Consider the following 139,810-nt stretch of genomic DNA (forward strand, 5'->3'; position numbering starts at 1 on the left):
ATAATGTAGTGGTTAGCGTACACGATCAGGGAATGTTTGCCGCGCACTCATCCCCGTCGTGTATTCGAAGCCATGGTTCAAACCCAACATTCGTCAAGACATTTAATAGAGGACAATGAAATTGCCAATGGAAAAATCTTCTCCCACATTGTCCGAGGTGAGTGTGTGTGTGTGTGCGTCAACCCTCAGCCCCCCTGAACGATTGTATCCCCGGCCGCCCCGGGTGATGTCGACCTTTTTGGTCGATAAGGGCGAGGTCAGACGTAGCCTCGGGTGTTTTTTACCCTTTTCGCAGGTAGAAAACGGTCGACCAATGGCAGCGTGCGCGCAACGACACTTAGAAACACACAGACAGATACACACACAAACTCCTCCCCCTTTTGGGCCTTTGCGTTTTATTAGTTAGGGATTCTCTTCGACGCTTTCTCCAGTAGGCGTCACTGCCAGTGACATTGGCTGTATAGGAGTACATTTTGCTGATGACCGAGTCAAGTTGACCTTTGGCAGCCATGGCCTTAATTTCCTCCATAGACAATGCAGCTTCTTCGGGATTTTGTCTCAGAAAAACGGAACACTGCCCAAGGGCTCGATGGCGTCGTATGCGATCAACCATCCAAAAACAGAAGCGCTCATGTTCAGCAAACGGATAATACGAATACCCGTTTGAATGAGATTCGTCGGGTTCCTTTGTACAATCAATCTCGGCATATTTCATCAAGTGGTTAGAAGCAATGAGTTCGGATAGGTCTTGTCTGCGACCTTTCTTTGTTGGGTCAGCTTGCCCAAGAGGAAATAACTTGATGAAAGCCAGAGATACAAGACGAGACATGACCTCAAATTCATTGATAGGCTCAGTTGAAATGGTTGGCCAATTAACCGGATCGAGTGCATTTAATATTTCATTTTGTTGAGGAGGCCTGATGTTGTTTGAAATGACGAAAGCGACATCAGGAGGTTGTGGCTGATCAAGAATGTCTTCTGGTGGAACATCCCTTGTCATGGCTCCTTCGTCAGTGACATTCAATTCATCGTTGTCGCTGTCCATCGTCGGAATATTTAACAAAAGTCCATATTCGGGCAGCAAATCACATTTGTCTGGCTAAAAGTGATGCGATGTGAAGCAAAGCCTGGATGGTTCTTTATGAGAAATCGGCCAACTTCTTCAACGCGTTTACGGCAAACTTTGAATTCGGCACAGGTGTTGTCCACACCTCTCCTTCTTATGACGAGGCACGGAAGTTGCGCTGCTGTGAGAGGAATCTCTCTGATGATTCCGGCTACGTCTTGTTTGAAATTTGCCACGTAGCCACGAGAAACATGTCCACCAGTAGGTAGCCGGAATACAGACATGATGGAAATTACTGGTGAGAAAAGCATTTCTTCAATAGGAGTAAGTTCCCGAATGTGCTTCTGAATTGCTAGTGGAATAGATGAAAAATCACGAACCCTTTAATTTTGAATTCCAAAAGGATTGAATTCCTTAAGTTTCTTGCAGTGGCAGCAAATGTAGGGATCGACAATTGCATCTCTTGTAGGCCACAATTCTCGACAGTGCAATTCAGAGTGGAATGTTTGCATATGCTTGTCGACGAAAGGTTGCGCATGAAGCGGTCCATGGACGGAAGCATCAAAAACATCTAAATATTCTGCTTTGGAGGTTTGACGGGTTTCCCTAGATCGTCGCTGAACACTTGCATTACTTTGTCGCCTATCGTTAGCTTCATCTTGGGTTTAAATTGGATATAGCATGGACTACTTAAGCTAGAGGACAGGACTCTCGTCCTATATCCCGCCGTGTTATAGCTTGTCGGGTGGATTTTTAATCATAATTTTTGAAGAAGGGTCAATCAATAGAGATTTAAAAAGCTATTATAAGTCTCCAATGCACATTTCTTGTAAATATATATAGATAGATAGATATTTGCGTTTTAATTTTGAGAGGACGGGAGAGGTGTTCGTTGGTTGTCTCCACCTAGCGCTAAGAATTCTAAACTCTTCCATGGTTTTTAGAAAGAGAACAAACAGAATCCAGAGAATCACCAGAGAATCACAGATAGCAGACCCACCTAATCATACCAAACCAAACCAAAAACAGAGAATCACAGAGTGGTCAACCAACAATCACCGCTAGATGGCGACAACCAACGAACACCTACGTCGATTTCTAATTAAAATATCACCGAAATTAAATAATTCCCGCATAGGGATAATTTAATAGACTCCAGCTCATTTTTGAAGCTCGATTCATTAAAGTAACAAAAAAAATTGTAGCCGACATAGGATTTGTCAAAGTGACCCGTCCTCTAGCTTAAGTAGTCCATGGATATAGTGGCAGCAAATCGAGAAGCTCAAGCAGCAAGTCTAGCAGCAGTTTGTTGAGGACACTCGGCTTCTCTGGCGATTGCATGCCTCAGAGCATCTTCAGCACGACGATTAACAGTCTGTTGTTCAGACTCGGCTGATCGTGCTGCAGCATTCCTGACAGCATTTGCTTCAAGTCGAGCACACAGCTGTACTTCAGACTCGGCTGATCGTGCTGCTGCATTACTGACAGCCTTTGCTTCAAGTCGAGCACACCGCTGTTCTTCAGATTCCGTTGCTCTACGTTTGGCTTGCCTAGCTGCAAGTTCATCCTTTCGTTTTCTTTTAGAAGACATTTCGACGTTCGATAACCTGGGAATAGATTTAACTCTAACTTAACTCTTAACTTCTAAATTAATCCCGGTCAAGACCAGGGACCTTGGGTCTATCTATAAGGTTGTTGATGGAGAAATGTTATGTCTTGTCTTTTGTGTGGTAAAAATAATCAGACAGAAATGGTGTGTGTTTTACACTCTTTAAAATAACCAAGGTTGTTGATGGAGCAATGTTCTTTCTTGTTTTTTTGTGTGATAAAAACAATCAGAAAGAAACATTGTGTGTTTGGCAGCCTTTAAAATCAATTTTTCCTTGTTTTTTTGTATGGTAAAAACAATCGATATTCTGGGAATAGATAATCATCAAAGTGTTACCTTCGAAAGTTTTACCTTCTTTACTAGTTACTTTATACCCGGTCAAGACCGGGGTACTTGGGTCTAGCTTTAAGTAGGGCTGTGGCCCGGGCCATGAAAGCCCGGGCCAAAGTTCGGGCTAAAGGAAAAAAAAACCCAACCCGACTCAACCCATCGAGGCATTTTTTTAACGGGGCGGGTGATGGGTCGAACCGCCGGGTCCGCTGCTCAACCCGAGATGTGGCGCCATCTATTGGTCAAATAAAGAATCTCACAGCTAGAAAGTGCCAGAAAGATCTGGAGGGATAGGATAGCTTAAATCCATGCATTGCAGATGCAGAGTTGCACACATTCGATGTTCAGTCATCACGTTTTAAGTAGACGCTGACACGCGCTAGAGCTTCAAAAGGCAGAACACATGAAGTGGTGAAGGCTGTATGTCTAAACGTAAATCTACTTCTAATAATGGCGAGCAGTTATCGCGTAAACCTCAAAGTTTGTCTAAATCGAGCAATTCTACTGGGAAAAAGAGAAGTTTACCAATTAACATTAGCATTGAAAGTGATGATGAGAATGAGATGGATGATGCAGATGAACTTCCTGCAACAAGCACAGAAATAACCAATCAGTCGAGTTCAGCTCCATTGAAAGTTATCAATTAGTCTATCTTTTAATTTGCTGTTTAATGGCTAGAGATCTCCTCAGCATTCCAGCGACAAGCGCAGCTAGCGAGAGGGCCTTTACTGTTGGCAAGGATATTTTTGGCATTTCGAGAATGAGCTTGAAGCCTGAGACCGTTGAAGCCCTAATCTGTCTACGTTCATGGTACAAAGCAGGATTAGTGGGGGTAAAACAAGTCTACGATTTCTTGGAAGAAAACTTTGATACCTTACTTTTCAACTTTTGGAAAACGAAGAAGAAGATTTTTAAAAACAATTTTTTGTATTTGTTCGATAACTACAGTTAATTCGGATTTTTACTTCCAACACTTACTTCCAAGTTTCTTTTCGTTTCATTGATGTATGTTTGTTTACATCAATTCTCATGTATTAATTTTTTTTTTTGGTTCATTTAAAACAGAATAAAAATTCAATTTTTATACGTTAGGAAATTTTTCCATTTATTGATAAACAGACTGAAAAGATGATGAAAAAGTATGATTGACCCGTTAAAAACCCGGGCCGTGACCCATCCTGTTAATATTTTTTGACCCATGGGTTGGCCCGGGCCGAACCCATTTACTCTGTTGGCCCAACCCACTCCAACCCGTGTTTGAAGAAAAACCCATCTAGGCAACCCATTAAAAAAAAACCCGCCCAATAAGCTCCGGGCCACAGTCCTAGCTTTAAGGTTGTTGATGGAGCAATATTCTTTCTTGTTTTTTTGTGTGGTAGTTGTTACGCTTGACCACCTATATAGTCAAGATCCTTTGTTCGACAAGCAGTCGGTTCTCGTCTCGTCTCATGCTCTACATAGGTGGTCAAGCGTAATAACAATCTTAGTTCTGCTATCGGCCGCTGTGGTGCGCATCGGCGTAAACTGCGCACGACTTTTTGGCATGTCTACTACTTTTTCATTGGTATAACATCTATACTTGCTTATGTGATGTATTTTTATGTTTTACAGACAAGCATCTTATGCCAGAATGATCGGTCAAATTTCCCAATGTGAATTTGCTGCCACAAAATCCTTGAGGTGCTGTGAAATGAACACTGCAGAGCATTAACACTATATGATGACCTTTACAACCAGATTGAAGAAGGAATTGTGTCAGCTCAAAAAGACATTGAAGCAACCAAGAAGGAGTTGCAAGAAGCAAGACAGATTCGTAGGAATAAAATGAAATATGATGCTTTGGCTGCCATTATTCAAACACAGCCTGATTGAAAGAGCACCGGCCCAAGAGAAATTATCTGTATTGCGACAGGTACTGGAAGCCTCAGAATGTGAATGTCAGAAATTGGAAGCTAGATTAAAACAAAGACGCAAACAATTTCACTTACTCATTTCAACTATCCAAGGATTACAGCAACTTCTCAACAATGATGAAGCATCCTAATTGTTTATTTAGTATGCATCCATATTCTCTATTTTTGAATAATAATGCTTACAAATACAAATCATTTGAAACACAAAAAAATCTATGTATGAATAAACTATCCAACCGATACATATCCGACAAGGAATGCCACAGAAGAATGCTTTAAAAAACACCATCAGTTCTTCTTGAGAGGTCGAATAGATGGATTAAAGCATTTTCCACCAATACCTCGTCACACATGACAATCTAAATAATAAGGAAAAATCAATTACCAAGTGTTTCAGTGGGAAAATGTTAAAAATTATAAGTAAACTATACATGTTTGGGTCCTACATATGTAAACAATGCCCATATGCCCTGTACAAAACCATTTAATTAATATGACTTCCACTACTTCAATAGTGGAAAACTTAGATGCTACGGATTACCTGAATGATGTAGTATTTTTCTATATTTTTCTTTGGTCGAAGTTGTTATCCAGCTCAGAGAAAAAACCCTTTGAAAAAATACTTCCATAAGAGCCCATGTAAAAAAAGGGTGTGGTTTTATTAATATGGCGGATTGCAGCGTTGTCGGACTACAAGAATCCTGCTATCCGCACGGTGCAAGCAGAGGTCTATACTAGAATTACCTGAAACAGTTAGGAAATATATTAAGGGGGGGAATTCGAGCTGATTTTAACGTTAGATTTTTCAAGCAAGATAAGAAAACGCCCTAACTTGGAAAATAAAAGCTGGTATCTGCTTTAAAAAAAGTGGAGCGAAACCCTAGATTAAAACTTCCATACTGGAATTAGCTTACAGTTAGGAAATATATTAAGGGGGAAATTCAAGCTGGTTTTAACAAGCAATCTCCCACTCAACCGCACCGAAATACCCCCTTTTTTCCGGAGGTCGTTTTGGGATCGTAATCCGGAAAAGGACTCTAAAAATCCGGACTAGGTCTATTCTGCTCGGAATCGCAAGGCGATTCTAACGCACGGACACGCACGCACGGACTTGCGTCCTGCTCCGGCTTTTTCTTTCAATAAATTAAACAATTTTAAAGAATTTCGATTCAAGACATTTATTTATGATTCTGTTCCTCAATTTCCTTCGCAAATCGCAATTTCCATTCACTTTCGTTTCCTTATCAAGTAACATGTTTCAACATATAAAATTTTGATTAATAATATATGCAACGGACCTTGTGGTAGGGAACTTTGGCAAGAGTTTGAGCAAAACGCCTCCGGTATTCCCACAAGAAATAATCAATCATGGCACTGCAGTTTTATGTAAAAAATAATTAACAACAAAAAATTTTGAAATAATAAATGCAATTTAAAAAAAATACATACCTGTTCATTGGTAAAGAATTTGTCGTTGTATTAACCTGATGTGATTTTAATTCTTCCTTTATTAATTCCACCGACTAAAAAATTTAATTCATGTTAGTTATAACGAATTGCTTTTTTTTTACTTCTCAATCGTATTATCGTTAGCATACGTGAATCGAGCACCCACGGATTTCCATTTCTTCCCGATCTCCATTTAAAAACATATGATTAGCCAATAACAATCCATGAAGTCTATCGGAATAAGCCATTGCCCCAAAATGAACCAGCGACTGAGGGACCCTGTAATCTGCAAACATGGTGATGGAATCTACATCAGTAAAATTTCCGAATCCCTAAAAAGACATAGATTTAGTAAACATTTTTATTAATTAAAAAGTTGAATTTTTCTTCGAATACCTTCCCTTTGAATATACTCCAAATGTCGGCAACAAGAATTTGTGCTCGCTTGTAAAAGGAAACCTTTTTTCCTTCAATGACCCCTTCATCTCGAAATGATGGGAAGTTTGAAATAATTAAATTTAAAAGCTTTGTGGCACTGTTTGCCGATTGCTTGATGCAATTATAAAATTTCCCATCAAATTTCTCATTTAGGATTTTCCCACATTCTTGCAAAATTCTCCATCTCTCTTCTAAAAGTGGAATAGACTCGCCGGTGCTAGAAATAAATATTTTATCCACTTCTTCTTTTGTTATAGTGGCATAATATTGTGACGATGTTATTGGAATGTCAGCCTACGCAAAAACAATGAAAAATACAACAAGCAATGCAAACAAAATAAGTTACTTTATTATTTAAAAGAAGTTCTAACGCAAATTTATAGATATCACTTTCTACCTCCAGTGCTTTAGTAATCGCAGCGCATAAAGCCATATAACCAGTATACTGTTTTTCGTGGAGCTCAACAGAATAGTGTACATTTTCTTCTAAAGCCCAAAATGAAAAATTTAGAGCATCAGCTACAAATAACCTAAGATTTATGTTTTATTAAAACAGACCGATAAAAATCTTTTTTTTTTTTTTTTATGAAAATACCATTCAATACTTGAAACATCTTCAGTAACAGGCAGTGGATAGGAATGGATCATCATATTGCTTGGTTCGAACTCACGTGAAGCGATTGCTCGTGAAATCTAAAGCGAAAATATGTTTAGACCATGGTCTTTTTGTACTACGACTATTGTACTACAACCATCTCTTTGTCGATACAAAACGAATGTGAAAAGGAATAATACCTCTGATGCAATTTTTCTAATGCCATCTGGATTGATTTCAACGTCCTTTGACACAGAAGCAATGAAAGCAGCAGATTCTCTCGGATTCATCTTGCTCAGAGGTACCGTTAGTATACTAGCCTTATAAAAAAAAAAAAAAAAACATTAATTTTGTTATTTGTTGTTGTTTTGTTTTTTTTCTGATTACAAATGAAACACAATTTAGTTTTTTATTTCATACATGCCCAGACATAATTTTTACGTTTTTACATACCAAATGAAATAAATTGTCCGCTTCGCATGAAGCACCTAATTAGACAGTGTAGCGATTGCGTTATTGTTTCCAGGCATTACTTTTTTTTTTTAAATGCAATTTGCGATTACTTGAGCAGTTACTTACATATGAGAAGCAAATCAATTTTCTATGCACACGACATAAATGGGAACGATTGGCAGTTATAGACTGTTTATTTGTCATACGATAAGGTATGATGGCCTGTCTTTAACGTGATAGTAACTGAATATAATCTCCATCCAATAAATCCAATAGCCGAAGTGACAGCTGGAATATTCGTCCTGCTTCGTCCAGATTGCTAAGGCTGTTGCCAAGTCTATTCCGATTAATTAGGGTGACACCTCAAGAGCACCTCACACAAATGTCAAATTATTTTTGTCAGCTGCAAGGTGCTCTAACACCTAACAGTATAGCCATAGTCTATACTGTCTATACTATAATAAATAAATAGACCTGGATCATATGCTGAGATACAAGTGTCTCAAATTAATGGTGGTTTTTTTGCCTCTTGGGATTTTTATCTCTTATCTATACAACTTGGAAACAAATGACGCCATTTTTTGTGTCAAGTGCATTGCTTTTTTATTTCAAATGTAATTTCAATTAATAGTGGTTGGAGGTGGAAATTCTTTTTACATGTCACGAATGCGTTTTGAACGAATTACCGGCGGACTGCCGGCTGGTAGAGGTTACGTTTTATGACTTAGGCCGCTCGGGTTAAAATGTAGTAATTATTATATTCTAGCTTGCTTCTAGCAAAAAAAAAAAAAAAAAAAAAAAACAAATACAAAACAAAAACAAAACAGAAACAATTAGTTACCCGAAAAATTGTTGGCCAGAGAGCTTGAGAGCTTGAGAAAGCAGTGAGAGCTGTGGACGGCTGTGGACCTGTGTGGTGAGTGGTGAGAGGCCAGTCAGGCCACTGAGACTGCTACGTACTGACAGCACAGGAGACCATGTTGCGGAGACCATGTTGAGTCAGGAGCACGAGCACTAGAGCATTAAATTATGGTTCTGCACTGCGCATCCAAGTAAAATTAAATTAGTGTTGGCAGAATACTCTTTTGCTTTTGCTTATGCTTTTGCTTTTGCAATGTCAATTCAAATAATCAAATTTCAAATGCTATAAAAATAAAGTTTTGAGACATTTGGCAACATGGTGGCAACAAGTCTTTGTTTGGGAGTTTGGGAATTTACTCATTTAGGATCTTTTTCTTTTTGCATTTTTTTTTCTACAGGCTGACTAAACTTATAACATTAGTTATAAACTGTATTGAAGTTCAAGTATATACCGAAGTTCGCTATTTATTGAATTCTTCCAATCTTTCTGATGGTGAAATTCATTCCCTGCCCCATTTTTTAGAATGATTTATTCAAAGGCACTGCGAATTTTTAGTTTTTCACTGCTTGTATCTACATGCGTTGTCTCTGACGACGACGGTTCCAGTGAAGGTAGGCCTGTGTATCAATATTCTATATTTTTGTGAATTGTCTGTTATTTAAATCGGTAATATGTAACAACTGTTGATTCATTGATTTCAGATTTAGTTTTTTCAAGCTCTTTACTGGAAAGTATGCCAAGTTTTCCAATGGGTATGTTTGAAGATGATGAAGAAAATAGCCTCCCCATATCTGGAAATGGAACATTTGGTATACCTAACTTAAACAAGCATCATCCTAAATATCAATGCCATTCCTGTGAACAGCCAGACTGTTCAGAAGAAACCATTTGCAATAATGCCTACCAGGTCTCATTATTGTACTTTAATTCTGTGTAAAATTTATTTACTAATTTTTATCCATTAATGATTAGTGTTGGAAATCTCGTGTTCGAGATATTTCTGGGGTTGAATCAGTTTCTAAGGGTTGTACTACAAATGCAGAACAAGTTGTACTTTATTGCAATACTTTGTCATTTGATGGAAATGGAGAAATTCAACAGGAAAGCAGCTCTTATGCCATAGAATGTTGTGAAGGAAATTTTTGTAACAATGGCACTTTTCCCATGCTCCCTACCACTCAATATTCAGGTAAATAGAAAGGCTACAATGTGGTTCTAAATCCATATTTATTGCTTAATTTGGCTACATCATTTTTTGTCCCCCCCCCCCTCCCTTCTTTTGCAGACAACTCAGAAGATGAAGAATACTATGCAACTGTTTTACGCTTAATGCTAGCTATTCTGTGCCCTGTTGTGATTTTGGGCATCGTTCTGGCTGTAATTCTATTAATGATGCGGCATTGGCACAGACGCCGAATGGCTCGGCTCACCACTATGGAAGGTTCGCAAGATCCTGATTACACTTACAGGGATGAGTTACGAGTGACAGCTGCTGGAGACAGTACTTTAAGGGTATTTAAAATTATTATCATTTCTTTCTATATATCTAACATCAAATTTTGAAAAATAGGAAGTTTTCGAGCATTCCGTTACATCTGGAAGTGGCTCTGGAATGCCTCTACTTATTCAGAGAACTTTGGCCAAACAGGTATTCCATGCCGTTTTCTACGTTCTTGATGGAGATTAAAATTTTTCTTGTCCAAATTTACAGATTACTCTAGGCGAATGTATCGGAAAAGGACGTTATGGAGAGGTTTGGAGAGGATTGTGGCATGGAGAAAGCGTTGCTGTTAAAATTTTCTTTTCTAGAGATGAAGCATCATGGACAAGAGAAACAGAGATTTACAGGTATTCGTCAAATTATCTTTTTAGTTCCAAATTAATTTAAATAATACATTTTATTCCACATAGTACAATGTTGTTTCGCCATGAGAATATTTTGGGATACATTGGATCTGACATGACGTCTCGTAATTCTATTACGCAATTGTGGCTCGTTACCCATTATCATCCCTTAGGTTCTCTCTATGACCATCTGAACCGCCATTCGCTTAACCATGTCCAACTGTTGCATTTATCTATATCGGCTATCAGTGGCATTCTCCATCTTCACACTGAGATTTTTGGAACCCAGGTACCAAATTCATCTCTGTTGTTCCTTCTTCACTTTGAATGTTTAATGCGATCTAGCTATGTTTTTTTTATTATTATTATTATTATTATTTTCTTGTGGTAGCACATTCGTTTGTTCAATTTTATATTTATTTAGGGTAAACCTGCAATTGCTCATCGAGACATTAAAACGAAAAATATTCTGGTCAGATCGAATGGAATGTGCGTTATAGCGGATTTTGGTTTGGCAGTTACTCACACTCAAACAACTGGTGAAATGAATGTTGCCAACAATCCTCGTGTGGGCACTAAACGCTATATGAGCCCTGAAGTGTTGGATCAAACGTAATTACCTATTAATTTTTCGCATTGTATATGGAAACATTTTTAACTTTTTTCCTTTCTCTGTTTTTCAAAACAGAATCAATATGAGTATTTTTGAATCTTTTCGACGGGTGGACATGTATGCTTTTGGTGCGTCTTCGTTAACATTTTTAGAATTCTTTTATTATTTTGTCTATATTTTTTATTGTGTTTTCATAGGTCTTGTTCTGTGGGAAATGTGCCGACGTACCGTGTCGTCAGGATTTGTTGAGGAATACCGGCCTCCCTTTTTTGATATGGTGCCGTCAGATCCGAGTTTTGAAGATATGCGTAAAGTGGTTTGCATTGACCAGTATCGACCAGTTATTCCTATGCATTGGGAATCAGATCCAGTAAATATGTGTTTTTCAACACCTTCATAATTTTATGAAAATCTCTACCTTTTTATACTCTATTAGATCGACTCATACTGTGAGTGGTTACGCTAACTATGTTCTTATCCATTATTTCTGTAGATTCTGTCGGGCATTTGGCACTTAATGAAAGAATGCTGGCACCAAAATCCCAACGTCCGACTCCCCGCACTTCGATTAAAGAAATCTCTGTTGAAACTAGCTATGCAGGATCCATCTCTGAATTTTAGACTTGATTTTTGACAAGCCAAAAGTGGTTGGAGTGGCATGAATTTCAATGAATCTCTCCAAGCAGTTATCAAAATCATGTCTCAAAAATAGGTATCCAGTCTGTCTGTTATTCTACGCTTTTCTGCTACTATTGGCAGATTCTTAATATAAAAACGTCGCATCAAGAACCGGACGAGGGTCGTGACAGCCTGATTTTGCATACGGGCAAAAAATGCAAGTGCCATTAAAGGGTTGTATTTGCCTTGCTCATTGAAAGTAATATTTTGTGTGTTGTTGACTATTGTGTGCCATAAGTGACATTGTTAGAGCGAGAATTCATCGACGTGTTTTACGCGCTAAACGATTGATTATCCTTATTGTATCGAAATCGAATTCCTTATTACTAAAATTATTGCTTACTGAAAGTTTTTCATTTTTTTCCATCGTACCTATAACTATGACCCGAAAAGAAATTCTGTTGACAATAGAAGGCATGAAGGTAGGGTCAATTATGAAATTTATTGTATCGTCCTTTCATGAAATTTTGTTTAGTTTACATTTTTTGATGAGTCTGACGTAATCTCGTTGAAAATATATCCGATTTTTTATGCAAAATTATTTATAAAATGAAAAAAATCACTGAATTAGTGCGGCGGCCCAAAAAGATTGTGGATCACATCACCCAACCCCCAAAAATGCATGGTTTTTAACTAATTCGCTGACGTTACCTTATTACGTTGATCTTAAAACCGGAGTAAACTTTCAAATTAGTTTGTCTAGCGAACTTAAAAATTATTTTGTACTTCCAGCTACATTGAATTAAGCAAAAAAAAATTATTTTATTTTCACTAATTCTGAATAAGGAGGGGATTTCAGTTATTTTATGTAGTCGTATATCTGAATCTGACTGAATTAGCTAACAAATTCCAAAAAATATGGAATCTTCCTAAAATCCTACCTTACGGAATATTTTTTGTTGTTTCTTCTAAAGTGGAAAATTGATGTTTAATGAAAATTTTAATTTCTAGCGATGACTGGATATTAATAAAGACACACTAATAAGGATATTTATTTGATTAATGAAAGAAATTTAAATTCTTTCTCATTAGTATTCAACACGCCCGCTAGAGATGAGAGTTCCTACGCGAGTTTATAGATGTTGGTTGTATAAAAAAACGAACTAGAAACTTCTGAAGATCGCCAACACTTTTTTATGAGATTTTAAAAGAGACTATAATTTTAAGATCCCATTCATAATTATTATGAGACGGATTTTCCACTGTCTATTGAGTGGCTCATCTCCATGTCTCTGTTTCTCCTGTCCCTCTGGCGGCCATACTCCGACATACGTGGAGTGCTGTTTATTAGTTCTTGTCGGCTGAGACAGTAGAGTGTGGAAATCGTTTATTCTCCAATGGAGTTTGTCTTAATTTTCTACCGTTTATCTTCCCCTCAGGTAAATTAAACACGAATCTATTAGATTGTCATACCTTGGCGTAATCCCCGTTGAACAGCAGCAACTGATTGGGTTTATAAATATCTGTATTGGGCGTTAGTTTCGACTTTCACTCGGGTCTCGGGAAAGTATAATTTCGGCTGCTATGGTCTTGCAAAATCAATTTTTGTTTCTGCCTTTGTTGAATTAGGCCCAAATAATGCTGAATTAGGCCCAAATAATGCAAAACATCCATATTTTGGCAAAGGCACTAGCATTGTTCCAAAGATACGCGATTGACATGTACTGTCAAGTAAAAAATATTAGTTTTGGAGTGATTTGTATTTAATCAATATACGCGAAAAGCGAACAACTCAGCATTAGACATCTGAATTCAGCTTAACATACTGCTGTTTAATGGGATTGTTTATTGTTTTACTCCTTAAATAATGAAGAAAACCCTTATGCTCATTTTCTGTTAGTCTATCAATAGTTACTTTAATTTTGTCAACAGTCAAACACTAGAACTACACAGATGCTTCCACCATATGTTTTCATTTTCACATAGTAATTAATTAAGTATTTTATGCAAGTTCCAATTGTTTTGAGAACAATATTTTCTAATATGTGTATATATATATTGAAGTGGTTCATTTATAACTTCATGTGTATATATTAAATAATTAAATGATTCTGCATAATATTTCAACAATTAGTGATGAATTATTTCAGTTATAATGTACATTGAGGAACGTTAGAGACTTGCACGTTACTTTGATGTATGCGATTATTGACATTTAGCTGATTTCAAGGCTCAGCTATTCATTTCTTCTTCCTGTACTTTGCCAAGTAGTAATTACGAAACGCCAAATTAAATTACTGCAGTAGGTTGATGAGAAATCGGGTACAGCAGTTTTGTTGGTATGTTTCTTGTCAAGTACGTATCGATATCAATCTGGAGCTTTATTGTTGAAATTCATTGGCATTGTGGAAACAAGATAGACGTCGCTAAACCGTAATCATTTACTGGATGTAATTGATATCATCTTCTAATTATAACCATAACATTTTTTTTTTTTTATCACTCCCCTTTAGCTTCAATAGGTTGTTTCCCGAGGTCCAGTTAAAACGGAGATTAACCGTTTAAAATAGCCTCAACTCTCCTTTCCTGTACATTTTTCGCTCATGGATTTAATTCCATTATATGTTGAGTTCTAATTTATCAGTCAACCAATTGGAACCAGAATGTTGACGCTGTAAGGATTTTCGTCAAAACCTTTGAAGTTTATCCGAGTCTTAAAGTAATCTTCTTTAAATTGTCTTATACATTGTTCAAACGATGCTCTAAGAACACTTGAATTAGGAATCGCTCACATCCCATTGGTTTTCTTACCACAGTAACTGTTTTGCATTCCAAGATGCTGAAGAAGTTATTGGTAGCATCATTTCTGGTTAAGTTACACTGGTTTTATTTAAGGGTCTAGAAACAATTTGAGCCTGTACAGCGTCTTACCGAATCGAAGCTGCTAGTGCTTGTTATCAGATACTTGCAGCACAGAATTAAAGTTATTAATTCGGGATCTTGTCTCGGTAATTGTTACGCATAGCATTCTTCATTTTTATTTCATGAGACAGTCGTGATCTATAGTACATCTGACGTGCCCTTAATTAAATTTTGTTTCCTCGAGCCCACGCCTACCCGTTGTACATACGCAATTTATTGATCGGTTTCTTTTTGCTCTGCATTGCACCGACGCCATTACCCTTTGTATACACACACAACATGTTTATACGCCTTTTTTCGGGTAGTTTCCCTCCGTAGTTACGATATTGCAATTTTTGTATCTAGAGATTAGTTCTAAATAATAGGGAATCTATCGATGCCATGTTTCAGGATAATTTTGAGTCGTCATCAACCTGTTAACGGGTATTACATACCGTACTAATACAGTAAATGTATTTTGTTTTTATACACTTGTGGTGCGGATACTATTTTTGATCACCGTTATTATGTGTCAGCTATAATATATATAATATATAAATAAGTGCTAAATCTCTAATTTCATAAAGAATTAGTTTATTTAAGAAAATTAAATTACAGATTTTTTTATTTATATTCAGACTGTTTTTGTGGAACTAATTTTGATTACACCATTGAATCAATACTATGTGATTGCTCGAGAAGGGGCAATGCTAGCTCGTTGGGTACTCGGTAATAATCATGAGCGTCTTTGATCCAAAAATTGGTGCTAGGTTAAATCATAATTTTTTTAAAGCCGCAAATACCACTTGTTATTGCTTAATATATAATATGTAGTACCAGTATCGTACATATTATAATTTTAATGTTTCTTTCACTGTTAAAATTAAAATAGAAATCTTTAATCTTTCCATCTCTCATCGAATAATACATATATATATATATATATTTTTTTCATTGCAGTAAATTGTTTTTCATGACAGCTGCGTCGCCTTCTAGAGAAATTCAGTGCACATCACCGATTATACCTTTCAAGTTAAAAGTGTATCGATTTATTAATTGGCACTTCGTTTCCAAAAGCAGAATCGTAGATCAGGTGTAACATTATTCCCAAAATTGAGCTTCTTTCTGGCATTGGCATTTCTTCGGATCTTTCATTACGAAGGTAAGTCGTCGTTGTTTTTCAATTCCTGATTCTTTCATAACGTGATTACGATAAGTTACACACAGAGTCGAAATGTCGGTTTTCTTTCCAATATTGCCGCCCATTGTGCTCCTCCTCCACTATGTCTTTGTCCAATGCCTTCCATGTGATTTCAATGTGTAACGCTGTCTGTGTATACATTTCTGTGTGTTTATGATGTTCGGTAATTTGTGACCCGGTTCGAGGACCTTGAGGGTTCAACAATAATGTATTGTTCTGCATCCGGATACAAGTTCAGTAACTTGCGTTAAATAAGTGGAAATGCTGGAAATGTTTGATTGCTTTCCAACGTGAATAACGCAATTGTCTCGTGTAAAAGAGTGGCATTTTTAACCTTAACCCTGAACGATTGCGCCGAGTGATGTGTGCCAGTGAATCACGGAAGAAAAAGCCGTCCATCAAAATACATAAACTGAAGAAAAACAACAAGCCGGTAAGTTTTCTAATTGACTTTAATGCTATTCAATTTGTTTTGTTTTATTTTGTTTTGTTTTTGTTTTGTTTTTGTTTTGTGTTTTGAAATTTCGCGTGTAGATAGGAGATGCTATTCACGGTGATATTCTTCCCCAAAGTTAGACTTGGTAGTATTTGTCCAGTAATTATCACAACTTTGCGCCAAGTTCACGTTATTAGAAGCGAGCGAGCCAAGTGAGACCTTTATTCAGGAAAACAATGCTTGTTTGCAATGCTCGGCTTAGTTGGCACTGCGGAATCGTCGGTGCAGTTGGTGCTGTCTTACGAAAAATAACAGAAACTTGAGAAAGATTTTTTTATTTGATTTTTGCGTCGCTGAGCTGTCAGCTTGTCGCGTTGCGTCGATTCCCGACGTGCTGCGCCGCGTGCCTGCATTGTGGCCGGGCAGTCCCGCAGAAGCCAAGGCGAACAATTCTTCAAAGAAAAGAAGAAGCAAAAAAAAAAAAAAAAAAAAAAAAGGACTGAATCGTTAGTCTGCGGTTTGCGGCCGCAAACTGCTGACGGCGCTATCGATTTCTCACGCCGAGACTGCGACGTTCACAATGTTGTGTTTCTCTCCTCTTTTCTCCGTTTGGTCGAGATGGGGCCTACGCCAGTCGATAGGTGCCGCCTTATGCTCTTTTTCGCCTTGTCCATTTCTATTCTGCCTTCGTTCCTCTTAAAGAGTTTTTTTTTTCTCTCTCTCTCCATTTCTTAAATCCACTGTCAATGACATGGCCGGGGGCTGGTTAATTTGTTGTTGCTATAAATCAATTACGTGAACTGCTCGGGCGATCACCGCAGTGATCGCTTTGGCTCTTTTGCAGGCCAACCGCGTTTGAGACATCCACCAAAGGGGTTAACGTCGGTCGAGCAGACAAAGACTGGCAAATTGTTTTCGATAAGTGATATCGATTGTGGATGTGCGACGGAGGGAGGCTGTGCTGCGCAACGTCTTAACTTGAACTTGTTTGATCTGCGGCGTGCGACCTGTTTAATGGACTTGTTGAAACTGTCGCCCAAGGTGTTTGCCTTTTCAGTTTTCCAATTAAAAATCATAATCGACGCGGTAGGGATAGGATGATGCATCGATGCTGCTTGGCTATTCATGAATCATGATCCTCGCCGACGTTTCTCCTCAATGGCTTTGACAATCTATTAAGATTTGGCAGACACAATCGCTAGCAGGGTTTGCTCGTCGTTTCACTCTCCGCCATCATTTGGCGAGGAAGGGGAGGGGTCCAATGTTTGACGTAGGCGTAGATGGATAGGAGAGGAGAGCGTCGTCATCGACAGCGTGGAGCTCGATTGGAGAGACGCCTTGAGCAACGTCGAAATGACCCGGTTCTGCAGTGTTGTCAGAGCCGCTATATATATGACGAGTGGCAGCAGCACAGACGCGAAAATCGATTCACCACCTTGGAGTGTGTATGTGTGTGTGTGCGCGCTTCTACCTCATCCGGCTGTTGACTCTGCGGAGAGGAGAATCAAGAGGGAAGAATACGAGAGATGAGAAAAGGAGATAGAATCAAAAAGGGGTAAAGAATGGCGACTGAAAGAGAAAGAAATTAAAAAGCGCACTAGAGGAATGATCCGATTTCGCTTCTTTCTCTCTTTAGTCTTGCTGCTATCGGGGTACTGGTCGATTGATGTACGCCTTCGAGTGGCCAGTCAGAATGCCACGCCAGTCAGCGCAGGCGTCCCCGAGTTTCTGACTTCATTCAGTCGTCATTTTTTTGTTTTTTTCTTCAAATCGACATTTTTTGCTTTTCAATCAAAAAAATTGTTTCATGTTGATTTTTTATTTTTGTTGCTGTCGTAGTGCGCTTCCCTATTTTAGATTTGCTGGCTTCTGCTTATTTTTATTATGATTTTTGTTTCCCTTGTGTGCGCCGAGATGGATGCCAACCGTGAGCTGATTAAGATTGAAGAGGTAGAAAGCTAGCGATAATCGATGGATTATCAAGCGTACTGTTGAGAGAGAGAGAGGCCTGCTCCATCCGTCATGCTCGTCGAGTCCATCGGACGGGGGATCTCTTTCCGGACTGCAGCCATCCGAAAACTGTCGATGGCCAAATGGATGCGCTCTAGACTCTCCATCTCGTCTTCGTTTGAGTCGTGTCTCTACTGCACCATTTTGTCAAAATCTCATTCACGGTCCCCCCCCCCCCCACCACTCTATTGTTATTGGGACTAAAGGCAAAAGGTCTTGGTTCTCTCTTCATCAGACTCTTTTTTTTTCCCTCCCCAATTCTTCTCCTGACGTCTCCCGACGTCTCCCCCGCGCTTTGGCGGGAACCTCCCCTCGGTATCAACATTCATCTGCCCGCCTTTCGAGAGGTGGGCCGTTCAACAGCGCGCAGACGGACAATCTATCGGCGGGCTACTGCCACCGCCGCCCTTGTATCACAGTGTGTCAGTGTTGCGGTGGCACAGAGCCCTTCGCACGTGTATCTCTTCCTCATTGGCGGTGGTGTCCCCCTCCCCTCCCCCCACAACCAGTTGCCATTGTACGCTCAACATTTTTCTCCCGTCTTTATTAAGTTCGCTTCGCACGACGCTCGCGGTATTTCGTCCACCTCTTGGGATCCACTGAATTTCGGTCAGTTTTTTTCCTTTTTTTCTTTTTTTAGTTTTTTTTTTTTCCTTTCACACACATCTGGCACAAAATCCAACTCTTTTCTTTATCTTTTTTCTGCCAAGAGATCGATATGGACGTCGTCTTGGCTTTGCTACTCTGCCGAGAGTTGTAGTATTTGCTGACGTCTATCCCCCAAAACTATTGATTGAGTCGCGTTCCGTATCTACTTAGAGTATTCGATGGCTAGGCGGGAGAAGAAAGAACAAAACAGGAACCAACGTCATAGAATCAGCAGCACTTGCCGTGACTGCACCTCAACCGATTTACACCGGAATATCGAGGATCGGTCCGCTTAGTTGGTATTCCATAACAACTTGTTGTGATTGAGTTGAAAAGAAAACAAGAAAGGTTTTTTTTTATTTCCCCTGATTTTTTCCTTGTTTGGCAGACGGACAAAGCTAACGGGTTTGATGCTGGCCACGGTCCTACGCCTACCCACTATTCTTTGGTCTCATATTTTGCCACCCTGTTTGAATTTGTCGTTGGTGTTTCCCTTGAAGATTTTTCTTTTCCCCTTTTTCTCCTTTGTACCACTTGTTCTCTCGAACCGCTCGATACATATGACGATGGCAGCAGGCAGACAAGCCTGCCCGTCCGCCTGCCTGCCTGCCTTCCTTCCTTCCTCCTACTCTTCCTCCTCCTCCCGTGTGCTGCTGCTGCAGAGCTGTTGTGTCTGTGTAGGTCCGTGATTTTCTCTCGGTACATTGCAGATGCAACCAGAGAGAGAGAGAGAGAGAGAGAGAGAGTTGCTCGAGCCGAGCCGAGCTGAGCTGAGCTGAGCTTCTCTCTGGCTTTGCTCTAAGCGCAAACGTCGGCAAATCAATAATAGAGAGCGGCGCCGTGCTCCTGCCTGTCTTCGTGTGTGCATCACTGTGTAATGGTCCTCCTATTCGAAATGCGGCACGCTTTATTCTACATACACACTCTCCGTCATCTAGGGGAGACGGGGAGGGAGGGGGGTTTTGTTATATCTCGCCAGCGGGAGGGATATGCATATACTCAAGTGATCTGTCGGAGGAGTCTAAAGAGCACAGAGAGCACAGAGAGAGAGAGAAGAGAGAGAAGGAAGGACGAGTTGGGCACATCCCTGAGAGACGTAATTGGATTCTAGACAGCCGTGCACATGCAAAGGTTCTTACGAATGCCGTAAGTAATACACGTAGAACAAGAGCTCAAAGTGAAAACAACTTTATGGCAGTAGCAGCCGGCCAGCCAGCAAGCAAGCCAGCAAGCAAGCCAGCAAGCAAGCCAGCAGCAGCACACGTCCAATAACTTTTGGGCGCCAAAAACGCCAAATCACTCGCCCACATTTCAAAGGCCCTAGCTCCTCTGCAACATTGTCGTTGCTTTTATACTCTCGCCCCCGTTGTCTAATGAATGCCGTGTCACGACCCAGTTTACCAGCCCAGCTCACTTGTCAAAGTCAGGCACACACGCGTTTAGCTAAACAAAGGTATTATCAAAAGTTTCCCAGAGTTTTTTTTCTTTTTCTTTTTTCTTTTCTTTTCGGCTTTCCTTTAGACATAAAATGAATCTTTTGTCGGGTACTTTTTTTCTCCAATCCTTTCGTCTGTGTCGCCGTATTATTATGCTTCATTTATGATTAGAACGTGCGTTTGAGTTCGACGTGAACAAGCCATCCTGAGCCCAAAGTAATAGTTTTCAAGTGTTGTATACGGTTGTGTAGTTGTTGGAGATGATGAGAATCATTATTGAGCTCATTCGGCCCTCTTTTTTCTCTCTCTCTCTCTCTCTCTCTCTCTCTCGTCGGTGTTTGTGTCGCTAATTTGATTGTCTGGCATCAGTCGTATATTTCGAGACGCTCATTTGTTGGGCCCAATCGATGTGTCCGTGTCAGACATTGTCTTGACGACCCCCGTGACTGCTAGCTTCGAGATGAATAATTGATCCTTTGTCGACTCAACACAGAGACATTTCGGACATAAGAAGAGAGAGAAGAAAAAAAGTTGGGGTCGTGATTACATCATTGTCTTTTGCTGAGCTCATTTAGCCTTCTGCTTTTTTCCCCCATTCTCCTCACGACGCAATCGAGTGTACACAACAAGGTTGTCAATGAGCACAAGATTCTCAGTATAGCCAGGCGTGCTGGACAACTTCTTCAACCCGTATCCTTTTCTTTTCTGTGAATGCTTTGTTTGACCAAGTTCTTTCTTTTTTCTTTCTTTTTTTTCCGTTTCTTCTTTTTTTAGCTTGGGAATTATTCGCGTCTCGTGTCGCAATCATTTACCATGATTTTTTTTTACGTGATTTTCAAGCGACGTCGACATTGATATTAGCGCACAGTCGTAGCCTTTTTTAATGACGAGGTGAGCACTTCAAGGAAGGAAACGTGAGACTTGCTACTAATCAGACCTCTTTATTTTTCAAGCCCGCTTTTCTTTCCCCCCTCGCATGGAGAGAAAATCAAATGGATTTTTTTTTTTATTTTTCCTGGCGTTGCCATGCAAAAACATAATTCACCTCGTCGTTGTTACACAGAGCAGTATGGCGCTGAGACACGATCCGATTCTTCATTTTCCCTTTTTTTTTGTTTCTTTTCTTTTTGGTTTTGATTTGAAATGTTTCCAATTCTTGTTTTTTGGGGTTGAATCAACTTGGCGTAGTGGTGGATTGTCAATCAGAGTCCATGTCCAGACATTTGATGTTCCCATCGCGACGGAAAGACGGGGAGGTTATACCATCTGTCGCCTGTCGGCCATTTCCCATTATAACGATTCGATCTGAAGATATTGCGTCGTCCTTGTCGCCAAATACCGTCTGTTCCAGGAGTGACGCACACCCAATCAATGGCCGATCGAATTCGTCCATCTGTTGTCCCTCTATGTTTCTTTTCCTTTTTTTTTCTTCTTTTTATCGCGGTGAGAACGGACAAGAAGATTGACTATGAAACAGTCTATCGGGTCCATGTGAATTATTTCCAACATCTACATAGGCTTGTCATTCTTTCCGTCCATTGGAAAACCATCGCCCGGTGCAGATTGTCCGCCCAATAACTCTTTTGTCTTCTTGTTTCTTTATTGGTTGCCAATGTCCTTTTTTTGTTTTTGTTTTTGCTTTTGTGTGTTTGGGTTGACGTTCCGTCACGATTTTGCGATCCATCTCGTGACCCACCCGTTGCGCGTTGGAAAGCTGTTTGGCTCCCTGGACACCTATCTAACACCCCACGTCACAGTCCCAGTGCGTCGCCGTCTTGCTGTGTGCCCGGTCTGACTGGCGTGGTCCGTTGCCAGGGCGACGACATCGTTGGGTGCTCTCCCCATCCCCTCAGTATTCCGTCAGTTGAGCTCTTGAATCATACGTGGCCGCTCTGTTGTGATCGTCTCTGCATTAAACAGCCGCAGAATTCGTCTTTTTTCGTTTTTTAGTTTCTTTCTGGGTTGTTGTTGGTGCACTGTCGTTTGTTTTCAGGTGATTTATTTGCGATTGGCTGGGGCTCAGTTTTCTTGTCTTGTTAGTCGCAACTTCGTTAGAATCTAAACACACAGACACAGAGAGGACGGACGACAGACCCAAGTCGTTGAAAACATTCCGGTCAAGTGAGAGCCGAGTGTCCGACTTGTTATCTCGACTGATTTTACCCGGCCGGTTGGTTTTTTGAGAAAAAAAAAAGGAGCTCGGGCCTTGGGCGAATTTTGCAGTGTGCACACAAGTGGTCTCATAGACAAACAGCGCGTCGAGACTGGGGGGGCTTTAATTGGAAACGAGCTCCACATCTCGCCCATTCAGTCCACGTTGTTGACAGTGCCAGTTTCTCTCGTTATTTCTCCTTTCTTTTTTTATTTTGTATTTCCTACTCGAGTTTAGTTTGACTGTGCTGACGTGTGTCGACATCGTCCGTTGCGCTTCCCGTTTCTGTGTCTGTGTGTCACGGACCTTCTTTTGTTTTATCTCATCAGCAACGATAACTGCATCACTGATAGGCTACGTGCAGAGTCCCCCCACTATCGATTATTAGTTGTATAGGCATAGATAACAACAATAGTGTTAATTTGTATGTAACATTGTCTCTTTCTCTTTTTTCGGGGGTGGTACCGAATTCCAGATCTCGCAGCCCTCGACAGCTGACTATTCCGCCTTAGTTGAAAGGAAACAAGGGAATTATTGCCGGTGGCCAAGTCGGACGGGAAACGGGGTGATCCGGCGAGTTGACTGCAAGAAAACATCGCGGCCGGAGCCAAAAGAAGAAGAAGCAGAAACAGAAACATCATGGGCTGTTTTGGCAGTAAGCAAAAGATCTCCAAAGTGGACTTGGAGTATCTCAAGAAGCACACTCGCTACGACGAGGCAACCATCAAAGAGTGGTTCAAAGGTTTTCGGGTTAGTAGTTCTCGTTCTTTTTGTCTTTTCTCTCTCTTTCTTTTTTTAAATTATTATTATTTGATTTCCTTGCTCTTATGCATGCCCGTTGGTTGCCAACAACTTTAACTCGCAACATTTCTACTTTGCTACACAATAATTGCCCGTCTTATTGCACCTTAGAACCCCTCCAACCGTCTTTGGTGATTGTGGGTCGGGTCTAATCTTCTTGTGCTTCACTATCTGTCCAACCTTTAGTCGTAATCCTTCCCTGAAAATAATGGGGCCTATGACGGGATCGTTGCTGGATGAGAAATCATTGTCGGCGAAAGCAGTTTGGCAATTCTTCCTTCTTCGCAGTGCATAAGAGAGTAAAAAAAGGCGTCGTCGAGTTGCTCTAGTCTCTTCATCTGCATTAAGAATGATGTGCAGCAACAGCAGCAACAGCAGCATGGTTCCGTTTCATCTGCCCTTCTCTCTGCTCCTGGTCGCCCGTTTTCAGGGCCTGTATTGATTGGCGGCCGGAGGAGCTGGTTCCCCCCGCTGCTGGCACATCCAGCCAGCGGGTGTCGGTGCCAGTGAATGTGAATATAAGCGAGTTAGACGACTCCCAAGTCTTGAAAAGCAAACGGTGCGCCAGAGTCCGTCGATCCTTCTCTAAGCGACAAACTCTCATATCATGTCTCTCTATGACTATGAATGATGTCCGTCTCCATTTACTCCCCGATGGAAAGCTTTGCCTTCTTTGTGTGTCTGTGTGTGCACATATGAAGTGATCTGCCTCCTCTCCGCCAAAGAGGACTAGGTCATATTCCTCTTTGCAAACAAATCTAGTCTCCAGCTTGTCTTTTATATAATCCCTTTCATTGTCCTCGTGAATGTTGCTGGTGGTTGGGGCCCTATGTCTCTTCTCATCTCCACTTTCTATCTCTTTCGTCCTCTCGGCCGGCTTGTTAACAGTTGTTGGCCTCCTCCTCCTCTGAGCTTATTCCTACGTTTTCTCTTAAGTAGACAAGTAGAGAGACTGGCTGGGCTGGGCTCCCTCTTTATTTTCCTGATCTCATCTCTGTGTTTTCTTTCTTATTGATCATTTTCCAGCAAGACTGCCCGAGTGGACGCTTAACGCCGGCCAAATTCGTCGACATGTACAAAATGTTTTTCCCCAACGGCAACGCCGAAGAATTCTGCGACCACGTCTTTAGAACGTTCGATCGAGACAAGAACGGATTCATCGATTTCAAAGTGAGTGTTTCATTTTAAATTCCAACTCCTCTTTTGGCAGCAAACTCTGTCCCCGTTTTAATATCTGTCAACACCAGTGCGGGATCGGAGGTCGATCGCTCATGTCGTTGGAGAATTGCAGAGTTGCGGCATTGTTACGTTGACTCAATCGATAATTCTTTCAACTTGGATTTTTCTTTTCAAGTGGATGGAACATTTGTCTCTAGCGAGATCTACTGTGTTGCCCATGGGGATAAAAACAACTGAATACTAAACATTGGTCTGAATTAAAATGTTTCTTCTGTCGTCCATATTGTCCATTTGATTATGCGGCGACGAGCGTCGATTTGGCGTCTTTATTTGTTACCAGTTGCGCAGTTGATCATGCCTATGGGGCATTAAGGGTTCCTTGAGAATACGTTGACTTAAAATTCGAGTTCGAGCGAATGAAGTAGTCATTCCGTTTTATTATTCGTCTTCGTCTTGTGTATGCATCTAAAGACTCTCTTTGTCTGGATTTTCACGTTTTCTTACTTTGTTGTATACTTTCTTCTGCTCAAACAGGAATTCTTGTGTGCGATCGACGTCACGTCGGCAGGGACTCCCAACGAGAAGCTCCAATGGGCGTTTCGCATGTACGACGTCGACGGCAACGGCTCCATCGATTTGCAGGTAACAATCATGCGCACATCACCGGGCGCCGGCCCAGTACAACTTATCATGGCTCCACCTTCGCGATGCCGCAGCCCACTCGCGTTTCTCTTTTATCTTCCCTCGAGATTCGTCGTCTCCTTTACATTTAAAACAATCTGACAAACGTCTAGGTCGTAATACTATACTAGCATTTGCTTATACTGTTCCACTGCTGCTATTCATGTTGAAACAGATGCACTCTCATCATTGAAAGCATTTGGATTTAAAATGATCTTTCCACTCCGCTATTCCAAGTCTTTAGTTTAAGGAGAGGAGCTGTAGACTGTGGGAAACTGGGAAAATATGGCCAAAAGATAGCGCGGTAGATTTCAATTTTATTCTTGTTTGTAATCATTGACTTGTTGCCTGACGTACTTAGGAGATGACAAAGATTGTGCAAGCCATCTACGACATGCTGGGCAATAGTTCGAGCAGCCGGCCTCCCGACACTGCGGAGGAGCGCGCGAAAAGCATTTTCGCTCGGATGGATGAAAACGGCGACGGCAAACTAACGGAAGAAGAATTCCTCAAGGGCTGTCTGCAAGATGAAGAACTCTCGAAAATGCTCTCGCCTGGATTTTAAGCGCATTCCACCCACTCCCCTATCATCCTTGTACCAATCGAAAGCCTCCCGTTTTGTCTCCCAACGCAAATCAGAGAAAAGGGGACGAGGTGACTTCGATCATTTCAAAACATTCTTATTCAAAAATTTTGATAACCCCTAGTTAAAAATATGGTGGCGACACATTGGAAATTGACTTTTCTTGGCTGCGCCAAAAATGAGTGAAACTTGATTTGACAACATTTTTGCACTGGTCACGAGTGAAATTCTCCCGAGTGCGCTTGTGTGTTGAAACCACTTCGATACCGTGCACCGTTTTTTTCTTAAATTATTATTTTGATTTTTTTGCTCTCGTCTTTTTTCGCTGACTGCAACCGACTGCAATTTAACCAAGAAACATGATACTGGTTAAATACGAAAAATCACGCACAAGTAAAAGGAAAATTGCGCAGCATTTGAACATGAAGGAAATGGGGGAATTTATCGAAATGAATTCCCACACCACCAGCGGAAAACTGTCACCTCATCTGCCCACATCTTCTTGTTATCAATCGCGAGAGCCCCCAAGTTTCTTTTCATTACAAAACCTAAATTGTATTTCACTCTTTGCTATTTTTCTTTCATTTTTTAAATATTCTTTTCATTGCCAATTTTGAAGTGACCCAAAACTATTCGCTAATCAAAGCTTTACCAAGTGGATTTGGTGCATTTGCAATTTGGTTCTTTTTAGACGACCCAGTATCGATTTTTCGCTGGTTGATTTGGCAAAGCCAAACAGCAACCGAATTTCGACCTCTTCATCTAATCGTTTCCATTTGTCCTGTACATACTGCCACATAAAAAATCGCCTCACCTTTTTTTCACGTATTCTCTGGCGAAATTCGCACATATCGTAGTAGTTTCATGATCGGTTTTTGACAAATGTAGATGTGCGTGTGCTGATTCCCTCTTTCTCTTCGTTCCATTTTCTTCTTTTTTTTTTGCTTGGCCGCAGAATCATCGCTCCTTGGGCGGCGTGCGGTACCAGTCACAGCGTTAGAGAATAAATCACACGTAGCGCAATCGTGCACAAAATAATCTGATGGGCTGGCAATCGTTCGAGACGGGTTATCCTTGCTTGTGATTGGGCTTTGTTTCACATGTGCAACTCGCCAATCAATTGAACAGAGAAGGGTTGCCAATAAGAACCATTAGCTAATAACAAGAGTGTAGTTTGAGCTCATTTTAATAAGCGTAAGTGGTCGCCCTTGAAAAAAATATCCGAAAGTTTGGCGGTCTGACATTTGCATAATTAAACATCTTTTTCACGCATCCGCTTCAATTGCGAATATTTCATAGGAAAAACCCAACACATTAGATTTTATGATTTGACGACTCTGTTTATTTGTGTATTCTGCTGGTCCATTTCATCCGCTTTGAAATAGTTCGTATTTTTTATCTCCCTAATTAGCCTCCACGAATTCTGCGTTCCAATAACTATCGCGAATCGAACGATCAAGTTAGAAAATACTTGATAACAATATGGGTATATAACATTCCGTGCGTCCACAAGTATTTGGGTTCCTCTTTTTCTCTTTCACCAGATGTTTGGATGCGTGAGTGGTTTTTGCTGTTGCTGGCGTTAGCCTGTTTCATTTCCTTCTTTTCAAAATCATCAAACCTCCATTTCCTCATATTGACATTCGCCTCGATCCTTCTTTTCCTTTTTGCGCTCTATTCCCCGTTATTATTATCATTATTTTTTATTTATTTATTATTTTTTTATTATTATCCATTTTCGTAGATCATTTCCCGTCTCTTTTTCTAGTTACTGCACTGTTATCCACTTTTCTCTCTCTTGTTTTGTCTCCCGACTGATTTCCTTCGCATTCGTTCAACGGACTTTTTTTTTCTTCAACATCAACTTTTCACCTTTGTCAACATGTACTGTACATGCATTCGCTAACACATTGGAAGCCGCTCGTGAGTGTCGGAAAAAAAACCTATTGTCGTTCTTCCTTTCAAACATTCAATCCTTTTCGAGTATTTCATTTCCCTTTGAATATTCCATTTGTGTCCCGGTGATCACCTCCCCAAATTGTACGTGTGAATACATTTTTTGATCCGAAAAATAAGAAATTGACCCTCTAAACCCGACAACCAACATTTCGACTCGCTTGATCGTACACAGATGAAACTGATTGATATCAAACTGTATGTAATTAATCTGACTGAATTTTCTACTAGAATTTCTGCAACACAGAGACGGTGATCTTGCAGGACCAATTTGTTTTACCTTCCTTGTAATCTAGTCCCTTCGTCATGGGGAAACAGAACAGCAAGCTGAAACCAGAAGTTTTGGAGGATTTGCGTCAAAATACGGAATTCTCTGGTATGATTTTCATTTTCAATCCCTCCATTTTTTCCAAAAGCCTTTTTTTATTTCATGAATTGTTTAATGTAATTGTGGCATTTAAAAAACAAAAATATAGATGCGGAAATTCAGGAGTGGTACAAAGGATTCTTAAAAGATTGTCCTAGCGGGCACCTTAGCGTTGAAGAATTCAAAAAGATCTATGGCAACTTTTTCCCTTACGGTGACGCATCTAAGGTAACTATTAGACAATATAAATTCGTATGCATAGTTTTCTTATTTAACTTATTTTTTTTTTTTACTATTACTTTAAAGTTCGCTGAACATGTATTCCGAACCTTTGATGCCAACGGTGATGGGACCATTGACTTCCGGGAATTTCTTTGTGCCCTATCTGTCACTTCCCGTGGTAAACTGGAACAAAAGCTGAAATGGGCTTTCTCCATGTACGACCTTGACGGGAACGGATACATCTCACGACAGGAAATGCTTGAAATCGTTACGGTGAGAGTTTTGACATTTTTTTTTTCTATTTCATATTCACTTGCGACGTCGGTGTTCATCATATACCTTTTGAGATATCCAAATTAGGTTAGTTCTCTTATTTGTTTGTTATCATTGGAAGGAAACGGCGTGTTTTATTTTCCAAATGATGTTTATTTTACTGCATCCACTTTGTGGTTTACAAAACATCCTGCTAGCGATTCAGTGCAATGAAATAACCATAAGCATGTGGCTTGCTGTCTTTTAACTTTTCCCAACACGAGATAATGGCCAAGTCGGATTTAAATGACGTAAAGTCGCCCGCGTTCCAAATTCCTGGCGTCGTCGTTTCTCTTTATTTTATGTTTTCATTTTCTGTCTTCATTTTATTTTGCATCAATTTCATCGCGAACACATATGGCAATTTGCATTGGAATTGATATGATAATTTTTTATTCAATAGGCAATTTACAAAATGGTGGGTTCTGTGATGAAGATGCCCGAAGATGAATCTACTCCCGAAAAGCGAACCGACAAGATTTTTCGCCAAATGGATAAAAATATGGATGGGAAGCTATCGCTTGAAGAGTTTATCGAAGGAGCCAAAAGTGATCCGTCGATTGTCCGGCTGCTTCAGTGCGATACCCAGGGAGCTGCACAGTAGCAAAAACCCTCCCAAACAGCAGCACACAACGCACGACAATGACATCTCGACAATTTATCGTAAGGGGTAAACACGAGAACAGTTTTAACGTTTAATCTATGTTGAATATGCAAACGTGAACTGCTATTCTCCCTAGGGGGAAAAGCAGAAGTGTTGTGTATAGAATGCTATAGACGTTGAGTCAGCTCTGAATAATATTCGTTCCGTAATGGACTAGAAGACACCAAATACTTAATGAGCGCATTAAGACACGCGCATACTAAAATAGTTACAAGAGGGTCTATTATAAGCATAATTACGGAATCTTTTACTCCTGTATTTACATCCATTCAAACGTTTTCATCTCAAAATAGTGTTAACGATATTTTTGACGTCCTTTCCGTAAACATTTAAAGTTAAAGCGCTGTCATAAAACAAAATTAATTTGATTATTTTTCTTATCTTTTTCAATATATAATTTCTTTTTCTTAACAAAATATTATTTTTTCTTAAATTTAGAGTGAGGAAGGAGTGGGCCAATCAGTTTGTGGCATGTACATCTATCGACAATATACCCTAAAGAAAACACAATACAAACCCATCCCCCCCCCCCCACATCCCGCCAGATCTCCTCTACTCTTCTCATTGATACCATCTTGAAAATACAGATAAATATGTCACTGAAAACAAATTAGGAGACTGAAATGAAGGTACATTTAATTAAACCCTTTGGAGTGCAAGACTGCGATTAGACAAGTCCGTTTGTCCCTCTGATCATAATTGTGTGTGTTAATTATCTTTACAAAAAAAAATTGTTGAGTGAATCTGGAGAAATTGGTGTCCCATGGATGATAACCATTTTGTATAGTTGGCTCTCTTTCATTTTTCAGTTTTTGATGGTATTTTGTTTTTTTTTAAGTAGAATATTCCATCATCATTACTGTAATATCGTTTGTTGCGACTCGGGCTGGGTACATACTTACCTCATGAAGGTTTCTTTATTCTACTTTATTTTGAGTTCCATTTCAAATTTTTCATTGTCCGTATATTACATAATAATTATCAAAGTTGTATTGCAATCATGGAAATCGTGAAACGTGGCTCTTAAGATAATATGCCAAGCAAGAGTGAACAAACATACTCCAAACAACTCTAGAAAAAGAGAAAAAAAAAACACGACAGCATTGCACATTCTTTAATAATTACATGAGGTGGTTGGTTTACTTTTTCTCAGGTGCGTGTTTCTCTTTTTTTTTTGCTATCTTTTCTCTCAATTCTTTTTCAAACTGTGACATGGTGTTTTTGCAACTTGGTATTTGCATTTATTTTATTGGCCATTTTCCGCCTTCTTCAGTGTTTGGGACTCCAACCTTTTGGGGGTGTGGATCCATTTTTCTCACATTCTTGTGGATTTGAGTGCCGTCGTCATAATTCCACCTGAGCAACCCCAGCAAGATGAATGAAAGCTTTAGTTATCAATTGAATATGAGCACCCACTTACTTTCGAGCTGTCGCTTATCTTTACCGTGAAATTCAATGCATGTTTCCTTAAATTACGATTAATATACATATGAAAACAAAAGTATATCATGCACACGTTATTTTGATCCCACTTTGTTAAACAGATAACTTTCGAATGGCAGTATGAGGAGAAACAAACATTAAAGCTTGGGTCCACTCTGTACTTGAACGGAAAAAGAAGTTGATTTGCTGATCGCACTTTTCCGCTTGCTTATGTACTGGCACTTTAGCGGAAAAAGTTCTGACACCTTTTTTTATTATTTACCATTTTATTAACCAAACAGAAGTTTCTCCACATCAATTCAATCATTTACAACACATATATATAAGTGAATTTTTGTTAATTTCAGTTTCAGTTACGACATTCACTTAATCAGAGATTTTAAAAAAAGAACAGTTTGAAAATTCAAATAAAAAATATGTTGGATCACTTTTACTTTATTGTTAATTAAGTAAGTAATAACAAATGCTACAAAGTAAACCTACTTTTTAATGCCCTATGTAATGTGCATATTATTTTTATGGACTCACTGTTTGTCCATTAATAATGTTTGGTTTCCAATTTATGGACCATAATTTGAGGAGCCAATTGAACAGCAATATACCGGTATGGAATATCTTTTATCGCATGCCAAACACTTTTACATGGTAAAATACTTTGCTGCAAAATAATTCTCTAATGCTTTTTCAGGTTTTTTTTTCAGACTTTGCGGCATTGAGCTGGATGATTTTATTGGTTCATGGAATAGTGTCTTCTACGGCTGAGCGCTTCTCGGACACAAATATATGGGGATCATTCGTTGTATGTGTTTAAAATTTTTATGAAATCTGGGTTTTATATGCCTAGTTTTCTACTATGCTAATGGTTGTTTCCTTAATATAATATTCTATCTGTGAAGTTTTTTGTTGTGTTTTTTACAAGTGAATTGAAAGTGCTCGGCATTGACAATTGGTATAACATCATCTAAGACAGTATATAAAACTTGACATTTATTAGGTGTATTTTTAAATGCCCAGAGCAACGAATTCTTTGTTTTTGGAGAAGAAGGTATAGATGGCAAAAGAGTATAAGGCGTCATACAAGGCACAGTGACGAAAACAACAAATGAGGAGAAAGGCCAATACTTTATAAGTTAGATGAGGCATCAACTTTCAGAGTCAATAAAAAGCACTTCTAAAGCAATAAACAAAAACAAAAATAAAAAAGAAACGGGGGGTTTGAAATCATTAATGGGAGAAAGCATCGGTAAAAACTGAACGGCTGAGCGACAAACTGGTCAGCATAGTATAGTTCAATGTTATTTTATTGCTACGAAACTAGTTCGATATAAATATACTTGTGTTATGCCCTAAGTTTGACGAAAGTTATACACCCATTCTCCCCGTTACATCCTAGTGCCTACAAGTACAGATGCCTTGTGCATAATAGATTTTTGGGCATGTTATAGCTGTTGGATCTTTTTTTTTCTTTTTCTCACCGCCAGATAGAATCAAATAAACTCAAGTCAAATGAATGTTTTAAAAACATGATGTTCGCTTTATCAAAAGTTCTGTGCTTTTTCCTTAGTATCGATGCAGCATGCTGCACCGTCGTCGTTCTCGGTAGGAAATAATTTCATTTGTTATTCAGTTAGAAATGCTCGGTAAAATGCTTCTGCTCTTCGACTACGTAGACGTTTGAGGTGGTGCTACCTCCGGGAACAGACGTGACGAAAGTACGATGCTTAGCTCGAACGAAGTTCAAGTTGGTCTCGGCAGATTCGGCCCGATCTTCGGCAGCCTCCAGTTCGCGTTGAAATTTGCGAACGCGGCTCAAGTTCTGTTGCGACATACCCTCCTGCAAATCAATTTAAAAAAAAAAAAAAAAAAAGGTTAATATTTCCATTCCTATAATTGTGTTTCTGTAACAACTCAGTTGGCGGATGCGAGATAGCGGCCAGCGGCCTTTACCTGTTCTTGCAGTTGGCGCTTGTAAACGTTCAGCTTCTGGGTAAGTTTCTCAACCGAATCTTGAAGGAGAGAGACGTTCTTGTGATCTTCTTCACCTTGGATGATGATTTCCTTGACTTGGCGTTCCTTCTTGCGCAAGATTTTAGTAGTTTCAGCATGACGGCGGCGTTCTTCGTCGAGCTCCAATTCAATGTCACGGACCTAGAGATCGAACACGATCAAGTTAAAGCCTCGATTCAATGCGCATGTATCCACAACTGCTTTCTCTTTACCCTGGCTTCTAATTTGCTGATGATCCTCTTGCTGCTGACCAGCGCATTGGTTTCAACTTCTTCCAAACGGATGGTCAGGTTCTTGATTTCGACCTCCAAAGCCTTTTTAATGGATTCAATTTTGACAATGCGTTCCTGTTCCTCGTGGAGAACATCCATAGTGTGCTTAAGTTCAACTTGAGCTCGCTGGGCACGATCATCAGCCAACTATCATCATAATAAATCAATTTTTATAATTTTTGTTCTAAAATACATCGAATATAGTTCAACCCATCGGGGACTCACCTTCAGTTCTTTGCTGGCTTCTTCGAAGTCGGCGGCATACACGGATAGTTCTTGTTCGAGTTTAACACGGATTGAAGTGAGGTTGACGTTGACAGTGGTCAGCTCATTGATGCGAGCACTAGCGTCTTCTGCCATTTGTTCAGCAGCACGTCTGGCACGCAGAGCCTGTTCATTTACGAATGTTTTAGCCTGGAAAAATAGTTTTCATTTTAATTGAATTTGTCGTACAGCTTCCATGTTGGCGCGCATCTCTTCCAGTTCTTGTTGCATAGCTTGCAGGCGACGTTGAGCCACGCCGTACTGATCCATGGTGATTTGCAATTGACGCTGGGTCTCCTCGTACATTGATTGAAGTTCCTGTCAAGTTAAACCAGAGAACCGATAATATGAAATAACCGGATTTGGATGGTGCTGCCTAAGAATTTACGGTAAGTTGCAGGGATTGCTTCTTGATGGTCTTTTGAAGATCGATGTTGTTTTTGTTGGCAACGTCCAATGTCATTTCCAACTCGGTGATTGTGATCATCATCTTCTTCCGGATGCGCTGGATTTCGGTTTTCAACTTGGTTTCCGCGTCGACAAGACGAGAGTTCAACTGGTCGATTTCGATAGACATTTGCTTCCTTTCAAAATCGTTTGGGAGTGAATGAGTGGCTGAAATGGAATTACGTTAGTGCCAAAACTGATGTAATTACTTGATAGATTCGAGCTCTTCCTCCTTATCGGTAAGTCGGCGCTCCATGTCGTGACGGTATTGGTTCATCTCAGCTGCCATGCGTTGAGAGCGTTGTTCTTCGCCTTTGCGAGCCTGAATGTTACAAAAGAATGAATTGCTAATCAAATTATCCAATTTATTTGATGTCGGTGTACGTACAGCCTCTGATTCTTTGTATGCGGCAGCCAACTCTTCACGTTCGTTTTCTAGACGGCGATATTCAATTTCTAATTCATGGAATCTGCGGTTGAGTTCAGAGTACTGGCTCTTCAGCTCAGCGTTCTCATCTAGTAAAGGGAATATTGGATGAAAATAACAAGTGAAACTCGAAAAATATGAATTTACCGCCCAATTTCTTGTTTTCGCGAGTGAGCTGATCTTTCTGTTCGCGAGTTTTGTCCAGTTCGTGAGTCAAACGGGAAATCTCTGTCGCCTTGTTGCGGTTGTCTCTCTGGGAAGCGTCGTACAGGGCAGTCAGCTCATCCAACTTGGATTTAAATTCAATGTTGATGCGCTCCAGTTGCTCGCTGCGCTTCTGCATCTCCCGAGCGGTGGTATTAGCCTGAATTGATCAAGTTTCAATTATAAAATAGGTAGCTACTTCTTTTTTCTTGAGTATTTAGATGTATTACCTTCTCCAAATCGATGATGAGAACCTCTACCTCGCTCTGCAGACGCGACTTGATCTTCTCCAAACCTGAGCATTTGGAGATCAAAGCGCTGATCTGTTCTTCCAGTTCAGTCACCCGGATGTGAAATTTGCGCCTAACAGACAACAGGAACTGCATCACGAACTGTTTTCATCAAATCGGGGGAAAAAATATAGACGTCCTACCTGATTTCTTCGATCTCTTCAGTGTGAGAAGTGCAGGCATGATCGTACTTGGATTTCCACGACAGACAATCCTGGTTGGCTTTGGAGAGCTGACGTTCCAAATCCAAACGAGCTTCCGCTTCCTCTTCCAGCTGAACGCGGACCGACTCCAGCTCAATTTCGACCGAGTGCAAACTACCTTCCAAAGTGGAACGACGCTACAAGAAAAAATTAATGAATTTTTTTTTTAGTGCCGTGACCTGGAGATTTGAAGTTGAAATTCTTACGCGTTCTTCGTCTTCAAAGCGACGACGAAGATCTTCGAACTGAGAGCTGATTTGGTTCTTCAAATAGCTGATATTTTCGTAGCTGACTTTCAGCTCTTGAACTTCCTTGGTCAGTTCAATGTTTTCCTGTTGGCCAAATAAAGATTTTGTGATAATTTTCCTTTAACAAATTGTAAATCTTGTTAATCGTTGTCTTACAGTGGACAAACGAGTTTTGTGGCTGCTGATGTCGATAATTGTTCTGTTGAGCTCTTCCACTTTGAGGGTGTACTCATGAACGTGCAATTCCAACTTTTCTACTTGCTTGACGTACGTGGCCTGGAAAAATAAACAATGATTTAAGAATAACTAGACCGTCCTGTTCAACAATCTGTAATGAGATCTTAGTATCTTACTCTATCTTTGTTGGCTGACTCAACTTGAGACATGAGCTCGAACAGCTCCTGCTGGAACTTTGACTTCTCTTTCTCAGCCCTGAATGAGAAGGAAAATTGAATCAGTTTTATGTAATTTAATCGTTACTTGCGATCAGATTGAAGTTAACATCTCGCTAATATTTACTAGCAAATATGAGGGACGCAACATTATTCTGCAGTGCATAGCTGCTCCGGGCATCTCGGAGCAATGAGAACCGTAAGAAATTCCTATCTAGGCGTGACAAGTGGCCATGTTGTGAGTAAGTCAAACCCAACTCCTCAACAAACAAAAAATGTAGATGCACGCTTGTGCAAACGACCATTTCAAATCTGAGCCACACCCCTTCCACTCCCCTTCCCGCTTCTGCATAAAAGTGATATCCCTTTCCAAAAAAGTAATTTTGATTTTTTTTTTAAAGATTGAGTTCCGCCAATTCATTCAAATTTCTTAACGAAAAGCATTGAGATCCACAAATGCGGATGTGTTCTCACTACAGTGGAACCTTTTCAAGAATAAGAACAGTCTAGACTCAAGAGTTCCATCACTACTTTAAACCTTTCAAATCCTTACAAATATAGACTGCAATAGTTTCTTTAAGAAACCAAATGTTATTGGACGTTTCAACAGTTAGCGCATTTTAATTTAGTAGATTTGTTGTTGAAAAAAAAAAATAAGAAAGAAAAAAAAAATACTGTGGAGAAGCGCGGGTAAAAGAGACGACAAGGTCTCTAAGGGTATCTCTCCTGAACGTACTGGAACAGCTGGAGTGCTTTAGATCACGAGGGTTGACGTGGCAGTGTAAAAATAGGATCGGTTGCTACGCATTATTTTCAGAACCCTTCTTTTCTCATTTCTCCTTCTCAAAGGATTCCTGCTCTTCTGTATTCTAAAAACAGTTTAGACTTGCAAGGTATGTATCACTTAGGTAAGTATTAGCAGTCAATTCGCAACTTAAAATCTACATGTCACACTTTTATCCTCGAATATATGAAACAGTACCACAAATAAGTTTCGCTGGGTATTTTTTTAACTAAATAATTATACATAACTAAATGGCGTTTAGGAAATGAAGTGTTATGAGTGGTTTACTTTGATTTCGCTTTAGCCAATAATTCCAATTGATCCTGAAGATCGACAACGGCTTCTTGGTGTTTCTTGCGGAGCATGTGGGCCGTCTCCTCAGATTCGAGATGGACATCTTCCAGCAGTTTTCGCAGTTTAGCCAACTCGGCGTCACGTTTCTTGTTGATTTCCAACTGAAAATGGAAAGATTCGTTAATATTTTCACACTGAAAATTAATTGACTGATTTTGGAAGAGTTTATTATGTATGCATTTTCCGTGTGCCACTGACTGTTTCTTGCAGAATTTGTAACTTTTTTAAACTAGACTATACAACAAACATTACGGTAAACAAATGCCGTTGCGAATCTTTCAAATGACTGAAAATCGCCAAGGCAAATGGATTGTGCAAACATGTCCAGAAAGTCATATACCTGGTTTCCAGCTCCTCCTTCGGCTTCTTCAAGACGCTCTTGCAGCTGAATGACCATAACACTCAAATCGGCCTTGTCTCGTTCAACCTGAGATCGAATTAAAATTAATTTGTATTACGGACACCGAATACTGCCGACTAACAGAAATTCTCGGGTTTATTTTTCTTATTTTGTGTAGCAATGCTAAAACTGAAAATTCTTGGCTTCTGGGCCAAACATTTCATGGTCCAAGCGCTAAGCTATTTATATCCAAGCTCAAATACTCATAAGAAAAACATCATTTTCTTCGATATTCAAGAAAAATATTGTTGGAATTAAAGCAGAAGCAAGAATTCTCTTAATGTATTACAGTTTTATAGTAGGTAATAGTTTAGTCCACTTTGGCTATGAATAAAAAAATTGTACTTACTCTCTGTCTAAGCTCACGCTCTGTCTCTAGATCCTCTTGGACAAGACGGATTTTGTCCTACAAAAATTAAATTAAATTCTGAAAATGAATTATTTAAATTCAGAGAAATTCAACATTTAATACATCGACGAACAATTGGGCAAATTTTCAGATTTAAATAATCGGATGGAATCACGCATGAAGTCGCACGTCGAAGAATGAATTAGTGTTTGTTTGGGTGTTATTTGATGGTTACAATCTAAAAAGAAAAATGGCAGGAAATGAACACCTCAAGACGAGACAAAGCGGACATATCAGTGGAGTACTCGATGGTGACATCGGTTCCAGCTCCGCCGGTTGAGCGGTAGACATATTTAGACGATTTGGTGGTTGTCGAAGATTTCGAGACGGTTCCCGACATTTCGTGTAGCACGTCGAACGAACTTTTGAAGGTGTGATGTCAATTAGCCGAGTAGGTCCGGTCGATGATGAGCACAAGAAGCGGTAGAACTCCTTCGCAAAAGACTGTCGGGCGACTGGTGAGGCAGAAACAGTCCGGTCGGCAAGTATTACTGGCGCTACAGGAACGGGCCGGCACTGCGCAAGTCCGTCCACAACAGATCAGAGGGGCGGAGAGATCGGCTGTCCAAAGTAGGGATGGCTTCAGAAGCGAGAGACCTTTCAGCATTGAACGTAGCTCGAATTACCGACTGTTAGAGCAGTTTCTGGGCAGCGTACACCTCAGAAAACTTGGCCGTTCCTTTTATAGCCATGAACGAGAACAACCCACCCTTCTCCTCCCACCACGAGCATCTCTAGCATATCGTCATCCAAATTTCCCTTTTTTTTCTTTCTTTCACATCACATAGGATATTGATCAACACATTATTAACTGATCACCTCTTGTCAAAGATTTTTCGGTAATTCGACCTTTGCCGTCACAGAAAAGGTGACTTAATTGTTTGTCTATTATAAGCACTGACCCTGAGATTCCTTTTTACTGAATAGGCAAATTTGGTGAAAGGGAATGATTTCATTTATTCTATAAGCCATGTAAAACCTATGCTAAGTGAAGGAAAGAGATTGATTTTGCAAATTAAAATGAAAAAATTGTGGTTACCTAATATTATACTCTTATCATACCGAAAACCCGAATTAAATAAAGGAACACAAAATTTAAGAAAACAACCATACTGCTTTCATGCATTAACATAACAATTTAAAAAGATGCGTAAATACATTTATAGCTACTGCATAAATTTATTGCAAACAAACATACATCCGATGTTTTTATTTTTTGAATTTTCCCTAATTGTAATAATTTTCTATCAAATGATTTAAAATAGGTTATAATCTAACGTTAGTAATTCTGCGATGCAACAACCCGTAAAGAGACACCGCCCATGCAGAGCTACTGCCACTGGTCTAAAATTAGACTCGTAGACTGAGCGGTAAATGCGAGTAAACGGATGAAGCTCAGCGGAAAAACAAGAACCCATAGCATCGAGAGCCCCACGTTCCAGGAGTTGTATAAACACAAGCCCAAAACGGTTGACTGTGATGCAGACTTATAGTCAACATAGTCATAATTGCTACACAATATAAGCAGGCCTTTGATTCTGTTTCATACTTATATGTAGCTCTGTAGCTGTAGGTAATAATAGTTTTCTATTATTTTACAAAAGGATACAATGAAACACACCAGCCAGTAAATACGCTGAAGCATCTAAAGTTTAAAAAAAATTTCTCCTCCTAAATATCCGGAATTCCTTGTTGGTTTAAAAACTTTTTATAAACTAACCACGGATTTTCCAGCACACTTTTTAATTATTCAATCAGTTTTATGTCCAGTACGTTCGGTTGACTTATTTTGAAACACAGTTTCTTCTTATAGGGGAGAACGGGGTCAACTTGGACACGGGTTATATTGAACAAATGTATAATTCCCTCAGTTCATAAGAGAAAATTTTATTTTTTCATTTTTTATATAGACTAGAATTTAGAGTTTTACATCATGGATCAACTTTTTATTGAGATCGGGTGGATATTTTGGATTTTATCACAAAATAAAAATAATGGGTGTGTTTGATGTAGGCCTAATTTTTTCCCCATTTCAATAGCAATAAAATTACATAAAAATAACACATTAATAAGCTAATTACAGATTTAACTAGAGTATTCATTCCTTTATGTTTACCGCAAAAATTTCATTTTAATGTCGAGTATATCAAAAGAGATAAGAAAAATACAAAAAAGCGTAGGGTTGGATTGAACAGCATATTAGGGGGTGTATTTGGACAACGCTAACTATTAGCTTAGTAGCCTTAGGGCCCGAATTTCTATAAAATGTCCAATCTACCTCCCTCTTTTCAAAAACACTCATAACTCTTAAGTTTTTAACACGACTTTATCCATTTTAGCGTGGATGACTATGAAGAATGAACGGAGAATTCGAAAATATTTTTTAAAATTTTTTGTCATGGATCATTGTGTCTTTAACCTGCCTTTAACTAGCACTGTCCAATCTCATACATAGCCTAGGTACAAAAAATTGACTTTGTAAAACCTGTTACAACTCCTTTATTTTCAAACGGAAAAATAAATAAAAAATAGGGTAGGTAGACAAGAGGATACTTTACAATGCATGTCAAAAATATTTCATAAAAAAAAAATACAAAAAGAAATAATTGAAAAATAAAAATTTTGTCCAAGATGACCCCGTTCTCCCCTACTTCACAGGACTAGTCCTAGAATGCTCTCTCGAGGCTCTCTACAGCGAAGATTCTACCAATTTTCGCAACACATGTGCATCTTTTTCATCGTTTGTGTGGTTTTAGTTCAAAGTTTTCTGTCACTGATACTATTCCTTAAATGGGCAAAAACTCAGTTTTATTTTAATTTTGAATTAGGGGAGAGTGGGGATACTGGCTCACTTTAATTTTCTCTTAGCTCCCATTCCCTTATTTTCGAACGTATTTAGATCAACCAAATCTTAAAAATATAAAATAATTTCTATTTTAAATGGTGATTTTTTTAAATCCGATCTAAATAAATAAAGACTAGGTTATTGCCGATTAAAAAAAGAGAGCAAACCCGCCCCAGATACTTGCTCACACCGCCGGGGTCTCTTGGCTCCTGTATTTCTTACGGAAAAACCGTTGACTGACAGTAGAAATTCAAAATAAAAAAAAATACCCAATAATGCAACCCACCAACGAAATATCAATAAAAAAGGTTAAATAAGTGTGGTAGTTGACTAAGAACACCAAAAAAGTGGAACACAAATAATTTTACTGCTATTATATGCAATTTTCAAATGTAAGCCAAAAAGCCCCGGCGCTGTGTGGCCGACGCCATCACAAGAAAGGGGTCTTTGTATATTTTTGAATATCTCTTACTTAAACTATTGTAAATATAAAACAAACTAAACAGGTTTAAAGAGGATATAACGAAGAATATTTTCCATATTCTTTTATAATTTTAAAGTAATCGGGAAAGCCGATATTTGATTCGAAAGTCAAGGTAGGACGACCCAATTTTAAGACGAAAAATTTATTTTATTTTTCATTCCTCAACTGTTCGTCGTATTACCATGAAATTTGGTTTTAAGATGCGCCTTACTAATATCTACATCTCCTGATTTTCAATATTTTATTGTAATTCTAACACATCAAGAAATCAATTGAGCCAACCGACCCGTGAGCCAGATCTCCCCACTCTCCCCTACTAAAAATGCGCGAATTCGTATTTTTTCTACACTAATGTAAGGTGTACATTAATGTTGAATCTGTGAAATGTGTATGCAGCATACGTATTTGTTCCTTTTCCTTATTTAATTATATTCAGTTGACTGTGAAAATAATGCTTCTTAAATAACGCAATTAATCATTTTTTTTCCATTATACGTTGTTGGAAATTTAAACGGGGTTTTTCTGGTCTATGAAGGCGAGGGGATCTGCAAAATTCCCTATCCTTTCCACGGGCAAGAGCCAATCAGAAGAAAAATCGAGGCTTCAACTTCGCCATCTGGCGTTCGGTATTCCCAACTCGTTAGATGGGGGAAGGATAATGGAAGTGGTGTAAAACGTTTGGTTTGGCGTCTACGACTAACAACTGACAGTGATTTTGAAGGATTAATAAAGTTCGTGAATTTATGCGACTTCAGGGCAGTGGCTATAATTTTTTTGTAGTGGAAGTTAGAGTTATGTCTGTAAATGAATCTTGGAGTTCTAAACCGCATGAGTTCTAATCAAAAGGTTTGTATGGTACCATACTACCATAGTCTACTTATTGTGTTTTTAACTAGTGCTCAAAGTTTTCAAGTTTGTTAAAAAATTTTTCCCTGTACATGCAATTAATTAAATGTTTTTTGTTCTGTTCTACTTATAAACCGACTTTCTGTAACAGGAGGTTTTTTTAAACTGGTAGCAACTCTTGACAGTACTGCCCGAATGTATTGACAGTATATCAGAGGATAGGGACCAGTCTATATCGTGTTCGCATCACTGTGTACGCATACTGTCTATATCGTGTCATCTACCGTGTATTTGCTCAACTCCTCCCAATAGGGGGAGGGGCTTATGGACCTTGGTACACGATTTAGAGCCAGCAGACAACAACAGAAATAGTCTAAATCTTGTACGCATTGTCGTGTACTCTATGTTACTGTAGGCAGCGAACGTACGCCGCAAGGTACCCGAAGGGAATGTTAAGGGTATACTAGTTGGTATAGTAGTATTGGTATAGTTTTATAAAGGCAGCTATAGAATAGTTATAGAATAATAATAACATTCTGTTATAAAGGTATTATTAAGAGTAATAAATAATATTTAAAAAAAATGTTATGCCCTTAGTTTCCGGAAGAATGTAATACGCAGAAATCGAGAAAGAGATGAAAAGCATTTTTCCGCATGTTTCTATCCAAACATTAAATAAAAATTAAATTCCAAAAAACTCAATATGATATGGCGCGGCGTAAGGGTAAGGCGTGACTTTGGTGCGGCGGAGGCTTCGCCCCGCCACCCCACGTCACACCGGATCTTGTTAAAATTAAATGTAAGTAACTACCTATCAGCACTTCTTTTACTGGAGATTGATAGCGTTTAAATGATAACATACAGTGACTTATATTCTATCGTACAATATTACTCCAACAGCTATAGTCGCTATAGTTGGTGATTACGAAATAATAACACTCGTTTTGAACTATAACCGACAGAGAACACAGTAGACTACTACTTTGACTATCAATTTTATTTTATCATACGGGCTTCAAGTCGATTGTCACGTTACGTTTATATCCCTGTCAGCTGTCACATGTCTCTGTATTATCGTCTGCTGTAACAGCTATTGAAATTCTGTCAAAAAGTAACAAGAACTCCGTTTGATCAAACGCCTGAATCGATTGCAGCCAAATTTTCAAAATAGATTGTAAGCTACCGATTACTGCCATTGAAATGCAATTAAATTGTTGATTGCAATCAATAATTGCCAAAAACTAGTGCATCCATCTATATAGTGTTACGATAACTGCAAAAAGCCATCTGTGTAGTGTTACGAGAACTGCAAAAAGCCATCTGTGTAGTGTTACGAGAACTGAGGGTGCCCATGTAAAAACCATACCAATGTAAACCATACTGCAAACGAAACTTTGACCAGTAACCCTTCGGGTAATTATAACGTTATTGCATCTTAATCTTGAAGAAATTAACGACTTTTTATGTAAATTTTTTATACAATCAAAATAAATAAATACTGGACGTGTTAAATTATTAATTAGAGTCCATTTTGTTTTTAAATATACTGTATAGACTATATAAATTATATATACAGTACCCACCAAACTATTAGATACACCCCACTTTTTTCAGTGCATTCTAATGGCACTACGTGTCTCAGAAAAAGTGCAAATACTACCCGAACGGCTTGGGCTAGATTTTTTTTTCTTTTTTTCCTGAGTAGATCTAATGACGATCTACATTTTTTACACACACAAAATTGTCGTAGGATTAACCCCCAGTGTGCTACGGTATCGTTCACTTTATTAGGTACACCCGTTTTCCCTCATATGCGCCGTGTTAAATAAGGCTTTTTAAAACATATACAAAAATACTAAATATCAAGCTAAAGTCTTTTTCTTGGTGCCAAAAGATGCAGAATTCTTCATGTTGTTCATGTCTTTTGGCATGTTGACGCCGTTAAATGGCTAGCAGGGTGAATTCTATTTTGAGTGACGACACAGGGAAAGAATTTGTAAAGCCATTTGAGAGAGGCGGACGAGAACTCGTTTAAGCTGGCTCTGAATCTCGCCGAGGGGATTTCTGCTACCCTTAATTCAATAGGGATTGCTGCATTTAAAAAAAGGAGGGCCTCGGTCAACACCGTTTTGAATGCACCATGCAATTGTGGCTGTGAGATGCGCTGGCTGGATCTGGCTTTCTTGATCCCTGCTTTTGAGTTGAGAATTTGGGCCCAAACAGAGCAGCCATAGAGCAAGATTGGTTCGATGCTGGCAGTGAGGTAGAGGAACTTAATACGTTTCCTGTCCAAGCCTCAAGAGGCGCACGGGCAACTTAACAACAAAAACACTTTCCTTGCAGCCACAGATTTAGCGTTGAAGTGAGAGCAAATCAGTCAAATCAGTGGCCGCAAATCAAGAGTAAAGCCTAGGAAGACCGTTTAAGTCGATGGTTGAATCAACATGTCTTTGATTGAGATGCTAAGGTGGGATGCAGTTGGGCACTGTTTTTGGAAAGCAATAGGACAGTTTTGAGAGCATCGAGGCTCATCTTTGACTGAGAACAACATAAAGAAATTGCATTGCACATCAGTTGGTGTGCGTGGCTACCTCAGGAATCTTGTGAGAGGAGGCGATGTTCAAGTCATCAGCATAGCCAGAAATGATGTGAAGGAACGGAAACGAAAGCCTGAGGACGTCACCAATGAGGATAGCCCAGAGAAACGGGGAAAGAACTCCTCCCTGCGGACAACCTAGGTTAACAGTGTGAGCCTTGATGGAGCCATTATGCGACAATATAGCGGTCCGACATGACAAAAAACAAGGGACAAGCCGGACAAGATACAATGGACAGCCTCTTTTGATCATGGAAAAAAGTATGGCGTGATGCCACGCCGCATCAAATGCGCTCTTGATGTCGAGGAAAACGACTGCTGTGACTTATTTAGCATCACGCGCTTTTTCAATAAAGGATATAAGAGCATGACCAGAAGACTCAGTAGATTTTCCTGGCAAAAAACCATGCTGATTCACACTAATCCACCTAAGATGACTGGAGTGCCACTGAAGTCGCGACAGAAAAACTTTTTCTAGAATTTTTGCCAGGTTATTGACAAGATTGATTGGACGAAAGCTGTTAAGGATGATGTAATGATCTTGTTAGGCTTTCCAATGATAACCACCTTGGCAGTTTTCCAGCTGCCAGGAAAATACTGGAGGTAAACATGCATTCAATATAAATAATAGGTGCAGCTCGATTACCGGGTAACATTCTTTAACAATCACCATGGACAGACCATCATGGCCAGGGGTGGCCTTAGGGTTCAAAGAATCAATCGCCCCTGAAACTTCCCATGACGTAACTGGAGGAGGAGCTTGTCCGGACTGACCCAGAATCGCACTAGAAACAAAATTGGACACTAAGGTGTGACTTGGTTGAGATGGTGGTTCACTTAAAAAAAATGATTAGCACAGCTGTCAATAACTGCACCGGGTTCCGAGATTGACTCACTATTGATAGTGATTGTGGGTGGCAGAGCAATGCTATTAGAATTGCCGGAGTAAAGTTTAAGGGTTGAGAATAGTTCAGGGCCAGACGGATTGGTCGAGCACATTTTCTGCCACGCTCGACTTTTTGCACGGCGCAGCTCTCTCTGATAGTCAGCTTTGCACCACGAGTATCTGTCTCAATACTCATCCGATTTCAGAACTGACCACTGTTTAAATGTCCATCTTGTTTTGTTACGCAACGCACATACAGTGACTACCCAAAGTTTGGGAACGCGCGAGAAAACCTTATGGAAAAAGGCGTTTTTCTCGGCGTTCCCAAAAATCTAATTTTCGTTGGAACGCGACGAATTTTTTTTTGGGTTGTAGCCATAGTATGTAGGAATATGCTGATTTTTTCAGATTTTTGCAATTAAGGGAAGGTTAACTTTTAACTTGAGCCCTAAGTTTGGGAACGCTCCATAGAGCTATATGCAAATTTGGGTACTTTAACCCTTTATCTACCGTCGGCACAAAAAAATTTACGGCTTTTCAGTAGGCAGACAAGAGAAATTAAAATCAGACGAAGTGCCTCACACTTAAGCTGTTTTCTCAATGATATACCCACAAAATTGAATCGCCTTTTCAACATATGTCAATCGTCCAACGGTAGATCGAGGGTAAGAGTTTCAAACGATTCGTACGAGCCATTCTCGTGTTTTACGTGGTTTTGGTGTAGGGACATTTCTGGCACGTCAGGCGGCTCCGATCGAAGTCTACACGAGAACCTTTGATCGCGAACCGTCGGGACTTTTAAGTCTCCGCCAGATATGTCCCTCCAGGCGGATGCAATGTATCAAAGAGATCTGGGTGCCGCGCGACTTAAGTGTCCGCGACTCCTCAAATAGAAATTAAAAAAAAGGTGCAAGTGAATTTGAAGCCGGTGGTAGGATAGATGTCGAAGGGAAAGCGAAAGAGGCGAAGAGAAAGCGCTAACTTTCTTTACTAGCTTCGACGCAAAAACTTTGGTATCGACGGGGAGCTTTGTGGAACGGAACGAAGACAAAGAATTGGGAGTGTCCGGTTCAGCGTTGGTTGTAGTTTCATTTCCTCCGTGGCAAAGCTCCTTTCCGCCCGACGCTCCTTATTTATTTTTATTCCTATCTGGATGCCGCGCGACTTAAGTGTCCGCGATGCCTAAAATACAAAAAAAAAGGGTTCAAGTGAATTTGAAGCTGGTGGTTGAATATTTATCGAAGGGAAGGCGAAAAAGGCGAAGAGAAAGCGCTAACTTTCTTTAGTAGCTTCGACGCAAAAACTTTGGTATCGACGGGGAGCTTTGTGGAATGGAACGAAGACAAAGAATTGGGACTGTCCGGTTCCGCGTTGGTTGTAGTTTCATTTCCTCCGTGGCAAAGCTCCTTTCCGCCCGACGCTCCTTATTTATTTTTATTCCTATCTGGGTGCCGCGCGACTTAAGTGTCCGCGATGCCTCAAATACAAATTTAAAAAAAAGGTTCAAGTGAATTTGAAGCCGGTTGGATAGAAATCAAAGGGAAGGCGAAAGAGGCGAAGAGAGAGCGCAAAATTTCTTTAGTAGCTTCGACGCTAAAACTTTGGTATCGACGGGGAGCTTTGTGGAATGGAACGAAGACGCAGAATGGGAAGTTGTCCGGTTCGGCGTTAGTTTTAGTTTCATTCCTCCGTAGCTGAGCTCCTTTCCGCCCTACGCTCCTTATTTATTTTCATACCTATCTGGATGCCGCGCGACTTAAGTGTCCGCGATGCCTCAAATACAAAAAAAGGGTTCAAGTGAATTTGAAGCCGGTGGTTGGATAGATATCGAAGGGAAGGCGAAAGAGGCGAAAGAGGCGAAAAGAAAGCGCGAACTCTCTTTAGTAGCTTCGACGCAAAAACTTTGGTATCGACGGGGAGCTTTGGGGAATGGAACGAAGACGCAGAATGGGAAGTTGTCCGGTTCGGCGTTAGTTGTAGTTTCATTTCCTCCGTAGCAAAACTTCTTTCCGTCCAACGGTTCTTTTGAATTGATTTTGAAGTCTTCGAGGCGCTATTAGTGCCCGTGTAATTACATTTTACACAAAGCCTCTTGTACTTTCTTATCCGTGCGTTGATTACTGCTGTCTCGTGAGGAAACTCCGAAAAGCGGTGAAAGGCGCTGGATAAGAATCAGCCCCGGTTACTCCTGCATGTGCATGCTTTCCCCCTGCATGATAGAATAAGACCGTCATATAAGGCTTAGGACGTAAGGCAATTCGATATCCTTTTGGCGAATTCACAAAGACTAATCGTGCCTTTTTTTTTATTCTGTATTTTCAGATTGATAAAAATGGCGAAAAATAAAAAGAGAGACGTAAGATATGCAAAGTCGAGAGCGGTGAAAAATTCAGCCAAGAATGCCGCCGCCGCTGCTGTATTAAAAAGGCAGCAATTAAAAGAGGCAAAGGAACGAGAAGCTGGGAATAAAGAGCCGTCCATCGATACTGATATCGGAGATGAGGCTCAAAATAATGTAGAGGAATCGGTTGCCGCCGAGGAGCCGGTTGAGGAGCCTGGTCAGGAGCTGGCGCCTGAAAGGGAGCCGGTTCTTGATCAGGGGCCGGCTGGTGAGGAGGAACCAATTGCCGAAAAAGAAAAAGAGACTGCCAACGAAGAACCTCCGGTTAAAGCTAAGTCAGCGTTCAATTTGCGGAAAGTGACCGTCAGGTTGGAACGCCTGGCTTTTAATCCGGATGGTTCGACGAAGGCAACAAAAAATAAATCACAAATGCTGATCTTAAAGGTGGTTCCTCGCCACCTGAAAAGAGGAGAAGAATGACCCGGTCAACCACCAAGGTAGGGTGCTCTTCTGACGGTCAAGTTGCCGACGACGAAGTGACTCGTTACTTCGCTCGAAAAAAAATCGGACTGACCAATGCGAAATTGAGACATCGTGGTCCTCGCATTTCTAAAGGACATCCATCCATGGCTCCTAAAAAGGTTAATTCAGATGCGGTGAAGCTTAGAATGCAACGAAAGGCCGATGCTAAATTAATCGCACACCATAAAGCCTTCAACAAGCATTGGAAGGGAGTGAGCTATTGGACTGATGTGGAAGAAGATTACCAAGAGAATGATAATGAGAATCAGGAGCCACAGTACCGGCAGTATTCCTACCCGTTTACTGCAAAGGAACCTGTGGGCCCCGTATTTTCGAAGTTCCATCCGTGTGATACTAATCTGAGATTAGTAATCTCCACTTCTTTTGGTCTATGCTTGGCGGATTCCAAACTTTTGATCTTTTGCTAGAAAAGACAAATAAACGGATCCGAGACTCCTGGAATTACGTTGAAAAAGGCAATCCACCATCTAGGAGATTTGGAGGCAGACCAGAAGGGAGGCAATCTAGCGAAATGCTTCCTGGAGGTTAAGTCGACAGATATGAACTTGATGCGTTCCTTGGAGTACAGTTCTTGATGGGATATCATCGTTTGCCGGAGCTGTCGATGTATTGGGAAAGGCAGCCGGATTCTGGTTACGGCCTTGGAATCGTTCATCAAGCAATGACACGTAAGCGTTTTAAATTCATTTCAAAACACTTGGCTTGCGCTGATCATGGTTAATCAGACAAGGATAAAAAGTTGAAGGTGCGAAAGGATCCGATTCATAAGATTTGATCGTTGGTACACGTACTCAATAAGCAATTTAGTGAGTGTCACCGGCCTCCCAGGTGGCAAAGTATAGACGAAGCCATAGTGGAATTTAAAGGTCGATCCATGCTTCGGCAAACGATGAAGGGCAAACCCATCAAAAGCGGCTTCAAAATCTGGAGTCGATGCTGTAGTAGAGGCTACACCTATAAGTTTGAGATCTAGCATGGAGCTCGAATTGGTGAAACGCCCAAGGATTCCAATCTTACGATGGTGGAAGGAGTAGTTCTTGATCTTTGCGAGCCCTTGGCAAAGAAGGGACATGAGTAGCCTTTGATCGCTTCTTCACGAGCATCTCCCTCCTGGACGAACTCGACAAAAGGGGGATCAATGCGGTTGGAACGATTCTTAAAACCAGAGTGGGGCAACCCATCTTTACGGTCAACGAATCGAACCTTCCGCAGGACGAATTTGTGGCCAAGTTTTGCGGTGAACCAGGAACAGGAAGAAAGGGTCTTTTCATCTGGAAGGACACTAAGCCGTTTCGGGTCGCTTCCAACTTCCACGGCTCAGAGGCCGTCAAGGTGCAAAGGAAGAAGCGCTATGGTTCGTTCAGAACAAAGTCTTGTCCAAAAGCTATTGGCGATTACGTTGATAACATGGGCGGTGTAGACACGGTGAACCAGCTGCGTTCCTACTACGAGAGAGACCGCAAATCAAACAATAGTGGCACCGTCTCTTTTACTCCCTCAAGGAAACATGTATGGTGAATAGCTGGATTACTTACTGCGATTTGGTGGTAATTTCAGAAATTTTATTGACAGAGTGCCAAGCTTCAATAATTTTCTGTTCAATTTCTTTCCAGACGATGAAAAACCAGAAAGGAAAAACCTTCCTGAAGGACAAAAGATATCTAAGTCTTTTGGAATTCAAGCGAAGCGTGACTACTTCTCTTTTACTTTACGGGCTGAACGCTGAGATAGGCCGCAAAGAAGATGCTCCAGAAGCAAGATTAATGAAAGAGATTCCACTTTCGGTAGAGCCCGGTGCCAAAAGAAGGAAAGATAGACTGAGCGTGCCAGATGAAATACGCTTCAGTCAGGTTGGAATCCATCATCCTATTTTCGTTGAGAATAGAGGACAATGCGAATGGTGCCAAGCCACGACCGAGAGAAGACCCAATGGTCATACGAAGGAATCTCGACCATTTTCTCAGTGCAGTAGAGTACCTACCGAAAGTCTTTGGAAGCCCGAGAGGACCTTATGCAAAAACGCTGTTTTTGCAGTCCTCTCAGTACTACAGTTTTTAACCAAATGCTTTCAAATTTAGTATGTACATAGCTAAAAGTAATGAAAACACCTCTGATTTTTTTCAGATGTTTGTTTACATTTCCTGAAGTACTTTGAGCTGGTTCTAAAAGTCTTTGGAATCCGACGGACCATGGACCTTATGCAAATTAGGCCACTTTGGCCTTTTTTGCAGTTGAATGGCTAGAGCTAGGGAAATGCAACTTTAAAAAAAAAATTGGCCTGCGTTAAGCTTATATCAGGTCTGATTTTCAATTTTTTTTATTTATGTTATCTCAGTTGAATTTTAAGTTCAAAAACGAAAAAGTAGAATTCCCCTTTTTTCCGCTCCCATCCCTTTTTTTCTCTCGCGCGAACGAAACATTTTTTTTGTCCCGGCGGACGGCAGTCGCTAGGAAATTTGGCCGTTTTTCGGTGACTGAAGTGCCGAACGGGACTTTCCTGACGGGACAAAAAACAAAAAAGCAAAAAAAGTACAGTAAAAAAAGGAATTTTTTATTTCTTTTTAATTGAGTGGTTTGAGACATCCTCAGCAATCTGTACTTTTAATTTCAGTCAAGCACAGCCAAAATAACTTTGGCGTCGAAAAAAGGTTAAGGGGGGATAACTACAGAACGGGTACAGCTAGGAAGACGCAGAACACTCTGAAATGAAGAAGTTCACTAGCTGAACAATGCTCTTATTTTTCAGATTTTTCGCGTCATAATTAATGTATTCATTTTTAAATTGAAAACAGTTTTTATTTTTTGCCCGTGTGTGTCTCTTTCTCTCCCCCCCCCCATTTCCATCCCGCGCTCCGTTTTTTCTGTTAAACAGGGAAAACGCGCGCTTATGAGGGGGCGACAACCTGGCGTGGGTGCCGGTGACGCATAGGCCGGCACACTCCATCGAAAATCAAAGGGCATTCCGCCATAAGACCGCGTAATGTAGCCATGAAGTCATCAATGGGAGTTGAAGCTGGCAAAGGCGGAGGCGTAACCACAGCTAACACGCACAAATGCGGATGTTGAGCCGGTAGCATGCCGAATTGTTTCTGAGACGCCTTGGAGAGTACGGGATGTTGAAGGTCTCGTAGGATATGGATAGTTGTGGCCACGGAGAGGGATGATCCGCTGGACCATGACAACGTGGCAGGGAAGTGACCAAGTGAAGAAATCGCCACCCCGGTGGCCGTGACTGCGTTTGGTACGCCATCCATTAACGGAACGTGTTTGAAGTGGCTCCAGAACATGGCGGCCGGGATGGCATAATTTGACGCCCCGGAGTAAGGAATCACACTGATGAAAATATTGGAGCTGCTGGAAGCCGGGGAGACGCCAAGCTGGACCATGTCATCAGGAACGATGGAATGAATAGTGATGCTGCCAGCCGACTCAGGTTCCGAGGTTTAACTGCTGCCTTTGGTGCACAAAGCCTGGAAGTGGCCCGTTTTGTGGCACCCTGAAATTCTTTGCCAAAGGCGGGGCAATCCTCCTTAGCGTGACGAGAGGCTGACCCACAGTTCCAACACCCATACGGCTAAGTTCCGGGCGTATGCAAACGAGCTGCTGGACGTCCGCGCTGCTGATCGCGATGTTAAATGACAGGCTTGCCCATGGGTAATTTTCCTGCAGGAGTCTTTAGCTGGTGGATGGTAGGTGCGCCGGCCTGTTTGATGGTGGACGCCTGAAGCCGGGTGGCCTCGGATGTATGGAGCGTTGTTAGCGCCATATCCAGGTTTAAAGTGGCGCCCTGTTCCAGGAGCTTCTATTTTAAAGTTCCAATATCAACGAGATTTTCAACGATACGACGAGTCCTGGTCTCTTACTAGGAAGAGCAGATCCATGCTGCACAATTAGTTATTATGATTTGGTGTTTAAATTTCAGCATGGAAAATACCTATGGAATTGTGCCCGAGTAGGCAGTCAAAATTAGACTACCAAGAAAATAATCATTATAACTAGCAATTTAACGGTATTCTGCGCTAAAATAGAACTTATTTTAACGATTCTATCAGTTCTTTTTCTGAATTCAAAGAGACACGGGATGATTATGATGACATTTCTTACAGGTCCCAACGAGACTCGAACTCGTGATCTCCTGCTCACTAGGCAGGCGCTTTGCCATCTAATCCACAGGACCAAAAAACGGCTTCATAGGACAACAATTTCAAAAATGGTCATGACGTCACAACAGCAGTTTTACAATTGATTACTTCTATTTTAAAGTTCCCAACTGTTCCACAGCACAAAGAACAATTTAAAAAAAATCAACGAGATTTTCAACGATACTACGAGTCCTGGTCTCTTACTAGGAAGAGCAGATCCATGCTGCACAATTAGTTATTATGATTTGGTGTTTAAATTTAAGCATGGAAAATACCTATGGAATTGTGCCCTAGTAGGCAGTCAAAATTAGACTACCAAGAAAATAATCATTATAACTAGCAATTTAACGGTATTCTGCGCTATAATAGAACTTATTTTAACGATTCTATCAGTTCTTTTTCTGATTTCTAAGAGACACGGGATGATTATGATGACATTTCTTACAGGTCCCAACGAGACTCGAACTCGTGATCTCCTGCTTACTAGGCAGGCGCTTTGCCATCTAAGCCATAGGACCACAAAACGGCTTCATAGGACAACAATTTCAAAAATGGTCTTGACGTCACAACAGCAGTTTTACAATTGATTACTTCTATTTTAAAGTTCCCAACTGTTCCACAGCACAAAGAACAATTTACAAAAAAATCAACGAGATTTTCAACGATACTACGAGTCCTGGTTTCTTACTAGGAAGAGCAGATCCATGCTGCACAATTAGTTATTATGATTTGGTGTTTAAATTTCAGCATGGAAAATACCTTTGGAATTGTTCCCGAGTAGGCAGTCAAAATTAGACTACCAAGAAAATAATCATTATAACTAGCAATTTAACGGTATTCTGCGCTAAAATAGAACTTATTTTAACGATTCTATCAGTTCTTTTTCTGAATTCTAAGAAACACGGGATGATTATGATGACATTTCTTACAGGTCCCAACGAGACTCGAATTCGTGATCTCCTGCTTACTAGGCAGGCGCTTTGCCATCTAAGCCATAGGACCAAAAAACGGCTTGATAGGACAACAATCTCAAAAGTGGTTATGACGTCACAACAGCAGTTTTACAATTGATTACTTTCATTTTAAAGTTCCAAACTGTTCCACAGCACAAAGAACAATTAACAAAAATATCAACGAGATTTTCAACGATACTACGAGTCCTGGTCTCTTACTAGGAAGAGCAGATCCATGCTGCACAATTAGTTATTATGATTTGGTGTTTAAATTTCAGCATGGAAAATACCTTTGGAATTGTGCCCGAGTAGGCAGTCAAAATTAGACTACCAAGAAAATAATCATTATAACTAGCAATTTAACGGTATTCTGCGCTAAAATAGAACTTATTTTAACGATTCTATCAGTTCGTTTTCTGAATTCTAAGAGACACGGGATGATTATGATGACATTTCTTACAGGTCCCAACGAGACTCGAACTCGTGATCTCCTGCTTACTAGGCAGGCGCTTTGCCATCTAAGCCATAGGACCAAAAAACGGCTTCATAGGACAACAATCTCAAAAGTGGTCATGACGTCACAACAGCAGTTTTACAATTGATTACTTTTATTTTAAAGTTCCCAACTGTTCCACAGCACAAAGAACAATTTACAAAAATATCAACGAGATTTTCAACGATACTACGAGTCCAGGTCTCTTACTAAGAAGAGCAGATCCATGCTGCACAATTAGGCAGCAGTTTTACAATTGATTACTTTTATTTTAAAGTTCCCAACTGTTCCACAGCACAAAGAACAATTTACAAAAAAATCAACGAGATTTTCAACGATACGACGAGTCCTGGTCTCTTACTAGGAAGAGCAGATCCATGCTGCACAATTAGTTATTATGATTTGGTGTTTAAATTTTAGCATGGAAAATACCTATGGAATTGTGCCCGAGTAGGCAGTCAAAATTAGACTACCAAGAAAATAATCATTATAACTAGCAATTTAACGGTATTCTGCGCTATAATAGAACTTATTTTAACGATTCTATCAGTTCTTTTTCTGATTTCTAAGAGACACGGGATGATTATGATGACATTTCTTACAGGTCCCAACGAGACTCGAACTCGTGTGTTGTGCATCGGCACAGGTGATAAAAGAAATCGCGATATGGCAACGGTGGCGGGGGAGGAGAAGAAAACGAGCGGCCAGTCGATCCAGATATTTCAACGAGGCCGGAACATTCCGGCGAATCGAGAGTTTTTTGTGGTTAATTTTGAGTTTAATCGAATCGACTGTAAGGTGCGCGTGTTCCCTTGTACCGTGATTCCGTGTCGAGAATACATATTCTTCGCTGTCTACGGTGTTCGTGATTGATTTTCCTCAGCGGACAGCGGTCCGTCACATTGGTGCCGAAACCCGGGATCGAACTTCACGTACCTGTACGTCTTCCTAACGTGGCAAAATTTTCATCGTGGGTAAGTCAACGAATTTTTTATATTGGGTGTGAACGCACGCTGAGCGAGCAAAAATATCGTCGATACCGAAATTCACGTCACGACCACGAGGCCCCTTTTCGAACCCTACCCCCTCTCTTTATCTATTTCGTCGCGCGAAAGAAAAAAAAAATTCGAACCCCACCTCTTCCCACCGATCCTTTCTTTATCCTTACCCCCCCCTCCCCTCCCCGTTGTAATAGTCTACGGCCAATTCATTTAAGTTTCTTTTATGCTAAGTCATATACTTTCCCTTTTATTTTTTAATACAAAGGGACATTTTGTGGGGCTCTAACATACAAAATAATAGCATCCCGGAAGGGTCGTCTTCTCTCATCTTTTTACCCTATCTGGGCTGATTAGTTTTCCCCAATGTTTTATTAATTTATGGGAGATGAAGCTGTTCGTCATCAAATGGGGGGATCTAATCGCGGCATAGCAACAGGACATGGATCGCTCTTCTTTCAATGACGTTCTATCTCCATTATAACGACTACCTTATTTGAAATCCCGTTTCTATAGTAAAATGAGGGCATCGAAAGAACTTTCGAGGAGACGAGAAAGAATATGGCCGTGCGATCGCGAACGTTTTCGGGAAAGGTATATAAGCAAGTCAACCGTGGGTTTAAATACTTTGTATTGGTAGACGCATATGTGCTTAATGCGAATGTTTATTTTTTCGGCAATGTTTAGAAAACATTGAAGGGTGGTTTTCGGTGGCCCGTTATTTTACTTATATTACGTTATTCTGCTTCAAACAAGATAAACGGGGCTGCCACCTCTGACCCTTTTTACAAACACGCTGGCCTCGTATCTGTAATAACTGCACATTGTTTTTATATTATTTTAATAATTGCAAAATGTCATCCCCGTTAAGTTATGTTACTGGAAATTATTCGCTTGTTTACCTAAAAATTAAAAGATTATGTTTTAACCTACCCAGGTCGAACCTACGAACACGAACAATCCACTTTCGAACACAACCAGCACTCGTCTCGACTTTCGAACAATTCTATTCCGAAACGGTGTACAGGTATACTGTTCACGAAATCTGTTAGCCTTATATTTTGATAATTAATAATTCCTTTTTACCTCCAGATCGAACATATGAAAACGAACATACGGCCCTCGAACACACATACTCGTTTCGAATAATTCTCGTCCGAAAGGGTATCTATACTGACCCAAACAAATTGCTTCTACGTTTCGATAATTAACAATTGTTTTTATCATCCCAGATCGAACATACGAACACGAACGTACGGCAACGAACACAGTCCCTCGTTTCGAACACGCCTTGCTCGAAAGTCTCTGAAAAATTTAACTCACGGTCCGTGTGACGTACGTCCACAATATTCCGACGCCATGGCCGACCTGGAATTAATGAATGCCCCGGATTTGTTCCGGCTTCGAACCACTACAAAACGCCAGCACACGAACCTCGTTACGCGAGTGTACAGCATGATTAACAGACGGGCATCGCAAGCTGTATTCGCGGTGTTGTCAACGGATCTTGAGGCTGCGCTAGAGCGTATCACGGCGATTAACGAGCGGTACGTCGTCGCGGGAGAACTGGATGATCAAGAAAGAGCGGCAGCAGAGGACTACATCCAAAGCGTTGCTGCGGTAAATATGCAAGCACGGCTTGCTATTGGAGGGTATTTACAACCCGGCGCTAACCCGCGCTTTGAAAGATGGTTCGTTGAAGACTCGAATGTTGATCAAGCTCTGCAGCAGGATTCCCCGACTGAATCCAATGGAACAGAAGAAGATCAGGATAGCGGTCCAGAGCATAATGAAATAAACCAACGACCTGTTCGCAGGACTCCGCCGGACGATCCTCCCATCAACCCATTAAATTTGGGCTCGGCGGGTGGCATCAATAACCAAGTCGAGCCTAACGAAGCCAATCAAGCGAAACGGCGAAGAATTGAACTTGAATTCGAACTCGAAAGGAAAAAGGTCGAACGTTCCCGCAAGATGGATGATCTTTTACGTCAATGCGAGAGAGAAGAAGAAGATATTAAAATGGCAATCGAGCGCGAAAAGCTCTTGGCTGGTGCGCTCGATGGATCGATTCAAGGAAACCCAATCCTTTCCTCCACACCGAAGCGCAATATGGATACCATCGGAAACTTACGACCCGTAGAAACAACCGAAAGATCGGCAACATTCGCTCCGCCAAGTCGTTGGCCAAAGATTATCGTCGAAAAATTCAACGGGGATCCGCGAAAATGGCAAAGATTCGCGCACGGTATTCACGCCACCGTTCGCGACGCAAACATCCCTGACTCCTACAAGCTTCTGGGCCTTCAAGACAACATTACGGAAGATATTCGGAAAAGGATGGGCCACATCTTCAACGGATCATATGCATTTGAGTCGGCTTGGAATGAATTGGAAGTTAAATATGGAAATCCAGGTCTTATAATGCAGGCGCATAACCAGCACCTTCTCCAAGTCCAGCCTTTCAAAACCGGAGACTTTAATTCGCTCTTCACTTTAGCGGCAGATGTCCGTGATGCCGTATCAAGCGTTTCCGTTGAGCACTCCAAGGAATTTACGTTTTCAACCGTCATCTCCTCGCTCGCCTCAAAGCTTCCAATTCAGCTTCAAATCGACTGGGGAAAATATGCATATTCCCTTCGTCCGAATCTACCATCGCTACGAGATTTCGACAAGTGGATTGATATCGCTGTCGGAGCAGAAGAGTATCGTGGAATTCGACTTTCCGTGGCCGGAGATGTCGTTAATAAACCCGCCCATAATACTCACCCTCGGCAGCAAGGCGGCTATGGTCAACCTGGTAGCAGTAATTATCGTGGACCTACTGTGTTGACGAACGGAATTCAAGAAAAAGTAGCAGCTCCGCAGTGCCCTGCCTGCAGTGCCAATCCTGGTCATCGCCTCGAGTATTGCAACGTTTTCAAGAAAATGTTGGTCAACAAACGAGCAGCTCTCTGCGCCGACAACAATTTTTGTTTCAAATGCTTGACACAAGGCCACTACGGAAGAAATTGCTCCCGCACTGACGTGAAGTGTAAGGACTGCGGAAAGGCGCACAACACTCTCTTACACGGAGCCGATCGCCAATTTCCGTCTGCAAAAACTCAAGGTAACGAATCTCTAACTGTTTTAACGATTCGTGCACCTAACCCAAACCACATACGTCCCGTATTGCTAGCCATCCTACCCGTCACTGTAAAAGGTAATGAGTCCGTCGCCAAAACATTTGTGGTATTAGATCCGGGGAGCGAGGCCACGCTCATTACGAACGCTCTCGCAAAAACTTTAAATTTGACTGGGCCCACCTTTCGTATTCGCTTCGGTAACTTCAATGATTCAATCACCATCGACTCTAAGGTCGTTTCGTTCCGCATTGCATCAATGAACTACGAAACTCCCATCAGTGAAGCTTTTCTCGTTCCAAAAATCAGTTAGAAAAATCGATTGGCCAAAACTGAAGAAATACTGGGCTCATCTCGCAGACTTGAATTTGCCAGCAATAGACTCTTCTCAAGTTGGTGTATTGATTGGAGCGGACCAACTTTCGGCCCATATTCAAAAAGAGATTAGGGAATCAATTGAAGATGACGGCCCTACAGCGATTCTGACTCAATTTGGATGGTCGGTGGTGGGAAAAATTCCCAATTTTCTTGTGGCCGGGCCAAGCAAGAAAGTAAATGTCAACATTCACTCAGTTTCCCATGATGAAGCGCTATGTAATCTCGTAGAAAAATTTCACTCTACCGAGTCTTTCGGTACGGATGTTTATGCTCCCACGATCACCTCGGCCGAAGATGCTCAAGTAATTGCCGTGCTCGAATCATCAGTAATTTTCATCGGGTGCGGATGGCAGGTGGATCTCCCTCTACGCTCAAAAGGCTTTGTCTTCCCTAATAATAGAAAACAGGCTGTGTCTAGGTATTATGGGATGGAACGACGTCTCTCGCTGCCGGAAAACCAACATTATGCGGACAAATACAATCTAATCGTAAAAAAGCTTATTGATTCCGGCACCGCTGTAAAGGTAGACTCGTCTGCAATCAACAAGCCGGAAGGAATGATATGGTATTTGCCGCATCACTTCGTTGAAAATCCGAACAAACCAGGGAAAATCAGAGTGGTTATGGATTGTGCTGCAAGTTTTTGTCAAGTCTCGCTCAACAACCAACTTCTCCGTGGGCCGCCGTTGCTCCCAAAGCTAATAGGAGTGCTGCTACGGTCGAGGGAATGTCTTTTTGCGCTTTCTGCGGATATAGCGGCCTTTTATCATCGCGTCGGAATTCCAGAAAAACATCAGTCTCTCCAACGATTTGTCTTCCGCGAATTCGGAAGCAATAAACCGCTGAAGACATACCAAATGACGACCTTGGTATTTGGGGCAGTCCATGCATCAACCGCGGCCATTTGGGTCTTGCAGCATGCGGTAAATCAAAACAGAAAATATCCCGAAGTTGCATCGCGAATAAAGCAAAATTTTTACGCTGATAATTTGAGTGACTCGTTCGAAACCGAAAGGGAAGCCATAAAATTCGCAAAGGACGTCACAGAATCGCTGGCGATCGGTGGTTTTAAATTAACGGGCTTTGCGTCCTCATCTAAACGGGTCCTAGAAACAATTGCAGCGGAAGACCGGGCCGGATCGATCCTTGACTTAAATTATGGCGCCTTACCGACAGAATACATTTTGGGGCTCGCCTGGGACTGCAACAGCGACTGTTACAAATTGAGAGTTAAAGAGCTGCCTCCAATCACGACGAAACGGGAGTTGTTGTCGGCGATGTCAAAAGAATTTGACCCATTAGGAATTTGCCTTCCGGTCATTACGTATGCAAAACTACTCTTTCAAGAAACGTGCAAGCTACGGTCAAGAATTTCCCCCTATAAGAAGCCGATTGGGTGGGACGAGCCTTTGCCAGAGTGCATTCTGGCAAAGTGGAATATATGGGCCAGCTCATTGTCATCTCTCTCTCAAATTTCCATTAGGCGATGTTTTCGGTCGAGTGACGAGAATCGTGCAGATTGCATATTTGACCTCATCGTTTTCTCGGACTCATCTCTCCTTGCGTTCGGAGCTGTGGCTTACCTAAAGACAACCTGTCACGGCAAAATGCACCTCGATTTCGTTATGGCGAAGGGCCGCATCGCACCCACCAGCATCCTAAGTATTCCCAGGCTCGAGCTACAAGCGGCGGTACTAGCGATCAGAATGACGCAATCCATCATGAGAGAAATGCGCATCCCGATATCATCCATCGAATACCGAACTGACTCAGAAATCGTGCTTCACCAGATAAATTCTTCACATCACAAGCATCCAACTTTCGTGGCCAACAGAATTGGCGAAATTCTCCGTCACTCTAATCCCGAGCAGTGGAAATTCATATCTGGTAAGGATAATCCGGCCGACGACTGCACTAGAGGCATCACCCCTGACTGCTTCACATCCAATAGTCGTTGGCTTACCGGCCCGTCCCAGTCGCAGTTGTCAGCAGCACAAGTTTTTACTGTGTCACTCAACCAAGCAGAAGATCCTGACCCATCCATAGCACTGTCAGTGTGTGCCCTAGATTTTTCCTCCCTTCCCGTCAAAACCTCATTGCCAGCCGTTTCAAAGTTGATTGCGGATAGTCAAGATGGTCTTGCTCGGTTAAAGCGCGATGTAGCCTTGTCATTGCGCAAAGGAGCCAATTTGGATTCGCCAATCACTGATGATGAATTAAAGCAAGCAATGCGGACGTGCATCATTGTTGCCGCCGAGGAGGCGTTTCCGGAAGAAATCATCGCTCTCAGAAGTGGAAAGCTAATTCCGAAAGATTCCGTCCTTCGTAATGTGAGTCCTTACATCGATCCTGCGGACGGGCTAATGAAGGTGGATGGCCGTCTTAAACATGCCAAGCTGCCACAGCACGCGCGACAACCCGTTATTCTTCCCTCGGATCATCGTCTGACCTCGCTGATTGTTGCTGATGCTCACAACGAAATTAATCATGCGGGAGTAGAACACACTCTTTCAATTGTCAGAAGGAAGTATTATTTAACTAAAGGTCGCAGGTCCATTCGAAAAACCTTGGCGCGTTGCGTCAAATGTCGACGTAGATGTGCACAGCCCCGGCCACCCATCATGGCCAGTCTTCCTAAGGAAAGACTGCTGCCATTCGTTCGACCCTTTTCAACATCTGGTCTCGACTTCTTTGGACCTTTTAACACCGTGATCGGTCGACGCACTGAAAAGCGTTATGGTCTTCTCATTACGTGCTTTTCAACCCGTGCTGTACACCTGGAATTAGTGTACTCTCTCTCCGCCGACTCCTTTTTGATGGCGCTGCGGCGGTTTATTGCTGATCGTGGCCATCCTACAACCATTTATTCGGACAACGGGACCAATCTGGTTGCGGGAGAGAAGGAGCTGCGCGAAGGAATTGTTAACCTCAACTCAAAGCTGGTGACCGAGGAGATGATCGATCGGGGAATCAATTGGAAATTTTCGCCGCCATCAGGCCCGCATTTTGGTGGTTCGTGGGAGCGCCTTGTCGGCTCAAGCAAGAAATCTTTGCGCGCTGTTCTGGAGGAGCGCAGCGTTAATGACGAGGTGTTGCTGACTGTATTAAAGGAAGTTGCGTCACTCCTCAACACTCGCCCTCTCACGCATGTATCAAGTGATCGGTCCGAACCGGAACCGTTAACGCCCAATCATTTTATTCTCGGCTGCCATCATCCCCATTATCCGCCAGATGTCGAAGAAGCGTTTTGTGGCTTGACCAGACGACGCTACAGGCAGTCACAATTTATTGTAAATCAGTATTGGCGTAGATGGATGCGGGAATACGTTCCAAACCTAATCGATCGGAAGAAATGGAATCAAGCAACCCCTTCACTCCGCGTTGGCAACCGAGTGCTTATCATGGATGAGAACACTCGACGCGGACAATGGCTTACTGGAACCGTGTCAAAACTATTCCCGGGAGAACATGGTCGCATCAGACGTGTCTCTGTCAAAACTGCGACTTCTGAATTAACCCGCCCTGTTGTAAAACTTTGTCTATTTTCAGATGCGTAATCGGCCGGGCGGGACTGTTGTGCATCGGCACAGGTGATGAAAGAAATCGCGATATGGCAACGGTGGCGGGGGAGGAGAAGAAAACGAGCGGCCAGTCGATCCAGATATTTCAACGAGGCCGGAACATTCCGGCGAATCGAGAGTTTTTTGTGGTTAATTTTGAGTTTAATCGAATCGACTGTAAGGTGCGCGTGTTCCCTTGTACCGTGATTCCGTGTCGAGAATACATATTCTTCGCTGTCTACGGTGTTCGTGATTGATTGTCCTCAGCGGACAGCGGTCCGTCACATCGTGATCTCCTGCTTACTAGGCAGGCGCTTTGCCATCTAAGCCATAGGACTACAAAACGGCTTCATAGGACAACATTTTCAAAAGTGGTCATGACGTCACAACAGCAGTTTTACAATTGATTACCTTTATTTTAAAGTTCCCAACTGTTCCACAGCACAAAGAACAATTTACAAAAATATCAACGAGATTTTCAACGATACTACGAGTCCTGGTCTCTTACTAGGAAGAGCAGATCCATGCTGCACAATTAGTTATTATGATTTGGTGTTTAAATTTCAGCATGGAAAATACCTTTGGAATTGTGCCCGAGTAGGCAGTCAAAATTAGACTACCAAGAAAATAATCATTATAACTAGCAATTTAACGGTATTCTGCGCTAAAATAGAACTTATTTTAACGATTCTATCAGTTCTTTTTCTGAATTCTGAGAAACACGGGATGATTATGATGACATTTCTTACAGGTCCCAACGAGACTCGAACTCGTGATCTCCTGCTTACTAGGCAGGCGCTTTGCCATCTAAGCCATAGGACCACAAAACGGCTTCATAGGACAACATTTTCAAAAGTGGTCATGACGTCACAACAGCAGTTTTACAATTGATTACCTTTATTTTAAAGTTCCCAACTGTTACACAGCACAAAGAACAATTTACAAAAATATCAACGAGATTTTCAACGATACTACGATTCCTGGTCTCTTACTAGGAAGAGCAGATCCATGCTGCACAATTAGTTATTATGATTTGGTGTTTAAATTTCAGCATGGAAAATACCTTTGGAATTGTGCCCGAGTAGGCAGTCAAAATTAGACTACCAAGAAAATAATCATTATAACTAGCAATTTAACGGTATTCTGCGCTAAAATAGATCTTATTTTAACGATTCTATCAGTTCTTTCTTTGTGCCCTTTCCCCCCTCCCCTGGTGTTAATGTAGTATTCTGGAGGGGGTCGGGCCCCGGCTCTCTCTTATCATCACTTGCAAGAGTCACTCTCACATCATATCTTGTCACGCTCAGTCTTAATACAATAGAATCAGGACACACATCTATCTTCCCGTGTCATTCAACTCGTCTAAACTAAACATATTTCGGCACGTAAGTAGACACGGCTTACTATTCCGAACATGGTCCTTCGAACCGGAGACATTAATTAAGTTGGACCGGACTTGGTCCCTCGTACTTAATTCTTGTAACCGTCAATTTGTGTGTCCGATTTTAAAGCTTAAAACAAACTAAAACACCATTCGGCAAGAAATTTAATTTGAACCGGGTCCTCTTCGTAAAGGACCCCCTTCTCTCTCTTTCTTACTGTCTAAACTCTAAACTATCCAACAAACTCGAAAGTGAAATTTAGTTAAGTGTATGTACGTGTGGGATTTCAACAAAATCGTCCGACCGCCATCACCATTTTTTCGGCGAAACCGCATGGCGGCCTGGGGCGTCAGATATTCTGAGCCGCCACACACTTACACACACTCAGCTGTAGCTTCTACTTTGTCATTTCTCTTTCTTTAATTTAAAAGTAAACTCATTCATCTAAAATCTTTTCAATTAAACTTTCTTCTGTAACAACTAACTTAAACTTAAACCTTTGTAATCTTAAATTCCCTTTTTTCTTAAATTTAAGATTCTCTTTTTTTTTTCGTGGACTTCGTTAATCATTCTTCACCAAAACTCTTTCTCACTTGAATTCTTGTGCAAATTAAAAATTATTTCCTTCTGTTCGCCCTCCGCAAACTCGCGGAGCTTTCAGTCGGAAGCTCCTTTTTCTTTTCTATTTTCAAGATTTAGCCAGATCAAAGGAGGAAGAGTAGAGGCTCGCCATCATGGCCTGAAGTCCAGAGAAAGAACGAATTCAGTCAGCGATTACAAGATAAGAACACCATTGAGAAGAGGAGACACACCGGAAACAACTTCCCTTCTATCGAACAAAATTCAAATTTCCCTTATTTAAATATCTTGCAACAACTCAAGGAGCTGGCACACCATCTCCAAGAGTAAATTAACAAACACGTCTTAACAAACAATTCTCGTCAAACCCTTGTGTTAAATTGAGTCAATCACCCAAGGAGATAGGCAATCCAGCCGAACTCCGAACAAACTTTCAAAACAATTTTCCTTTCAGTAGCAAACAGGAACTCAGCTTTCCAAAGGTGAACGAGGGTCGAGCCAAAACTTAGCCGACCACCACTCGCCACGCCGTCTACCGGAAGGAAGGAGAACAGAAAACATTCCGCTCTCCAACAACACCGCAAGAGGCGCTGCAGTCAAACTTGAAGCAGCTACTCAAGCAAACAACACCGCAAAAGGCGCTGTAGTCAAACTTGAAGCAGCCACTCAAGCAAACAACACCACAAGAGGCGCTGCAATCAAACTTGAATCAGCCCCTCAAGCAATCAAGACTCAAACACAGGCTTTGCCCATTCATAAATTTATCGAAACAACTTAACATTATCTTTCTTACAACAAAACAAAAAGGAATGACTCCTCCAACTCACGCTTCCCTTCGAAGCATCCACCTAAAACACATCACCAAATGGATCAACAAAATCAACGACTACAAGAACGAGATCATGGATTTGCCAAAATCGTATTCACTGTTGTCAGCAGAATGTATGCTTCTAAATCAATTCTACAAATTTACTAATTATTCACCTGGCGTTTTAGGAGACCTAGCAGTAGCCCACGCCCCAAGAGGAATTCGATCACGAACAAGCCTTTCAAAAGACAATATAAGCTACAGTAGATCACGCACTCAACACTGCGAAGAAAAAGATAGAGGAGTGCGAGGCAAAACAGACAGAAGAAAAGATTAGGTTGCATGGGTCTCTTATCAGAAGTATGCAAGATTACAGAGACCCAATGATGCAGCTAATAATGGCCAATTCAGCAGCCTCAAACTTGGCAACAGGAGCCATCACGATGCCAACAGCAACATCGGTCTTTGCTGCGAATTGCTTCAGCTTTCTTGACGTCCCTCGCTACTCAATCCACAATCCGCAAACCGAAGTAAAAGAAGAGTTCACACGCCTCCTCGTGGATGAACCAGTCGGAATTCATCCACAACCCGACTCCATATCGGATCAAGTGCCTGCGTTCTCTCTCTTGGAAATGCCAGCTATATCGCTGGACGCTTCACAACTTCAACCAAACAATTCACAACTAATCAAATCTTCTTGCACATTTCAAGTTCTAGAAGATCCAGTTTCATCCGTCAAACATCAGCCGCCTGACTTCAATACGGAGAAAATGGCTGCTTTCTCTCCCTCGGAAGGGCCAGCCACATCGCTGGACTCAACTGCCAAACTTCTGCACCCGGGCTCCAAACTGGAATCAGCGGCCTCTCTCTCTCTGTCGGAAGGGCCAGCCACATCGCTGGATTCATCCGCCAATCTTCTGCCGCCGGGCTCCAAGCTGGAATCAGCGGCCTCTCTCTCTCAGTCGGAAGGGCCAGCTTCGTCGCTGGATTCATCCGCCAATTTTCTGCCGCCTGACTCCAAACCGGAGTCAGCGGCTGCTCCTTCTTTCTCGGAAAGGCCAGCTTCACCGCTGGATAAAAGGCAATCCTCTCCGAAAGACCCTCAACACGCTGTCCTCTCTCTCCTGAGACGGTCAGCTTCAGTACCGGGAAGACAGCACGACTCAACAAGAAAGAAGAATAAATCAACACCATCTGTCAAGCGGATCATCTTGAAGACTCAAACCGAACAGAAGAATCCAGATGAAACGGAGCCACCTTCAGAGGAAGCTCCAGAGGCAGACGACGACAAACAACCAGATTTAACATCATCACTGGAGGAATTCCGTACCCAAAATTCCCCAACACGAAAACGCTTGGAGCGAGTCACACCACTCCGTCTCGACAAAGAGTCAGCGAAAGCAGAAAATCTCATCGATCAACTGCTATGCGTTAAACTTTCAATCCAAGTATCAAACGCAAATCTTTCACAACAACTAATCAATGTTTTCGTTCTTGTCACAGAAGTAATATCTAAAAATCTCCAATTCGTCTGGGATCCTGGTGGTAAAGCCACAAATAGAGTCAGCCGACTCTCACTCGGACCCGAATCTGAAACTTCATTCATTGACGCCAACAACGAAACGCAACGACCAACAGGAAGACGAGTTAACGGACAGCAAACGGATCCGGAGCCAGCGGCATAGCTGCTCCTCAGTATTCACATTACCCGAGCCAGCCGTTCTCGCATCTCTTCCAACCAACCAGAAGATGATTCAGCCTACGATCCAGCCATCGATATCGAATCCCATGGAATGGGCTCTAGTGGGGAGTATGTTGGAAATGAAATGGACTTCCAACAGATGGCTGCAACATCCAGCTGAATTACTTAACTCAACTGTATATATTTAAAGGGCCCGACAGGTGGCCCCGTTGTCACCCGCTTGATTGCGCTATTTCTTTGTGCCCTTTCCCCCCTCCCCTGGTGTTAATGTAGTATTCTGGAGGGGGTCGGGCCCCGGCTCTCTCTTATCATCACTTGCAAGAGTCACTCTCACATCATATCTTGTCACGCTCAGTCTTAATACAATAGAATCAGGACACACATCTATCTTCCCGTGTCATTCAACTCGTCTAAACTAAACATATTTCGGTACGTAAGTAGACACGGCTTACTATTCCGAACATGACCAATGTCCCCTTCATGGAATGCATCGGGTCAGTAATGCACCTCACACATCTAACGCGGCCCGAACATTGCATACGCAGTTGGACAAGTATCCAGATATTCGCAAAACCCCGGCAAGGAGCATTGGAAGGCTTTGAAACGTATTCTAGCCTATATAAAAAAACAATCAACTTTGGTCTTCTCTTTGGTGGTGGAAGAAGCGAAATATGTGGCTATTGTGATTCAGACTACGCCGGAGATCTGGAAAGTAGAAAATCCACGTCAGGAGCCGTCTTCACTCTGCAAAATGGTGCCGTGTCATGGTTCAGTCAGCGCCAGACATGCGTAGCCCTCTCCACAACAGAGGCCGAGTTATTTCAGCAGCGGAAGGTACAAAAGAAGGGATATGGCTAAAACGCCTCCATCTCGAACTGGGAGCCACTGAATCGGCAACACCTCTTCGATGTGATAATCAAGGCGCTATTGGCACGGATCCATGACCATGTATTTCATCAGCGCACGAAGCACATGGAACTACTTTTCCTGAATCCACGCATTTTTCCAATTTTGTGAATGTCAGGTGATGTCGTGGTATGTCTGCGGAATCTTCTGATTCATCAACCTTGATAATGAAAAGACAATTGTTATTAAAAATCTGGTAAAAAAAATAAGATAAGAACCAATATACCAATGAAAGTTTGTTGAGTTTGTTTTGGGATGCATTGGCTACCCATGAATAGCATTGTTGAGTTGCCATGTTAATTCCCACACTGTCCAGGGTTACAACTTTCCCAACCTGAGATATAAAGCAGATTATGACTTTAGATGTCCAACATTAACACAACTGATCACAACAGACTGAGACAATATAACCAACCAACTTCCAACAATACATCATACAAACAGACTGAGTCAATATGACCATCCATCAACATCCAACGATACATCATACAATTGCTATAAACTAACCTTAAGTTTGTTTTAGTATAGATCACACAGTGTTGATCCCCATCCTACTATGCGGATAAATGAGGTTGAATCCAAGATAACTGCTGAAAACATAACTCCATGAGCTGTTTGGATTTGTTGTGTTCTTGAAATCACACGAGGCTTAATTTTGGCACTATAGAAAAAGAAAACATTACTAAAGTATTTTATAAGCACATTTGATATTCAATAGACTATTAAAACACTTACTTTTGGAGTCCAACAGTCAGGTCGGCGATCTTGACGAATTCAGTTAGAAGTATTTTTTTTTGTGAATCAATTCCGGCTCTTTCTCGATGCAAACTCAGTTTAGATTTTTTGGGGGGTGAAGGAGTTCCTGGTGTAGCCATGGTTTCTTCGAGTTCGCCTGCAAATTGATAATGACGTTTAAAAAATTTCTAGTCATGAAGTAAACTTAAACTGAACGTCATGTGAATAATACTTTTCGCAGGCCTATTCTCAAAATTACATGGCCATTAACTAAGCACTATACTAGCATGTTCATGTAAGTTCATTACATTTCTGTAAACCTACTAGCATGGTGCTACTAGTACTAGGCCTACTTCTGCAAATTTTTTATTTTTAATTTACGTCATATTATTGTTGTATTATTATTAATTATTTAAAAGTCATAGCCACATACTCTTGATTTTATTATTTTTTTTTATTGAATTTTGCTCTTTACAAGATTACATCACCTCATCGCACTAGGCCTGTTACATTTCGTTCACCGAGATGTCGTTAGGTTACATTTTCACCAAGAGAGGAATGAAAAATTGAAAACGATGACATCTATGATCTATCATCTGTGTGACATCAGTAAAGTAAATAGTAGTTCTCAGCAGGGGAAGGGGGGGGGGGGTACTCGGAGGGCATCAGTTGGACTCGGATCTTTTTCTCTTAAGTGAATAATTTTTTTTTGCGAAATTGGTTTGGTGTCTCAGTATCTTTCACTTTTTCCCCGTCCATATTCCGTCTGTGTTAAAACCTTGAAACCAATTTGTTAGAGCAAGTGGCGGCTTTAAATCAAACAAGTAATTTAAATTTGGTTCTCATGGCTCAAGCGGTAGGAGTCAAAGATATCTGCTTTGTTTCACTCTTGATAAAGCTACGTACAGTCCATGAAATTCTATCTGAGGAGAAAATGGACGTTTGTTTAAATCAAGGATAAGTCTTTCGCAAGTTTGACCCTGCATCTTGTGAATTGTTACAGCGAATCCGAATTCTACAGCGTGTGGCTTTATTTTTAATATCACCGGTTGTCCTCGAAAGGGAAAATAAACTTTCTTTTCTTCAGATTTTTTTCTTAGGAGGACAGGTATGACAACTTTGTTTAGGATAATAGATTTTTTTCTAAATTGAAGTGGATCAGCACCTGGTACCTCGACATGAATGTATATAGGGGGTATTGCAGCTTTATGTCACTTCCCGTATTTGTAGTTATCAGTTCAATAATTCGCTGCATATCTTCTGATGGGTCCAGAGTTAGAGATTGGTATTTGATTTGAGTTCCATTTGAAAGGCCAAGTGCGGGATTGATGTTTTCCGTCAGATACCCTGGGGAACCAGCTACGAAACAGCCTGTGAATGCTTTAAAATGGTTGTAAATGTATCGTTGTGCAGGTGTTCGTACACTTTGAACCAACTGTCCCCTCAGTGGTATTTTCCAAACGAATCGAGGACAACAGTGATACTTTGCCCAGTTTGATGATTGAAAATTGTTGATAACTAGACGTTATTTGTTAGTTGTGACAACAATAGGCGCCCATAGCCATTGATTATCTTCTTTAATATCATCAAATGTTAGAAATTTCAATTTTTCGATTTGCGCAGCATTAATTCTTGGTTTACCAGGTCGAGGAATCCGCATTTGGTTGAGCATATCTGTGTGATTGACGTCAAGAGCTGCTCTGATTTGTTGTAGAAGCTCAAATTTCTTAAATTTGCTGAAGAGAACTGTCCCTCTTGTCCTCGGTCCGGAAGATTCTTCCAATTCAATTTCTTCAGAAAACATTTTATTGCAGGCTTCGAACAGCGTGTAGCTTGTTCCAACTGGAGGCAATTGAAAAAAATCTCCCATCAACAAAACATAAATTCCTCCAAAGGGGCACTCCGGTTTTCCCATTAGTTGATGTAACCTATTGTCGATTTGACCCAGCACCTCGGGGAGATGTAAGATATTTCATCAATAATTATCAAAATCAATTTTTCTGATTGGAACCGCAAATGCAAGCCATTTATCAAATCAGCGGACAAGTCCGTCAAGAAAAGATCCCGTTTTGTATCGGTTATTGAAAACCCAAATTGGTTGTGAACGGCGCGTCCTCCGGGAAGGTTGCTTGCTGCTATTCCTGTAGGAGCCATACAAGCCACGTAATAGCCCATATCTCTTGCTTTTTTTATGAATACAACTTATCAGATATGATTTACCAGTACCAGGTCCTCCATGTACAAGTAACTGGATGGTTTCCGGCTCTGGTGATCTTTGCTCATCGGAATCTCTTTTCGCCTAAGTTTTTTAAATGATACAATGGCAAATGCACTTTTAATAACTGCTTACTCGCAACATATAAATTGTTATTGTTAAAGGGCTATTGGGTTAGTCTATTCAAATTGCAACTCATGTGGAGCCTTGTTTAACTTCTGTTCTGTTGAACTATTCAAGACATGGGAAAGAAATAAACAAGGGTCCAAGATATTGCTTGGACTATTATAGGACCCTTGTAAAATAAACAAAGGTGTTTTTTAATTAATGGTTTCCCATACACACATTGATTGGAAGATATTTCTTGTTTTTTTTTCTCTTAATTTTAGTGTAGTTCTTTTTTTTAAATCTTTTTTTGTGGTTCAGACCCTTTTCTTTTGTTGATCCTACCTGGAAGTATCTTGTGCATTGCTCTAGGACTGCCATTTGGTTATTATTTAACATACTGAGATCCACATCTGGTTGATTCGCATCATTTCGTTCTTGATTGCCTTTAAAAAGATTGTCTGTGTCTTCAGTAGCATCGACTGGATCATCTTCATGGTATTTAGGGCTTAGTCTGGTGATGACTTCAGTGATTTCAGGTTCCAATTCCGGCTGTGAATGCACCATTTAGTTGGCTTCATCCAAGGGAAGTGGTGTCAAGACTTCTGGATTTTCAGCGCTTCCAATGATGCTTGTTAAAGCAGTCAAAGTTGCTACAAGGTACTGATCTTCTTTGGAATACGGCTTTCTCATTTGTTCCCCTGTTGCGGCTTCTGCTCGAAGAACATCGATAGTGAGTTGTGCTAATGCAGCTGAATCTTCATCATTTTCTTCGTTTTTTTCATATTCCGTTCTTTCCCTTGTTTCTAATGGCAATGATGTGCCATCTCCAACACCCCATACTGTCGCGTCTCTTCTACCAAACATTTGGACAGCTGCCCGATCGTTGCCACTAGTGCGAAAACCTTGTCCCGTGTTTATTATCCATCGCATCCTTACAACATCAAGGAAGGATGGGCCAGATCCGTCACTTCCATCCTCCAGCTTCCTTATGAATTCGCCAAAACTTCTCCACGTTAATGATCCTGGAAGACTGCCTTGTAAACCTACGAAATTCCATGGTCGAAAAAGAACGAGGAAATATCGCGCAAATGTCTTTACTTGTTTTTTCCATGCGTTTGTTAATGTAGCTGGTTTTGCTGGAGGAGGTTTTGGAACGTAAGGAAAAATTGGTATCTTTGTCTTCGATTGTAGACGCATTTGGTGTGTTTCGTACAGCGGATGTGTTTTTGCGAAAAGATAGAAACCGTTAGATGGTCTTTCGCGTTGGTTTTGCTATTGTTTTTCGAATAAAAGAAAGAAAATTTAGAAATTCTGCGTTTTACATAGAAATATGATGTAGTTTCTTACCACTTGATTGTATTGAACTGATTCAAATTCTTCTTGTTCATCTATCACAGTTGAAGATGTTAAGGATTCATCGCTGGTTGAATTGACAAGATTATTCTCCTTTTTTCTTTGAACGACAACTACAATTGCAGCGAATTTATATAATCTATATTCCTTAAACGCCACCCCATGATGGGAGTAATGGATATGTCGTGGAACAGCAATTTTTCCCGTGGCACTAGAAATATTTGAGCGGTTGAGTGGATATCGAGGCTTTCTGGTGGATCGTCATCATCTTCTATGTTCAACACTTGTGGGTCAACGTCTTCATCGTAAAGATCACGGTCTACCAGGAGAGGTACCCAAACGCCATGGCAGCAGAATAATCAAGGGACTCAGAATCTTCCCTAATTTGCCGCTTGGATCGCGGGCGTAGCTTGGTCAGACCTCTTCAATGCTGCCATTGCCGCCAATTGCCGCTGGCGGCTTGGGGTGGGATTCCACGAATATATCGAGGGAGGGGGGAGAGGTTGAGTGTGCAACACACAACAGCTGGTGGCCAAGCCACGCCCGCGATCCAAGCGGCATTTTGAGGAAGCTTCTAAGTCCTTTGATTATTCTGGCTGACGAAAGGGATAGGACGTTTGGGTACCTCTCATGTAGACCGTGGTAAAGATCTTGTTGATGAGTATTTCTAGGGAAAAAATCATCTTCCAAATCATCTTCCTCAAATTAATAGCCAGGTAGAGAGGAGAAGTCCTCATCCTCATATCCCTCTATCAATTTCTGATACTTTGGGTGTTCAACGGCATATTTTATTGCTTCGACAACAAATACCTTAAAAATGAAATATTAGATAGATCAAAGTCAATATTTTGGTAACTATTTTCAAGGTAACGTCAGGTAACATATCTATATATACCTTAAAAAATGTGCACGAAGAAAATTCTCCCGGGCCTCCCAATATGGCCAACGCAGCAAAAGCAGATGATATTTCAATTGTACTGCTAATTTTGTTAGTTACTCGATTCAAGATATGCATGGCCGTCCTTTTTTCGGTCCCGGTGTCTTCAGCTACAGATGGATAGTTTTCCACAGTGCGGCGTGCTTGTTGTATTAAACTTATGCTGGGAGTTATTTCCGTCGTAGGCTTTGTAACGTATTTTAGCAAGTAACATAGCGTGCGTTAAGCCTGCTCGACACTCCCCAGAACACCAGCATTGGTATTACATCCAAGCATACCCGTGATTACTTCGTTGAACTCGACGATAAGGCCATTACGTTTAGGTAATACCTTGTTCATGATGTCTTGGTTTTCTTGACTCAAATTTGCATATTGTTCCAGCAGATGCACAGGTAATCTTAAAACATCTCTTGGATCCATGTCTGTGTTGGACAGTTCAATTGGGGTATTAGACTTCGCTTGTATTCCCACATAATGATTCTTTTATCTCGCAAAGGAATTGGTTATCTTGAAATGTTTCTCATAGAGAGAGAATCAATATGCTGTGCTGTTAATCCAGGTAGAATTCTGTATGTACGAACACCTTTGCCATCTTGAAAGGGTTCGATTTGGCAGCTGGACGTTTCGGACACTATGGGCTGTGGGCGACGCATCCGACAACTTTTTTTCCCTTGTTTTCCTGCCTTGCACGTTTGGGAATGGCCATGAATATTGCAACCAATCACAGTCTTCTGAACATCTTCGTAAAATTCGTCTGGTTGTCTGATAGGGTGACGAGTTGTTAGTGCAGGTCTTGGAGGTACAATGCCTTCAGCTTTATGCAGAAGATGCTCGACGTGAATTTCAGCTTCCACTTCACATTTAACGATGCTGTCTAAAGCTTTTGCAACGGCAGTTGATAGCGCTTCGTAAGATGCCACACATTGTAAGAGATGAGCTGGTATTCCGCCCCAATATACAACATGCAAATGCAAAGATCCTCTCGCTTGTTCCTCAACGTATCCAAAGGAAGCGACCGGCACGCCAAAAACTCCTGGCCGTCTATTTGGCAGCGGCTCCGTTCTTTTTGTGGAGTGATCAGTCGGTGTAGCAAGCAAAATGGCAAATACAGCTTAAGAAGTCGAAAAATTTCCGCTGCAGCCAGAGATCCTTTAGCTAAAAGAACTCTTAGATGATGTGGAGATATTTTGATTCCGTGAAATTTTTTTTATCACTAATTGCTTCAGCGAAACCGTCGCCATCGGCTGGAAAAGAATCATTTCCTGTTTGTGATAGAGTCAATCGTAGGTTAAGAACACCATTAATGTCATCGGGAGTGTAAGTTAGAAAAACGCTGGGCAGTCCATGCATGTAGCACATCGCGATTAAATTCTAAATAGATGCTCCTCGGTGCGCATTGGTGAACGGGATCCTAGAAGTGTATGATTTAATATGTGGACTGATCTTTTCAAGCAGTTTAATGGATGATTTTGCTTTGGGATTGTGAGCTGCTTCTTCAAGTTCAGTCAGAAAATTGGGGTCGCTCATCCACTGCGTAAACATTTAAAATGAAACCGGGTTACATTTAACCCTGGCAGCAATAACTCGAGTAGCCGCGTGCCGTTGAAATTGGTCGAAAAGTAAGAAAATGAGACGTTCACAATCCGCAAACCGCCCTGAGAATTGAAACATTATGTGCCTAATGCGTTTTTCTTTTACTGATCCAGATTTTTCAAGTCCGCGTCCAAGCAGAAAAAGAAAAGGAAATGATGCATACAATAGCATGTCATTGGACTCAAATTCATTAAACGTTTTTTTCTCTCTTTCGACATGTATCTATAATAAATAAATCAATAAAAAAATATTTAGTTCATTATAATTCTTATTGGAAAATATTAAGGATAGGATAGCCTTTATTTGTTTGGTAAATAAGGAAATATTATTAACCCATAAAAGTCCTTCCGAATGAAATATAAACCTTTAGTTTGCTCTGGAAGTTCAGTTGCTTCCGTCAAATTTGCTTGCCCTTCAAATGTAGATAGTAATCCACGGATAGCTGTACGAACTGAATCACTCTTGTCAACTGTGAGTGGTATACTCCTCGTGAGGAAAGAGGAAGGCAGAGTCTGATCTAAAGATGAATCACAAATATGATTAACTTCTTCAGCTGGAACATATGTTGTCCCTTCCGGAGTGAGTATACGATCTATTCTTATATCAGTTTCGTTGTCAACGAGTGTAACATTTTTCAACAAATCCGACGAAATTAAATTCAAGGCATCGTGCATGGCATTTGTTTCCACTACGTTAACATTTCGATACAATGGATTCAAGTGTTTCAGTGCATGTAGCCATTGATAAACCACTTCAACTCTGACACGAAGTTCTCTTACATCTGAGAAACGACTCTGGACGAGTGCTTCGAATTGAAGACGTGTTCCGACGAATACAACTGAGATGAATTCTGAAAGATTTTTGATTCTAGGATAATCTTCCATCTCTTCTGAATTCATTCTCTGTAATTCCGTTAACTTTGTGGGACCATCAGGTTGTGGGAATGTAATAACGTGTCCTCTCTTTGCTGATTGGCGTTCTGATAGTTTATTTCCAATAAGCTTGACGATGGAAACGTACAGCCGGCTTTGCGCGAGGAGTAGTTCTTCGATAAGAGTTAATGTTGGAAGGCCGATACGTTCTGGATTACCAAAATCTATCCCTGACGCAATAGAATAATTGGGAACAATTGGTGTGGGACGACAAATTTGTTGGTAACACGATCCACATAACGTGGCAAAATTGTTTTTCACCAGTTCAGGGTGAAGATGGTAATATTTGCCATGAACCTAAAAACAGAAAGACAATTACTATTTTTATACAAACCTTATTCATTATATTTACTTTTACTTCCTGGTAGAACACCTTTTATTTAAATTTACACCGCTATTATACTTCAGAATTGACACTATGACTCCACAGCTTGCACAACCTTGCAGCTCGCAGTTCTTGTCAAACGCCGCCTGGAACTGGTCAACAATAACGCCGAGGTCGCTTTGCTTCAGGTTGGATTCAATTTCCTATTTTAGGCAATGGACGGTCTGTTCTTCGACTTCAGCAGATGTATGAGAATGAAGCAGGTTTACTTTTGCAAATCGACTTTGGCCTGAATTTACTGCCATAATAAGAAGTGCAATACTGGGATCTCGTTCAAAATGCTTGAGCTGTTGAAAAAATTGAGTTCCTTTTGAATATAAAGTAAAAGAATTTAAAAGAATTGGCCTGGATGCATTTTGATTAAACTTCAAAGATGGAACAGATGAATCCGCATAATGTAGGACCTCGACTTCGAACATGTCAGGAATCTAAATACAACATTTGAAATTATTCCCAATGTTCTTGAACTTAAAATACCTCAACTTCAACATCGACAAATCCATCAGGTGTAGGACTATCGTCAATTGGTTGATCCACAATATCTGTCGTTTCGGAAGAACCTTCCTAAATGGAGAGGAATACCAATTGCTGGTGAAAAACAATGTAATCAAAAGTTCTTGAATATCACTATGGTTGGGCAGAAAAAAACAGTTGGCTACCTTTCCATGTTAAGATTACTTTTTTTCTATTAAACTAATTACCTGAATCTGTAGTGCGGAAGAATTTTGTTTAGCAATTCTGAGATGATTATCCATAATGTTATTCTGTTCGCAATTTGTAGCTTTAAGCTGCTGACGTTTTTTACTCCGCCTTTTATCCTTTGGACTTGAAAAACACTCTTTTGATTTTGGTGGCATCTTTTAGCAAAATTCCAAGTAAATCAACCTGTTTGACAGACAGCACGGAACGAATACTTCCGGGGCAAGTCAAGATATAACAATACTCAAGTCCATAAATATCTACCCCCTATACCCCCTTCCCCCCCCCCCCCCCCCGAAAAAAAGGCGCGAAAAAAGAGATTCTTACCGCTACAGAATTGTTTTTGTGCTAACTATTATGCAATCGGAAAAGCGAGTATACGAAGAGTTAAAACGTTGGTTAGAAAATGAAAAAATTTACAATGATTACAACAATGCCAAGTCAACTCTCAAAGATTTTACAACATCAATGATTGCATTTGAAAAATATTACACATACGACTATTCAGTTAAAATCAAATGTTAAATAAATTTTCCATTTTTCCAACAGATGCAATCAACGTAGATATAAAATCACTGGTATGCCTGAGCTTATGTGCTCATCTTCTACTGTCCTTAACTTTCTTTCTGAAACAGACATGTGCACATCCAAATTTAGGTGAGGACGATACCTATTCATGTCTAACTTCTAATCATTAGCCTTACAGTCAAAATAAAATTTCTCGTTAGGGCATTACAAATATGGTAAATTATTTCATTGCTTACCATACATGATGACAACTCATCATATGGTATTGATATCAGTGAGTGACTCACAGAAATGGTTTAGTGCACTACATGAAAATCAAGCAAACCCATTTTATGGTCATTTTCCTGGGCGTCACAACAAAATTAGTTAGGCAAACAAAATATGTAAGAAAACTCAAAATAACAAATGATATTGCGTTGATTTACCCTTCATGAAGCATTTAGCTATGCGAAACAATTACAATGACAATCATGAATAAGGTAATCCATGGTATAGTCATTTGTCTAAGAATTGAAACAAGAATGTTGAAATTATGCGTTACTTTAATAATTACAAATTGCAAGCTAACCATGTCAACATGAAGACGACGTTCGGTAACTGGTAAATCAGAAAAGAAAAACAAAACAAACAGACAATCGAATTGATGTTATGGTTGTCCTAAGTCACAAAAAGCTAATGACTAATTCCGCATAAAATCAAATATGCCAAAAATTTAGTATTGCCAAATGAATCGAAACTTACCTATCCGCTGAGATAAATTACTGTAAGTTTACACAAAAAAATTGAAGCAAATCGATGCAGTAGTTTAGATTTCTATAAATTTATTCTGATTCTGAAATCTGAATAAAGGTTCTGGAAGTGTGGCCCAGAACAGCTTACACTCCCCCCCCCCCCCCCCCCCCATTAACACACACACACCCTCAGGGATAATCATTAGAACTAGCAATTTAACGGTATTCTGCGCTAAAATATTACTTATTTTAACGATTCTATCAGTTCTTATTCTGATTTCAAAGAGACACGGGATGTGTTTATGATGACATTTCTTACAGATCCCAACGAGACTCGAACTCGTGATCTCCTGCTTACTAGGCAGGCGCTTTGCCATCTAAGCCATAGGACCACACATGGGATCTTTAGACAACAATTTGCAAATTGGTCATGACGTAATAACAGCAGTTTTACAATTGATAACTTCTATTTGAAAGTTCCCAACTGTTCCACAGCACAAAAAACAATTTACAAAAAAATCAACGAGATTTTCAACGATACTACGAGTTCTGGTCTCTTACTAGCAAGAGCAGATCCATGCAGCACAATTAGTTATTTTGATTTGATTTTTAAATTTCAGCATGGAAAAATTTTATAAAATTTTGCCTGAGTAGGCAGCAAAAAATTAGACTACCAAGAAAATAATCTTTATAACTAGCAATTTAACGGCATTCTGCGCTAAAATCCATCAAGTTTTAACGATTTTATCATTTCTTATTCTGATTTCAAAGAGACACTGGATTATTATGATAATATTTCTTGCAGGTCCCAACAAAACTGGAACTCGTGATCTCCTGCTTACTAGGCAGGCGCTTAGCCATCTAAGCCATAGGACCACAAATAGAATGCTTCAGACAACAATTTGAAAATTGGTCATGACGTCATAACAGCAGTTTTACAATTGATTACTTCTATTTGAAAGTTCCCAACTGTTCTACAGCACAAAGAACAATTTACAAAAAAATCAAAAAGATTTTCAACGACACTACGAGTCCTGGTCTCTTACTAAGAAAAGCAGATCCATGCAGCACAATTAGTTATTATGATTCGGTGTTTAAATTTCAGTATGGAAAATTCCTATGGAATGTTACCCGAGTTGGCAGTCAAAATTAGACTACGAAGAAAATAATCTTTATAACTACAATTTAACGGTATTCTGCGCTGAAATAGAAATTGTTTTAACGATTTTTTTAGTTCTTCTTCTAGTAGGCAGTCAAAATTAGACTACATCATTGTAACTAGAAATTTTACGGAATTCTGCGCTAAAATACAACTTGTTTTACGATTCTATCAATTCTTCTTCTGATTCCAAAGAGACACGGGATGATTATGATGACATTTCTTGCAGGTCGCAACGAGACTGGAATTCGTGATCTCCTGCTTACTAGGCAGGCACTTTGTTATCTTAACCGTAGGATCACAAGCTTTACTCAAAGGACCACTTTTTCAAAATTGGTCATGACTTCATAACAGCAGTTTTACAATACGAGGTTTACAAAGTCGATATAATGAAGTCAAATCAAGTGTTGAGGTCGTCTTTCATAGAGGCACAAATGTCAATAAAATATACATAAACATCAGTCACAGTCTTCAACTAATATAGATGTAACTAGGATTATGCTTTAATTGCAAACTTCTTTTTACTTTTTCCAGCTTGAGACTATGCTCTAGAATACATGGAACCTTCACAGCCAAAGTTACGATCTCGTCGGTACTGCAAAGTTGAGTATGCAATGCAAATTATTTTTTGTAAGCGCAGCCCATTTGGCATTCGGCAACCTATCCATTCGAGTACCTCGCAAACAGCAGATACGAAATCACGGAGCTCAAGTTAGTGTTGAAGAACAAGAAAGATGGAGGGCTAGCGAGTTTTCGTCCTATTAGTATTTTCTCAGAAAGTTCAATGAGTTTTTGGGTTGTTTCGTTTGAGAAATTAAATTATACTATTATAAATATCTTCTTCTTCTTCTTCTGAGGTCGCCAAAGGATTATAAAGAGAATCATTTGTTTCAGATACCTCCGCAAAAAACTCAAATGGCTTTGGTCATTATATTATGTATGTATGTATGTATTGCATTTGTATCCCGCACTTTCACAAAAAAGATCAAATGACGGCAGAGTGTGCTACGATTTACATTATTTAGAAAATGAAGGGAACGCCAAGGAGAATAGATGAGTCTTAATAAGTTTCTTGAAAACTGGGCGGTTGGTTGTGGAGCGAATCAGAGCTTGAAGACGATTCCAAGTGTGCGGCCAGATAGCACACTGCAGTCCCATAGACGCCCAAAACACGTCACTTTGAGACGTCTGGGATGTACTTGGCACATAGCAGAATCCCAAGTTTACATTCCTAGGACGTCTTTTACGTATGGCCAATGTCCGCTTCGCCGAGATCTCATAGCGGTCCTTATCCCGTCCCATTGGATGGACTTTAGACGTACTTGGGACGGAAAAAGGATCTCAAGAAGTCATTAATAATAAATCTTTTTCTGGACTCTGAATTTCGTTCCTTTTTTCTTTACTCTTCTTTTTCTTATGAGTGTTTGCTGTGCCGACATTTTTTCACGAACGGTGATCCGGATATCCGGACAAAGTTTATTTGTCAGAGTATGCAAAGGGTTACCAGGCACACATCATAATTCAACTGCATATTACCATCATAGTTGAAGAAATATGGAACCTGACCCGGGGATCGAACCCGGATCGTCGTGGTGAGAAGCCAGCACTATACAGATGGGCCACGAAATGATATCTGAGATTTGAAGATAAAGCTAATAATAGAATTTTAGAATCAAACTTTGCCGCGAAAAGACAAAGACAGTTTCTCCGAAATTTTCTAAGTGTCGAGAAGGAGCCAAAAAATAAAAACGGGACGCATCAGAGACTTCTACGAGAGAGAGTAAAAAATGACAAATCCGACAAGATGAAAATGAGTAACGTGTTCATATAAGGGCTCGCAATGGGACATATTAGAGATTCCCCTGTGCCCCCCGCACCACCCGCACGGCTTTGGTCCCGCCTTGGGACAAGAATTCCTATCTGGGGGGGGGCACTGTTGGCGAAAGACCTCATCAGCAGCTTTCCCTTTGTGGCGAATGGTCTTGCGTAAACTCCTCGTCTCCCCTCTCTGGGCATCGCCCTCATCGACAATCTTCTGCTAGAAGCCTTATGAACATCAACAGTGAGTGTCCGAGCAGAGGATCGAAGTCGTGTGTGGCCCGGAACGTGCAAGTTGATTGTCTCTTGGAGGTAGAGTGGTGCCGAGCCCGTAAGACAGTCAAAGACCATCAAGAGGATCTTAAAGTCAATCCTTTGCTGAACTGGGAGCCAGTGCAAGCGGTACCTTGCGTCCTTGGTCGAGATTGACCGGCCGCGGCAGATAAGGTGAGCTGCTGAATCCTGGACTGCTTGAAGAGACTTGAGTTTGTAGGCCGGCAGACCCGCGAGAAGAGAATTAGCATAATCCAGATGAGAGATGACCAGGGAGTGAACCATGGTTTTTGTAGCAGATGATGTCAGCTGATTTCGAATCTTCCCAAGACGATACAGCCCAGCTAGCAGAGTATATTTCCCAAATATTGCTAAAATATTATATTCCTACAATTGAGATGTTGGTAAAATAATTTTTTTAAATATTTTTCCAATATATTTTTGCACCCAAATTTGTTGGCTCACAATATTATTGGTGAAATAACAGTTTTACTACTTTTAAAATTTTGACGGGAATCTGGTTGTTGTGTTTATGGTTATATAGTCCAGCGTGGAATATTTATTCATCTTCAACTTGTTATTAGACAAGTTCTTGTTTTTGGTCTTGAGTGGGTTTGAACTAGCGCTCCCACTCGAATCAATTCGCGTCAAAAATCACAACAGCCGAAGCTACGCTTTCCTGGCCTTCACTTTAGAACGGGGGACATACTGTAGGCCCTTTCATATAGTCTAGTGGCCAGCAATATGAAGCCCGAGGTGCAGAGAACTCGTATGTTTTGGCTGTCATCCGCCAGGAACGCGAGGGAGGGTAATAAAAAATGGCGACTAGGCTGGGTGGGAAACTGGTCAAAATTACACTTTACTAGATTGGCAATAACTCGGACAATCTAATCTGTTAAAGACAATTAAATCTGTCTAAAATAGTTTTAATGTTTGTGTTTGTTTCTATTTGAATTCCTGAATTACGGTATGACAAATTTTAAAATAATATGTAATTACAATAAACTGTATCTTAAATGTTATTATGTATTTCATGGCTCGTGTTTCTTCATTCTTCCGTTTATTTGAATGGCTTACAAGGCTCACAAATTAATGGAAGGTTACGAAGAGGCTAATAGTGATAACCTCCAGAAGTAAAAATTATTGCCCTTGCCAATTTTATAGCCATCAAGGACAGTAATTTTATTTTACCTGAAATCTCTAATATCAAAGCTATGCGTAGTGGCAGGGAATCGTACGGTGAATCTGCCATTGATTATGTTCAACTCAAACGAGAAGGCCACATAAACACTGTATTATCTTGTGTCTCTCCCGAACATAAAGTAACTTCAAATGGTTACAAAGTAGAAATTGTAGTTGACTCTTCTAAAGGCGAAATAACGTCATGTAAATGTTATGGTTGCATTGTGGCACTGGGAAGGTGCAAGCACCAGCTTGCCCTTCTCGGATGGATGCATCGTCGTTTTGAAGATCAAACCCCTACGGAAAAAGCCTGTTATTGGAAAAAGTCCAAGCTGTCAAACGTCGGGAAAACCATAAAGTTCATTTTGGTCAAAGATCTTGAAGTAAATCAAAGGAGAAAAAATAGGTGTAAGAAGAAGAATAAGTTGTCTGCAGAAACCATCCAGAAAAGAAAACCGAATAGGAAAATTTACAAAATGAAAAGTAAAATCAATGTCAGAAAGGATCCCGATGGCGTTTCATTTTTACAAGAAATAATTGCTCACATGGATTGGAAATTCAAAAAGGGAAACGAAAAAGTGATTCCGGAACTGGCAAAAATATCCATTCCCTGTCGAGGGACTTCAAAAAAAGAAATCCGACGTCGACAAATGTTCTTGATTTCTTACGTTTCTGCAAATCTAGCATGACAGAATAACTGTGTAATGAAGTCGCTAAGTCAACAAGTGATCAAACAGATAATTCTCTGTGGAGACGGTTCAAGTAATTAATACTTTATTATAGAAATTTTCTTGGCTATTTGTAACTTTCATGGCAGCTACAATAACATTTAATGTCTCCTAATAAAATAGATACCTACGTATCACCGCGTCAAACTTGTATGCAGTCGCTCACTGCAATACTGTAGATGGGTCACTCGTCGACAAACAGTACTTCATGGGGAAAAAATAGAGAAACGTCTTCTGTGGCCAGAGGTACTCGTTTAGAGTCCCAAGTCCTACAGATCGTATCAAAAAAGCAAAAAATGACATTTGAATGCTGCGGATTGATTACTCATCCGAAACACCCGATTTTTGGCGCCTAACCAGACGGAATCAATGAAAACTTTACTGTTGAGATCAAGTGCCTAACTATATATAACTACAAAAGCTATTTCAATTTCATTGATTCTTCAGGTAAATAGAATCATCACTTGCAATGACTGCAATAAATTTTATATTTTAAGAAAAATAAAACCACAAGTTCAGCTGCAAATGCATCTATATGGAAGGAAGAAAAGTATTTTTTGTGTTGCGAGCCCACATTCGAGAACAACAGAAAAGTAAAAATTTTGCCAGTAGACTATGATGAGAACTACATAAGAGCCGTTATGGTTAAAGCTGAACAATTTTAGACAAATACTATTGGAAAATTTGTATTGGAATAACTTGTTGTTCATGTTGAATTCTGTATTGTATCCGTACGCAACCAGAAATATACCGAGGAAATATAAAACAGATAAGACCACGATAAGGAAAAAATTTTTACAGATTGACAGCATAGAGTAAAAAACGTTACAGGCGGTTATTCATAAGCAGATAAAAACACAAACAGATGAGAGTTTCTGAATACAAGTAAAGCGTTGATAAAGTAATTAGCATCTAGTTAAGCAACTCTGAATGTTAATCAATCCACAGACTAGAAAAAAGCATCGTCCGCAAATGAAACCAATGAACTATGAATACATGCGTGTGGGGCAAGGAACTTTAATTCGCGGATGCGACGGATCGCTTGCTCTACGTGAATTCTGACGCCAGCAATTTTGCGACCATTAAGAACCTGTTCTTTAGAGAGTTGTTTGCCTTCACTTACACTGGGCGGACGAACTACTTCACATCCTTTTTCCAACACCATACTTTGGACTTTTTTTAAACCTCCATCAAACATAATGACCATGCCTTGCTTTAACAAGTCCAAGAAGCCGCAGTGGGAGAAGATCATTTTGTCCGTTGCTCTTCCACTATATCCAGCTGAACAGAAAGAGAATAAACCATTAAGTGTAATCACAACATAGTATTTAATAGTGTTAGCCTTCTTGTAGCCTGACCGTGTCAATGCTTGTGTCGAAAGCATGAACTGGCTTTTGTATAGCGATTTCGAGGCAATCTCCAACCCTACTTACTTTTTTGAATGATTTACGAAAGCCAATGGGCATTGCTCGGTGAATCGATTCATCACTTGGCCACACAATTAGTTGTCTGAAGTTACTTGAGATCAAGTGAAAAAACCGTGTGAAATATCTCGAGGCTTGACTGTAGTATATTCCAAACTCGTGCCCAAGTACCATGAACGATTCATTCAAACGTAATTTTCTTAATACTAGTTATACAACATGCAATCATGTTAGGTTTCCTTTTACCTTAAACTTAGAGCCAACGAGGAGAAGTACAGAAATCCAATCGCGATCAACACCGAGATAAGTTTTGGGATCAGATTACATTAGTTGTATTGCACGTTTGGAACTTCTATGTTTAAATTCAGTCGCACAGTAAACAAACGACAGGGGGAGGGCAGTACTGATATGCCATTTGACGTGAATTATTGATACCAAGATGAATCTTCTTTCGGCATTGATTTTCCACACGTGTAGAACGTGCGAAGATTCCACACGTGTGAAGATGTATCACCTTTATTTGAAGAGATTTCTTCATATGAAAGAGATCTTGCACATTTCCTCTTCTTTCTCGCATTACCGTAAGACGACGTTTCAATAGCGAGTGAATCTATCAGTTTTCGTTTAGCAGATAATGGGGTGGAACTGATTTGCCAAGACGGCTGTGGTGATGTACACTTGATAGGTGATGGACTGTTAAAATCCTGTGCTGTCACATCCCGCGGATTCACTTTTGACAATTGCGAGCTCCTCAACTTCAGAACAGGACTAGTTGCCAAAAGTGGCATCACTTTCCAGTAAGGACTACACGCTGCATCTTTTTGAGCCCAAGTAATAAGATTGTGTTGAACTCCTTTACTTAACTTGTGATTTCTTGCTAACAGTTTGTTTTGAGTTTCTTTGATTGAAAGTGATTAGAGAAATTGCTTGTAATCAGTCTGTGTTTCTTTGTTGACAACAATAGGTGTAGAAGTTTCCATTTGTTCATGACGATAGTAGTTGATAAAAGAAGTATGATTGTGTTCACAAGCATCTATACAAAGACATAACAACTGTTAAAACAGGTTGAATAACATATAAAGTTTTATTATACCTCCAAGGGCGTGGTGCAGAGCCATATTACATTCTGTGGTTGTTGACAATATAGATTCACACTGCAAACTGTAATATCCACTAAACAGGCTGTCAACAGAAATTCTGCCTGTAATAGTAAATATATTTTGAAGGATAGTTGTTAAAATATACTCCAACAGTAATGTTACCTTAGAGATCTATGTCTGATGAGTTGACAAACAAATCCTCAACTTTCTGCGTTTCTTCAGTGTTGGAAATAGGTGTTGGAGATTCTATTGGTTCAAGATGATAGCAGTGATTCACATTTCTGTCTGATGTGAGTCTGATTTGGTTTACTTACATCTATACAAAGACATAGGCAGGTAAATGTTTTTACAGGTTTAATAACATATTAAGGTTTTATATACCTCCGAGCATTTGGTGCAGCTCAACGTGAAATTCTGTGGTTGTTGACATTCTAGATTCACTCTGCAAACTGTGATATCCCCTCGACATACTTCCAACAGACATTCTGCCTGTGGTATTAAGTATAAAGTTAGCAACTGATTTTTACAATGTACTCCAACGAACAGTGTTACCTTCAAGTGCAATGTCTGAATTATTCGCTGAGAAATACATAGCTGCATAGTCTACTTCAAAATTTTTTGCTACTCCGTTGCATAAGAGATTAATCAATTAGTCAAACTGTAGTGATTGTATATAATGATAAAGGAAACATCTCACATGTTTGTAGACATGTGTGGTAACACACCATCATTAAGTTTTAAGTAACCAACATCACTCTTAAACTTCTCATAATCCTTCAAATCTGTTTCAAGCTTGGAAATAAAACATGGTAAACTTCTATTGAAATGATGAGCTCCATATTTGGAACTTCTCTAATGCATTCAGTTAATCATTCATCGACGTCTTGCTCTCTCTCGGCTAATTGACGTCATTACATGGCGCAGTTGGTTACTTATTCTACACCACCGTCTTAAGTATTGTTAACTATCAAACCAGTATATCATTTTTGTAAGGGTCGAAGCAAAAACGACCCCAGGTGACTGATCGTCCGCCATTTTTCCGCAAATTTTTTCTGCTTGCTGTCATTCTGTGCTCTTGGTCTCAGCAATTGGTCGGAGTTGTGTATGTATTGGGGCATTTGAAAAGTCAAGCTAACAAAGCTACATCCACTGCTGCATTGAACGCTGTCTACGATCGACGAGTAAATTATTCATGGTAAAACGCAAAACTAAAGGCAGAAAATCACTAGCAGATATTTTTGGTTTATCCCAACTATTCCCCGTGGCTTTAGAAGAAGAAGAATAAGTTACCCATGTGACAGCTATGTCACCGAAGGCATTCAAGCCGAATGGATCGCCTTCTAGGTTTGATCTCGACAAATACAAGCATTCGTTCGAGCTTTGGCACCAACAATGGACAATTTTCAAACATCGACTTTTTACTTGATGAGCGCCCAGCCTACAAAACTAATATTTTACTTTCTTGTTTTTTAAAGGAAAACAGATGCTCAGATGGGTATCACAAGATTGTGATTCAGAAATTGCGTGAACGTTAAAATGCAGGACAAAATCGACATGTCTAGCGCCAACAATTCGCTTTAAGGAAGCACCGAGCGAACGAGGCGGCCGACAATTGGCTGTGCGATCTCCGCAATCTAGCTCGCAAGTGCGAATTTGCCACCGACTGCTTCGCAAATTGTCAACCGCATCCTTGGTCAAGTAGTCCATGCAGTTTACGTTGATGAAATCCGCCGGAAAGTCCTCGAGAAAGGTGGAACCCTTACACTCAACCAAGCCATCGACATCCTACGCGTAGCAGAGCCTGCTTCAAAAAAAAACATTAAATCTGAATACAGGTTACGCGGCAGCAATTAAAGCGCTGTCCAAATCGTCATACAAAGAAAAGGAAAACGCAAGAACCTCCCAGCACACAATTTCAACAGCCGGCAAAGTACAGACCGCCCGGTAAGCAGTTTAAAGATGACAACCAATCAGAATATGGATTCTGGAACTGTGGCAGTGAAACTCGCCACTCACGCCAACTATGCCCAGACAATGGAAAGAAATGTGGCAAATGCACAAAAATCGGTCTTTTTGCCAGAATGTGCAGTTAGAAGAAGAGCAAAAACCGCTTCAAACCGGATGTATCACACTCAAACCCAACTCTCCAGCATGTATCGCTGGCATAGAAGGATTTGATCTCGTTAAAGCAGGAATTCATCCCAGTGGCAGTAAGAAAGAAATTTTCATTCAAATTTTACCAGAAAATGGGGCACAAATTGACGCCATTTCGGCCAATATGTACCATAACGAGATTCAAGACACCAATCTCTTACCCAGGGGCACCAACGCCATTACAGCTACCGGAATCTCCATTATCAGCATTGGAACGATCGAAGCAACAATCCATTGGCCTACGGGTAAAAAGAGTAAAGCAATCAAAATACTTTTCACGTATTACAGGATCTGAAACAACCGGTGCTATCGAAACAGATTCAATAGGCATTCGGAATGTTAACAGCTTGTTACCCTCACGAGAGCATCAACGCGATCTAAAAAGATGAGTCACGAAACAATCCTGGCTCCAAGTTATTCCCACATCTTATGACTACAGTCGGGATCAACCCGACGGAAGAGAAGAAGAAAGAAGACCTAAACCAGTTAACGGTCGTCCATCCCCACATCTTTGACGGAACTGTCGACCCGTGGCGAGCCCGGCATGCCATTTCGAGCTCAAGGAAGGCGCAATTCCAGCCGCCATCCACGAATCTCGTCCTGTCTCAGTCCCTCTCATGCCAAGATTAAAACAGGAGCTGGACCTCCTCGAAAAGCATAATCCGATATAATCCAAAGAGTAACGAGACCAACAGCATGGGTCCATTCGATGGTGCTGGCCACGAAGAAAGATGGTGGCATAAGAGTATTTGTGGAATTCACAATCTTCAATCAAAACATCATCCGGCCGAAATTCGATACGGCCACACCCTTTCAGGCAATGAGAACGATTCTGCCAAGTATAAATTTGTTCACAGTAACTGACGCCCTAAAAGTTTACCACCAAGTGCGACCGGAAGAAGAATCGGAAGCCTTGACAACGTTTTCAACTCCGTTTGGCCGGTATCAATATCGGTGCCTTTCGTTTGGTATCCCACCCGCAGGAGATGACTACAGCCGTCGCGTCTCTGAAGTCTTTGATGATATCCCAAACTGCCGCCAAATCGTCGAAGACGAGATGGTTTTTCTGCAACCTACGAGGAGCATATCGAGCTGGCGCCCACTTTTTTCCAACGATAGACCGACCACAACATCACAATCAATCTTTACAAAAATTGTATTTGCCCAGCCAACAGCGAGATTCAGGGGCTACATCGTGAGCTCCCAAGGTTTCAAGCCCAATTCGGATCTAACTAAACAAATCCGCGAGTTCCCGCTGCCAAAAAACATCACAGACGTAAGAGCATTTCATGGTTTATGTAAACAGGCTGGAATTTTTTCTACCAAAGTCGCAAGTCACTGAAGCCACTGTACAATCCTTCTGAAAGAAGGAAAATTGTAGGAGTGGACGAAAACTCATGAAAACGCGTTCCTGAAAGCCAAAAATGCCCTGTCTGAAACGCTTGACCTAGCCTTTTATGACCAGAATTGACCGACAGCTCTACACGTCGACGCATCTTGACTTATCGGCCTTGGTTTCATCTTGATGAAAAGAGACACCGAGGGGAGCTGGCGAATGCTCCAAGCAGGCTCCAAGTATTTATCCGAAACTGAATCGCGCTATGCGATGATCGAATTGGAGTGTTTAGGAGCAATGTGGGCGATGCATTAGGAGCGCGATTAGAGAAGTGTCGGGAATTTATCTAAAACTCACCAACGTTTGAGCTCATCCCAGATAACAAGCCGTTAGTACCGATCTTGAATAACCACAGCCTCGATAAACTTGACAACCCTCGTATTCTCTGCCTTCTACTCAAGATGCAGCGTTACCAGTTTAAAGCCTGACGATTTTTCGTTCATTTATTTCTTCTTGTTTTCATTTGACGTTCATTTCGACACATTTTTCAGGCATTTTATTCGGCGTTGCCGATTGCCGTATATGTGCTTTTCGCCCCCTTTTCTGTCCACTCCTTCGCTTTTCCCCGTTTCCCATGTGTCAAGGCCTTGTATATCGATACAGATGGGTTTTGATACATAGGAAACAATGGAAAAAGCGAAAGAGTGGGGGCAAAGTCATATATACGGCAATCGGCAACGCCGAATAAAATGCCTGAAAAATGTGTCGAAATGGGGGTATCACGAAAATCATGATATCTCAGACATCTCAGCGAATTATCAAAAATCCTTTTGTATTATGAAAAAGAGATAAAAGGGCTACATTTTGTATCAATTAGTTTTTTTGTAGAAGCCGAATATACGGCTAAAAGCGATGTAGTCGGAAGGAGAGACTTTGGGTTTTCGTGATATTTCGTGATTTTCAATCCCGATTATCTCGGGAACGAAACAAGATGAAAATCCGGACTTTATTCCGTTTGAATTGCCTTGCTTTTCTGAGCAGAATAGACCTAGTCTTGATTTTTAGAGTTCTTTTACGGATTACAATCCGAAAACGACCTTCGTAAAAAAAGGGGGTATTTCGGTGCGGTTGAGTGGGAGATTGCTTGTTAAATGCTGGGCTACTACAGCAGTCGTCGTTGAGGTGGGCCCAAACCAGGATTATATCGTAAATACACCAGCCGGTCGTCTTTTCCGCTGAAATCGACGAATGCTGCGAAAGAAAGTGCCGGTTATGCCAGGCAATCCGTTTCAGGGGCCATCTGTCCAGCCGGCCCCAACTCAACTGGAAGAAAATCAATCCGTGTCGAACGGAACAGCTGAAACAACCCGCCGTAAGCGCGGAAAATCAAAGAGAATCTCAAACAATACGCCGAGACAATCATAACACGCCAGACTAAACGTCCCACGCGATACACTAAATAGAACAATTTCATTTTTTCTTTGCATGTACAATCGTCTCTATCAATGCCTATCTCTTCTCTTAATATCATTCATTTAATCAAAAAGTGAAAGTGCCAACTTTAACTAAAAAAGGGGACGTATGATATTGCAACAATGTATTGCCCGTCGGCTAAGGATTTGATCGTTGAGGCACGCCGATAGGTTGTTATAATAGGACCAATACTTAACCGATAGGTTGCTGGTCGGCTACAGATGGCGATCGGACAAAAGACTCAGTATTCGAGAACAGTATTTCTGTGAAACATCACCGAAATAATGATCGGAGATTACCGCTGATTCTGCAATATCGTGGATGGGAGAATTGTAAAGAATGTACAAAATAGGACCTAGCACGGATCCTTGCGGAACACCATAGACTAGGGGGGAGGGGGTAAGAGTTGAAGTGACGCCACGAACACTGACTGACTGCCGCCTTCCGTCGAGATACGAGGCGAACCATGCAAGAGAAAGGCTAGAGACACCAAAAAAAGGCGACAGGCAATCCAGTAGAATGGTGATGGTGTTGAAAGCAGCGCTTTGATCGAGAAGTGTGAGAATGACAGCATTGCCATTGTCGAACGACGATAGTAAATCGTTCAAGACTTTTAGAATGGCAGTTTTGGTGGAATCGGCAGCTCTATAAGCAGATTGCACGTAGACAAAAAGAGACTGGGATACTAGGTGGGAGACTAGCTGTTAAGCAACCACACTTTCAAGAAGTTTGGAGAGAAAAGAGAATAGGGACCAAGATCTATAATTAGAGAGCACATCAGGGTCAAGGCCTTGTTTTTTCAATAATGGAGTGATTAGAGCGAGTTTCATTTCACGAGGGAAAATTCCAGAAGAAAGAGACAGATTAACAATGTTCGTTATAGAAGGAGTCAAATCAGACAAACATTCCTTGAGAACAAAAGTTGGTATTGGATCAAGAGGGGAGGACTAAAGGGCAGGACAAAATAAGAGACGAAATATCACGAACTTTTACTGCTGAGAAAGTTTAAAAGGCAGTAACAGGTCTATGGGTGTTGGTGCAAAAATTCCGCGTCAGCTTTGCTGGTGTAAAAGAGAATCAGCTTGTGCACCATTCCAAAATTATATAACTAAAACAACCAACCAAGAGAATGTCGATGTCCGTTCTTCTAGGATAACTACTTCCTCAAAAGAGGAGCAATGTATGAACTTTCCCAATCTTTTATTTCACTTATTAACTGTTTTTGTCATAGAACTTTAACCTTATTCAGACAAATTTTGAGTGATATGGATTCCCTTGGTTTGTATGCCACTGGAGATTCTCCTAATGAATGTAACATTCATGTCAACAAGCAAATATGAGATGAAAGTTCTGTCACTCAGAAGCTTTATATCATTTTACGAGAAATGCTGACCATGTGAATTTAAATTTCGTCGACAGGTACAACAAAGGTCTTGAATGCAAATTAGATTTATTGTGACTATATTTCTTTTCGGATAGATTGTGGCCTGTGCTAACCAATGGACAGAAAGAATAGAAGAAATGTAAAGTTTTGAAAACTCCTCCATTTTTATATCTTCGTGTATGGAAGCTGTATTTATGGAGGAATGAAACACGATGTTTTCCTTGGAACCCATGAAAAAATGGACCTGTGATCTTTTGGAAATTGTCTAATCAAAACTATTTAGTCAAACCTTATCTTTTGTCGCTGATCTGCCAATCCTTATCTTTTGTGTCGTGTAAATCTGTTTGTCTTTCCATGGTTAAATACAAAAGTTAAAGCAGTTGTATAAAGTATAGTCAATTTAGGTCTAACTACGAAGATATCAGGATAGCAATTTGTGATCCAAAAACGTCGTTTTGGTGACGGCAATGAGCAGTCCACGCTTGGATGTCGTATGGACAAATATTTGATGACGTTCAAGGGCTGTTCAAATTACCACGTCGTACGGAGTGACATTGGGATGGGCGACGTCCGTCCTATTGTCGTCGGATTGGACGTCCGACTCAGACGAGTCGGATCTGTGTCGTCCATCCCATGGATGGAGGTGTGCTACCAGGGGCTTAACCAAAGTTGTTTGGACAAACCGCTTTATAAAAAAAACTGTCTGCTAACTCATGTACAAAATACTACAGATGCGAGCGGTCTATGAACCTCCTGAAGGACAACCTGTGATCACCGGAGCTACAGCCGTGCTGGGACCAATCCTAAATGCAGTAGCAATTAAGGACTGGAACACGAAAGATTGTACAGCACGTCAAATCCTACTCTCAACAATTGAGGAAAAACTGCATAACACGTTGGTCGGATAAAGACAGCTTTCCAAATATGTATAAGACTCTCGTCACAACAAAAGAAGTGTGCAGCCATTAACAGATACGTAATAGAGTTGTTGCATGAATAAGGGAATCGTTGAAAAAAATATCATTAGAATCAGTTTTTCACGCTGATTCTCATGTATTTCTTTTTTTAAAATAAAGATTTCCTTTAATCTCACTTCAAAGTTGAGATTAGCTCCCTCCATTTTAAAACGGACCCCACGCCATTTTTGGTGGGCGGTCCTTAAAATGGGATGAATTTCCCCCCTTTTCACTCTTTTCGTCTTTCGCCTTTCGACCCTAAGGGCAAAAGAGGGGGTATAGGCAGCACGAAAAAGGTTGAAAAGGGGGGAAAAAGAGCAAACTTCATCCCATTTTAAGGAAAAATGGCGGGGGTCCGTTTTGAAGTGGGAGGAGCCTAACTGAACTTTGAACACAGATTACGCTCTGAAGAAATTATTTTAAAAATATAAAAATAATACCATGAGAATCAGCATAAAAAATTGATTCTTATGATAGTTTTTTCAATGGAATCCCCTATTCATGCACCAACCCTATTCAAAGAAAGTTTCTTAACTACGGCTACCAACAAGGTAATTTACTTAGTCTCTTCATGTAGCAAACTTTTTATTTGTGCTTCTCTCGTTGTCCAGGCCATGACGCCATGTCTCACATCTCAGCCACTGAGAACTTTGTCGAACAACTCAAAAACATGGTTGAAGCCCCAACTCTTTTGCAAATCTGCACCAAAATTATCTACACTCTTCCACCTCACCTGGCTCTTTCAGAAGAAGAACAGATTATTTCATTGCTGACAGCAAAATAATGAACGAAGAGAGTAAAAACGAAATGTTTCAGCCTCAAGATCTTGGATATTTTGCAGCTAGCAAAGGGTATCGAGGTGGCAGCAGAGGTGGATACGGTGGTAGAGGAGGCTATTCGGCTGGCACCAGAAATCAAGACGGTCCACCTGCCAAAAGACAAGGTACACTGGTCCACCATGTGACTTCTGCACGACCATGGGCACTACCGCCACACATCCTACATCAGAGTGTAGAAAACGGACTCACGCAGCTAAACGAGACTCAGCCAACTCCGCCTTTATTAACTTACCAACCTTGGACTTTGCTTACCAGCTGCCTTCAGTCCCCTAGCTCGTCTTGATTTATCCGATTGGTTAGTTGATTTTGGAGCCACGGCTCATCTTACAAACCAGAAAAATATTCTACATAGCATCGCCACTGTCCAATAGACAGCTGGGTCATACAAGGAATTCATGAGTCAACTACTGACGTCTACGCCTACGGCGTTGTCGTATTTGAAGCAACGGTTAATGGAAAAAGACGAAATAGCTTACTCAAAAAATAGAACTGTATTTTCCAGACGGCGGGGTCAATCCGATCTAGATTGGCGCTGTTACTGCTCTTGGTACACAAGTAACCTTGTATTTTAAGAGGTTTTATTCTTTTTAAACGACATGGTTGAAGTGACTAGTCGCAGGGCAAGCAGAAAACTTTATAAACTTAACATCAAAGCATTCAGTCATCTCAAGAAGAGCAAGCCTGTGTCGCTAAACAATCAGCAGCCTCTTCAATCAACTGGCTCTTCCGTTTCGGTCACGTCAACTGCATAAGAATTCAACGCATGGCGTCAACCAACGCAGTAGAAGGACTAGTCATTACAAACCATGACGTGCCTCGTGTGCGAGGGTGTGCGAGGGCTGCATCTATGGAAAGTTCAGCCGCTGCCCATTTCACTCTTATACTGAAAAACCAATTGAAGTAGGACAAGTGATGATCACAGACGTCGGCGAAGAAGCAGGCATTAGTCGACAATACACCGTCGCCTACTCCCCTCAGCAAAACGGAACCTCGGAAGAGATAACTGGACAATCGTAGAATCAGCACGAAGCGCCCTGTACGGAAAAAGAACCTGTAATTCTGCAAGTGTTACTACGGCTCTGGGCTGAAGCACTAGCTTAATCCGTATACACTCTCAATCGTACGCTTTCCCGTACCAGACCGGTCACACCTTATGAAAAATATCACGGTAACAAACCTAATATAAAATGTTTCTCATCTTCGTCCGTTTGGCTGTGTCTGCTATGTTCATATTCCAGATGAAACACGACAAAAATGGGAAAAGAAAGGAGAAAAGGGAATGTTTCTGGGATATGATGGCACTTCAACTGGATTCCGCGTCTTAATATTAGAAACCTCTTCAATCAAAGTCAGTGTCGACGTCACAATTGACGAAGGAAACGATTCAAGCACGAAGCCTGCAAGCAGCTGCCTGCCTCCAAGCACACGCAGCAACAAAGCCACGCCACTCCTCTAAAATTTTCTTTTTCAGCCTAACAGCTATCGACTGATACAAACCAACCTTCTGACGAGAAGGACACACCTTCAAAAGACAACCAAGATGCCCCCGTCGTCCCATTGACCGAAACGCAGAACAAAGCTAATGAAGCTCAATCTGAACACGACGGAAAGGCAGAATACCAGAGAGACGAACGATAAGGACGCAATAAGGACGTCCGATAAGGATTCAAACAACGCAACCAGTCACGAAGAAATCCATATCTGCGCCAATCGACGGTATCCCCTACGCGGTCATCAACACAAGGTGATCAAGAGCATTCAGTCAATCGTTATCTATATCTCCGAGCCATTCGAGCCTCGCTCGTACCAGAAGGCTGGGAGCTGTAAGGAATTTCGCTGGATCTTTAAAGTGAAGCCGGCACCCTGAGCACCCATGCTCGCTATAAGTCACGTCTGTTCGCCAAAGGCTATGCCTTAGTCGAAGGTATTGACTTCACTGAAACCTACTCTCCTGTAATTGGTTACGGCTCCCTACGTGGTATTCTGTCAACGTGCGCAGTTCTGAATTTAGACATGGCTCATTTGGATATTAAACGACCTTTCTTTACGGTCTAGTCGACGCAGAAATTTACATCCATCAGCCGGTAGGTTTTTTAGTACCGGGCAAGGAGCATTTCGTCGGCAGACTAGTAAAATGCATCTACGGACTGTAGAAGTCCGCACGGGTGTGGAACTGTAAATTCAACAACTTCCTTCTCAAATACGGCTTCACGCGAAGCCAACACGACCCCTGTGTTTACCACCGTCACCGAGAGGAGGAGATTTTAGTCATCGTGATCTGGTCGAGGAGGTCGATGAGATCGAGGACGACCTCGTGTGCAGCAATAGCAAGACAGCAGTCGCTGAAGTCCTGGCCTTCCTTGGCGAACATTTTGAAATGAGGACACTGCCAACTGACCGCTTCGTTGGACTCCAGATTGAAATAATCAGGGAATAAAAAAGCGGTTTGTCAATCAGGTCGGATTTACCGAAAAAAATTCTATCCAGATTCAGCCATGTGTTATATTTGACACCTTTCCCTTCTTTCCTTACCACCCAAATTCGGCCCATAAACCAAACCCAGTTCCCCACAATATGGATAGGTGGGTATTGGTAAAAAAATCACCGTTCGGATTTTATTGCAGGATACTGTACCTGCCACCACACCGGCCTCTTCTGGTATATATTATGTATCTCGGAAAGGCGCTTGAAGGGAAGACAACGTACGAGGCTTGGGATGTGAGGAAACCAAATGTTTTAAATCTTGCAATGAATTTTTCGTTTGTCTCATTTGTCTCATGATCAGCATACCGAAGCAGGTGAAGGAATATTTGTCAATGACTGTGATTCAACTGAACCGGGGCCTTCTGTGACTTGTAGCGTTCTGTGCCAGTAACTCCTCCGAGATCTAGGGTAGTACCGTACCTTTCCCAGTTATATTAAGCCGTTGGAGAAAGTCCTCTCGAAACAGCGTCCAATCGCTGCCCTCGTCTATCAGCACTGATATTGGAATGAGTTGGCCTTCTTCTCTGTAAGCTTCCATCTGTATAACACCTAGCGCCACATTGACACGATCTACCTTGGCTGAAAGTAATGTGTGATAGCTGTTACCCTTGGCGTGTTTCTCTCCAGGATCATGAAGCAATGGGTGCTGAATAATATAATGACATCCGTTGACTCCACAACCCTTTCCAAATTTGCAATCGGCTGCAGAGTGTCTCGTCCCGAAACATTTCATGCAAAAGCGTCGTTTGACGCAGAACCGTACCTTTTCTATCGTAGGCATTTCTTTGAATGTTCGGCAGGCCATCAATTGGTGCTCCCCCTCACAGCAATAGCAGTGACTCTTCGGTTTGTCTGTAGTGCCAGGCTCAAGGCTAATGTGATTGGCGCGCTCTGTTGTTGGTTTATGGCTCCACATCAACCTCGCCATCCACGAGTTAACTGACTATATGTGCCACGGCTACCATGGTTTCTTGAATTTTGTCCTCTGCAAACTTGCTGGTTCGTGCCACAAGCGTCTTGTACACAACAGCCCGATAAATTACTGGCTTTACTCCCACCTCTACCAGCAAGAGTTTAAGTCAAAGTTGACGCTCGTACATTAGGTTGGTCCATTCCACTCGCACCTATGACAATTTTAATTTCAAATAATATGTATCACTGAATGTACTGATTGAGATATAGTATTTACCACATTGTTGAGCAACTTGAGATGTCGATGGTTCCATTTCTTCACTCCATCCTCGTCCATGAGATGGTAAATTTCTTGATGCATATGCAAGTTTTTGGCCTTTGCCAATTTCACTTAAACCTACAAATGTAAAAAATTTGTAAACTTTTGTACGTATAAAGTTGTATCAACGAATTCAAACTTACAAGGTTTCTGGGTAACTTGAATTGTTGATGGACCAATTCCTTTACTCCTCTTTTTCCGATCCCAGTTAAATTATTCAACACGTGTGAAGGTTGCTGGCCGCGACAGGTTTCGCTTACACCTACAAATATAAAAAATGGGAATAACTTGAATTGTTGTGTTTAATTGATTTCTACTAACAAGACTGAGCAACTTGAGATGTCGTTGGACCAATATCTTCACTCGATGGGGCAAACTTCTTTTGTATCTTCACTCTATTAGCTTGTTCGAAAAACAATTTTACAAATTCTTTGTCTACACGCATGAAAATTAATGTTTAGTTAATCAAATCACAATAAAAATTCACAATTATAATTACCAGTAAGAATTTTTTTGCACTTCCTCTGTTAAATGAATATTGTATTTCTTCTCTTAAAAGGGAATTTGAACTACAGAACGTTTAAGATCGTTCATTCTCACTTCCAATCGCTTTGGAAAGCATCCCTACTAACACGGCCCATCCACTTTATGTAAGATGTAGGTTAATATGGGATGAATAGATCCAGGTCGCAATTGGGGGGCGGTAGTATAGCGTAGGTATAAATTTATTCGGATCTAGTATGGGATGAAATAAAGAATATTCATCGTAGATCCACCAGCGTATATTCATTAATATACTGATTGTACTTCAAAGTAATATACCCGGGGGTATGATTTTGTTGTGATACCATTTGGTACATACACAGAATGTGCATCACAGTATAACCATATAAGGTACACAGTGGACGAAAAAGCTAAAGAATATCTCTATTTTCACTACAAACAAACATTTGTTCCTCAAATGTATGAACAGTTGGTCAAATGGTTAGAGAGGTGAGCTACGGAATTGAAGGTCAGTAGTTCAAGTCTCGGGGTAAACTTTTATCTTTTAATTTCTGACAGAAATCATATCCAAAGATGGATGTTATTTAAGGATACTGTGTATACACAAACCGGTATATTCAAGGGACATACAAATGGTACGTGCGGGGAAGGGGAAATAAGGATCAACATGAAGCATTCCATGGATATGCTGTTTGTATCTCCCTTATCCTTGGGAGTACGCTGCAGTCATATCCATGGTACATCGCTGTGTTAGTAGGGATGTGGCAACTGGGATGAAAAGAAAAAAAAACAAAACCTAAAAAACCTCCTTCAAAGCAAGATAGAAAAGATAGAAAAGATTACCTTTTTATCGATGTGTTCGTCATTTTTCGAACCACTTCCCCGTTTTTTATAAGTGATACCAAGTTTTTTTAAGCAATCTGGTGCATAATTCTCTTAGCCAACCAATAGCAAGTGTTTCACGCAAGCTATCGAAATAATCCGTACGAACCATAGCATCGAAAAAGTCCAAATACGACTTTAGACACGCTCCTGGGTTCGTTAAGTGAAAAATTTTTTGGTCGTTCTTTGGCATTGCAAGATTTAAGAAAATCTAATCGTAGTGGGAAAATAAAGTATAAAAACAACAGAGAATTTACGTAATTTTTACGCTGTTATTTTGTACTGCTTAGTAGTAAAAAGAATCTTCTTCCCTCAGTGTACAACAAGTTTTTTTTTTTGTGAAAGTATCAGAATCGAGTGAAGAAAATGAATATGATAGAAGAAATTGGAATTTTATTAAATCAATTTCTTGCGTTTATTAAACTGGCTGACCAAGACGACAATAGTTTTATAGAACAAATAGTAAGCAGAAGGCGAAGAGATATTCTCAGACGGCTTTTAGAACGCCATCGTGTTGTTGTGATGCGATTTGAAGGAAATAGGTCGATGTATTACTCATCAGATGTCGGAACTTGGTTTGAAACTTATCCCGAACAACAATTCAAACGAGACTTTCGCTTTACTAAACCTACCTTTCAGGTAAGAAAACAAATCGTACAAAGCCAGAATTCTTTTACTGATTTAACAAAGCTCTTTCGATAACGAACTATTGTTGTGCATAACATAGAAAAATATTTTGTTTTTAGGTATTTGTTGAGTTAGTGAGCCCCTTCATACTAGGAGATTATGTATATAACGGCCTTCCTGTCACAGAAAAATTAATGTAGGTGGTCTGGTGCTTTGCGAATCGAGAAGCATATCGTGTTTTATCAAGAGGTTTTGCCATTCATCAAGTAACTGTACACTACGTCCGGAGGGAGGGAGCCCCCCCCCCCGTACTCGACGCCTATGCATCAGGGCATAGTCTTAGCTCGGCTAACAACAACTATCAGGCAACTTACAAAGGCAAGAAAAAATCGTCATTTCGTTGCAAACCATGTTTTTGGGATCACCAGAAAGCTACCAGCAAGCAGTCAGTTTCACTCGCCAGTTGCCTCGCCCAAGGAGACAGCTCAGCCAGTGGTAATTAGGATATCCTCTCTACCTCGAATGCCAGAAGCAATTCGAAGCGCCTGTTGTCTGCGGCCAATAGCATAGACGAAAATCTCTTCGAACCAAAGAAATTCAGATATGAAGATCTAAACTGTATCACGGAACTGAAAGAGAAGAAGAAGAACTATCTACACTAGACTCACTCAGCAAAGAGGATATAACCACGAAACTGGGGGAGGCACTCAAGTTTGTAAAACTACAAAACGAACGAATCTCCAACCTTGAATCGGAGCTTCTTAATTCCAAATTGGCCTTCGCCAATGCCCCCAGCTAGCCGAGTATATTTCCCAAATATTGCTAATATATTATATACCTACAATTAAGATGTTGGTAAAATACTTTTTTTTAAATATTTTTCAAATATATTTTTGCACCCAAATCTGTTGGCTCACAATATTTTTTCAAGTTATTTTCTTCTATTGGTAAAATAACAGTTTTACTACTTTTAAACTTTGGCGAACGTTATTTGTGTTATATTTAGATGAAATCTCGTTGTTGTGTTTATGGTTATATAGTCCAGCGTGGAATATTTATTCATTTCCAACTTGTAATTAGAAATGATTCTATTTAAGTGCTGTTCTGTTTTTTGCCGAGAGTGGATTTTAACCATCATACATTGAGTCACCAAACCAATCCTATAACCACTACACCAACAGCGGTAATATAAATCAAGTCCCGTAATGAAACAATTTTGTTTTCCGAGAATGTTCTTTGGTCGATAATCCATAAATTGGTATAGGCATATCAGGTATATTGGTAAGATTAGTATTTTGCTGCGTCAAGGTGGCTGTTAAATTGTTTTGTTGTTTTCCCAATAAATAACTATTATCAAAGATATATAAATCAATATTATGTTTTGTTATTTTCCCGATAACGGACCATTAAAAATGTAATAAATCCTTTTTTTATAAAAAGCTATAGTCTTTTACATTTAACAAGCGTTCAAAATCCTAAATGTTTTATATCGTATTCAATTCGTTAGTTCTGCATAAAATTGCCTAAATGAACAAACCAATTGTCTTAAAATCCAGATCTTGCACAAGTCTGGAACAACTAACTTTCTTTCTTCGAATTTAAAACTCTACCTCCACGCTAACGTGATATAATTTATATTGGACGTTAAGGAGATAAAACGTTCAAACTGCTATTATTATATATCCATATAGGTAATCCTATGGAGGTTGGTTCAAACCCACTTTCACAATCATAAATTCCTACACTGATGTAATTAAATCGATTTTGCTAACGCTGGGCTATAACCATGACAATGTTAAAGTATGCACTATCCAGCTGGTCACGTCGGGATTTTATTAATATATCCGTTGTTGGTGTAGTGGTTGTAGCATTGGATTGTTGATTTTAAGGATGATGGTTCAAACCCACTCTCGAATGAAAAGCACTAAAACAATCATTTAAGATTTGGATGTGTTAAGATGTGGTATATGTAAAAGACTATAGCTTTTCATAGAAAACAATGTATTCATCCCTGAGGTATATTTATATACGAAGGTCCTTAACAATATAGGGTGTAGGGTATAGGGGGTAGGGTAGTAGTAGCTAGTAGTGAAATTCAGAGGGTTTAATGTCCATTTTGTAATCCTTTATACGTTTCTTCCCTGAATGACCAATCGTCTCCAAATTTTGTACATAATTCTGTCAAAATTTGATACATTGCGTAACGGAGTTTTCATTTGTTTTCATTACTGTTTAAAAAATTGAATTTGCGTATTTGTTACCTAGCTGGTTGCCGAATCCAAGGCAGTGATTTGCTTTTTTTGCGTAACCTTCCAACTGCCATTGCAGTGAGTGCTCAGCAGTGTAAACAAAAAGAAAAAAAAATTTGATCTTCCCAAGCAAGACAAGTTTTCTGCTATGGGAATGGGAGTGGAGAGTATGTCTTATTTGATTTTATTTGGTTTTTATGTTCTTGTTCGATTTCGTCTTTTTTCTTCTTTTTACTTTGTATTTTCCCACTATTACTTTTTTTAACTGTTTTGTTTTAATATTACCTCTGTTTGTCTACTGTTTTTTATCTTGATTTTAATAAATTTGGTTTTCCAAGTAAAATTTCTATGCCTCCTTTTTTAACAGTTAGTCATCAACCAAGAAGTTGAGGAACATTTTAAAAATGTCAGATTATACTCATTTTGAAGCTCTGGGTCATCTCTCCCTTCTTCCCCTGTCCTCTCCTCGGTTATCACTTCTTGCGGTCGTGAAGAGTTACCACCGATCTTCCACTTCCATTTACCTCCGAAAGCTTTTTAAGAGTAATTTTTCAAAAATTACAAACATACGAATTGTGACAATAAATTGTTTAAAAATTTAGAAAAAAACCGGAAGGCTGGTGGTTCGATCCCACCCGGGGGCGCGTGGGATTAGAATTCCATTGTTGTGATTCTATGTCTTCGCCTCATGAGCTTAAACCCTACCAAAGCTTGCAGTGTAGAGCTCACAATCAAAATTCTGCTTCTTCAACTGATGGAATCTATTGGAATTTTGCAGGGAGTCATATTCAGGGAGGAATCCATGATGACGGAAGTGGTTTCGCGGGTGCTATGGCTTATGCTATTAATGCTATTCTAATGACTTTTGAATCTACTGAAAACTTGCAGCTTTGGGTTAACATTCAACTTGTTCTTGTTTTTTTTTTCGGACTAACTATTCCAGGTTCAGATGTAATCTAAGGTGTATTCCCCTTCGGTGTTTATGGACTTCTTCCCCATGCAGCGTAAGTCATTTCCCACATTTCTAGAACAAAATTGAATGAATATTAATGAATATTAATGAATATGATATCATCCGGATAAAGTATTGCGGATATTTCCACATTGTCCAATTGTAGATTTCATCAGAAAGAACATACATGCTCGGCTTTTTCAAAAATTAAAAAAATCGTCTTTGAGAAAAATTTTAGCCTGTTTCCACCCACCATCGAACTGAGGACCTTCAGGGTGTAGGCCGACGTTACACTATGAAAACTTTATTAACGTAGAATTATTCTGAAATGATAAAAAATACTAATTATGGTTTGAAATGCTCTAATTTGAACAATACTTGCAATATGAAACGTCCAACGGGGGGCTCGAACCCCCGTCCCTGAGAATAAGAGTCTCATGCTCTACCGACTGAGCGAACAAGGCTTATTATTACATGTTAATTCATATAATGTAATCAGCCAAATTTTGTTGACAACAACGTACGCCATCTGTTCAATACCCGGGAAAGCCTTTGTTTTATTTTTATTTTTAAGGAAAATTTTTGAAGTTAGGAAATATAATATACAAAATTTTGTAAATTTCATTATAAAATTTCTGTTCCAAACGTAATTTTTTTCTATGCCAGTTTTAACAGAACCATTTAAGTGATTTAACTATTGTTTGTTTTCCTCATTATTTAGAAGACGAGTAACCTGAGCCCCGTTGACATCCGGGGAACTTTGGTCTAGCGTAAAGTCGGACTCTTTTGCTATTTGCTTTTCTGTAGCTTAATCATCTGCCCGTAATAGATTTTTTTCGTGGGAAATCTGCCCAGTATACCTTACTTGAAGATTTCGTCATCACTGCGATGCTATAGACATCTGGTGGTGATGCTGGTTGTTGCGTAATCACGGCGACGACATCTGGTGTTGGGCATGTTTGGGCATGTCCCATTTTGGGGGAGGAGCCTGTGTTGACACATTGTTGACACAGACACAGGCTCCTCCCACAAAAGCTTGTTCTTTTATTATATATAGATTACATGCTGTGATTTGCACACACAGTCAATCAAGACAGGGTAAGTCCATCTTGATTGACTACGCATAGGGAGCATAGGGACTTTGGCAAGGAAGAAGAGTGCGTAGTGAGAATAACCATATTTTGTACATTATAGACTAAACTGATAAAATACGCATATATAATGACAAAAAATTCGCTTATCTAAGAGGAACAGTTGACCGAGTGGCTGAAGCCTTGTGCCTTGTGCCTTGTGCTACGGTGCTGTACGCCATCTGTTCAATACACGGGTAAGCCTTTGTTTTTTTTTTGTTTTTTTTCAGGAAGTTTTATGAAGATGGAAAATATTGTATACATGATTTTGTAAATTTAATTAAAAACTTTCTGTTCTAAACGCAATTTTTTTTCTGTGCGAGTTTTAACAGATCCATTTAAGTGATTTAACTATTGTTTGTTTTCCTCATTATTTAGCGGATTACTTGCTGTAATTCGCACACACAGTCAATCAAGACAGGGTAAGTCCATCTTGATTGACTACGCATAGGGAGATTACCTTGGCAAGGAAGAAGAGTGCGTAGTGAGAATAACCATATTTTGTACATTATAGACTAAACTGATAAAATACGCATATATAATGACAAAAAATTCGCTTATCTAAGAGGAACAGTTGGCAGAGTGGCTGAAGCCTTGTGCCTTGTGCCTTGTGCTACGGTGCCGTACGCCATCTGTTCAAAACCCGGGTAAGTCTTTGTTTTTTTGTTTTTTTTAAGGAAGTTTTATGAAGATGGAAAATATTATATACATGATTTTGTAAATTTAATTAAAAAATTTCTGTTCTAAACGCAATTTTTTTTTCTGTGCGAGTTTTAACAGATCCATTTAAGTGATTTAACTATTGTTTGTTTTCCTTATCATTTAGCGGTTTACTTGCTGTAATTCGCACACACAGTCAATCAAGACAGGGAAAGTCCATCTTGATTGACTACGCATAGGGAGATTACCTTGGCAAGGAAGAAGAGTGCGTAGTGAGAATAACCATATTTTGTACATTATAGACTAAACTGATAAAATACGCATATATAATGACAAAAAATTCGCTTATCTAAGAGGAACAGTTGGCCGAGTGGCTGAAGCCTTGTGCCTTGTGCCTTGTGCTACGGTGCCGTACGCCATCTGTTCAAAACCCGGGTAAGCCTTTGTTTTTTTTTTATTTTTAAGGAAGTTTTATGAAGATGGAAAATATTATATCCATGATTTTGTAAATTTAATTAAAAACTTTCTGTTCTAAACGCAATTTTTTTTCTGTGCGAGTTTTAACAGATCCATTTAAGTGATTTAACTATTGTTTGTTTTCCTCATTATTTAGTGGATTATTTGCTGTAATTCGTATTTACTTAACCACGGTCTACCAGGAGAGATAGACAAACGATCGAACGAACCATGAAAGCTGAATAGGCAAGGAACCTTTAAGGATCCCTCAAATTCTGCTTAGAGAGCGAGTGTCAGGGAGGCATCGATTAACATTTTACATGGCGGGTATATACCAGGAAAAGAAGAGCAGGGGACTGAATCAAACTAAAGGGGAAGGGTGAGGTCAGCCATTAAGGAGATAGCTGAAATCTATGCCTTCCTGACGCTTGCGCTCCAAGCGGAATCTGAGGGAATCTTCAAGGTCCCTCCATTATTCTGGTTGATGTTCGGATACCTCTCCTGCTGGTAGACCTTGACTTAACTGAAAGTTGTATTAGTGTTGTCCATAGCAAAAATATAATGATTGGTTCACCTGTTGAGATTGACAGGTTTTCATTGTCCGATAAACATGCCTCGCGCAATTGGCTATCGCGTTCGACTGTTAACCGGAAGGCTGGTGGTTCGATCCCACCCGGGGGCGAGTGGAATTAGAAATCCATTGTTGTAATTCTATGTTTTCGTCTCATGAACTTAAACCCTACCAAAACTTGCAGTGTAGAGCTCACAATCAAAATTTTGCTTCTTCAACTGATAGAATCTATTGAAAATTTGCAGAAAGTCATATTCAGGGAGGAATCCATGATGACTGAAGTAGTTTCGCAGGTGAATACCAGTCTGCTTGGAGCAGTTGATGTAATCAACGGAATCACAATCCCCTGTCGTCTGGCGTCAAAAAGGTATTAGATTTCCTTTCGGATTATTTTAGCGACAGCTCGGTAAATATAGCCCGTTCAATGCTCTCATCCATCCTAAGGTTATCGTCAGAGAATCTAGAGGTGGGAAGGAACCCTCTGGTTTTTAGTCTTGACGCATTTAGACGTATCTGCCAACGCCCTGGACAGCCTCGCGACCTTGCAACTAGCCCGCAAGGTGACCACCCTTCTTTCTCTCACCTCGCTATCGAGATGCGCCAGTCTGGTCGCTATCCAGCTCCGTTCTATCAGCTTCTCGGAAGGTGGAGTAATGTTTCTCTTGAACCGGCCAAGAAAAGCCCAACATTCAGGCCCGCTTCACGTGCTAGCAGTCGGAGCTTGTCTCCAAGCCCGTCATATGCCCTTTTACCTGCATGCGAAACTATAGAGACCACACGGTCCCTCTGAGAAACGACTTAAATAGCAAGTCACTCTTCGTCGGTTAAAACAAGCACCACAAAACTGTAGAAAGCTCGACGATCGGACTCTGGATCAAAGAACAGCTCAAAGAAGCAGGTATCGATACGTCAGTTTTTTCGGCCAAATCATCAAGAGGAGCAGCCGCATCTTAGGCGACGAATAGAGGCGTCCAAATCCAATCGATCCTAAATCTTTGCCAATGGATCCTGGAGTCTACCTTTGCTAGGTTCTACAAAAGATCCGTACCGAAAAATACCGATTTGGTGGGCGCATCCATCTTACGCAGTCCACAAGACTCCCACGAACTCCAAATTCAAACCAAAAGTCTGGCTAGTAGTAGCTGGTGACCAAAGGGTATCTTGATTTTAAGACACAGTTAATATCGAACGAATTTACCAACAATTAGTAAATTGTTCGAGCGAGCTTTAGCTCGCGATGAACAGTTGGTATTGTTGGGGGAATGGAGTGAAGACATTGACTGTCTTCTTACCACCCATTCCACCCATTTCATTCCCGTGTTAACTTGAATTAGGTTCCGCCTCCGACTATCGACGGTCTACTAATAATTCATCTTTTGTTTTTTTTTGTTTTTTGTTTTTTCACTAGATCCAATTGTGGAAGCCAAAGATCCGATTTCGACCGTGGCTCATCAGGATCATCCAATCCCGCCTTATAATTTTTTCCGGCGTAAGATCCACAGCCGTGTTATGCTCCAATTCTGACGTGTTTAAGTGGTAGATACGACCATCTGAGCGCCATCTCTCACCTTTCCCCTTCTTTTAATGTTTATTGTTTGCTGAGAAGCATCTGAAATAAAGAGGTCGCACACAGTCAATGTCTTCACTCCATTCCCCTAACAATACGAATTGTTCATTGCTCGCTCGAACAATTTACCAAGTATTGTAGGTAGAAATTCTAGCATGTGAAACCATCTATAACCCTGTGTTAATCGTTTTCCAATAGCAGAAAACTTGTCTTGCTAGGGAAGAGCCGGGGGTCCCAGAGTAAGCGCGAGAAAAATCCCTCAGAAATATATTATTTCTAAATTAACGTTAAATTGTATTCCAAATTGATATTTCTAACAAATGGGCTTTATTTTTATGATTGCATTCAAGCTTCTAATTTTTAAAAAGTTTAAAAAGTTTTGAAATATAAAAGTTACAAAAGAAAAATGAGCAGGACTATTATTAACATGGTTTCATCGGCTGAATGGTACATGAAGGGTGCTGGATCTATAAGCTGAACTATTTCAAGAAAATCCTACAAGGATGTCAGATCCAATACCTGGTGAAATAGTACAGGTAGAAATAGGACTACTGAATGGTAGAAATAGGACTGCTCGCAAGGAGAAATAGGACTAGCAATAATCAGTTGCCAAAAGTAGCCCTATTTCGACCAGTCCTAATTTGTCCAGTCCTAAAACGTAGTCCTATTTCTACCACTCCTATTTCGTTTCAATCCTATATCACCGTCTACCCTTTTTGACACACAGAGTGAATCGGTGCTTCGTAGCCGTAGCTGGGGTTCGTTAATGTCGTTTTCACGGGGGCGTTCCTGAGTGCTCTGAAAAATTACCAAGCTCGGAGCTGGATTCTTCAAAATCCCACTTGGAGCGCCACGAAATCTGACAATGAACAATTATTTTGCTCGACCAGTGGAACAGTATGTCAGATGTTCCAAGCGTCCAAGCGTCTGTTAAGAAAAACAACATCGTCTGCTTCTACTTTCTGCAAAAATGTCGAATCTGGATTTGCTTCTTGACTCCGGCCCTAGACTTCGTAGTCGAAAAAATAATCCAGATTGTGATTTTCGCTCCAAGTTTGAGCGAATTCCGTCCCAGTGGAATGGCGCGACTGGACGCTCGAGAATTTTGGGCGCCACTTTAGCGCCCACTGGAACGGATTTTGGCGAAAAGTAGCTCCATCTGTTTTTTGGAGCGGTCAAAAAAGCCCACGTAAAAACGCCATAAGAGTGCACACAGTCAAACTCCCAATAGAAGTTGCCAAAAGTCACGTGACGCCACATTTTACCCAATAAGACTATGCCTTGAGTAGTACTATCGACCATGCCTACTCTCGACATGGCACGAAAAGTGTGTTTAACCACGATGTATCAGGAGAGGTGGGCAAACGCGAGAGGAAAAAACTGTGCTAATTTTCGGTAATCATTCTCACTTCTGTCGCTAGGTTCTCTAGTGTTAGTGGCCATGAAATCTGGCGCCAAGTTTAACCGTTGTGGATAAAGCATCGTGGTTTTACAAGGGTGTTTTAGTTTAGTAATAATAAAATGCTAGTAGTGTAGTACCAGTAATAATAAATACACCATGCTAGTTTGTAATAACGTAAATTCAATTACAATTTATTGATTTTTTTCAGAAATTCGTAGTTAATTTCTTTTGACAACAAATGATTAGTGAGTTCGATTGTTCTTAGGGTTGTTATTCTTAATGCTTCCAGAGTAGTTTGCGAACAAAAAGCAGAAAGGCCTGTTAAATCACATGCAAGCTCCGTTTCCCATAGGTCTTTCAGGAATGTTTCTAAAACCTGCAATGTAAAAGAATTAATTGGTATGAATGTTGTGCAATTGTACATGTAAATAATTGTCAAATATTATGTGAAAACTACCTTTCTTCCATTCCTCCAAGTCCCATTGGACAAACTCATACCGTTAACCTTAGAATGGCCGTTCATAACATCAAATACGTTGCTCAATTTAAGAACCATTTTCTCTGTACCTTCAGTACCTTAAATAGAAAACGATGTTATGAATACCATAGTAATAACTAATAAGACAAGTATTAGTAAATAACATGCTACCTTGTAAGGAATCCTGTGTTATTTCCGGCATACTTCTGAAATACCGAAATCCATTGGCAACTGAATTAGACAGCATCTGCACAGCACTGCATACTTGACTTTCATCTTTTCAAATGTATTTGGATATAGATGCGTTTTTGTTCATCTGCTTAACCCAGAAAGAGGGTTTTTTTTATCCTGCTTGTTAGTTTCGACGAGATTTTCACATCCTGTTTCTGAAGTTGTCCCTACTAGCACAAGTCTTCGACCTTCATGTTAGTTTCGACGAGATTTTCACATCCTGTTTCTGAAGTTGTCCCTACTAGCACAAGTCTTCCATAGGACGTCCATAGAACGTCCGGCCATCCAAACTAGGTCCGTCCGTTTTCTGGCAGCTGCGGACATCCTTCTAACAGACGATTTTGATCCTCTGTTTTTGATGTCCTAGTAGGAATATCCATCAGATGGTCAGCTTGTACCATATTTTGGACGTTTCATTAATCGTTCGTTGGAACGCCAATTAAACGCCCATTTACGTCCAGTTTTGTACGTTCATTTAACGACAAAACTGGACGTCCAGTGGACATCCACGAGAAATACCTAGCCAAAATCATGAATTTTTTTCTATCAGTCGATAGAAATCGAGCAATTGTTAGCCTATCAAAATGTGCTAATAGGTTAGTTTCTATAGTTTTTACCGGTTTTTTATTATTTAATAGAATAAACAATAAAATAAGTTTAAAAAAATATGAAATTATTGTTTTATATTGTTCTTTCCGCGTATTGCATAATTATTCCATACGCATTATGGAGTTGCATCAGTATTTTATATTGATGGTATTGCTTCGTCAAGTCAATACATAAGATAATCAAATGAGTGTAAAAGTCAAAGATCTAGTGGGTAGAGTGGGAGAGTGGGATGCGAGAGAAAGGTTCGATGCTAGAACAAGTCGAATCGCTCATTTTTATTTTCTTTGTTTCATCATCCATTTGACGTTCATTTTCGGACGCCAAACGGAGTACCAGTTTGGACGTCCATTGGAGAGGACATTTCGACGTCCAAAACAATAAAAAATGACGTCCGGCTTGGATGTCCAGCCCAAACGAAGCGGGCGACTTTGAAACGTCCTATGGACGTACAGTATCCTGCATTAAAATCCGAACACCTTGGTCTCTTTCTTTATTTAAAAAAATGTTTTTGCATTTCTTTTCTTAATTCTAAGAAATGGACTTTTTAAAACAATTAATTCTTCAGATAATATGAAGTCTTCAAAGTTCAAATTAAAAAATATACATTGAACTGGGCTTTTGAAAAAGAGCTGTGTTCGGATTTTTATGCAGCATACTGGTGAAATAGCATTTTCAAGTGTTATTCATATCATCCGAGATGTGAATTATGGCTTACTTTTGCGTACGATATCAACAAAATTTCACCATCTTTTACGGGAAAAATAAAAATAAACCATAAATTTTCTTGGAAAAAAGAAAAACTATGTACGTGTGCTTGTAGGGGTGTGTTCAATTCCGTTCTCTCCACCAAGAGTAACTTCAACACTGTTACCATCAGTTGTTGTTCGTCCATCAAGTTTCCCTTCTGGATTGTTTGATAATGGAGAGGTTGTTTGTTTCCGACATTTTTTGCTTGGGGCTAGCTCATCTGTGTAACCTACATAATTCTTCTTTAAAATGTCTAGAACACACATAATCTTTTCTAGAAAATTTTCTGTCACTTCTTTTCATTTGTTTTCCCCATAAAATGAATTGCCTTTCTTTTTTGGGTGGTTTAAATACCTTGGCATCATTTTCTTTTGCTGATTTGTATCCCGTAGAACATCCATCCGTCATATTGCTCATTGCACACTATACCGATCGGCGTGAATTGACTGAACGAATGTGGAATTGAAACGATTATCAAATAAAATTTTATTCTCTGCTATAATAACAACTCCTGATTAATATTCGAATAATGAAAAAACACAATCACTGCAAAAAAAAAACAAGTGATTTCACTGCTGATTTGGTTGACAATATTGTGAGACACAGTCGTATTTGTAGGAGGAGGAGGAGGATTGTTGGCGAAGATTCTTGTCCGACGATTTTACGGCATCGGGAAGAATGAGCAAGAAATGTAGAAGAGTGTTGAGAAGAGTTCAAAAGCATTACTCGCCACCCATCGCTTATCCACTTCCGTCTACGGATTCTCGGCTGATAACTTAAGTGGACTGCGGGGCATTTTTTGAAGCTGTAACCAGAGGCTCCAGGGAGGATTTGATTGGAACTCTCAACACTCACAGACCGGAAGTGACCACCGAATTTTTCAAATCGTACTCTCTAAAAAAAATTCGTGTAAAAGACGACAATTGTCGTGTTTTTAAACGACAGATGAGTCCGTAAATATCACACGACGTGTTTTTGTCATGAAAATACGCGACTTTTTTCATCGGTACACAAACAATAACGCGGGTAACTTTCCGTATACATTTTCCGTCGATTCTTAGCAACTAACCCCCTTCAAGAGCAAAGGGAAAAGTTTTTTTGCTGGAGTGTGAAAACAACCCATCAACCCCACCCACCATCAACCCCACCCAATCCAACGAATGTTTCAGTTTGAAAATGAATGATACGCGAATGTATAACTAAGCCGCTTGTATAACAAGCAAGAAGCATAGACATCAAATGGTTTATAGCCCATATATTTCTATTAAAATTATGTGTTGACTATGCAGCAGTACATTTCATTATTCCCTAATTTTTGAATATAGACCTTAATAAGATCCAAAGGTATGGGTCAAGCCGACCCCTTTGCGTCGCGTTGCAGTGTGAAGGGGTGCCGTGAACAGGAGATTTTTATTTGGCTCGGCCCATGGTGTTGCTCGCAGGACTTTTCGGGTTAATCGTGCCCGAGGGAAGAAAAGGGAGGAAAGGAAAGAATGAAAAAAAGAGGGGACCAGACTTTCCTTTTCTCCCTATTCTTCCCTCGGGCACGATTAACTCGAAAAGTCCTGCGAGCAAAGGCAAACGAAAAACGCCCCTCGTAAAGCAAGAGAAGGTGGAAGTGGGGTCACACAAAATGCAGATAGAAAGACTGTCGTCTTTTTGTTGGACAAAATGGCGTGAGCAGCTTTCGGAGGGTTTTTTTTCGACTCCTTCCTTATTATCTCTACTCGATAAAAAAATATTGGGTTTTCAACCAGAAATTTGGCGTCTTTTTCACGACTGTGTATCGTATAAGTGCAATCGACAAGTCATTGTCGCCTTTTTAACGACAACCGTTTTGAGAGAGTACAACGAACATGGACAGACCCCTCTACTGGTGGCCATTCAGCGGGGAAATTTGGACATGGTCAAATTATTGGTTGGCAAACTGGACGTTCCCATCGGGCAAATTGGACGAATGATGTGGAATGGTGTCGAATACCTGGACGTTCCAGCACTGTATACGTGGCTATCGTTTGCGGAGAGTTGGACATTGCCGCCTTTCTCCTTTCCATGAAAGTGGGCTCGAATCAGCAAACCATCCCCACCCAAAAGATCGATTCCATCGTCTCAAGTCCCAACGGCCGACAGGAGACAGATCAACATTCTGGAACTGATGGGTGCAGTCAATTTTTACTTTTACGAAACGCATCCAGCCCCGCAAAACGGCCTCATGTACTGGAGGGCAGCCATGCATCTTCGACGGTCGATGGTGAATAACCGGACATACAGTACCTACCTAAAGTTTGGGAATGCGCGAGAGAACCTAATGGGGAAAGGCTTTTTTTCTCGGCATTCCCAAAAATCCAATTTTCATCGGATTGCGACAAATTTTATTTTGGCCGTAGCCATTTTGGGTAGCATTAAGCTAAAAAAAAAATTTATTTTTCCGATCAAGGGAAGGGTAGGTTTAAAATGGATTCCTAAATTTGGGTTGAACACTCTATAGAGCTCCATGCAAATTAGGGTACTTTGAGGGGGGATAACTACAGAACGGGTTAAGGTAGGAAGACGCGGAAAACTCTGAAATGAAGAGCTTCACAAGCTCAACAACGGAATTCATTTTCAGGTTTGTTTCTCCATTTTATGGGGAAAAAATGATCCATTTTAAACCTACCCTTCCCATGATCGGAAAAATTAAAAAAAAAAAAAAAATAGCTTGATGCTACCCCATAAAGAAATTCTCGGCTTCGACTTCAATCAAGACTTTTAGAGCGACTCCGGGAGCGAGTTGGGCCTCGACATGAATAGCGACGTGAGCAGTGACTTGGAAATAAGCAACTTGACGGCAGTGACCAGTGACACTGGGAGTGACCAGGACAACAACTTTAATGACGACTTGAATAGCGACTTGAGCCGGAGCTCCGCTGACTGGAGTCAAGTTGGCATTTCTTCGGAGGAGGATGAAGATAGCGGCAGTGATTTCAATGACGACAGTGACGTGAGTGGATGTCCGTCGTGTGGTAATGACGGAGAGATGTCTTCGGACGAAAGTGACGACGAGGACTTTGAGCTGATTATAGATCATCGCGACGAAATGGAAAATGACGACATGGCCGACGATCCAGCCGAGGATTTGCAGCTGTTCGTGATCTAGTTGATCCTTCAACTCGGAGCCGATCCTAATGCGGCCGACTTGCACGGGGCAACTCCTCTCCACTTGCTGGCCATGATGAATCGCAGCAGCGTTGCTCAATATCGGCTGCTGCTGGAATACGGGGCCCACATAGACCAGCCGGACGACAGCAGTTCGACACTTGATGCTCTTTCAGGAATGGCAAAATCAACTCGCCCGTCAGGGGATTTCCGATCTTAACCTTCAAATCCTCATCAGCGACGCTCTGTCGCTGCCTCATAAGTTGCTTGGCTTCTCGAGTCTTACGCAAAAATATGAATTCCAACTTTTAAAAAGTTTTTAAGTAAATTTCCAAGTTGGAATTCCATTCGACGAAGAGGAGGTTCCACCCACTCTACACTCTTTTTTCATTCGGCTACATATAGCCTAATCATGTTCATTTTTCCGTGTTTTGATACTTGTCTCTCTTGTGACAGTTGATTTTAATAAATTTCAGATAAAGAAAATATGTTGGTTTTGCCTTTTCATTTGTTTTATTTAATAGGAAAAATTAATCACGTGGGTCAGAAAAATGCGGAATTTTTATGGGAATAAGAACTTCGCCATATCTTAAAATTTGTTATACCAATAAATAAGGTCGACACGATAGATTAGCTTTTTGTTGTGTATTTGAAGGTTAAATAATAAAGGTACTATTTTAAAAATATACATGTTGATTAATCTACAATCTTCTTATCGATAGAATCTATATGAAAATGGAAAATCGCATTAGGCCTATCAATCAACATGGTTGGAAATTCAATTTTTCCATAGATAAGAATGTAAAACAAATCTTGTATCGTAACTTATTGGTTTCAGAAAATTGCTTAACAAGGCCGGCAAAGCGGCCTGTAGCTTATTGTATGTCAAAACTTTTTGCGTTTAAATCGAGATTAAATCGAGATTGGGCGGATGTCTCATGAAGCTTCTATCACTGGTATGGACTGTCGCCAAACTCATCCGCTTTGGGCTGAACACGCACTGGCATTCCTCTTATTCGACGGAAATTATGTGGATGGGCAGCAAGACTCGTCGAAGAATGAGCAGAGGCTGGAACACGTCCGTCTCTCTCTTGATCACGTCAAAGTTAAAAATCGGGTACACGTCGTCAGAGAACCCGGACGAGTTCTTCTCGAGGAGTTCCATTTATAAATATCTCAAATTCTCAATTCAAATTGAATAGAATTTTGTTTTGTTATTTCGGGTTAAACGAAAAATTTTTAAATCTCGAGAAAGTCCATTCAGGTTTCATTCAAATCAAACTCAAATCCGGTGGTAGCCCAAGGCTTCCAATGACGTCAGCGCAATGCCGTCGATGGATTATTGTTTAGTTACACCTTGAACGATTCGCCCACAGCAGTGAATAATGTAAAAGGGGAAAGGGACAAATATTGTTGGCACCTCAATAAAAACGCCCACCTGGGTTTCGTGTGTCATACCGAACATCTCTGGGATTTTGGCGTATATATTTTGAAGGTTGAACAGGTTATCGTGACTCAGGAACTCATACAAGAAAACTTTCAGGTGTAATTAATTAATATTCGTCTGGATACAGTCATTTATCGGACTAAACATCATTCAGGTTTCTCTAAGACCAAGAGGAAAATGGCAAGCAAAAAAATTTCTTTGTTGGCTCAGTTTGACGACATTTGTCGTGGTTTCAGCTTCTGGATCAACGACCCACTTCGAGGTAAGTTTTCACGAAATGATCCAATTCCTTGCATACGAAATCCTGTTGTTGGAATCTTGCAGTTGAAATCAATCAATTGTTTGGATTTTGGTTTCTAGAATTCGAAGTATTTGCCAACAACCAAGAAGATTGCCGCAAGAAATGGTTATCTACCGAGGAAATGTGTTCGACGGCCTTAAAGGAGTTAAACGAAGCTCGAGCCAACAGAGAGAAGTTAGAACTGCAGGTCCGCCACGTTACCGAGTTACTGAAGAACGAAATTCTTATTCGTCAACGACTACAAAAAGAGGAAAAAGACTTGGTAAAAAAACAAACAAAAAAAAAACAATGACGTTTAAAAGACTACCTACTGACTGTTGCCTTTCGTTTGCAAAAGGAACGAAAACTTATTATGGTCAAACAAATCGTTACAACAGATCAAAACATCACTGAGGAGACACGTGACAGACTAGTTTCCATCAGTTCGATCGAGTCTTATTCACGATGCGATTTGGAATCGCCTGGCAATCACTTGATCGATTCAACAAGTGATGAAATAGAGAGCAGTACTCAGTCGATACTTTCGTCGCTGGATATTACGAGCGAGAAGACGGACGAAGACTTGGAACTTTCTGTCGTCCGTTCTGTCCGTAAGTTCAAGGGTAGAGCCCTGAACGAGACTGTGAACGCCCGAGATGGGAATAACAAACGTCCTCATCCAGCAGTAAGTAAAACTTTTTTGATTTTCAATGTCATTGGAAGAGTCAGTTTTATTTTATTCTAAAGAGCCGGTCGATAGCGATTTCCAATACGATTGCACCTCCCGAGTTGTTTTCAATTCCTCCTCAAACTACGCGCAAAATCAGCATGGATTTCCCGGGGGAATTTGCGTCACCGACGTCCAATCAGTTTAATATGTGCAATCAAGGTACGGTAGTGTTATCGTTTTTCAAACTGTATGACTAAAATTTTAAGATTTTTGAAATTTTTATCGGTTTACTAATTATTTTAAGGAAATGACAAAAGAAGCGTTTCGGCCACGAAAAAAGTTTTACGGCCGCACATGTTTTCCAGCAAGGTTAAATAGATTTTAGTATCAATGAAATAAAAATAATTTCAATAATTTGTTTTATAGGTTATACTTAAGCAAGAAACCTGTATTCCTTGTAGAAATAGGTACTCCCCAATATTGCAACAGAACAAATCATTTGATAATGTTACTTTCAATTAATTTTTGCCTTGTCTATTAATGATTCTGTTATTGGTTAAATAGGATCCGATTCGGAAAGACTGCCTTGAAGTGTTCCGACTGTCTAGGAACTTGCCACGTAAATAAATATTTTTGAACTAAATTTATTCTTATGGGTGCCAAAGTAAAAGGATACTTTTTAAATTAAAAACAAAATCTAGGTTGAATGCAAATCTTCTATGCCGATCCCATGTGTTCCTACTTGTCGGACGCCCACTCGTTTTGTCGGCTCGATCGCCGACTATTCACCCAAGACCACGCCCATGATCCCTTCCCTTATTATCCATTGCGTGGAAGAGATCGAAGTGCGAGGATTGGAGTGCCTAGACTACCGCGCAATCGCCCCTGAAAAAGAAATCATTGCATTAAAAGTAATTGAACTTCAAATTTTATTTCCAACTGCCATTTGGTTAACACTAGTTTACGTCAAGGAACAACTTCTTCGGGGTAAAATACGATCGGGAGAGATGTCCAGCATAAATACTCCCGTTATTACAAACGTTGTTCGATCCTTCCTCCAGTCTCTCAAAGAGCCTCTGGTTACGTACACTGCTAGGGAATCGTTCATTAAATTGGCATACGTTCAAGAAGAAATCGACGTTCAAGTATGATTAACAATTCATTCCGGAGATTATTAAATTACTGTACGTATCATTTAATTTATATTTTTGACTAGACAGCTGTTTGTTCTCTCATTCCTGAACTGCCTCGGCCTAACCGTGACACCCTGGCTTATCTAATACTCCACTTTCAACGGTGATAACATTCTACATTTTTCCGGAGAAATCTGCTTTACATTCGTTCTTTTTTTTTTTTTTTTTACCAGAGTGGTGGAGAACCAACGTAGTCGTTTATCGACTATAAATATTGCAAAATGTTTTGCTCCTATGATAATTGGCCATTCGCGCTCTCAAATCGACGATGGGCTTAAGAAACTTCAGGACATGAAAGAACAGCAAATGGTGAGTTTTGAGCTTTCATCACCATTGCGTCTACTATTTACCTGCATGTAACATAATATGGCACATAATTTGATATAATAATATTATGTTCTTCAATTTCTTCTATTTACATTTGTTTTATTTTTAGGTCATGGAAAAACTCCTCAACATTGCAAGGTAAAAAGATCAACATAGTTTATTTTTGAATTTTTGAAGAATTAATCATGATTTAAAATTGTTTGCTCTTGGTAGCGATTATTGGAATTGTCACGCATCTTGCACGGATTCTCCCAATAACACTCCTGTAAAGGGGAAAAGGTGATCTGAAATCCATATATTTATGGTGGTTTGGTGTCTTTAATGTGATATTTCCCTTTTAGAAACTTGAAGAAGACTGGCTTTTTCACATCGCCTCATTTTTAAACGACTGAAATTCCTGTTTCTTTCGAACAATTGTATGTGAATGCTCTTATTATTAGTCTGTAATTATTCAATCTCGGTAGTAAACCATCTTTCTATGCGCAATCCTGTCAAAGAATAATGTCAACCATATTAATCTGAGTTTTTTTTTAGTTGAAAAATATTAGTGCTAATCCACTACGCAAAGAGAATTTGTTAATTCTCAAAAAAAAAAGAAAAAAAAAGAAAGATTGTAGCGTTCATTCATTTGACCATAAAACTTATCCTCTTCATCTAATGAATTGCAAATTTTATTATCTAAGAATCCTGAAGCATTTGAAAAGATCGTTGTCAGGGACAATTCGACGCACTGTATGATTTTATCCGAGGAGTCAAGTAGGACTACGGTACTTTAGTTATATACAAAGAAAATTTATCCTTTTTTCTTCCACAAATCACGCACGATTTTTCCAAGATAACTAAATCAAATTTAGAAATACTAGTTTTTTAAAAGAAATAAAACTTATAGTAGAAAATAAAATGCACCGAATATTTCTGAAGCCATTTGTATTTAAAGAGCAGACAACAACAACGAAAGATCAAGAAAACTCAGCAAAAAAGATTGGCCTTCAAATCAAAAACGCAGAAAAACATTATCACAAAAGATACGTCTAAATAAAAAAAACAAACAAACATGGAATATGTGTAATCGAGGGCATAGCCAGGGAGCTTTGCCGTTTTCTGTACTAGGTGAATGTAAACGTTATGCACGAAAAAAAATCAATTTTCTTATTTGCGAATGTTTATTTGGTCCGCAATGCGTAATCATGATGAACATGTTTCGAAAAAATGCAGTCGCAGCCCACACAAGGTGACTGCAATGAAAGGCGGTAGAGGCTGTGGAACGAATGCTGTTTCATTCTTTAATAAAATGTTAAGGAAGGAAAAAGAGAGTTCGATGGTCCTCGATCGTACGTTTTTTAGCGATTTTAACCCAGTATGTAAAACCTAGCTAATATTCATCAACAAAGAGGATCCAGCTACTAATTGGGGATCCGAGTACTAAATCTATCGCTACAGCTGTTTAAGTTTAAGGGACACTTACGTTTTACTTGAATACATATGCATTTACTCGATTGAGGGGCACTAATCATTCGGCAAAAAGGAAATCTTATTCAAGAACAAGATTAGACACGAAAAATCGATGGAATTTTGAAGACTTGGTGGAACTTTTAGTTTTCGAAGTTCACATGCGCTCTTCGACGGTAGTCAAACACTTTCGGTTCCAAAAACATGAATGCTAACACAACCGTATCAGTTAAGTAGAGCTCTTTGCCTCAGCAGTCAACTGCTTGATCAAAAAATCTGGCAACTCTCAACGTAATCTAAACAGTCTATGACTGTTATTTGTCTGTTTTTTCATTTTAATTTTTTTTTTCAGTGGAATGGAAGAGAGGTTTTACTACAGACTACGAAGTATAAAAATTGCGATTCCTTATACCCTCCTTGCATAAGTGGTGCTTGAGCTTGACGCTAGGGGCAGGTCGAACGTTTAGGAAAAGATTTCCAGCTCTTTTTCCATTTCCATACTCATTACGTGCTCCACACGCACGGCTTCTGCGGGAACAGTACTTCGTCAATCTTGATTATTCATTTTTTGGTGACTTAATATTTTACAACTCTTCCCGGTACCGCATGAATTATTTCACATCATTCACGAAATTTGATAATGAGATGTGTTATTTCATTCCCTTCCCTCCGATTTCTCGGCTGTTCGTGGATATTCTTGTAACGCTGCGTGTTGCTTGTTTTACTTCGCGCGTGCAGTCATAATACTCGTTAGGTAAAATCGCCAAGGGTAATTGAACTATGGAATTCCGCGGATGATATGAAATAATTCACGGTGCATCGGAAGGGCTGTAGAAAATTAAATCATAAAAAATGGTTCAACCAGACAATTATTTCACCGCAAATCCTTGTGAATGTCCGTCATTAGCAGTAAATGGCGAATCAGTTGAAATTATTTTCCAAAACGTACGACTGGACCCCTAGTGGAGAGCTCAAGCACAGCTCGTTCAATTCCTCTCATTCAGGCTTATGTAACGATCATTGCAGTTTTTACTTCATAGTCTGCGGTTTAACTAGGAGCTCGGAAAACTCAAAAGAGCAAATCCGATGTTGTTTCGGCACTCCAAGTTGTACTCTCTTCGGCCGGTTTGATATAGTGCAAAACTGAGCCCATTTGATTGCCAGAATTGGGTTGATTCGGCTGCGGCGTTAGATCAGGTAAGATAGGACGAGATACTCCAAGCTCGAAAGTGGTTTCAATGTGCACTTTACTAGGAGTATAGTTGGAGAGACCTCCTAAAAAAAAAGAAAAATTACATCCATTAGCAATGAGCGTCCAATGCAAGCAAACATGTCAGTACCAGTAATGCTCGAAATGGTCTACACAACTCGGATATCTACTTCAATAAGATAGCTTAACCTACTTCCATAATCTTTCAACGTCCGCCTCAAACAAAACCCAAATATTTTACAACTGATACGTACACCCGTCAAAATTGAACGAGTGTGCCATAAAAATTGCAAATTCCACTAAGATGATGGAACATAGTAATTATTACCTAAATTGCACGTTAGTCAGCATACTTGGGCTTTGAACACGACACTATTTCGTCACGCAATGTTAATAACAAACTAACTGTTTGGCATCACAGGTACTTTTGTTTCGCTGCTTAATTTACGATAAAAATGCCGGACATACCCTTCGAGTTTGCAGCTGAATTCTGCGAGGAACTATCTCGAACATCATGGGTGGCCTTAATTGTGAGCACGGCTTCGTCTCCCTCTTCGAGAAACGATGTTTCTGACGGATATTCGAACAACTTCGTCATGTCGTCGTTGAAGGTAATATTCAACTGTAATAAAAAATGAGCAAACACATTAAATATCTTCAACACATCACATAGTTCAAGTCAAAATGTAGAAAAAAGCAGAAAATTACTATTAAAAAATGTTTCACGATAAAATAAGGCCATTTCTATTATCATATTTACACCCAGGAATGCATAGCACAGTTCACTTCCAGCAGAAAATTGGGCAAATTAGCCGAAAATTGTAAATTAATTAATTTCTTTATTTGACAATCTAAAACCACGATTATTGCTATCTGAAATGCATTGTCGCAATACAACCTAAAACATTATGACCGGTTTTGAACTTCCGTTTTCTTGAGAAGAGTTGATGCGGTGTAAGTAATCTTTCTTTTAAACAATCGATTACATCTAACTAAGAACTAAATTTTGGGGCCTTTTACTTACACTCACGGTTTCTTACATTTTCCTGCACTGGTAATACAAGAATCTCACTTAGCCAATTTAGAATATTTTCCTTAGCTAACGGATCAATCCTGAATTCCAATTCAAAAAATTATCCTACATATTGGATTTCAAGATTGATATACTGTGCCCAAAACCGCTGGCATCCTCTTAAACGGCGCTATCAACAGTAGCCCACAACTTCCTTTATGCGTATTAAAGCTGACTATCTCGTGCAGGCATTGAGAAACATAATGAAATTATGTTTACCGTTATCTCAACCAAGGTTCTTATCTAGCTGACAGCTGTTGGATGTATAGACTAAAGGAACGTTAAAGTAACGACGAGAAATGGAATCAACTAGAGTGAAGCGCCAGCAACGAGAGAATAGCATATTATCCATGCGTAAGACACTCTGATTTCAAGGTAACTTGCGGCTCTGTTTTCATAATTTTCTCTGCTGGATTGGCTGTTTTTAGGACGAGGAAAAGAACGACACAATGCACGCCCGTGGAATTCGAAAGTAAAAAAAAAAAAAAAAAAAAAAAAAAAAAAAAATCGTCAAAGAACAGACCGGGGAAAAAAGAATTCCGGGATTGTGGGTGCAGTGGTGCACTTGTGGCGCGCAGTGATTGTTGATTGTAGATAACAAAAAAAAGGAGGGGGGGGGGGAGAAGAAAATGAATGTTAAAGACATACCAAAATAAAATTTACCTTTTTCTTTGGTCGGCGTTGAATAAGCGATTTTCCCACTATTACATTGGCTCCCTCAAAGTCGACATTGCATGGAGAAGGAGGCCGTTTCAGTATATCCAAATCGTCGATAAAGTCGGACGATTCACCGGGGTCGTAGTCTGGTAGTTTGGTAATTCCGGAATCGTTGGACTGGAATAGCCAAATAGAAAAGAAATATTGGTAATCAGTTTAAACTGAAGAGAAATGAGTTCTTCCAAGCTTCAATAATTGGGGCACAATTCAGGAGAAAGTCCATCGGAGAAATGCGGATCAGTGTTGTTTACTTTCAAAATATTCAACCACGAGAAATAGCGGGTTCCACTTGCGGGATAAAAGCGTTCCAAGCTGTGGGCTATGGATGCCAAGCAGATCTTTCCAATCACTCAAAACTAGATAGAACTGCTGTATAGCAGCAGAGGGGGGGGGGGGGGAAACAAAATAAAGAAAGGGGCTCCACTAACTTTCCCGTAAGCCAATTGAGAAATGGAAACTCAAAATATCCTTACTCGTCATGAATACTAATCAGAATTTTTTCTTAGACATAAAAATTAAGACGGGAATTGCATCAACATCAACCAAATAAAATAAACCAAATTAAAGCAGTCAGACGAAGAATTTTTAATAAGAAAAAATCCAGTCATCAGTTCAACCCTAAAATACCTCCGTCTTTTTTTTTTCTTCACGTGATTTACTATTACGGGTCCCACTACTAAACCTGCAACTTGTTGGCTGCTAGCTTAAATTATGTTAGATCACACCAGATTTTAATAAGAGAATTACGAAAAAAATTATAGGAAACATTCACAGAAATCAACGCGAACATTTAAAATGAATATTCACAATCGCCAAAAAACAAAATGAATAACAGCTTTAAAATACCTTTATTTGAATTGAACCAAATTAGAAAAATAAAAAATAAATCGATTCAAATTGAACTGAATTCGAATATCAAACAAAATCCCAATAGAAGTTTCTATTCTGGAGAAAGATGGAGTAAAAGACAAGACTACCAGTTCAACCATAGATTTGAAAATCTACGACTGGATGTATACGTTTTCCTTTGTATATCTTTTTTATGTTGTCTATCCAAAACGATATTCATGTAATCTCAATATCTTTGTAAACTTGTGTACAAAAGATAACATGCTTTCTTCATGAGACATCGAATCAACACTAAATTATAGGAGGAAAATGAATGCTAAGCTTTACAATGCTATTATAGTCTAAATGACGTACACGTAGCGTAGTCGAAAGAAATTTTGTTGAAATTAGTCTAGAAGAACACAGGAAAACATTGTAAGACAAATATTACCTTGTACACAAGAATTCCTGTCGATCCACCTTCGTTGCGAATGTGATCGGTTTTTCTTGAAGTGTCGTTGACAAAGTTGAAGACTGTAGTCGTTTCAGACTGATGTGGATTCCATTTCTTGCTCGGCTGTGTTGCTCCGCTACTGGGCGAATAAGCTCCAAGGATTGCCGTTGTGTTGACTGGCGTACTATTCGATGATTTGGCGATCTGACTACTAGATGAGATGGCCTTGGCAGCCGACACTACGGTCGCATTCTCTGCAACCTTTTTGTCAACAGGTGGGGGTAGAGAAACGGGGACAAATGCTGCCGGACTGGAGGGCCGGGCATCAGTTGAAATAACAGGCTCCGATTTAGGAGCGGTCGATCCAGCCAGAGGAGTAGTGGTAGTAGTCTGTTTCGTGCGACCCGCTGTTTGGGATTTGGACGCAAAAACGGGTGGACTGGCAGGTTTGGCCGTCGTCTGCGACGGTGCAGGCTCACTCTTGGTTGGCGTTTTGGCGAAACCAAGTGGAACGAGTGGAACGGCGTTGGGCGACGTCACTAATAAGAGCTCCTCTTTTTTGGAAACGGAATCGACGTCATCCTTGGAGGTCGCCTCTTCGAAAATCACCACCTTCTCGTTTTGAATGATTGGAGATTTAGGCTGCGGTCGGATGACTCCAACCTGTCGAGATTGTACTGGCCCGATCACAAACGGCGATTTCTCATCTTTCTTCTCGGCGTCAAAGTTGAAGTTGATGGAAATGCTTTCCTTGTGAATGTTATCCAAAGCGGTTTTCGAGATGATTTTAAGACCATGACCGAGGCCGTGATTTTCAGTCTCTTTTTTCTCTTTTTTCTCTTTTTTCTCGTCTTCAAATGGATCGACAGGCTCTTTTTGATTGGCGGAAGGGCTGGCCACCGAGACAGGTGGTGGCGTGGAAACGAGTTTCGTCAGAGCCGCTGTTCGTTGCATGGACGTGGCTCCGTTAGGCAAAGATTGCACTACACGTGTTTTCTCGATGACTACGGCTGGTTTGGGACTCAGGACCGGTGGCTTGGGCCCAATCGTCGACGGTTTGGTGATGACGACCGGCTTGATGTCGGGCGAAACCAATTCGGTGATACGAGGCGTGTTGCTGTCTGACTTTTTCCGTCCCACCGAAGCGGCGCTCTTGTTATTCACCAAGTTGACTTGATTCATCCGATTGATGTTGAATTTCTCAGAGCTCTGATTGGCGGCCGACAGCGGTGTTCGGTTGATTCCCGGACCGGCGCTCTGCGACCGCCGAGTGCTCAACACTTTCCGACCGGATCCGCTCTCGAAAATGCGTTTGACTTGGCGGACCGTGTCCGGAGCGGGCAACTCGGCTTCTTCGACATTGTAGCGACTGTTGGTGGGCAAAGTGCGGCGCGTTTTCGACGATGCGGAAGAAGAAGAAGAGGCCGCGGGGGCAGTTGGAGGGGTGACAACAGGCACGTTATTGCTCTTTGTTTCTGCGCTCTTCTCGACAGTTTGAGTGTCGTCTTTCTCGACAATGACAATCGCATCTTTAGGCAGGAGCACAGGGACCGGTGGTTTAGGACTCGTTACGGTCGGACTGGGCGGAACTGCAGCCGGTGTTTTGGGCGGTTTCGGCTGCTGCAGCGGTGACACCACCAAATCATTGACGGAAACGCTTCTCCAGGTCGGCGGTTGTGAAACACAATCGACAGATCGTGTCTTCTTTAGGTCACGAATCTTGGACGGGCTGGAAGAAGGAGAAGGCGCTGGAGGTGGCTTCGGTTCGGCGGCTTGTGCAGCCACCAGATTCAAAGAAATGGGCCGCTCGTTCTTGGCCCGACCGTTGCTGGAACGCACCAAAACGGAGAAATCGCTCTCAGTGGCTGTCGGATGCTGAGGGCCGGAATCTTTGTCGAGCCAGTCTTCCAGGCTGGCCGCTCGACGGAGTGACGGCCGACGCGACTCGCCCAAAGGTCTTTCGCGCAGCGTGCGGCTCAGGTAACGTGACTTCAACTTGTTCACAATTCCCGGCCCGTACTGGAGCTCTTCGTCTTCATTGTCTCGGTTGCCCGACATTCCCTTGAGTGCCTGCAGTCCTCTGGCTGTGATTTTGGTCCGGCTACCCGATGATGACATGTCGACTTGAGAAGCGGCCGAGCTCCTCATCCGCGTGTCTTCCACCATGGCCGTTCTGGTCCTGTTGGGTTCCGATAATCGTCTCGTTGGTATCGTCGTCGTTGGCGGCTGATAATGTGGGATGACGTGCTCGATGAGATTTCCGCTGTTGTTGGCACCATTCACCGAACGAGAGACTGGCACATCAGCGAAGCGACTGGGTGAGCGACCGCTCACCGATCGCGACTGAGTGGAACTGAAATTCTCAATGGAAGGCAGTTGTTCTCTTGTTGTCGCCCCCAACTGGGCTGCGTTAGATAACGGAGGCGGGCTGGAGGCGGATTCGGAACCGTGCTGGAGAGCGCCATTCCCTGGCAATGGTCGGGTGCCCAGCATTTTGGCCCCGGGCGGTTCGCCTTCTACCAGCGGTTCGTAAATCGTTTGCAATGAGGCCACTAGGCCTTTATTCGGGATCCGAAGTCGCTCTCGTGTAGAGTTCTCCAACTCGGCAATACTAGGACTGGCAGGTGTTACTCGGTTTCCTCCACTCCAGCCTGCAATACGAAAAATAAACACTTTTAGAAAAGAGTTGGGGAATGCAAACAAACAGCAAACAAGCATTTGGCGTAGATATTTGTACAGGTTGTCATCATAAACAAGTCATCAATTATCAACATTATTTCGACAAATTATTGATTTCTCATCGAGCTATACAGTTGGCATCGGTTTCGACTTTCGACATTCTACGGGTTGCATAACAGTCTAAGGCAAATGATAACAAGTTAACAACCAAAAAGGAAAGGTAGGGAGGATAAAGACGTTGTAGGCGCATTGCCTGGCGTGACTGGTCCCGTTATCACCCTAAAATCATTATCTGAAAGATGGCTTGTCTAGCGGCTTCGTTCGCTCCTATGCGTAAACTATACGGCGAGAGCCCTTGGCTTAGTCATCAAACAGATGGCGGAAATCTTGAAATCAACTTTTTTGTCTTTCTGTGACGTGATCTCGGTTGCATTAAAAAGATGCACGATGGCAACCGGAACCAATATCACATTTGATACAACGCAGTTTGCTATCGACCTCAATACGATATTGCCAGTGGAAATCCTGTGAACCAGTCCGCCAGTAAAAGGATTCCCCTGCTGGCATAATACAAGTACTAAATACTACGGCGTGAACTGTCCCTTGTCGTATTGATCGCATTTCCCCCCTCCCGTTTCTTTTCGAGTATTGCAGCGAACCCATGAGTTACATCGTTCGCTTCTTTTTCTCCGAAAGGAATCAGCAATTTGCGCTTCTTTTTGGGGCAACATTGTAGAAATAAAAGAGCTCTTTTACCTGTCTAGTTATGGTGCACTACGTATTTTCGTTCAAAAGGGTAGGTGGGGGTAATGAAACGAATAAAAAAAGGAAGAAAATGAATAACATAAAAAAAAGCCGTATAGCTCTCAAGGCGTTATTTTGCCATAAGCTCCAGACTAGCTGAACAGTGATGTAAGCCAAAATGAGTGCTGTTTCGCTGAAATTAATATATGCGAGATACCTGAATTAACGTTACAAGATCCTAGTCCATTGCTCAGTCTTTTTTTACGAATCAGCTCGCGTTTCCAGACAGGAAGATTAGACGTTTCTGAATCACACAGTTCCAAACACATGTTTGCTGACTGGCTAACACAGTCGGGCGAAATATTTCGACAACACACTTCATCCATGACTACTGCCGTCTTTCCTGATTCGCTCGAAATCCAAGTTATCTAAACGTAACTTGGAGATTTCACTGAAAACTGAATCAAAATCTTTCTCCAGATGCAGGAATACAACTCTCCACTTTCCAACGTCTGAAGCCAAACTGAAGAAGAGCAACGGGACTTAAAACAACTCTCAACAAAACACAAACGGAATGGACATAGTAAATGCACGCATGACTGTTGCGGACAAGGCGTTCTCCCCGCGGTGTCCGTGGCGTTGGGAAGCATCGTGTACAAAAAGGGCTAGAAACCTTTTCGAGTGCATTGCCTCCGATGAACGCCATGTGGGAAAGACTTGGCTTCATAAACAAAGCATTTACCTTACCCCTTCATTACCCTTTTTCTTTCTCATCTAACTGTTTCATTGCCCTTTCGGGGATGCAACAATAACAAAAAATCAATTAGGCAAATGTTAGCTCGGTCATTAAAGACCGTTTGATCGTGACCTGCAAGTCAGGGTAAGTCAAATTCCTGGTGGTGATTTAGTTTTTTTTTTTTTTTTTTTTTTTTTTTTTTTTTTTTTTTTTTTGTGATGGTTGTGATATTCCTTATTTGAATATATAGGGTTTGCAGCATGTGTTCTATTGATGGAAAATCTAAGCATATTTCTTCTGACTAAATTCTAAAAAGACATCTTCATTAGGCTACAATGCTGAATCATCACCAGGAAGCACTTGTGTTCCCTGCTTTGCATGCCAACCAAAACAACACAAAATCAATGATGAAAATATTTCAATTCCAATATTACCATGTCTAATGTACATGTTTCTAGACAACCATCTGAGTAAATTCATTGCTGAAATATATCCAGAGGCTATGTTTCAAAAAAGAATTCAGAATAAAACATGTGAACTGTCAGAATGTTATGTCTTGTACGTTGAATGCTTTCCATGTACACTTTTCAAGTAGCATGAGAGATTTGTTTTTAAGAGTCCAAAATGTGTTATATTCTAGAATCAACAATCAAACAAAGCAAATTTCTCTAAAAACCTATAATATATTCAAACAACTGATGAAAATAGGCCTATTTCTGTGAAAAGACAAAAAGGAAAGTGTCAGAAATGTTAGTAAGGTGTTCAGAAAACCACTTATTTAGAACTACAAGAGCTGAAAATGAAACTAAAATTAACTTGTTAAAAAACAAAAACATTTTAGCAATAAATTTCAAACTTACCTAAAAAATTGGGTGTTAACCAAAAGTTCTTGTTGTGTTGAAGGATGTCCAAGGACAACACTTAATGAGCACGTTCAAAATGGCTTGACAGATCTAGTAGAATCTATAACTTTAATTTAATTTTTTTTTTCAAAGAATATTGAATTGTTGACAGGCGAAAAACCGCCATGACACTACAGTAGTAGTGGACTAAAACGCAAACCGCCCAGTTAGCCAAGTGCATACGGCTGTTATGGGTGCAAATAATTAATAATCTCTCATTCCTTAAGTCTTTCGTATCACTTGTAACTATACTTCTTCTTGCTTACAAAATTTTAAAAGAATATTACGCCATCATAATCTACTATTGTGCATTTATTATTATTAAAATTAAGGCGTTGGTTTTTTGTATTTATTTTTTAGACATTGCAGTTAAATACGATTCCCGTAGATGGCTGTACCAAAGTAACCACTGGCATGTGAGGCCGTTGGCCTTCTTCGTCGTTCTTTTGAGAACCTTGAGAAGCTGGTCAGCTGTGGAATCGCCTTGCACAAGAGCGAGATAACTAAACAAGTCGACAAAATATTTTGAAGAAGCTAGAAGGCGTAACAGAGCTCAGCTCATCCCTTGAGTCTGTATCGAGTGGACGTGTCAAACGTAGAAAAAAGGAATTTGACGTCATTTCTCTAACAGATATTACACCTTTTGGAGTTCTGGAGCAAAATGGAGAATAGAGGTGAAGTTTAATTTAACTCTTTGCAATATCACGAAATTTTAAAGAAAAGTAATATCTTTCAGATATGGCAAATCCATATAATACTGTCAAGTGTACACTGTCTGTCAATGACAAAGCATATTCTTACTTCAATCTCCGAAGCGTTGACCCAGAAAAATACGGTAAATTTCAATCATGTCTTTTTCATGGCTTGCATACTCAACTTTTTAGTCGCTGTTAAACATGTTAATTTCATTTAACAAGTCCAGTTAATATTGTCATGGTTGTGTATATTTTTAATTCAGATAAATTGCCCTTTTCTATCCGAATTTTACTTGAGTCTGGAGTTCGGAATTGTGATGGTTTTCACATTACCAAAGAAGATGTTGAAAAGATATATAACTGGGAACTTCATCAAAAGAGTGAAGAGACAATTGAGGTTTCATTCAAACCTTCTAGAGTTATCTTACAAGATTTCACTGGGGTTCCTGCTCTCGTGGATTTTGCTGCCATGAGAGATGCTGTAAATCAATTTGGGGGAAACCCTTTGACCATCAATCCAATATGCCCTGCAGACCTGGTGATTGATCACTCAGTTCAAGTTGACTTTTCCCGCAGGTAAGCAGCATTTTCTACAAAGACCACAGTTGTAAAAAAAAAAAAATGGGTTGTTTCTTAAATTGACTCTAATTTAATGAGACACTTAAAAATTTCATTGTGGATCACTTTTAGAATTTCATTGGTCAAATACTTCCTCATAATAATGATGCAGTTCAATATTGTTTTAAAATTACTTTTGGGGCATTTTGCGTGACTGCTGTGGTTTTGGTCTAGTTTACTGTTATTGATGCATAATTTTATTGATTACTTAACTTTAACAACTTGCTTCTGAAATTCTCTCAGAAATCACAATTGAATATGTGTTGGAAATGTTGAGGTTTAATTGTCAATCATACAATACCAATCATACATGGTCACATTCAGTGCAAAAGACACAGCAGCAGCTACAGACTTCGGATGCCCGCCCACTCAGCGAGTTCTAGATTTAGAAGACACTCCGGCTTACGGTAGCTTGATGTCTCATGCGGCACGCCATCGCTTACCAGTTTTCGTAAATCTGAAAGTCGACTCTTCGAATACCAATGATACGATTGGTGGGCGGGGCACTCCTCATTGGACTGGTGAGATGGCGAATCGTACCACGAAATCTTGTCATTCTATCGAACAATCACCGGCTTTTACCAGAAGTGTGAACAAAGGATCGGGATCTAGTGTTCTACGAAGACGTGTCTCGCCTATTCCGACTATGTGTGGACATCATTGCGATGGCGTGACCTGCTTGCTCTCCGCGGCGAGCGTCATCGAAGCCCCGTGTCTTAAAGTCGAAGAAACCAAAAAAAACCTTGACAAATGTCTCAGTTTGTCGGGAATCCCGATTCCGGACCGACTTTGCCAGACTTTGACGGACCGACTTTGCCCGTTCCATCACATTCCCTCTTTGTGGTTAGTTCCACGTTCTTTTATGATATCACCTCCGTCAAAGTGTATTTTCGTCAAAGCAGTCGATGTGAATGAGCGTTCATTGAAATCGTGTTTGAAATTTGATGATCGCCGAGCTTGAAGGAATGGAATATATGTCCAGGCAGATTACATATGCGATATATTTCCGCGTTCCCTGTTCAATTAACTGGCATGTTGTTATGATTTCAAGTACTTCTGGCGCTCACGGGAAAAATTGTGTACTTCATTATTATCAGTGTTTTGTTTTTCCTTTTTTTTTTTCTTTTTTAATTCATTCAAATAGTCAAATACCTCCGTATTCTCCGTATTTTCATAGTCGTGTTAAACCAATTAATACACGTCACATTTCTAATGTTTTTAGGTCAGACGCGTTGGAGAAAAATCAAGATTTGGAGTTTGAACGCAACAAGGAGCGTTTCGCCTTCTTGAAAGTATTTTCTTGCCATTTTTGCCATTATTCGCTGCCATACTAACATTGGTCATACTCTTCTTTTTGCTAGTGGGGTGCTCAAAGCTTCAAGAATATGATCGTAGTTCCGCCGGGATCGGGCATCGTTCATCAAGTGAACTTGGAATATCTCGCTCGCGTTGTCTTCGACAAAGATGGCCTTCTTTATCCCGACTCGGTTGTTGGAACAGATTCGCATACGACCATGATTAACGGGTTAGGAGTCGTCGGATGGGGAGTTGGAGGCATTGAAGCTGAAGCGGTTATGCTAGGTTTTTACCCTAACTGTTAAAGATCTACTTGTTTACTTGTTTCTACAAATCTATTTTCATTGAATTGCGTGCAGGACAAGCTATTTCAATGGTTTTGCCTCAGGTCATTGGATACCGGATTACTGGGCATTTGAGCCAATTGGCTACATCCACTGATGTTGTCCTGACTGTATGTACAACGATAAAGTAAATGTGTATTCTTTTCAATGTAATTGACGTGCAATTTTCTGTTGTAGGTCACGAAACATCTCCGCCAGGTTGTTATACAAATTTTTATGGGTCCTTGCATCAATTTGATATATTAAACAATAATGTATTGACGTAGGTTGGCGTGGTCGGCAAGTTTGTGGAATTTTTCGGGCCTGGTGTTAATGAACTGTCAATTGCCGACCGTGCGTAATTTTTCTTGTTTTTGCTGTCGTGTGCAGTTCTTCTTTATTAATTTATGTTTTCTGTAGGTGCAACGATCAGTAACATGTGCCCTGAATATGGAGCAACAGTTGGTTATTTTCCCGTTGACGAGAAAACAATCGCATACCTACGGCAGACGAGTAATTTATCATGGCACTTTTCTCTGTCAATATTTTTACTGAAAAATCTAATTTTGTTTTCCTCCTAAGACCGATCGGCGGAACAAGTTGCTTACGTTGAATCATATATGAAGGCTGCCAGCATGTTCAGAGATTTTAATAACAGTGCTCAGGATCCCGTTTTTACTCAAATTTACGAACTTGATCTGAGCACAGTCGTTCCATCACTCTCTGGTCCTAAGCGTCCACAAGATCGTATTGCTCAATCAGACTTCAAATTAGACTTCAGTCAATGCTTAAGTAGTAAGGTAGGTGTTGTGCAATTTCTCTTTTCTTTGCAGAAATGTGTAAAAGGTTTCGTTATTATTTACATTAGGTTGGTTTCAAAGGATTCGGTATTGCGGAAGAAAAGTTGAACGCGAGCGCATCTTTTGAATATGAAGGATCAACGTATACTCTTCGGCATGGTTCCGTGGTTATTGCCGCAATAACGAGCTGCACTAATACCAGTAATCCATCTGTTATGCTGGGGGCCGGTAAGTCAAACGTGTTTTCATTCATATATTCAAACATTAAACTCGATGTTTCCCTCCTCCACCTCCAGGGCTTTTGGCCAAAAAAGCTGTTGAAGCGGGATTAGAGGTTGCACCTTATATAAAGACGTCGTTATCTCCTGGGAGTGGTGTTGTCACGTACTACTTGAAGGAGTCGGGAGTTATTCCGGCTTTAGAAAAACTAGGATTCAATATTGTTGGAGTAAGATATTTGATCGGCTTCTTATAAAATAGCGAACGAGTAACAATTAATTTTATTAGTATGGATGTATGACTTGCATCGGAAATAGTGGTCCGCTTCCTGAATCCGTAGTGGAAGCTATTGAGAAGAACGACCTGGTATGCTGCGGTATTTTGTCCGGCAACCGGAATTTCGAAGGCAGGATACATCCAAATACTCGAGCTAACTATCTAGCGTCTCCATTGTTAGTCGTGGCATATGCCATCGCAGGTAAAATCTTAAATAAGTAAAAGTTTAATTCAAATGATATTAAATATGCAATTATTTAGGGACGGTTGATATTGACTTTGAAATTCAGCCGCTCGGTTATTCTCCGGATAATAGGCCCGTCTTTTTACGAGACATTTATCCAACCCGGAAAGAAATCCAAGCTGTCGAACAGCAGTTCGTTATTCCTGCCATGTTTCAGCAAGTCTATTCTCGTATCACTAAAGGAAGTGACTCATGGAACAAGCTTGAAGCTCCCCAATACGATCTTTATCCATGGAATGAATCTTCGACGTACATTAAAAAACCACCATTTTTTGACGACATGACCAAGGACATTCCTTCGATCCAGAGTATTAAAGAAGCTCATGCTCTGCTTTTTCTGGGCGACTCTGTTACAACCGATCACATTTCTCCGGTATTTCATAGAGTTTCTAAATTTTGTTGTAATAGGTACCATTAAAGAACAATTGTTTATAGGCTGGCAGCATTGCACGCAATAGCCCTGCTGCTCGATATTTAGCTGCTCGCGGGTAAAAATTCAATGTTTATTTCACTATATCAAGGTGATTGTAAATTGTAATAACATTTTCATGGGTACCCATGCCATATTTAGGTTGTCTCCGCGAGAATTCAATTCGTATGGAGCTCGTCGCGGAAACGATGAAATCATGGCTCGTGGAACTTTTGCAAACATTCGTCTAATTAATAATTTAGTGTCCAAACCTGGTCCGCGCACTATTCACATTCCATCAGGAGAAGAAATGGACATATTCGATGCTGCCGAGCGCTATCGTAAAGATAAATGCAATTTAATTGTTTTAGCGGGAAAAGAATACGGTACGGGCTCTTCCCGCGATTGGGCAGCAAAAGGTCCATGGAAACTTGGAATAACTGGTATGCCATAGATTCTCAAATCTCAAATAATTGTTTAATAGTTCATCTGACATTGAATTGTGCATGGTAGCCGTTATTGCGGAATCTTTTGAGCGGATCCATCGATCGAATTTAGTTGGAATGGGGATCCTCCCATTGCAATTTCTTGAGGGACAGCAAGCCAAATCTCTTGGTCTCACTGGAAGGGAAAAATTTACTATCAATATTCACGCCGATATTAAACCGGGCCAATTAGTTGAAGTTCAGGTACTGTTTTAAATTTTCATTATTTTTTTGTTTGTTTTTTTGGGGGGTGGGGGGGGGTGTTCGTTTGTTTTTTGTTTTTGTTCTTTTGTTTTTGTTCTCTTGTTTGTTTTTTGTTGCTTTTTTTTTAAATTGCTTTTTGTTTTGCTTTACATTTGCATGTAAACCAAAATACGACTTTATAATTTTTATTTATAATTTTTACATTTATAACAGGTTGGTGAAAGTGGCAGTTTTCAGACACAGCTGAGAATTGATACTGAAGTGGAACTTGCCTATTTCATAAACAGAGGTAAGATAAGTATAACATTGCTAATAAATGACCTTTAGTCTAATTCATCTTTTCTTGAACCTAGGCATTCTAAACTATATGGTTAGAAAGCTTGCCTGAACAGAGCTTTACTGAGTGATGTAATATCCAACTTTTGATTGTTTGGATTGGTTTTTGGGATAAAATTGCTCACTTTTTAGTTTTGTTATTTTCTTATCTTTATGTCTAAGCGGTTATAATATACAAGAAAAATTATTTTCATCATCAGTTAAATGCATTGCTACAATCGTGAGAATGAGTTATGGTTGCGATCTAATCAATTCCAAATGTCGAATTATATTTTACACAAGTTATTCCTTTGAAAATCGTCACACTTGTAAGTTGTCTCTTTATTTGGTTTCACTTTTTGTACTGTGTGAAAGGTTCTACGGTTTGTCCCTATAATTTATGTCGGTTATAATCTCTGGTGTCGGGTGGTTATTCGCTCGCAGCCTCGTACCGTTAGTAATTGTGATAGGACTGGTTATAATCTTTGAGCTGGGTTGAATAATTTTACGTATATTAGATTAGGACATATCTTAAAGTATTGCGGTTTACGGAATTCGAAATCTTCTCAAATCCTCTAGTATTCTATAAACTCTGGAATTAGTCTATTGGCCGGGTGGTAGGAAGGAGACTTAGGCCAGGTTGGCAAATAGCAAGTACAGTTAGTTGAAGAATTACGCCTAGGCGCATCCTTCTGCCGCTGTTAAGCGGGAAAATAAATTGTCTCTCGGCCGTAGCCGGCCGTAGCTGTGAGGTTAAGATTTCGTAGAATTTTAAGCGGACGTACCCGGTGGCTTGAATACCGAATTAGAATTCGATAGTGAATCTGCAATTTCAAAGCGGAGCCATTATTTAGCCTTAGCTTAGAAGAGCCAAGTAATTTCAAAGGCAGGAAAGTATTCCGGCAATGGATCCGGTAGTTTTTCCAAACACGAGGATTCTTTAGCACCCGAGTATCTACCAAGACAAAGCAATCAATGGTGGACCAGCTGTAGCCTTTACGTATCTCCCTAACAAAAATTGTTAGAGTAGAGATCGGCTCTTGTGCCGTTACGGTCGCCCACTTAAAGAACCTTATTCCACATCGATCATAGACAATTAATTGCGTCTACCAGGCCCAAGTCTCCTTCCAGAAGATTTGTGATTTCAGAGTTTTAACAATAGAAGATTTGATTAGAGAATCAAAATAATTGTGCCAGTTTTAATAGAAATATTTTTCGAATGATTGAATCAGAGTTCACGATTTTACACAGAGTTAAATCAGAGTTGAATCAGTAAAGTTTAGACCAGAATTGAATCTTGAACCGTCCCAAGCCCTATACTACCCAGCACCAACAGAGTTTTAGACTGACAGGAGTCCAGGACTGTCGGGACAAACCAAACAACAGACACACAAGAACACAATACAGAAAAAGAAACTATAACCATATATAAGAGACATCCATACATCACGTTATAAGTGTGACGAGTTTCAACGAAATTAGTTTGGCTCAAATACAATCAGTCTTATCGCTTTTAACGGCGGTCAGAAGCCTTCAGAGCGGAATTTTCACATGGTGGCGATAAAGAGATAAAATTTAAAGAATACCTAACAATTTGAAGTTATGAATTATAAATACATGTAATAAAAGCATTTAATATTAAATAATTGAATGTTGGATGATCATGTAGTGTATTGTATTATTAATATAATTATAATTTATTGTATTATTATAACGTTACGATTCAAATTTCCCGATAGGGATTCTATCAAAACTCGATGTCATACGACCCCCCAAACCCACCAGTCGACATCCGATAAGATGGCGCTGTTCCTCTCAGAGGTATGGGGTGAACGAGGGCGAATGAGGGGGGTTCGTTGTTAATTTATACGTTTTTTCATCGTAAAATTAAAATAAAAATAATTAATTCCAGGTTGTAGAGGAGATGATGACGGATGGCAACGTCATAGTGCCAATTTAATCGGATTAAAGTTGTCGTCGTTGTAATTGATGGAAACGCGAATTGCCTTTTCGAGTTGTATTTCTTTCCCGTTAGGTGGTTCTGACTTCATTCATACAAGGCCGACGAATGTCAACAAGGCCTTGGATTAAATCATTGTAAATAATCAAAAGTCAAAACATGGGCTGAATAATTTTTGAAGAGAATTTTCGCGTAAAATGCTTTTCATTACACAATCAAGAAAATTCAAGTCTTGTAGAGAAATGTAGAGAATTGGTTATACACTTATTTGTTGGACAATGTTTGGTGCTGGGATGTGAATCTTTTCATTTTTTCAACTATTGTGTGAAGAAGAAGAAAAATGTTGATTAAGAATCAAGTAAAGTAATCTATTCTTAATAAAAATGTATCCAGATTTGAATGTAAAGCTAAATAATTTAAAAATGTTGCAATTGTGAAAGAATGTTTCATATTTTTTATATCTAACTGTCATCTGCTGTTTACATTTCTATATAGGGATTGAAAAGGAAGACGAGACATTTAGATACTGACATGGCTGTCCATCAGACCAAATTGGTTGTCGCCAGTTGTGACAGTTAATGTAAATGGAAACAGTCATTCAGGTGATGAATAATTGCAAATAGCCTACTTTGATGTTGATTTATGTGTGATAGCGATTCTTCAAATGTTTGTTTTATAGGGAGAACAAGATAGAATTGGAAAACGAAGAATCAGCCTGGATCACTATTGCCCAGACCGAGGAATGGAACTAGTTCCATCCCTGGATGTGGAAGGAGATTGTAAAGAACCACACATGCCACAAGAACTGATTGTCACCTCCCAAGTGTACTTTCCTCCCATCAAGTAATGAAAGATACTTTTACATTTCTTTTTAGGTTTCAAATTTAAGCAGTATTATTGTTTAGGCTTTTTCATTCTGGTCCTGGCTTGCTAACTCTTCTTTCCGAAGCTAACTATGAATTACTGAATGTGTAGTTCACACGATATAACATGGCTTTTGTGTGCAAATAGCTTGAGGAGAAGCATGTTCAACCAAACCTCAACTTTGGTCACATCTTGGTTGCGTATGGGTTCCAGGCAGATTACAATTTCCACAACAAATTCAAGCCGGCTTGGGAAAGCCGGCTGCCTTGTGTTTCTGCGCCGGAACTGCTTCATGGGAAGGTAAATACGCATTAAATTAATTCATTTGGAACTCGTCGTTTTAAACAACATGGAATCTTAAAATCTAATAGGTTAACCCAGATGCTGCTTCAGCCAATATTCTTCATGAAGTGCATGCTGCCGTAGAAAGAGGAGTATTGGGATCGCTTGTAGCAACCTGGACTGTTGGTGGACACAGGATCGTTACATTTCGCTTGGCCAGGATGGATTTGCTTGTTTGGCTTGGAATCATTCCATTCATTAAAATATCTGATGATATTCTAGTGAACACAAAAGACTTCTGATGGATTACACACAAATTAGTCATGAACTCTAACAGGCCTGGGATTTAGATCAATGAGTCAAAGCACAAAAAACTGTAATATTCCGAATATTCAGGTATTTGTCTGTTGAGTATGTTTAAGTGAATTTATCGCTCATCAATATTTATGTTTTTATTCAATTTCAGTGCTCTATGATTCTGCTTCAAACTCACCTATTTGCCTTTTACCTCATTCTTGATATTATCTTCATAATTTTGGTGAAATGGTTGTTTAAGTGATTGCTGACAAAGATATCAGGTAAAATTCAACCATGACATTCTTCCCGGAAACGAGTAGGCTACAATTGTCTCATTTGTCATTTATAGGCTTGTTGGTTTTGGAAATTGGATGCATCTACAACTGATTTTTCCCGGTATTGGCAGTGAGAAAATGTCTGGGAAACCACTGAGGGCAAGATCAACACCTGTGAAGAAATTGATTGGACCAAGGTGTTGGCCCATCATCTATGGCATTTCATTTCCCCGGTTGGGAGTATCACTGACGCCTTGATCGAGTAGGCCTACGAGGCCTCTTGCGGCATATTGTCAGACCCGAACGACGCTGAAATCCTGAAATCTATGCCAGTGAGCCATCTTCTTCCTATTCTGCTATTCATCAACATGTGCTTCGTTCAGGTAAGCCGTTTACTCGTTGATTTACCATTGGAACGGTCATATAGATTTTAAAATTTCTTTTTATTTTCAGAGACTTGTGTTTCCAACTGATTTCACTCTGCTGTCTCCGTACGATTCCGCTGAAAAAGTTGGTCAATCCTCTGAGCCACAGCACATGGAACGTTTGCGAAAAGGTTCTGTCTTGGTTGCTTGGCAGCAACGCCAAGCCTTGCGCTACTCACATCTTTCGGAAATTATTGCTACCCGGTTGTCGATTCGTTCGCTTCCCAGTTGAAAATTGTAGCCTCTGACATTGGGCCACTTTTGCCGCGATGCATCTGATATCGTCACCATCTTTTGCGTTTGTCGCGTAGCGTTTGTGGAAGACATCCTCGGCCGTTATATCGGACAAGAAAAAGACGAGCAGTGCGAGCGTTTCCTCGTCGAAAACTTTGCGTTCCGTCTCAGTGGATTGAGGAATGTCGGGCAGTTAAGTCGCTCTATGCGTTTAATCCGAAACTTCATGCCACTTCCCTGCTTGCCGCTGAACTTTACAGCCAAGCACACGACGTTATCTGTGATGAACTTGCTCCGGAAGCTATCCTGTTTGAAACCTATCTGGAGTTGGAGGAACTCTTGACCCTCTTGGCTGACCCGGAACGATTCAGTACGATTGCCGATTGGTACCTAATAAGAGCAAAGTTTATTGGAATTACATCACAGTCGTCAAAGCCGTAGATCGAATTTTAAAGCAGGTATTGCATTTTTTTCTTTCTTTGATTGTGGCCGTATCTGTAAATCAAAATTCGTTTCACGCAGGATAATTCCAGTATAAGAGAATGCAACTAGAATCTCTGCAAGTTGGTGTCCTTTCTACCCGTACCCTCCGCCAAGCACAGGCTTGTTCGCACGGAAAAAGCAAAGTTGGTAATTGCAGCCGAAAAAATTCATGGTCATTTTAGCTCAAATTTATTTGATCTCTCATTAGTCGGTCAACGCATCTGAGGAAACTTGGGTTCCCTCTCGTTTTTTCCTGCCGCAATAACTCCGTCAGCTTCCTGTGGCTGTGACGCAGGATTACTCGCTCTCAGAGCTTAACAACCTTGTCCGTGCGTACTTTCTCGAACTGAATGTTCAAAAGGTGCCAAGTAAAAAAGATGCTGTATTTTTTTATTATCATTGTTTAAAAATTGTTCTCGTGATCGACTGTGAATTTGCGTCTTTTGTAAACGAAACATTGCTATCCCAAATCTAGAGCAAATGTCATAAGTAACACTTCAACACTCGCCTCATCGTGTCATAGTGGCTGTATAAAAAAGGACTGGATAACTCGTGAATAAAACTGTGTTAAATTTATTTTATTTATTTTGCTAATTTTTATTTTTGGCCGCTCGGCGCAACCAAAGGCTTTGTCAAATCTTAGCTAGAAACAAAACAAAAACAAATATATTTGTTATATATCTTCTAATTCCATAATGCTAATAATAAATTTTGCTGTAACTTAAGCTCTAAAAAAAATGCGACGCGGGATGGCGGCCTGGTGGGGCGAAGCCACACCACACCCTATGTCGGATAAGGGGATGTACCCCTTATTATTGACAGATATTTTTTGAATGTTCCGATATGTTTGATTGATATCAATATTATTTAAAGTATAAGTATCACGGTTATTTAAGCGATAAACGAAGCGCGAAGGGAGGAGGGCGGGCTTGGCGGGCTTCGCACACCGGAACGAGATGCCAGCATATGTTTAATATTAACTAGTTAAGAACAAAAATTTAAGTCAAGTAGAAAAAAAAATTCAGAAAAGGTCGGACCTAGAGGGAAACTCGCGAGCGAAGCGAGGGGTCGGAATTCAAATGAACACATCAAATTCTGAAATTCATATGATTTACAGTATGGTCGCTAGGTGGCAGTAAAGTCATACCTGTTTCAAGCGTACAAAAAAGAGGAGCGAGTTCGAGGGGAGATAGCGTTCCTTTCAGGCTTTCAGTTTCTACATTCACTGTGCATTCTCGTCAGAGTTTACGTCTGACGCGTTAGTTTGTCTCTTCAATTTCTGGTAAGTTTAACGTTATTATTATTTTCTGTGGATAGTTTCTGTTGTTGAAATTTATCCATTAACGTGTAGACTAAAATTGCAAGTCTTGAAGATAAAAAAATCTTTGCTATC

The 139,810-nt window shown here is 40.5% G+C and overlaps 11 protein-coding genes, 2 long non-coding RNA genes and 6 other non-coding genes across 35 annotated transcripts in view; 10 read left to right on the top strand and 9 right to left on the bottom strand.

Moving 5' to 3' along the window:
- Nucleotides 1–5,036: 5,036 nt before the first annotated feature.
- On the bottom strand, nt 5,037–8,861 carry LOC124189752 (queuosine salvage protein-like). 5 transcript variants are annotated; one of them, XM_046582211.1, is made up of 10 exons: nt 8,695–8,861; nt 7,601–7,715; nt 7,401–7,498; nt 7,203–7,335; nt 6,764–7,099; nt 6,517–6,699; nt 6,368–6,441; nt 5,460–6,292; nt 5,350–5,388; nt 5,037–5,277 (listed from the first exon to the last, which is right to left on the bottom strand). In XM_046582211.1, the coding sequence occupies exons 1-8, from the start codon at nt 8,844–8,846 to the stop codon at nt 6,196–6,198; spliced, it is 1,188 nt and encodes a 395-aa protein (XP_046438167.1). In that variant the 5' UTR covers nt 8,847–8,861; the 3' UTR covers nt 5,037–5,277; nt 5,350–5,388; nt 5,460–6,195. The 5 variants fall into 5 exon arrangements, with proteins under 5 accessions (XP_046438167.1, XP_046438169.1, XP_046438171.1 ...); XM_046582213.1 differs by having other exon boundaries at nt 7,601–7,720; nt 8,695–8,832; XM_046582215.1 differs by lacking the exon at nt 8,695–8,861 and adding an exon at nt 7,854–8,312.
- Nucleotides 8,862–9,012: 151 nt separating this feature from the next.
- On the top strand, nt 9,013–12,389 carry LOC124189751 (activin receptor type-1-like). The gene is made up of 11 exons (XM_046582210.1): nt 9,013–9,326; nt 9,417–9,622; nt 9,688–9,904; nt 10,001–10,227; nt 10,286–10,363; nt 10,427–10,563; nt 10,627–10,849; nt 10,985–11,172; nt 11,249–11,301; nt 11,371–11,543; nt 11,667–12,389. Exons 1-11 carry the CDS (start codon nt 9,239–9,241, stop codon nt 11,805–11,807), a joined length of 1,731 nt encoding a protein of 576 aa, XP_046438166.1. The 5' UTR covers nt 9,013–9,238; the 3' UTR covers nt 11,808–12,389.
- A 701-nt stretch (nt 12,390–13,090) lies between these two features.
- On the top strand, nt 13,091–31,973 carry LOC124189755 (neurocalcin homolog). 5 transcript variants are annotated; one of them, XM_046582218.1, is made up of 8 exons: nt 13,091–13,230; nt 15,653–15,854; nt 28,007–28,151; nt 28,252–28,370; nt 28,449–28,637; nt 29,080–29,346; nt 29,779–31,387; nt 31,472–31,973. In XM_046582218.1, exons 3-6 carry the CDS (start codon nt 28,082–28,084, stop codon nt 29,278–29,280), a joined length of 579 nt encoding a protein of 192 aa, XP_046438174.1. In that variant the 5' UTR covers nt 13,091–13,230; nt 15,653–15,854; nt 28,007–28,081; the 3' UTR covers nt 29,281–29,346; nt 29,779–31,387; nt 31,472–31,973. The 5 variants fall into 5 exon arrangements, with proteins under 5 accessions (XP_046438174.1, XP_046438173.1, XP_046438178.1 ...); XM_046582220.1 differs by lacking the exon at nt 13,091–13,230 and adding an exon at nt 14,310–14,510; XM_046582217.1 differs by having other exon boundaries at nt 29,779–31,973.
- Nucleotides 17,971–27,916, top strand: LOC124189756 (neuronal calcium sensor 2-like). 5 transcript variants are annotated; one of them, XM_046582224.1, is made up of 6 exons: nt 18,670–18,948; nt 19,050–19,286; nt 23,051–23,325; nt 24,403–24,546; nt 25,090–25,197; nt 25,598–27,916. In XM_046582224.1, the coding sequence occupies exons 3-6, from the start codon at nt 23,215–23,217 to the stop codon at nt 25,799–25,801; spliced, it is 567 nt and encodes a 188-aa protein (XP_046438180.1). In that variant the 5' UTR covers nt 18,670–18,948; nt 19,050–19,286; nt 23,051–23,214; the 3' UTR covers nt 25,802–27,916. The 5 variants fall into 5 exon arrangements, with proteins under 5 accessions (XP_046438179.1, XP_046438180.1, XP_046438183.1 ...); XM_046582223.1 differs by lacking the exon at nt 19,050–19,286 and having other exon boundaries at nt 17,971–18,948; XM_046582227.1 differs by lacking the exons at nt 18,670–18,948; nt 19,050–19,286 and adding an exon at nt 20,469–22,416.
- On the bottom strand, nt 31,764–38,371 carry LOC124189753 (paramyosin, long form-like). The gene is made up of 18 exons (XM_046582216.1): nt 37,693–38,371; nt 37,425–37,481; nt 37,016–37,102; nt 36,610–36,776; nt 35,499–35,577; nt 35,302–35,421; nt 35,104–35,229; nt 34,838–35,034; nt 34,635–34,767; nt 34,348–34,564; nt 34,162–34,289; nt 33,983–34,095; nt 33,715–33,910; nt 33,516–33,644; nt 33,288–33,452; nt 33,003–33,209; nt 32,731–32,931; nt 31,764–32,617 (listed from the first exon to the last, which is right to left on the bottom strand). Exons 1-18 carry the CDS (start codon nt 37,822–37,824, stop codon nt 32,411–32,413), a joined length of 2,661 nt encoding a protein of 886 aa, XP_046438172.1. The 5' UTR covers nt 37,825–38,371; the 3' UTR covers nt 31,764–32,410.
- A 14,241-nt stretch (nt 38,372–52,612) lies between these two features.
- Nucleotides 52,613–52,685, bottom strand: Trnat-agu. Its single transcript has one exon. It is a non-coding gene; the product is annotated as a tRNA-Thr (tRNA).
- Nucleotides 52,686–53,096: 411 nt separating this feature from the next.
- On the bottom strand, nt 53,097–53,169 carry Trnat-agu. Its single transcript has one exon. It is a non-coding gene; the product is annotated as a tRNA-Thr (tRNA).
- Nucleotides 53,170–53,580: 411 nt separating this feature from the next.
- On the bottom strand, nt 53,581–53,653 carry Trnat-agu. Its single transcript has one exon. It is a non-coding gene; the product is annotated as a tRNA-Thr (tRNA).
- A 619-nt stretch (nt 53,654–54,272) lies between these two features.
- On the top strand, nt 54,273–56,204 carry LOC124190142. Its single transcript, XR_006872857.1, has 4 exons — nt 54,273–54,587; nt 55,549–55,638; nt 55,704–55,775; nt 55,844–56,204. It is a non-coding gene; the product is annotated as an uncharacterized LOC124190142 (long non-coding RNA).
- Nucleotides 56,205–56,237: 33 nt separating this feature from the next.
- Nucleotides 56,238–61,861, top strand: LOC124190298. Its single transcript, XM_046582924.1, has 2 exons — nt 56,238–57,720; nt 61,661–61,861. Exons 1-2 carry the CDS (start codon nt 56,238–56,240, stop codon nt 61,666–61,668), a joined length of 1,491 nt encoding a protein of 496 aa, XP_046438880.1. The 3' UTR covers nt 61,669–61,861.
- A 559-nt stretch (nt 61,862–62,420) lies between these two features.
- On the bottom strand, nt 62,421–62,493 carry Trnat-agu. Its single transcript has one exon. It is a non-coding gene; the product is annotated as a tRNA-Thr (tRNA).
- Nucleotides 62,494–77,583: 15,090 nt separating this feature from the next.
- Nucleotides 77,584–77,656, bottom strand: Trnat-agu. Its single transcript has one exon. It is a non-coding gene; the product is annotated as a tRNA-Thr (tRNA).
- Nucleotides 77,657–102,410: 24,754 nt separating this feature from the next.
- On the bottom strand, nt 102,411–102,483 carry Trnak-cuu. The gene has a single exon. It is a non-coding gene; the product is annotated as a tRNA-Lys (tRNA).
- A 10,169-nt stretch (nt 102,484–112,652) lies between these two features.
- LOC124190299 (secreted acidic protein 2-like) lies at nt 112,653–113,006 on the top strand. The gene has a single exon (XM_046582925.1). The coding sequence runs from the start codon at nt 112,653–112,655 to the stop codon at nt 113,004–113,006; it is 354 nt and encodes a 117-aa protein (XP_046438881.1).
- A 1,376-nt stretch (nt 113,007–114,382) lies between these two features.
- On the top strand, nt 114,383–117,408 carry LOC124190622 (rac GTPase-activating protein 1-like). 2 transcript variants are annotated; one of them, XM_046583412.1, is made up of 15 exons: nt 114,383–114,548; nt 114,607–114,714; nt 114,813–115,015; nt 115,091–115,417; nt 115,480–115,621; nt 115,707–115,771; nt 115,829–115,869; nt 115,967–116,021; nt 116,104–116,313; nt 116,374–116,547; nt 116,619–116,698; nt 116,769–116,904; nt 117,032–117,060; nt 117,136–117,201; nt 117,264–117,408. In XM_046583412.1, exons 2-15 carry the CDS (start codon nt 114,630–114,632, stop codon nt 117,304–117,306), a joined length of 1,656 nt encoding a protein of 551 aa, XP_046439368.1. In that variant the 5' UTR covers nt 114,383–114,548; nt 114,607–114,629; the 3' UTR covers nt 117,307–117,408. The 2 variants fall into 2 exon arrangements, with proteins under 2 accessions (XP_046439368.1, XP_046439369.1); XM_046583413.1 differs by lacking the exons at nt 117,032–117,060; nt 117,136–117,201; nt 117,264–117,408 and having other exon boundaries at nt 114,397–114,714; nt 116,623–116,698; nt 116,769–116,900.
- Nucleotides 117,409–117,832: 424 nt separating this feature from the next.
- LOC124190620 (proteoglycan 4-like) lies at nt 117,833–126,595 on the bottom strand. The gene is made up of 5 exons (XM_046583408.1): nt 126,293–126,595; nt 122,650–125,303; nt 121,317–121,487; nt 120,050–120,203; nt 117,833–119,646 (listed from the first exon to the last, which is right to left on the bottom strand). The coding sequence occupies exons 1-5, from the start codon at nt 126,459–126,461 to the stop codon at nt 119,441–119,443; spliced, it is 3,354 nt and encodes a 1,117-aa protein (XP_046439364.1). The 5' UTR covers nt 126,462–126,595; the 3' UTR covers nt 117,833–119,440.
- Nucleotides 126,596–126,805: 210 nt separating this feature from the next.
- LOC124190621 (cytoplasmic aconitate hydratase-like) lies at nt 126,806–133,805 on the top strand. Of its 3 annotated transcripts, XM_046583409.1 has the most exons (21): nt 127,884–127,955; nt 128,074–128,387; nt 128,450–128,548; nt 128,672–128,984; nt 129,351–129,869; nt 130,249–130,318; nt 130,388–130,607; nt 130,682–130,776; nt 130,844–130,864; nt 130,933–130,999; nt 131,066–131,158; nt 131,228–131,445; nt 131,514–131,673; nt 131,742–131,893; nt 131,953–132,142; nt 132,202–132,557; nt 132,620–132,672; nt 132,756–133,036; nt 133,107–133,282; nt 133,496–133,571; nt 133,636–133,805. In XM_046583409.1, the coding sequence occupies exons 2-21, from the start codon at nt 128,375–128,377 to the stop codon at nt 133,668–133,670; spliced, it is 3,207 nt and encodes a 1,068-aa protein (XP_046439365.1). In that variant the 5' UTR covers nt 127,884–127,955; nt 128,074–128,374; the 3' UTR covers nt 133,671–133,805. The 3 variants fall into 3 exon arrangements, with proteins under 3 accessions (XP_046439367.1, XP_046439366.1, XP_046439365.1); XM_046583411.1 differs by lacking the exons at nt 127,884–127,955; nt 129,351–129,869 and adding an exon at nt 126,806–126,955; XM_046583410.1 differs by lacking the exon at nt 129,351–129,869 and having other exon boundaries at nt 127,854–127,955.
- A 1,846-nt stretch (nt 133,806–135,651) lies between these two features.
- On the top strand, nt 135,652–138,993 carry LOC124190623. Its single transcript, XR_006873019.1, has 10 exons — nt 135,652–135,915; nt 136,053–136,159; nt 136,237–136,400; nt 136,463–136,721; nt 136,793–137,099; nt 137,170–137,281; nt 137,350–137,658; nt 137,729–138,392; nt 138,457–138,564; nt 138,626–138,993. It is a non-coding gene; the product is annotated as an uncharacterized LOC124190623 (long non-coding RNA).
- A 568-nt stretch (nt 138,994–139,561) lies between these two features.
- Nucleotides 139,562–139,810, top strand: part of LOC124191483 (nucleolar transcription factor 1-like) — a 4,665-nt gene continuing 4,416 nt past the window's right edge. For both annotated transcript variants that reach the window (XM_046584725.1, XM_046584727.1), the window contains exon 1: nt 139,562–139,699. The gene's annotated coding sequence lies outside the window, so the exon portion shown is untranslated. The remainder of the gene's footprint in view (nt 139,700–139,810) is intronic.

The sequence above is a fragment of the Daphnia pulex genome, chromosome 3 (assembly GCF_021134715.1).
Source record: "Daphnia pulex isolate KAP4 chromosome 3, ASM2113471v1".
Classification (NCBI taxonomy): domain Eukaryota; kingdom Metazoa; phylum Arthropoda; class Branchiopoda; order Diplostraca; family Daphniidae; genus Daphnia; species Daphnia pulex.

Bases quoted from the DNA above. Each gene is read 5' to 3' on its own strand.
- LOC124189752 (XM_046582212.1), bottom strand. From the start codon at position 8,846: ATGGTCTCCGCAACATGGTCTCCTGTGCTGTCAGTACGTAGCAGTCTC. The intron at 7,716-8,694 runs GTAACTAATTGT...TTATAAGGCTAG, and splicing joins TCTGGCCAACAATTTTTCGG to TATACTAACGGTACCTCTGA. The intron at 7,100-7,202 runs GTAGAAAGTGAT...GTTTTTGCGTAG, and splicing joins CGATTACTAAAGCACTGGAG to GCTGACATTCCAATAACATC.
- LOC124189751 (XM_046582210.1), top strand. From the start codon at position 9,239: ATGATTTATTCAAAGGCACTGCGAATTTTTAGTTTTTCACTGCTTGTA. The intron at 9,905-10,000 runs GTAAATAGAAAG...CTTCTTTTGCAG, and splicing joins CCCTACCACTCAATATTCAG to ACAACTCAGAAGATGAAGAA. The intron at 11,173-11,248 runs GTAATTACCTAT...TTTTCAAAACAG, and splicing joins CCTGAAGTGTTGGATCAAAC to AATCAATATGAGTATTTTTG.
- LOC124189756 (XM_046582223.1), top strand. From the start codon at position 23,215: ATGGGCTGTTTTGGCAGTAAGCAAAAGATCTCCAAAGTGGACTTGGAG. The intron at 24,547-25,089 runs GTGAGTGTTTCA...CTGCTCAAACAG, and splicing joins ACGGATTCATCGATTTCAAA to GAATTCTTGTGTGCGATCGA. The intron at 25,198-25,597 runs GTAACAATCATG...TGACGTACTTAG, and splicing joins ACGGCTCCATCGATTTGCAG to GAGATGACAAAGATTGTGCA.
- LOC124189755 (XM_046582217.1), top strand. From the start codon at position 28,082: ATGGGGAAACAGAACAGCAAGCTGAAACCAGAAGTTTTGGAGGATTTG. The intron at 28,152-28,251 runs GTATGATTTTCA...ACAAAAATATAG, and splicing joins TCAAAATACGGAATTCTCTG to ATGCGGAAATTCAGGAGTGG. The intron at 28,638-29,079 runs GTGAGAGTTTTG...TTTATTCAATAG, and splicing joins AAATGCTTGAAATCGTTACG to GCAATTTACAAAATGGTGGG.
- LOC124189753 (XM_046582216.1), bottom strand. From the start codon at position 37,824: ATGTCGGGAACCGTCTCGAAATCTTCGACAACCACCAAATCGTCTAAA. The intron at 35,422-35,498 runs GTAAGATACTAA...TTATTTTTCCAG, and splicing joins AGTCAGCCAACAAAGATAGA to GCCACGTACGTCAAGCAAGT. The intron at 34,768-34,837 runs GTAGGACGTCTA...GTTGTCTGTTAG, and splicing joins GAAGAGATCGAAGAAATCAG to GCGCAAATTTCACATCCGGG.
- LOC124190298 (XM_046582924.1), top strand. From the start codon at position 56,238: ATGCAAGCACGGCTTGCTATTGGAGGGTATTTACAACCCGGCGCTAAC.
- LOC124190299 (XM_046582925.1), top strand. From the start codon at position 112,653: ATGAATAGCGACGTGAGCAGTGACTTGGAAATAAGCAACTTGACGGCA.
- LOC124190622 (XM_046583412.1), top strand. From the start codon at position 114,630: ATGGCAAGCAAAAAAATTTCTTTGTTGGCTCAGTTTGACGACATTTGT. The intron at 115,016-115,090 runs GTAAAAAAACAA...CGTTTGCAAAAG, and splicing joins AAAAAGAGGAAAAAGACTTG to GAACGAAAACTTATTATGGT. The intron at 116,905-117,031 runs GTGAGTTTTGAG...TTTTATTTTTAG, and splicing joins ACATGAAAGAACAGCAAATG to GTCATGGAAAAACTCCTCAA.
- LOC124190620 (XM_046583408.1), bottom strand. From the start codon at position 126,461: ATGGATGAAGTGTGTTGTCGAAATATTTCGCCCGACTGTGTTAGCCAG. The intron at 125,304-126,292 runs GTATCTCGCATA...TTCGTATTGCAG, and splicing joins ATCTTGTAACGTTAATTCAG to GCTGGAGTGGAGGAAACCGA. The intron at 120,204-121,316 runs GTAAATTTTATT...TTTTTATTACAG, and splicing joins AACGCCGACCAAAGAAAAAG to TTGAATATTACCTTCAACGA.
- LOC124190621 (XM_046583409.1), top strand. The intron at 131,446-131,513 runs GTAGGTGTTGTG...TATTTACATTAG, and splicing joins GTCAATGCTTAAGTAGTAAG to GTTGGTTTCAAAGGATTCGG. The intron at 132,673-132,755 runs GTAAAAATTCAA...TGCCATATTTAG, and splicing joins CGATATTTAGCTGCTCGCGG to GTTGTCTCCGCGAGAATTCA.